General features: G+C 42.6%; 2 protein-coding genes across 4 annotated transcripts; one reads left to right on the top strand and one right to left on the bottom strand.

Annotated features, from left to right (window-relative positions):
• Positions 1-3394: 3394 nt before the first annotated feature.
• CDON (cell adhesion associated, oncogene regulated) lies at positions 3395-104051 on the top strand. Of its 3 annotated transcripts, none has more exons than XM_042958609.1 (20): positions 3396-3603; positions 38617-38744; positions 41152-41424; positions 42656-42802; positions 43655-43798; positions 44750-45037; positions 46358-46627; positions 52282-52632; positions 57771-58060; positions 59628-59802; positions 61987-62115; positions 66147-66350; positions 67908-68089; positions 68762-68867; positions 73293-73415; positions 77927-78148; positions 80613-80893; positions 83832-83911; positions 99964-100238; positions 102010-104051. In XM_042958609.1, the coding sequence occupies exons 2-20, from the start codon at positions 38666-38668 to the stop codon at positions 102171-102173; spliced, it is 3783 nt and encodes a 1260-aa protein (XP_042814543.1). In that variant the 5' UTR covers positions 3396-3603; positions 38617-38665; the 3' UTR covers positions 102174-104051. The 3 variants fall into 3 exon arrangements, with proteins under 3 accessions (XP_042814545.1, XP_042814543.1, XP_042814544.1); XM_042958610.1 differs by lacking the exon at positions 3396-3603 and adding an exon at positions 6885-6961; XM_042958611.1 differs by lacking the exon at positions 99964-100238 and having other exon boundaries at positions 3395-3603.
• A 2790-nt stretch (positions 104052-106841) lies between these two features.
• VSIG10L2 (V-set and immunoglobulin domain containing 10 like 2) lies at positions 106842-116566 on the bottom strand. Its single transcript, XM_042959522.1, has 12 exons — positions 116452-116566; positions 114424-114774; positions 113877-114152; positions 112876-113151; positions 112042-112290; positions 111089-111349; positions 109418-109708; positions 108458-108754; positions 107681-107803; positions 107361-107385; positions 107176-107228; positions 106842-107030 (listed from the first exon to the last, which is right to left on the bottom strand). The coding sequence occupies exons 1-12, from the start codon at positions 116531-116533 to the stop codon at positions 106933-106935; spliced, it is 2382 nt and encodes a 793-aa protein (XP_042815456.1). The 5' UTR covers positions 116534-116566; the 3' UTR covers positions 106842-106932.
• Between the last annotated feature and the right edge of the window lie 5330 nt (positions 116567-121896).

The following is a 121896-nucleotide window of genomic DNA, read 5'->3' as shown; positions in this document are numbered from 1 at the left end:
GGAAGCCTTTCTTGACAAGCCACCTTCCCCTTCCCCCAAACTCCAGGCACTGTTAGCACCACTGCCCTGTGCTTCCACAGTTCCTTGTTCATTATACTGAAGACATGTCCGTGTACTTACCCATTTATGCACCTGGATCACAATTAGATTGTGAGCTCTTTGAGGACTATGTCATAATTCTCCATGTACCTCTTTGCCTAGCAGCAGCATAGAGTAGGTGCTTACTAAGTATTTTTTTTTTTATTTTTTCTTTTTCTTTCCTTCTTTCTTTCTTTCTTTTTTTTTTTATTTGAGAGAGAGAGAGAGAGACAGAGAGTGTGGGAGAGGGGCAGAGGGAGAGATAGGAGAAATCTTTAGCCCGATGTAGGGCTCCATCCCTTGATCAGATCATGACTTGAAATGAAATCAAGAGTCAGATGCTCTGGGTGCTTGGGTGGCTCAGCTGGTTACACGTGTGGTTCAAGTGTGGGTTAGAGCCCAGCATCAGGCTCCGCCTGACACTCAGAGCCTGCTTGGGATTCTCTCTCCCCCCCTCCTCTGCCCCTCCCCCACTCTCTCTGTCCCTCCCCCTTGCTCTGTCTCACAATAAATAAATAAATAAAATGTTTAAAAAAAGAGTTGGATGGTCAACCGACTGAGCTACGCTGGTGCCCCTTGATTTGTTTTGTTTTGTTTTTAGTATTTTTAAGTTTTTTAAAAATTTATTTTGAGTGAGAGAGAGAGAGAGAGAGACTGAGAGTGGGAGACAGGGAATCCTCAGCAGGCTCTGAACTGTCAGTGCAGAGCCCAACCCAGGGCTCATACCCATGAGCTGCAAGATCATGACTTGAGCCCAAGCTGGACGCTTAACTGACTGAGCCACCCAGGTGCCCCTGGTTTTTTGGTTTTTTTGTTTTTGTTTTTTTTTTTAGCATTTTTAAAGCAAATGCTGAACAAATAAATGATTCATTGGTGAAATCCTTTTTTCATTTCTCATTCTTTCTTTCTTTCTTTCTTTTTTTTTTTTTTTTTTTTGAGAAAGAGAGAGAGAGAGAGAGAGAGAGAGAGAGAGAGAGAGAGAGAATCCCAAGCAGGGTCCATGGTCAGTACAGAGCTGACATGGGGGTCAATCCCATGACCCCGGGATCATAATCTGAGTTGAAATCAAGAGTTGGAAGGTCAACCAACTGAGCCATCCAGATGCCCCTATGAAATACTATTTTATATCTGAAATGATTTCTCCACTTTACGAACAAGGCAGAAAAAGTAATCATTATCAATAAACATCATCATGATTATTTCTCAGCCTGATTATGAGGAATAATAGGTACAGTGATATTCAAATGGCACTGTGAGATTGGGGGTTCCCAGAGTCATATGGGCTCCAAGAGAGGAACCTGTAAGTGTCTCTAGTATAACTGCAGTTATACAGTTATACTATATACTGTAGTGTAGTATGTAGTGTAGTATGTAGTAGTATGTAGTACTATAGTATGTAGTGTAGTATATATAGTATACAGTTATACTATATACTGTATGGCTATATATATACTGTATATACTATATACTGTATGGGGGATGGCTACGATTCTTAACGAGTGTCACAAGAAATCTGCAAGACTTCCATTCTATTCAGACAGAACTCTCTCAGTGTTTATAAGATTTATATGCTGAATGAAAAATCATTTACTATACCTTAAGTTAATAACATACCGATTTGTGACTTGAAGTAAAACATGGGACAATGGAACACAAACTAGAGTCACAGCTTCTTTTTTGCCTCCTATCCTGACTTTCATAGGATCGAATGCTTTCACAAAGATCTTGGACATAGCAAAAGCAGAAAGTTAAACTGTTTGAACCCTACCACTTTCAAAGCATTTCTTTGTGAAATTCAAGTAAGAAGGTAAGGGAGACTGGCATATTTCTCCTGAAATTCACTATTGAATGTTGTGTGTGTGTGTGTGTGTGTGTGTGTGTGTGTGTTCAGAGATTTTGTTTTATTTATTTATTTTTATGTTTATTTTTGAGAGAGAGCATGAGTGACAGAGTGTGAGTAGGGGAGGGGCAGAGAGAGGAGACACAGAATCAAAAGCAGGCTCCAGGCTCTGGGCTGTCAGCACAGAGCCAGGCGCAGGGCTTGAACCCATTAACCGCCATCATGACATCCTGACCTGAGCCAAAGCTGGACGCTTGACAGACTGAGCCACCTAGGCACCCCTAAAGATTTTAAGTAATCTCTACACCCACGCAACATGCGCTCAAACCCACAACCTGGAGATCAAGAGACTCACTCTACCAACTGAGCCAGCCAGTCATCCCAGTACTGAATGTTTTTGAACTTTCACTAGACTCCTTTGTAGTTAAACTATTAACAAGTAATGACAGTGGTTAAAAAAAAAAAAAAAAAAAGAACTGCTAGTAATAGAAGTCACAGCTCTCAAATGCCCAGTGAATGTCAGGTGCTTTTCACCAAGTATCATACTTAGGCTTCACAACAACCTTTAAATAGAATTTATTTTCCCCTTTTTCATGTTTAACAACTTAAGTTCAGTGAGATCAAATAACTCGAGGCAGGTCCAAAGGACGCGGTGGGAAGACTCTGGGACCAAAGACCAGGATAGTTTCACCAGGTGACACTGAGCCTCTCCTAGTCTCTTGAGTTTTGCTACCTGCTTGCGTGTATATGAATGCACGGCGGGATGCAGCTGCTTAAGAAAGGACGCACAGAAAGTGCTGAAAAGGCTCAGGAGCCTTAAGCGGCGGGAAGCTGGAATCCGAAGGCAGAGCCCAGGTAGGAGCCAAAAGAAGGGTAGGACTCACTGCCTCCACACACAACTTAGGTAAAGGAGCGAGGGGCGGGACCTGGGCGGGCAAACAGGGGAGCGTGGAGACCATTTGTGGACGGGCCAGAAATGCCGCCTCTCCCGGGGAAGCAAGGTGAGGGGAATGTGAGTGCAGGCATCTTGGAGTCTCCGTGAGTTGCTGAGGCCGCTCAGCCTCACTGTCCTAAACCAAAGCAGAGACCGTACTCAACTTTCCTGGGGACGCTTTCCCGTAGAGCAAGCAGGAAGGGGACGAGGAGAAGCTCCTGGACGGAGCGCCCCCCCCCCTCACCGCAGATTGGTACGGCCCATCCCCCCGCCGCTGATCTGGCAGGCTGCGCGCGCACCCTCCGGCAGGGCGCGGGCCGGCGGGGCGCTGCGGCCTCTGCGGCCCGGTTCCCTCCTCCCGCTCCTCGCGTGCTGCTCGCTGGCCCCGAGCCCGCCGGTTACGCGCCCGCGCGCCTGAGCGGAGAGGAGCGCGGCCGCGGGGACGCGCCCCGGTGGCTCCGCCCCTCCCCAGCTCCCCTCCCCTGAGTCCCGGGTGCCCGGCTCGCGCGGCTCGGTGCGAGGAGAGCGGGGACCCCGCGCTAGCCAGCCAGCCCGCCCGCCCCTGCGTCCCCGCCCCGGCGTGCGAGGCGCCGCGCCCTCCTGCTGCCCTGCTCTGTGCATGGAGGGGCCCGTTCGGATCGCAGCCGCCGCCGCCGTAGCCGCCGCCAGCGCGCGGGGGATGACCTGGGGGCGGTTTTCGGAGCCGGCTGCCGCGCAGGAGGTCCGGGGACTGAGTCTGCCCCGCTGAGAGGTGCGGGGGTGGGCCCGCCGCAGGATCGGAGGGAGGGGTGGTCCGGGGACCCCGGGCTTGGGGGCCACGCGGCTTGGGAGCGGGAGGTCCGCGGGAGGGCAGGTCGGTGAGCCCCGCAAGGCGTGGGGATCCCGGACTGCGTGCGGGTTCTGGGGAGGGCAGCTGACGGATGCCCACCGGGGAGCTGCGACGTTCCGCGTCCTCGGGGACGCTGAGCCACCTCGTGGGAGGAGGCGGGGTGAGGTGTCAGTAGCACGATTAAATCTCTTTGACAATGATCCGCTGGGGCAGGTGAGCTCCAGCGTAGCCGGGAGTCAGGGGCGCCAGCACGTTTTCCCAAGGGAGCGGAGCGGGGTCCCTCGCCTCTCTCAACCTCCATCCCGCAGAGCCCCCGCGAGAGACAGTGATTTATGTGTAGGGAGAAGCAAGAGAAATTTCCTGCACAATGTATCTTTCTCTTGCCTTCCCAGGCTCAGTGACTTCCCAGCCCCAGGGAGTGTATTTTTCCTTCTTCTCTGTAAAGCTTTCTGTGGATTGCATTATCATTTGCTAAATACATTACAGCTCGCTATTTATCTCGGTCTGCAGCTTCCAGACCTTTGTTGCTTTCTCTCCACATCTAGGGATTTCAGTAATAAATCACTGAGGGGGATAGATAGACTCCCTTGCCCTTGCCTTCATTGTTCTCCCTAACCCCACCAAATCAGGTGGAAGGCTCTCCAAAAGGAGTTCTTCTCCAGAATGCCTGCCTTTCCTGGTGAGGACTACAGAGGGTGGCAGGTGCCTTAAGGGCCGGCTGCTTTCCACTTTAGATCTAGAATTTAGAGAACATCAGAACAGAAAGTCAGCCTCTGTGTCCTAAATCAAACACCTTGAGAAACAGAAAGTTGAACTAAAAGCTAACATGAGATTATTCTCAGGCCAGTGGCCAGCAAAAATGAAAGAGGCCAATTCTGTTTCCATGCCTCACTGGTACCATTGCCCTCAGACTCCCAGCTAACACCTGGTGTCCCTAAAGGGCAGTGTCACAGAGGGACAAGGTGGGAGGGGACCTGGGAAATAAATGGGTTTTTTCTCAGTGTAATTCTAAGCATTTTATTACATTTTACAGCTCATTTTTTGAAAAGGAGTCTATTTTAGCTGAAAATGGGAGGGGGAATGTAGTTCAACTTTTTAGGACAAGATGAAAGAAAAAAAATTCTGGAAATTTTAAATTAGTGCTTAACTAGAAAGCATTCTTAGGAACCCAGAGAGGCACCAAATACTGTAGTTTCTGTTATACACATGTTGAAATAAACTGCCTCATACTTTAAGTTATATGAGAAGGATGGAGAAAACCTGTTTCATTTTGTAAAGACGTGCCCTGGGTGTGTGCTTGGCAGTGGGTAGAGCAGAAACATTTATATTTCTATAAAAAACACACAAGTGTATATTGTTTAACTTTCATGCAAAAACTCGGATATAGTATTTGGAAATCTGTCTTTGTTTGAATAGTTTAGTCAACCAGGAAAATCAGTTACTAGAAGTGCTGTGCTATTGTTTGTGTAGTAACTCACTTGGGATGCTTTGATTGATTGCTATGGTTCTCATCAACCTCCTCTTCTGTGGAAAGTACTTAAACAGCTCTGACTCTCAAGCCGGGAAGTACAAAGAACCCTTAGGACTTGGAACATACTGATCTAGCTTGTGTAGGTTGGCTTCTAAAATCAGTCTTATCCTTTGCCTTCTTTGCAAGTAAGGAATTAAGTTCACTTCAAGATAGGATTCCCCCGCCCCCTGTCAGCAAGGTATATATCGATGGAGGCTTTGTGTGGAAACTTTTGTCATAGGGCTTTGCTCTAAAGCGGTCAGGTAAAATTTGTTGACCAGGTCTTCTGCTTTTCTCTTTTCCGCTTTGCCCTTATGCTCTCATAACTTTCTAGACGATTTCATTTATGGGTTTGTCAAAATATAAGTTGAAGTAAAAGTTTTCTTCTCTAGGAAGGTTTCTTTTGCAAAAACTTAGACTAAAAACTGGTGATTGTGTCCAAGTGTATCCTGGGAAAATGATTTCAGGAATTAAACATTATCTTAGGGAAATTAGACTGGGATAGGAACTTAAAAATAACTAATTGAAAAATTGGTTGTTTATAACATGTAATTACATTAGCTATGGCCTTGTAATTAGCATTTGTACTTTGCAGAAGGAAAAATAAGACAACACATCACAAGAGCAGAGGAGTTGTCTCCAAGGTAGTCTTTCTTTAAGATATATGGTCTTACTACTTAATAGGAACTAATTAGATTAGAAAGAGAATTTGGAGTCTGGTTGCTAAATAGATTGCTTTGAAGGACTTGATTTTATGGTGATTTTCAGTTAGTGCTTTTTTTTTTTCCCAAGAAGTTTTGTTAATTGGATTAGATAATGTTTTATTGTTTTTATTCAGGATTTTATATTGTATGTAAATATCCTATTTATTTATAAACATTTCACTTATACATTTTTGTCGTGTATATGGTATTAATTCACTTTTAAGAGGCTGACAAGGAGGGCTTTGATTCTTCTCAATTAAACTTCAAAGATGGTATATGGAATATACTTAATGTCACTTTAAAAATATTGGATTACAATTAAGTGAAAAACTGGTTTGTTGGTTTTTTTTTTTTAATCCTTCAAGTTTTCCGTCATTGTTTGTGCTCTTTCCCCCATTGTCAGGCTTAAAACATACAGTATCATTGTCATCTGTCCCCTGAATAATGGTCCTGAGGTGATATTATTAATGTGGCTTTTTAAAATCAAACTAATTATACTTGCCTAAAAGAGCCACATGTGTGTGATTCTAGCTGCCTGGTGCCTTTTGAGAGCCCTGGAGACAAGCTAGTGAATAGAGCTGAAAATTCATTCTGTATTTGATTAAATGGAACAGACTCGCTGCTCCTTACCCCAGCAGGGGCTATGAGATCTCTTGATCCCCGAAGCGGCTCCAAGACCCTGGGAATAACATTAGCGAGCACCTGAGGAATTTCTGCCCTGCAGTGCCTTTTGTGTGTGTGTGTGTGTGTGTGTGTGTGTGTGTGTGTGTGTGTGTGTGTAGAGGGATTGGAGCTGAGTGGTGATGGGGCGGTGGAAGGAGGGGGTGGAGAGAGGCTACATTAGAAGACTCCATATGTTAGCAGATCTAAAATCAAGGCATGACTTAACAGCTTATCTTATAAGAGAAAACAGCCCAACCCGAAGGCAGATTGCTAGTCAGGACTCTCTTACGAGCAGGACTGTGGTGATGTGTTTTTAGCACTGAACTGAACGCCACTGTTAAGTACAAAAAGTCACTTCTCTGCTCTCCCTCTGAAGCACAAGCGTCTACACGTTGAAGACTTGGTAAGTTTTCTCTGAATGATCTTTTGATAAATATATAAAATTGTGTTACAGTTTGGTCTTGCTGGTAAGGGCTGATGTATTGTTCTAATAACTTTTTAAACTGAGGGCAAAATCAGACTTTTATGTGAAGCACATTGCTTTGCAGAGATGAAATGCTTGTTTGAATAGGCATATTTCACTTTTCTCTTTTGTTTTTATACGATTTCATTGCATTCTTGTTACATTATTGAAGGATTTAAATTCGTTTAGGGTATATGTCTCTTTCCTGGTGTCTTATTGAGAGGTCTGGTCTTTAGTATTTTTTAAGGCATTGCTTTGCAGACTTTGCTTGCAGCCACAAGTAAATGAAAATATATCTACCAAAAACATTCTATAAAGTCTTTGGAGCAAAATTTTTGAGAAACATGAGTGTGTCCTCCTCCCCAGCCACCCGCCCCCGCAGCTGCCCCAAATAATTTTTGGATACAAACATTTTTCAGGATATTTGCCCAGTTTGTTTCTTGTGTACTTTTCCAGGAAGGGCAGTTCTGAATCTTGGATAGTATCATTAATCAATTTCCATATTCCAAGAAGAGTTAAAAATGAATTTGAATTCTGGTGCTAGTTTTCCACTGATGCAGAACTCAGTAGTGTATTTGCTGGGCAATTTGATATATTTTGTTCCTGATTATAATCCTGTTGTGTGTCACAGTTCTCTCCATCCTATTACCATGTAGTCCTCTCCCAAATTCTCACAATACTGAGTGTTGGGAAAATAAAGAAGCCTTTTAGAGACTGTGTTTAATTTTTTCTCACCTTAATCCTAGCACGACCAAATTGAAAGGACCCTTGCATGCATTGGGGTCGACACTGCAAGTTAGCATTGTGCCAGTCTTGGTTCACAGGTTTTTAGTGGCTTTTGCTGTGTGATATATTTTGATGGCCAGAGATCATAAAAAACTACCCCTAAAGCACATTTTGTTCTGCCGAATATTGGTTGGAATGTGAATCGGGACTTCAGTTCTTGAGAGCCAGAATGATGTGCCTTTCAATCATAGGATTAAGGGACAGTGAAGTTCCTTGTATCTTACGTCAGAGGGTAAAGAAATATACAGGTTATATGACTGAGCGTAGAAATATTCTGCTTACCGTTTTGTTGCTTGGAACTGTGTGGTTGACTTTATTTTTATATTACCCTACTACAAACAGCCTTCAAAAGTTGATCTACAAAGCTTGCTTTTCAGCTACCTATTCTTGTTAGATACTCGCTCACCTTTTTTTATTTGGGGAAGTGAGCTTGACCGAAGTCTTGGTTTCCTCATCTGTAAAATGGGGATAACAATAGTATCTCTTACCACGGTTGTGGGGATTACATGGGATAATGAAAGTAAATCACTTGGAATATGCTAAAACTGTAACACGTGAGTGTTAGCTCCTATTACTTTTACTTAACTCCTTCTGTACATATTACTCTGATCCAGAGTTGGTTTAAGGACTAACATAGTAAGGAATTCTCAGAAGTTAGTAATCGTATGGGTACATGCAAGAGCTATAGATGTAATGTGCTCTTAATTTTGCAGTTGAACTGAAAGGTGCTTGGAAACAATGTTGCATTTTTCCTAGTTGATTGTGTAATATAAAAATGTACATGAGCGTGCAGTTAATGTACACTAAGTGCACAGCTGGATGAAGTTTTACATATGCACATATGGGTGGCAACTATTACCCAGATCAAGATCTAGAATATTTCTTTCACCTCGAAGTTCTCCTGGTGCCCCTTCCCAGACAACCCTGCCACCCCCATCAGGCAGCCACTGTTGCGCCTCATCTGACCATAGATTAGTTTTGCCTGTTCTCCAGCTATACTCGTAAAAGTGGATTCCTATGGCATGTACTCTTTTGTATGTGGTTTCTTGCACTGCTCATAAGGTCTGTGAGATTCATCCATGTTATTGTGTATGGTAGTAATTTGTGCTTTTTAAATTGTGACTTAAAGTTTTTGTGTGTTTTGAAATTGGTAGTAGTTCATTTTATCGGCACATTGGATATGTGGTCACTGGGAAAAAAGAAAAGGACACCACTTCTCACATTATTTGAAAATCGGATCCTAGTGGCTAGCTTGAAAATTTACCATGACCTTATTTTTGTACATAAATAATAAAATGGGGTTGAATAGTTGCTCTCAGTCATAATTACATAAACCAAACCTGTTGTTAACTGTCCTTCTGTGTGTGTGTGTGTGTGTTTAGAAGGGAAGGAAGAGTGCCCCAAAACAGAGAAGAAGGATCATCTAAGGTAGCTTATATCTTTTCGTGCTTAGGATTTAATGCCATAATCAATACTTAGACACGTACAGAAGAGAGCACCAGCTAGCACTAGCATGAGAGTCTTAGAAGAAAACAAAATAACGTAATATTCTTTTGAAAACAAAAATACACCAAAAATGGAAGAAAGTGGAGTAGGATGTGATGCTACAGAAAAATTTTGAAGAACAGGGCTGCTTGCTTCAAGAAGAAGACTTTTGGCTACTAACCTGATGTGCTAAATAAAATTTATTTCAACAAACAGTGAAACAAGAATGCAAGATGATGTTGATGAATTAGAAGGTTCTTTGTTTGTTTGTTTGTTCCTTTTGAGGGGGTTGTGGTTGAGGTAAATGGTTTATTATATTTCTGTCCTTGGAAATGTTGATGAAGGGTTTTCTGGGTGTCCTGCTGGAACACAAGCCACTTTTCTCCTTAGGAGACATTGTATTCTTCAGCTTTTGTAATTTCATTAAGTCTTATTGCTTCATAGTCCTTGACGCAAGGTCGTTCTTGGCATACAGCCACGTGCACGGATGGCTTCCCCCGCATCCCAGAGGGGCAAGCTGACCCCCTTTCCTTCTTAAATCAGACCCCGGGTGGCCCAGATTTCGAGGGGATGGGGGTTGAAATAGTGATAAATGATTCATCTTCTGCCCTGTATGGGGTACTCAAAAGATGCAGATTTTGTTTCAAAAGAAGGGAGAACTGTCTGTCAAATAGAGCTGCCTCATGATAGAGAATGCTCTTTTGAGGGGACACGAGACCCTGATGACTGGACATTTGCTAAAGACACTGGGGAAGGGATCTCTTCCTTGGGTGAGAGATTGACCTACACGACCTCTGAGAGCCTTGCAGTAGTGAGACTCCATGAAATGGGCTTTTACTACGTAGTGATTCTACATAACCAATACATGCATGATTTTGGAGGGAGAAAAATGTGTCAAAAATGTCCAAACAGCCGCTGAGTCCATACATTTTCTCAAACCAACACGAGTTTAAAGTTGAGGACTGCCTCAGCTTGCTGGCTTTGTTCACTTTAAATGTAATTCTTCGTTTATATCACTAACAACTAAATGTCAGCTACTCTTTTCTGTCTTTCTTACATAAAGAGAAAATAGAAACTTCCCAGTATTCTATGTGGCCAGCATCAGCAGTGATAATACTTTCCAAGTATAGTATTTGCTCCCTCTTGATGTAGGTACACATCTGAGAAGTTTCTTGAGGCCATCTGCTGGCCCAGGTGTATTTCTTCACTCTTACAACAGGTGTACTGTAAAAATGAATAAATATACATCTTCTCTCTCTGCCTTCTCTCCTCCACCCTACTTTTCTGTACTTGAATTTCGAGGGAGAGAAATCACTCATCCTGGGGGGAGAAAGTGACTTACCCAAGTGAAAAAACTATATCTGGGATATTTTCTGAGGCCCATAGTTACTTAATCTAACCATGTACATATCTTGTATCTGTAAATATATGTTAACTCGTGTTAATAATTGATACTTAACAATGGCTGAAGGTAATGTAGAATCCTGAATCACTGAAATAATCTTTATTTTGTAAGCAGAAAAGTATAGTATACTGAGTTTACTGAGCTTTTACTATTTTGTGTTCATGCACATATATAAATAAACCCTCCGTTGCCTCCCTGTAACCTATAAGCAGGTCTGCTCTGTTACCATTACCTTTTACCCCTCCAGCCGCCTTTCCAAAATGGGAGAGGGGTGAGAGGAGATTTCGAATGTGTGACCAAAAAACCCAACTTTTGGTCTTCTGCTGAAACTGCTTCTGGGTCGCCTCCCTATCTCCAGTGGGGGTTTTGCCCCCACTCCAAATCATCCATTTTTCTCCGTGTTACCAGAGTAGCAATCTTGCTAAAACATAAAGCCGATCATGTGACTGCTCTCCTTAAAATCGATTTCTCCGGAGACCCTGAATCGCTCACTTCTTAAGGCCCAGGTCTTCAGTGGGGTGTACAGGTGCTCTACCTACTGGATGCTGCTGTCGTCTGTAGCTACTTTGAATCACTTGAATGTCCCTTGCTTTCTGTCTTGCAGGCTGGGAACTCTGTCTCTCCTTTGCCTGATACTGTATCATCATTGTTTACATGTCTGCTCATCCTCGTCTTTCTCCTTAAGGACAGATGATGTGCTGTCCCCTCTATGTGTGATCATCCCTCTCACCCCCTTACTCGCACTATGCCTAACGAGTACTATATACCCAAATGGCTGAATGTATCCGAGTGTTAACCACAATGCTTCTGAAGTGTCACTGTGCTTTTGGATTTCTTGGGGGCTGTTTTTTTTTTCTTTTAATTTTTTTTAAATGCTTATTTATTATTTTTGAGGGAGAGATAGAGTATGAATTGGGGAGGGGCAGAGAGCGAGGGAGACGCAGAATCTGAAGCAGGCTCCAGGCTCTGAGCTGTCAGCACAGAGCCCAACTTGGGGCTTGAACTCACGGACCCCGAGATGATGACCTGAGCCAAACTCAGTTGCTTAACTGACAGCCACCCAGGTGGCCCTCTTGGGGGCTGTTTAAAATGATTTAATGAGTCCGGGGTGAATCCCAAGATTCTCCCTTTGTAGCGAGTTTCCAAATGGTGTTGATGATGTTGCCTGGACCCTACTGAGTAGCAAGATGCTAAACTGTCCTCTCTAGACCCATGTGTGATTTCAACATACAGTCTGCTTTTAAAAATCCAGTGAAAGTGGTGCCTGGGCGGCTCAGGCGGTTCAGCTCAGGTCACGATCTCACGGTTCATGGGTTCGAGCCCCGCGTCGAACTCTGTGCTGCCAGCTCAGAGCCTGGAGCCTGCTTCGGGTTAGTGTCTCCCTCTCTCTCTGGCCCTCTCCCCCACTTGCACTCTGTCTCTCTGCCTCTCTCTCTCTCTTTCTCAAGAATAAATAAACATTAAAAAAGTTAAAAAAAAATCCCGTTAAAGTCTGATTCTTCATGTCAAATTCAGGTAGACCACAGCTTCAAATAATGAAGATTAAAGAACGCTTTAGACAAAGAAAAAAAAAAGTTAAATGTCTCATTATTGGAATGTTTGCATGATCTTTTAACAGTTTTTTTTTTCAATTTTTGAATTTTTTAGTGTTAAAAAATTTAAATGGATGAATTTTTAAAACAATTATATATATTTAAAATGTGTATTTTTCTTCTGTGCAACATTTGGCGTCTGGAGAGGTGATACCAAGTTTTGTCTGGTTTTAAAATACTCACTATCGCAGGTGTTCTCTCGGATATATAGGTACTAAAAAGTGCAATTCTGGCTTCTGTCTCTTGCCAGGGAAATGCCTGGCAGTTATTGGCTTAATGAGTAATTGTACACACAGCCTGCTTGGAGGTAAATTTGGCAAGGGGGACAGATGTTTAATGGATAAAATACTACTTTATCAGGCCATGAAATTACTGTAGTGACATCAGAACTTGGCAGCCTCTTTTATTCCAATAAAAACAAAAATAGCATCGTAAGCTAGGGAGAAGACATTTTTCTTGTCCATTTATTTTGGCTTATTTTCATGGTTTTGGCCTCAGGGTGTGTGTATAGCAAAATAACAACACAGTGAGTAACAGGCAAGAAGAATTAGGGAGTGAACATAGTTTCAGTTGAAACGGCCATGCTGTTTATCATTCACCTCTGTTTCAATAATTTAAACTGTTCCTCTCAGTTTGGTGACTAGGAGAGTAGGAGGGGTGGGTATGAGGAACCCTCATCCATAAAGTGGAGTTAAACTTCATTATTTGGCTTGATATTATATAGCTCACGATGTCTTGACAAAACCTGACAATTGGCTTATGAAAATAGTCACGTGAGGGTAAATGTCTGGGTGTGATTACAAATGCGACAGTACAGTTTTGTAGAAAAGGTGCCATTTAATTCTTTTTATAAACACTGGTAAAATAACATCGTGTTGCCAGTCAATTCAATTTGATTGAGTATAGTGTTTCCTCCCGCCCGTTTTCCCCTGTTCACTCTCGTTGTGAAATTAGATTTTTGGATTGTTACCATGACCTAGCGACCCCTCATATACCAGGATTTCAGTTTTGTGTCCAGGCATCTGAATAGCAGGTCAGTAGATCCTGGAACCACTCAATACTGAGAAGATACTTTTATTGTTCTTGATAGATTGTTAAACTCCTGAACAGAACCATACTAAAGTCTAACTATTCCTTTCTGTCCATAATTTACTTTGTGGGTTCGTCTTACTGTGATCACCTTTTTAAACAAGCTCATTTTATTTCTTTCATCAAATCTTGGATGTTCATCCAAAGTGGAATTACAAGTTTAGTTTTATAGTAAGGACTCTATAGTTCTGATGGGGTAAAGTATATTTCAAACTGTATTCTAAATAGATATTTCTGCTTAAGATGTATTTCCAAGTCCTATTATAATCTGATTAGGATGGTTCTGATCTCTTTATCCGTTTGTTTGATTTCTATTTATTGATGATTAGGCATATTTTCTTTATTTATGGTCAAATCCATTTTGAGATTAAAACACATCAGAACTCTACCTTGAATTTCTAATTTCAATCTCTACTGATCATGTTTTAGATTATTTTGTGTTTGAGTTGGGCTTTGACTGTAGACCTATATAGGTCTTTCACATAATTTTCTTCTTACACTTCTTACATTTTGGAGCTAAGGTTTTTAAATCCCGTGGCTAACAAAAACCAATTTGAGTCATTATAAGATGGGTTGTTAACTGTGGTCTCCTATTAGGCTAGCAAACACAGTTGTCGTTATTTGTTATTTCTCTTTTGTGTTTGAGGATGCATTTTAAAAGAGCTATTGTCGTAGTGGTTAGGTCTTAAAGTAATTTCACATTTGTTACTATGACAGCAGCCACAGTGGGGTTTTTAATCATACAATGCAGCTCGTGCAGAGATTGATATCAGCATTTTGTGGCATCAAATAAATTTTAGCCCAGGGATTTGACTACATACATCTTACTGTTGTCAGTAGGGGTCTTGTAGCCAGCTCCCAAAGTGGGTTTCTAAATGTGAACCTTCCAAGCCCTGGCTGTATCCCATTCCGCGGGAAAATAACAAATCGTTTTAAAGAGAAATTGTCAGTGTTTTACTTATTTTGGGATTTCTCTTTGAGATAGGAGATTATCAGGGAAAAAAGATGAGGAAATGATTAACCCTGCAGGACAAAGATCAGATTCAGTGTTTTCTTAGCTGGCTGCGCATACATACAGAATACTTAATTAGTTGTGGTCACAGATGTCAGCTGGTCGTGGAATCAAATCAGCAGGCACCCCCTATCGAACTCCCATGGCCCTTCAACAACCAAGAAAGAGAAACTGAGTTTTCGGTTTTATCTTTCTGCAATGCAGGCTTCCTACCACCCCCGCCTCCCGCCCCCTTCATGTGAAATGCGAGTTTTCTGGATAAAAAAAAAATCCTTTCGCTTGATATTTGGTACACAAAGGAAGTCCCCGTTTGCTTTGTGGAAGTTCTTTCTAATTCACTGAGAAATGCTAACCTCTTCTGTATCTGATTTACCTGGAGCAGATGTAAACTCTGGCAGTTTAACAACAGGTGACGAAGGAGTGACTGTATTGCTTTTGCAGACCAGGACTCTTGTCTATCTGGTGTGCTGCAGCCTGGGAAAGGGAAGTGCTGTCCTGTGTGGGGTTGCAGTGGAGAACCACATCACCCGCCTTGCTCACTTAGCGCCTTGTGAAGTGTTCCAGCGATGACGACTCCTGCCTTGCGGTTCTTTTTATTCCAGACGCAGAATGATCTCCTCTTTCTGATGGCGGTGTGTGTTTGTTTTTCTGCTTAAATGTACGAAACAGTAAAATTGTCATGAGAGTGGAAACCATGAGGACAATACGTGATTGAGCATTAGGATCGTGTTTATGAGAGTTTTCATGTAGTTGAAAGTTAGATCTTTAACATCTCTCTAATGCTGGGAAAGGAGGTTCTTTGAAACTGTAGTCATTCTTCTAAAGCTTAAATTAGATTATAATTGCACATTTGTCTGTGCTTAGGAAGAGAATAAAATACTTCTACGTTTTGTTTTGTTTTGTTTTCTCTTTGACATTTCTTTGACATTTCTAAACCACAGACTCTGCATTCTGGATTCTGTTGACCTCACGGAAGATATGGAAGTGAATTTTGCCTAAGATAAAATTGATTCCCTGGTGTCTTGTAGTTTTGAACTCTTTCCTCTACAGAGGTTACTTTATTTTTATTTCTAGCCACAGGGATCCTTGCTTTCTAGCACATTTCTTTAAAGCAGGCACTTGGAAATTTCTCTAACAGAATGTCCCAGCTGAAATGAAGTTTGGAAGCCCTTTCCAATTCTATGTAAAATCAGGAAAATAGCAAAGGAGCTTTTTTTTTTTTTTAATTTTTTTTAACGTTTTATTTATTTTTGAGACAGGGAGAGACAGAGCATGAACGGGGGAGGGTCAGAGAGAGGGAGACACAGAATCCGAAACAGGCTCCAGGCTCCGAGCTGTCAGCACAGAGCCCGACGTGGGGCTCGAACTCACGGACCGCGAGATCATGACCTGAGCCGAAGTCGGCCGCTTAACCCACTGAGCCACCCAGGCGCCCCGCAAAGGAGCTTTTTAGAAGTAAATCTCATTTTACATTTGTGTCTTTGTGGAATGAACATCAAATCTACATTGAGATTTTCTTTTCTCTTAATGGTTGTTCCATGATACCCCTGTATCCAAAACATGACGGATGATTATCAAGACATAATTTGGTTTTTCATTTCTTAGATTTGTTAGAAAATGAATTCAGGCTTTGCAGTTTTTTTAAATTTTATTTTTTTAATTTTATTTTTAACGTTTATTTATTATTGAGAGACCGAGCATGAGCAGGGGAAGGGCAGACACAGAATCGGAAGCAGGCTCTGAGCTGTCAGCACAGAGCCTGACGTGGGCTCGAACTCACAAACTTCAAGATCATGACCTGAGCTGAAGCCGGGACACTCAACCAACTGAACCACCGAGGCACCCCTCAAACTTTGCAGTTTTACATGATCCTTTTAATGTTGCTTTGACCAGTTGTTAACTTCTCTTTTGTTTTGTGTCGCTGTATAAGGTTGGCTAAAACAAATGCTAACGCTAAAGCATTTAATGACAGCTAATTTGTATTATTTTGGTGAAAATCAAGCCAGTCGTTAACTGTTTAATGAAATAGTTTAAAAATGGTTTTGATGACAAGATCGAGAAGAAAGAAAAATAGACATTCTTAAAGGCAAATTTTGCTCCTCCTTCATTGGAGTGAAGAGTGAGTTGTGATAGCAACAGAGACCAGCTTCCAGTAAGAGGTGTGAGGCTGTTTATTTTCACTCTGGAGATGTATATACTACAGAAGGAAAACTCTGGCCTTGCTTAACCTAAGCAAGTCATTACTTATCTACGATCTGGCAAGCAATTTGATTAAAGTTGACAGAGCTCATATAATACCAGAACCAGGCCCTCTTAATGATTGATGAGGCTTGTCTGTAAGTCTTTTTTTTTTTTTTTTGAAAGAAGAAAAACTGAACAAGAATGAATACTTGTTCAGATCTCTAATTGCCCAGTATAAGCCAAGCCTATAATGTTGTTTTGTGTACAGTGATTAATATGTATTAATTTGTATGTTGTTTTAGGTAATGGTTAAATGGCTTTAAAATAATACTTTTATGTCAGCAGGTTAATTTGGCTTTTACATGATTAAATTCTTAAAATATTAGGGTTCCTGCCTGATATTTTTAACATCTTTTAAATAATGGTTTTCTTTGATGTTTCTTTGATATTCTTTAGTATAGTGGAAGTTTTAACCTATAATTTTCTTCTTTGTTCTCTTGTGAAATTGAATTATTTGGAAAGTCTTCAGCTTTAATTTTAATTTTTCAACCCCTTGCTCTCTAAGGGTATGAAAATGATTTGGACAATTGTTAGAGCATATTTGGGCTGTGGGGTGTTGTGACTCATTTCTTTGCTGCATTATTTGTTTCTTTCCCAACAGACTGATACTAGGTGTGACTGGAATGTGCTGAATGTTCTTGCCACGCTTTACATCATTATTCTATGTAGGGTGCTTAGCTCAACTAATGAAGAGAATTGGTTTTTTTTATCATTCATATGCTGCTTAGTAGATGGTGGGCTACTAAGGACTGGCGGACAGCTCCCCCAACCCCACAACTTGTTTTAGGTAAACTTAGCATGTGGAATTTCCATTAATGGAACAGTTGAATTGAGAATGAATTAGTTTTCTGTAAAATTCTGGGAATTTTTAGGCATCGTATCATAGGGGTTTGGATGAGGGTAAGCTCTAGAGAGTGAGTACCTGGGGTCAAAGCCAGCTTGCACTACAGTCTAGTGACATGACCTCCCTGTGCTTTGGTTTCTTCACCTGTATAATGGGAATGAATGATAGCTCATCAGGCTCTTGGCCATCTCATTTTAGTGTTCATGTGATCAGATAGATGGTTCTCGAGGGCGAGTGTTGCTGCTCTGATTGTTATGATTGATATCGGTGAGATGGGCTCATATCCACAAAAGGGGGTATTATGGTGACACAGTGAATTAGAAACTGTGGAATCAGAATCAAATGAGTGGGGATTAAACTCTGGGGAGCCACAAATGGGGGAATAAGCTGGAATTGATTATATGTTTTTGGACTGGTTAGAACCCAGTGCATAGCAAAGAGCGCAGTTGGGTGAGTATTGAGCTAATACTCAATTAGCTCAATTAGTAAGAGCTAATGGGGAACTTTTGGGAACATTCCTTTGACTTTCCAAACAAGTGAACACCATTTGACTCTCTTGTTCCACATGTTCAATTTTGTAACTTTGTGATCTCCCCTTCTCCCTTCTTATCTCCCCAAACTCAGTGTAAACATACTTCAGTTTAATACCAGGAAAATAAAATTTATTTTGTGAGAGATGTACTTCATACCTACCTTCACTGACATGTTCTTAGAAGCAAGGACTATTGTTGGTACCCTTTGCTAATTTTTTGTTGATAATTTCCCCAACAAGTGTTTTTTCTTTTTTAATTTTTTTAATGTTTATTTATTTTTGAAGGGGAGAGAGACAGAGCGTGAGCAGGGGAGGGGCAGAGAGAGAGGGAGACACAGAATCCGAAGCAGGCTCCAGGCTCTGAGCTGTCAGCACAGATCCCAATGTGGGGCTCAAACTCACAAGCTGTGAGATCATGACCTGAGCTGAAGTTGGACGCTTAACCGACTGAGCCACCCAGGTGCCCCATCCCCAGCAAATCTTATTATCTATGGGAAATCCCGGTGTTTTCTGGAATTCTTATATGTATACTTAAATAATGAGCTTGACTCTTACGTCCTTTTAAATTTGTTACTTTTCTTTTGGACTTACATATGGTCAGAACAGATGAACACTTAACTGGGATTGGTAGCATTAAAGACCACCAATAAAGTGCCATCCCCAAGTTGTTTCCAAGAGAGAAATAGAATAGATGTGGAATCATCAGATGCAAATATTTGACATGGAGATAGGCCAGTTATGCACACTGTCAGTCCCACCCCAGCCACTCCCCTATTTTGTTTCTAGCTGGCCGGCTTAAGTATGTTGCCCTCAAGTGACTGTTGAAGATCGAAATTTAGTGGTGGAGGTGCATCCAAAAAATTGAAGAGGGGATTGTGGAACCAGAACATGACAGGTGGTGGGCAGTCTTCCCTTTTTGGCTGGCCATTCCCTCTTTATCCGTAGGGTTTTGTTTTTGGTTGTTGTCCACAGTGACAGTAATAATGCTTCAGGAAGGAGGCACTTATGCATTTTGTTGTTGTTGTTGTATTCTTTGAGTTAAGCGCTGAAAACTCCATCTGTTTTCTTCTAGTCCGCTGGTTGGCCTCATTATTGTATTTCTATCACTGGAATCAGGGTTTTCAGGGAAACACGGTAATTTTTGTAGTGATACTGAATGCGTTTGCAGGAGAAAACATTGTGCCACAACTCTGCAAATGCACAGACTTTAAGGTATTCCCAGGGGTGCCTGGGTGGCTCAGTCAGTTAAGCATCCGACTTTGGCTCAGGTCATGATCTCATGGTTCGTGGGTTCGAGCCCTGTGTCAGACTCTGTGTTGACAGCTCAGAGCCTGGAGCCTGCTTCAGATTCTTTGTCTCCCTCTCTCTCTGCCCCTCTCCCGCTCATGCTCTGTCTTTCAAAAATAAATAAACGTTAAAAAAAGATATTCCTTCTGGGTCCTATAACATAGAGGATAAAGCTTGGTTGTATTGCATTTATAGAGTTTTCTTAGGGTGGTGGTCTTGGTGGCTTTGGAGGTAGGTGGCATTTATAGGATTCTTTTAACTGTTTTGATTTGGGGGACTGTGAATCTTGTGTTTGAAACTGTAATTCTTGTTCTATCCCCCAACCCCACTCTCAACTCAGATTTGCAGGGATGTGTGTGATCAAGGAAATAGCTGTGTGTTTGATTAGTGAACATAGTGTCTTAACTGAGATGATAATGTATTTTGCTAAAAAGGGGTCAGCGCTCAAACTTTGTCAAAGGGCAAAATTCTTATAAACTATTACTGATTAAATGATTTTTATTACGAATCTCTTAATTATATACAAAAGAAACTAGATGCAAACTTCTTGTAAAACTAAAATTTACAAAATAAATACATTACCACAAAACCAATATAATTCAAAAATATAAAATCTTTAAAACATTTTTTAGATTGTCAGTATTGTAGAAAGAAACTTTTGCTTGTTTTATATTTCACTTGCTTATTTCATATGATGTAAAATTTTAAGCGTGATTAGTACGGTTTTTCTTTTTTTAATAATGACCTTATTTTTAACTACTGGTCCAATATTTTGTGGGCAATCACTTTAAAAGTGCACTGCTATATATATAGTACTGAGCAATTAACCCATTCAATGAAGTGTTTGTATGTATTAATATTTGCTTATTGCCGATGAGCCAGAGTGATAGGGGATCTTTGTAATTTGTGTGTTCATGATGTCGTATAAGGCTGTGTGCCATGACACATGCTTTTCGAGTTTGTCACACTTATGCCGCCATGAGATGGAAGATAATTCACATCTGCTTTTCCTCTTACCTGTTTCAGAACTTCCTTTGTACTCTGTATTCTGTAACTTCATGTGACTTTCACATGTCACAGACATGACCCAAAAACACGAATGCAAATTAGGCCCTGAAATCTTGTGTCCTGCCTTCATTGTCTGGCTAATGATTCACAGTAAGTTTACAGTAATTGAGTTCCAGAAGCGCAGAAACACAGTGAAATTTATAAAAAATAATTTTCGTCCCTCCGACAATCATTTCGCAGATTAAAATCGAGAAAGAGAGAATAAAAGTTGCTGGAGCTTGAAAAAATTAAAAAAAAAAAAGAGAAAGAAAACCAAAACCTGATAGTTTTGAGAATCCCTCCAGAATGGGAAGTGACCGTGGATTCTCACAGACATCAATGGACATAAAACCAGATTTCTACTCAAGGCCTTTCTTTTAATTAGGAAGCTGTAGGTAGAAAGGGGTAAGAGGTAAGCGTAGACCTGGGATTGCCCTGGGTTCAGATGTTAACCCCTGCCCTTTACAAGCTCTAGAATCTTGGGGAGGTTACTAGAGTTTTCTTCTTTACTGTTACCTCACTTGTAAAATGGAAACAATACCCATCTTTAGGAACGTTGTGGGGATCAACAGTAATGCATGTAAAATCTTTCACCAATAAACTTAATAATTGGTAGTTGTTATCCTTTAGAATAATTAATTTCATAAGACAGCTGTTTGGTAAGATGTACAAGTAGATTTACTTTCACACACAGTAAAGCCAGTTAACTCCCTGCCTAGTGGAAGCAAGAGGCAAGGGTGGGGTAGAGTATCAGAATTATTTGGCAAGGTTTTTCATGCTGCACATAGAGCCCCGCCTCCTTAAATCATTTCCAAGTGACCTACCATCACCACTGGGACTGGATCATCGCTCTTTGGTGCTGGGGCAGAAAGATGACAGATCTACTGACTGAAGCATTTGAGTCTTTCTCCAGTAACTCGGACCTAGTAAGTGCTTGTACAACCTTTTAAAATCTTAATTTTATAAATACGTATAAAGACAAACATTTGTTTATGCAGATAAATCAGCGAGTTGATTTTGTCCGGTATCGACAGGGAGTGACTAATCCACCTCATGTGTGTGTATAAATTAGCATTGTGGCATTTTGCTTAAAAAATGTGCTTGTTTTCCTTAGGTATTTTTTTTGCCAAATTCAGTACTTTAAAAAGTGTTGGCAAGAGGTGGGACAGATTGACTCGATAGTTTTAAGGGAGTTTATATTACTCTCTGTGGTTTCACCCAATGAATTTGGCCAGTACTGTCTAAGTATGTTTGAAACACCTCCTTGAGAGTTATCTTCCTAAATTTAATAACAACTTTATGTGGCAGGATTTTATTTACATGGTTTTGACCTTACAGAAATTCATGCCACATTGCAGGAAACATGAATATGTACAGTAAGAAGCCCTGATGTTTTCGTCTATAATGCCAATCTCTGTCATAAGTATATGAAGTCTTTTGTTTTAACTACAAACCCTTCCTAACTGTAGTAAAAGCAGAGAATTGCATTTACCTATTGTTGGCCCTATGCCTGTATGACTTTCAAGTTCATAGTGAATGTTTCTGCGGACTCTACTGGGTTATTTCTGTGGGTGAGCAAAGTGATAATAGTGCTTCTGATATTGTCGATAGTATCCTTTTCTCTTCAGGTTGAAAAGAACTTTTGATAACATCTTTTATTTACTGTCTTCTCCCTTTTGCCCGTGGCTTTTCTGTAATGCTGCATCCTGCACTGTGTTAGTCATTTGGCTTAAGTACCTATCACATTATACAGCACATAACTATTAGCTATTGATTTAAAAAAAATTGACATAATAAAAAATAGGAAAATATGGGTGTTCACTTCCATCAAAGACCAAATAAACTCAGTGAACAGGTCATAAAGCATTAGTGTTGATTGTCTTAAACTGCTATTTAGGAGTAGGACACTATTCTTATATCTTCTCTTTTGGCTTACTAGAATGTTTTTAAGCATATTAAATTAGTAGTCTGTGAAATAACTTCATAATTCACAGGAAACATTGCTGGGTTTCTCTCAATGTACATTCATTCATTCATCAACATTTGTTAAGCACTCATTTTGTGCAAGAAACTTTCCAGGTATGGTATATAGTGGTGAGCAAAATAGACCTGGCTCCTTCCCCTCATGGAACTGAGAAACTAGTGGTTAATCCAGGTCGGGTAGGAATTTTTCACATTTATGTGACCTGTAAGTATCTAGCCTAGTTCTTTTTTTTCAGAGTATAAAGAGTCAGATGAAGTCAAATTGTGCACGTTCTCTTCAAGGAATCCTCCTTGGCCATAATTTTGACCCGGAGGAAATCAGGTTAAAATGAAAATCAAAGCCATTACTGAAGAAGGAAAGAAGTTTTAAAGCATGAAGTTTTAGAGCGGTGTGTGGAGAGAGAGTAATGGATTTTTTTTTTAGTTGAATGTAGGGATGTATACATGTAAATTTCCTGCATCTGAAACACCGTTTTCCTAGCAGGGTCTAAAAGTTTGACCTGTTTTGGAGGGGAATGTTACTAATGAAGAGAAGGGATGACACTCTGGTACCAGAGGGGTATCTTTGAGTGGTAGAAACCTGTCAATACCAAGAAGATTAAAAATGCTGTTTTAGGGACATTTGTTGGTTGAGATTCAGGATGAAAAGCTATGGGGATGTCTGTGTTCAATGCTCCATTAGGGGGCGCGTGATTTAGCCTATATTGTAACCAAAGGTTGGTATTGACTATTATACTATATGTATATTATAATATACTATGTAACAATTGTGTATACTATGCTTGTAATACATGACATATGATAATATATATAATAATATTAAATATACTGAGTTAAGACAATGAAAACTTAGGTCTATTGATTAGTTGTTTCTCAACATCAGTCTTCAAAGCAGCATAGTTTATAATGAAGATTTTATATTTGGAGTAAAATGAGGAGCAGTGGACCAAAAGACATGTAGTGATTGCTTTCTACAGCTAAATTTATTCTGAAACTATGTTTTGCCTGCCTTTTTGTTCTGTTCCACTGAGATGATAGTGGATGGCAGTTTTTAATTTGTCTAAGAAAGTATTCTTGGCGAATGGTTGGCAGGCTTGCATGGGATCATCCAGGTGTATTGCCTTAGTTTTCAGTATCACTGGTTATTGAAATCCGAATTTCTGGGAACCAGTGCTGTAGATTAAACCTAGTAAGTTGTCAGTATGCAGTCGTCTGTCCTGGGATGTGGCTTCTTTGCCATTTCTCGTGCCAGATGTTTGTCTGTCTGTGAGATACATGTGCCCAAGGGTTGACGATGCATCAGCATCGAGGAGGGTTCCCTTCTTGCCACAACCTTAAGTTGGCTTTTTATCTTTCTCTAAAAGAAATAGAAATGCCTCACTTGGTTTTCAGTGCACCTTCATTGTTCCCTGTACTGAGGTCAGGAGGCAAGCACCTAAAAGTCTCTCTATATAGAGGCTGCTTTTTAGATGTTTTATTGGTACTGCTGTTGGTTATTTTAATTAGTAGTATGTTTTATGTGCGCCCCGAGGCTGTTCAAGCAAAGAATGTAATTCAAATAAACAAAATAATATCTGATGTTTTGGAACACCCACACCTGCCATCTGGGCCTTTCCTCTTAAGATAGACTTACTTAGGTTGGCAGGGAAGCTAGGAAGAGAAAAAGGAGATGATTATGTGGAGTTATGAAATGTTTTAAATGTAAATTCTTGGAAAGCTTGATAACCCAAGTGTTAAAATTGGGAAGGCCATTTTCTTTATAAGCAGTGGTTGAAGATAAATACTGAGTGTTCACAAGAAGACCGATCTTTTCCATTGTTTTACATGTTCCCCACAACTTTTACATGTCTAACAGTGTTTCCAGAGTTCCACAAGTACCTTAGAGATAATTTGACTGTAAAACGGTGAAGGACACTTTCACAATGCAAGAGCATTTGCCAGGGAAATTTCTCCAGTTTTTTTAGTTGGATATGAAATAAAGGGGCTACCTCTATAGGTTTTTACAATGAAATCGTAAAATAGTCTCCGACTAAAGTAACGTGTAAAAAAATTTTCTTTTCAACTTAGCTTTTTTTTTTTTGAGTTAACACAAATACTCTTTTTCTGTTTGCAAACTGAAGTGAGCTATATATGCTTTTGACTTAATTTTTTAGAGCTGAAAATGTGTTGATTTTGGATACCTTGGCTGGATTCCCCCCCACCCCCACCCCTTTCCCTCTTTCATTAAGTGCAGTCTTTTTTGGAGTTTGCCAGAGATGAGGCAAAACTTGTATAAGAGTTGCACCTGAGCTTTTAAGTGTTTTTTTTTTCCCCCTCACTTAAACACAGCACTTGTAAAAGGTTTGTCATAGAATCCTAAAGCTGGAAAAACTTACGCGGTTCTTTTCCCCTTTACAGACAGAACCTAAGCCACACTAAATTAGCAAATGTTCTACCTGGCTGACATTCTCTAGGAAAAAGAAATATATCCATTTAGAGCACTAACTTAATTTTTAAAAAATATATTTAAAATATATTTATTAAAATATATTTAAATGCCTTACAGTAGTTTTTAAACATAATATTTTAAAAATGAGGGCTCCTGTCACTTCTTGAAACTTTTTTATACCTCAAAAACAGTTTTAAATGCTATTGTTTATATGTAATCCAAGAGTTAAAGATGTCAGAAACTTAGGAAATGAGATCATGGTAGTCCCTATTGTCTTACTCTACTTTTTGCCCCCCGCCCATCTTTTTTTCCCCAGCTACCTTGAATATAAGCATGCAGTACATTTTTGTTGTGTAAATGAATGGGAAACTACTTTTTTTGTGTTTTTAGGCTGCAGATTCCAACTGTACTCACAGTCTGGCTTAGAAAATGGGTCAAGTGAAGAGATTTTAGACTATTAAACCAAGGATCCAACCCACAACACTCTTATAATTCCAAGACCCACATTAATCATGTCATTGTATAAACAGTGAAGCTGTAACTCTCCTGTAAATCTCACCAAAACAAAACAAAACAAAATGAGACAAAACCCCCCTCATGTTGTTCATAGAAGCCAATGATGACAAGTCCTTAAAAGTATAGGGTCTACAGATGTATCAACATATAAATTGTATTCTACACATGTAAGGTGTTGCTATGTTGTGTATATAGGAAACGTTGAATACAGTGTAATATAAAAAATTTTAAGAAATAATACCAGAACTTGTATGTCTAAGTCAGAATCTGTAAGCTGTGTGTTCAGTCTCACATTGTTGTTATGCCACGAAATTTGGAGTTCCTTTGGAATTATCTTTACTGGTTATAGCACTGTAAAAAAAAAATTTGGAGTTCTTGATTTATTGGGAAATAGCCACTAATGAATAAATTTGTCGATAATGTTGGAGTTAGGACACTATAGTGTTAAACATCAGATGTTATCATAACAATGAGAATGGTTTTTACACCTGGTTTACACATTGTCACTGAAAATATTTAACAAAGGATTTTCAGAACAGTTTTACACAGAGGAGTGTCACTGGAATAAGTTGATGTGTATTAGGTCACATGTGACCCAATAAGTTGGGTCAGTCTGCTACTATGGTTTTCCCAGTATTTTATTGTGTGTGTGTGTTTGTGTGTGTTTGTGTGTGTGTGTGTGTGTGTGTGTGAGAGAGAGAGAGAGAGAGAGAGAGAGAGAGATTTCTGTTTCAGTGTGTCATTGGATCATTTCTTTTGACCATCCTATTTACTGTTGCTTAACTTCATGTCGAAATGTAGCCACTGTTATTTTCTACATAACGCTGGTGGCCAGCTTTGCTTCATTTCTGGTAGACAGGCTGGGCCTAAGGCTACATACAGCTACTTCTTTGGCTGCTTCTTTGGACTAAAAGGACATGCCATACTGTGCTGTGTTTACAAAGATACCATGATGTTAATTGATTTTTCTATTTTCTAGTTCATCGGGGCATTGTATCTTGAGCATTTCTTCGACTTTAACTGCCTATCAAAGTTTTCTGGAGCTGCAAGTTTTCTTCATACAGGCCAACGCGTATTTTCACATTTCTATAGACTTAACAATCCACTTGAGGTAATTAGGTACTGACTGCATAGTAATCTATGATTGGCTTGTATGTCCATTTATGAATGTGCTTGAAGAGTCCTATTATCAATGCACGGCCAGTCTTCCATGGTACTATGACAGCTTTGATGAAGCTGTGTCTGGTCTAATTCCTGTCACTAGTTGAACAAAGCAGGGGCGCCTAAGAAATCCAAACTCCTTCGGTTGTTTTATGCAGCCATGGTTAAAGATGGAATGAAGTCCTTGGAAACCAGTGTCACTATGTTCCAGGTCGCTAGGAAGCTTCCAGCTCAGCAGGTAACATAATATAAAAGTCATTGTGATGGAGATCCCGTGCCCAGCCAGCGTTGATTCAAGTTTATTTACAGCACAGATATTTGTCTTAGATTTCTAATTTTTTCCTTATTTTGCTTTGTCCTAAAGGTTTAATTGTATACAGTAGAATATATTTCATGGAAATGAATTTCTCCTTGAGGTTTTTATTTCCTTGTTATTAAAATGAAATCTAAACCAAACCCCTGAGGGCGAGTCTTTTGTAACAGCCAGGGAAAAATTTGTTTCATTTGGTAAGCTCTGAGCAATGCCCTGGACATAATAACAACTATATTAAATTTATTACCCAACACTCCTCTAAAGCCCCCTTTCAAATGCATTCATATTCCTCCTCCTCATCCTTCATCAAAACAAGTTAGCCGAATGTCTGTCTGGACCTTTGTAAGATCAGTCTGTTCAAGTTTAACTAGTTCTTCGCAAACTTAAACATTTTTGCTCTTAGCTAGCTTTTGTTTTGTGGTTACCATAACCCTATTATTTTTTTCCCCGGTGAAGCCAATGCCAGTGACAAGCTTGAAAATCTACTGATTTGTGGCAAGTGTTGACTCTTTGGTGCCTGCAAAGCAATCCTTTTGAAACTTGCTGTATTTTGTCTTTTTAATAATCTCTCCCAAGTCTCCTTGGAGAATTTCGCTGTTTGCAGCTGTGTTTTAGAATATTCATAATGCTCCTGTCCAGTTCACGGTGGGTGTCAGAATTAGCCTGTTTCCGTGATTTTTGGTTTCCTGTGTTCTAGAAGCAGGAAGAAATAGGCTCTTTGAGAGACAGTGGAACAGGAACACTTGACTTTTTTAAACACACAAATACTGTGAAGAGACCTGAAATCCACACTCAGACCCCTTCTCTTTTGGAGCGTAATTAGGACCACGCTGACTCCCATTGCCGGCAGCTGCTCACTGTTGCCTTTTTCTGCTGGTGACCTTTGATCTCCGTGACCTTTCCTGGGGTTAGTCCTAGGCCCTTTTCATTGTGTTGGAGCTGAAGTGGCTCATGTGGAGTTGATTATTTCTTTGCTCATTTGGCCTTTTTGGTGCCATAACTCCAAGTCACTTCCATTTTATCCCTCTACTCTTGATGGTCCACAGTGAAAGGAAATGCATTTGCAGACAGCAGGATCAGTTTGTACGCTTGGCTGACTCGATGGAGGCCCCGGGGACGTGGGGGGAAGGGTTGTGAAGCCTGTAGGTGTCAACAGTTTTCGAGAAGTTTGATCTGAATGATGGTGCGATCATCACCGTGCGCGTAAAATGGGCACTGTGAAGAGCTGCGTTTCGTACGGAGGGGTCTGAGTTCTGGTAAGAAGAGATGGCCGCAAGTTACTGATGTGGACCTGGGTGTTTGATGTCCTGCAGCTCTATGTTTGTAAGATTTATATGTTCTTCCTACTGCCTCCGAGCTACTTGGCAGGTCAGAGCATGCATCATCGTCAATTGCACATGACTGCTCTAAGGGATGCTTTCATTTCTAAGAGAAGGAGAGTAACCCCCATAGATTAACATGCTATTAGATGGCGTATTTGCTGCAGCTGGACTGAGGAGAGCACTTTGCTGCTTTTCCTCACCTTCCTCCTGCCCCTACCGGCTCCTCCAGTGAAATCACTGAAAGATGGGTGACAGCTGTTACTCTCATTTTTTGAGGCCCCGTGTGTACAGCGTGAGGACTGTCGCAGATCAAAGGCTGGAGCGATCATGAAGGAGTCAGCAGTTGAGGAATGTGTCTGATCACCCTAAACCGTAGTACCTTTGAAGGGTATATGTGTGTGAAATTCGGTGACATTTTGAAACTCATTTTTAAGAAACTCGAGTGTCCATCCCTATTTCATCCCCATTTTCTTTTTCGTTTTAAAAGTTTGTATTCATGGTATTGATAAGGTGGATTATTTTGAATGAGGAATTGCTACTCCTTCCAATGTAGTGGATTTTTTTTTAATAAGGATTAAAAGGGAGCACCTCCTCAAAAGGGAGCACAATCTCGTCTCTCTGTTATTGTCCCCCTCCAATCTCTGAAGCACTTCAGGCTTCTTTCTGTGCCTACTTGGTCTCTTTCTTAGAGTTCCACTTATGCCCAACCCAGCTCATTTTCTCTACGCCTTACGGGATGCACTCTGCATTCACGCTGCCATCAAAACAGCGACAACAAGCCGTGGAAAACCCTGCTGCTTCTCGTGTATTTCCTGTGCTTAAGTGAACACATGTCAAGCACTCACTCACTTGTCCAAGTAGAAATCTGGACAGCAGCCTTGTTCTTTTACTTAAGGTCAAAGCACTGGGGAGGGGAAACAGATGAGTGGATGGTAGTGAATTTCAAAGATGTCTAAGAGACCGGTTCTTTCCCAGTCCAAATCATTCACTATTAAGTTCTATCAATGCCACCTCTTAATAACATCTGGTAAATATGTCCATGTTGAAAAAATTTTTTAAAATCTTTTAAATCTATCCCCTGGTATTTCTCTAGTACACATCTCCACCCTCATTCGCCAGGGCCTTCTAACTTCTCTTCCGTCCCTCGGCCATGCTCCACATTGCAGTGTAAATGATTTTTCAAAGGCACAAGTCAGATCTTGTCCCTTGCCTGCTTAGGAGCCATTAGTACTCCCCTCTCATGATAAAAGCTGATACCTTGACCTGATTTCTTTTCTTCTGTATGCTGCAGCTTCTGCTTAACTATGCCACCTTACCTGGTACCCCATATTTTCTCCTCTTATCTGCAGCCATACTTCCTTACTCTTTTTTTATTATTATTTATTTTTGAGAGAGAAAGAGACAGAGCGTGAGCGGGGGAGGGGCAGAGAGAGCGGGAGACACAGAATCCAAAGCAGACTCCAGGCTCTGAGCGGTCAGCACAGAGCCCTATGTGGGGCTCAAACTCACAAGCTGTGAGATCATGACCTGAGCCGAAGTCCAACGCCCAACCGATTGAGCCACCCAGGTGCCCCTCCTTACTCTTTTGTTAATGTTTATTAATTTATTTTGAGAGAGAGGGAGAGAGAGCGTGAGAACGGGGGAGTGACAGAGAGAGAGAGAGAGAGAGAGAATCCCAAGCAGGCTCCACACTGTGAGTGCAGAGCCCGACACCGGGCTCTATCTCATGAACCGCAAGATCATGACCTGAGCTGAAGAAGAGTTGGATGCTTAACCGATGGAGCCACCCAGGCGCCCCACCTCCTTGCTCTTTCTAATTCTGCACACACATCGCTCTTCATGTTTCAGAGTACCACCTCCCCTTGCTTTTCCTCTCTCCCGCCCCCCAGAGCCCTCTATCAATTCTCCTGATCATTGTTCTGAGGTGTCTTCTTAAACCTTCTCTAAGTCCAGGTGAAGTGACCCTTCTGTGTTTCCTGCAGTATCTCTGCTTTAGTCTGTGGCTCAGCCACCTCCCCCCCTCACTTAACTACTTTAATTCTTGAAAACCTCTATTCCCTAAAAGCTTTACCTCTTAGCAAAAACCATTTCTTTGATTTTGATGGGAAAAAAATAATCATGACGTGTTCCATCCCAATCCAAGATAGCCACGGTTTTCATGGGTGGAAAAAAAAAGTCAACTGAGCGATAAAAACAAATTTGTTTAAAAAAAAATTGTACAGGCGATAAACAGTATTTTGAAAGTAAGTAAGTACAGGATGTTCTTAAATACAGTGCAGTGAGTTTACTGTGCTCAACCAAGGAAGAGAAGACTTGAGGCTGGTGGCTGGAGGAGGAGGACCATGAGGAAGTCCTCCTCTCGAGACAGCGGAGAGACAGGAAGTTGACTTTCAGACAATGAGTCTTTTTAAGGCTCACAGTGGTCTTCACTTACATTGCACTTAAAAGCTTACGGTACAGAAAAACACTTCATGGCAAAATAAAGGCTAAACATGGGAGTGCTCCCCAACTCTCAGAAATGGTGCTCACAGCACAGATAGATTAGCAGAAAATGCTCACTGATCTCCCACTCACATGGCATCTGTACACAGAGCACAGTGTTTTGGGTTCATCCAAACACGGCGGGCCATTCCAATTCTGTACGATACTTTCCGACTAAACGCTGTGGGGTCACGTAAACTGGTGGGTGTGTCTTTGCCCGAAGCTGTAATATCGAAGTACTCCTTTTTTGCTTCTAATTGAAAAAGTTCTGACGCTGAATAAAAAGCCATCCAAAAAGTGAAATAACCACAGGAGCCCTTGTGGCAAAACTGTTAGTTCTGTTAGGTGAGTCTGTGTTTGGGTGGCTTCTTAGTTGTCCCTTCCCCCACGCGACCATGAACCTCAAGGAGACAGACGTCCTATCTGTCTGTGGCTGAGTTCCCAGCACAGCCTGATGTAATATTTGTTGAATAAAAGATGGGTTCCTCTGCTTTGAACTCTGAATATATTTCACACGCTCATTGCACTTAATGATACTTTGTTCCAAAGCCAATTATGATTGTGCCCTCTTTTCTCAATTAGGCTGCAGAATCCTTTAGTTCAGGAATGATGCCTGATGCCTGCCTCATCTTCCTTATCTTTGTACCCCTTGTAGGTTCTTGCCCAAAGTAGATTCCCTATGTATGAAATTCTTTGATTGGATGAATGTCTCGTAGAAAAGGTAGGGTTCTTTGAGAAGTCTGTGTAGAAAATGGTATTAGCTGCTTAGGTAAATTATTCAAATATTCAGAATGAGGAAAACTTTTATGGGAGATTTACAATTTGATGTGATTAAGGTCAGGGTAGCTCAGTGGGCTGGGAAAAAGAAGAAGTGTATGTTTGACTTCCGTAATTGAAATTGTGCTGAATTAATCTTGATTAGTATTCAAAAATTTTTCGGTAAACCTGTTTTTTCTTTTGCTTAGTTACTGCAGAAGATCCACTTTTTAAAATCAACAGTTGAGAAATAGCATGTTATGGAAGAGATTATTTGCAAATAAAGACCAATCTTTTATTTTTCAAGAAGGAAATTGTTTTTAAAAAAGGAAACCAACTTAAAGACTTTTCTGTTTTGAAAACCTATCCGGGTCCCAAGTGGAGGTTTTGTTCACAGATTAATCGCAGTTATTCCCTGAACCTGAAAGAGAACTATAAGAAAATTTGATATAGGACTCTGGGGAGGGGGATGATTCAGGGAGACAGCTTTGATCATCCTTAGGAAAGCAAAGGCATTGCTTCAAAAACAAAAGAATCAAATCGAGAAATTCAGGAAAGACTTTTCCCAAAGGATTATTCTGGCAGCATGTTGAAAAGAGGTTATAAAAGCATTAAGTTCACAACCTGAACAATAAGTTAAGTAAATGTTAGGGAAGTATTTCCTTTCTTATTCTAAGACCAGGCATACCTTTAGCTTGCTTTTGCCAACAGAAATGCTGGTAATCCTGGGCCTGGCCTAAAAGTAGTTTGCTATACAAGACAGATTGCCTTCTGTGTAGATGTGAAGGAGAGGCTTAAAGAAAGCTTTATAAGTTAGGAGATACCAGTCATTCTTTGGGAACATCAAGCTAAGACTCCAGGAACAGCACTCATCCCATGCAAAAGTGGAGGGTCCTCCAACGATTTTTATAGCATGAACGAAAGGGTTGTCCCGATTTGTAGGTTTAATGGTGGCACTCCGCCTAGCTGTTCTTTTTTTTTTTTTTTTTTTGTAGCTTATAGTCTTTTCCTTGGAGAGATTGTCCTACCAGGTGCTTTCTTGGGAGGATCTTCTCAGACACTTAATCAGCCACTCAGAACTGCTGTGAAAATAATAGAATTACGTTGGCCGTAACTGAAGTTATGATCAGGGTAGAAGAACTTCCTCATGGTCATGTTAATTTCTTCTGGGACCAGTGAGTTGGATAAGTCTCAAGAGTTCAGATTTTCACATGGGAATTGATCATGTCTTTGTTAAAGCCCTATAGTAAGGCAAGAACAAATCCAGTTTAAAATCCAGTGCCTTGGGGCACCTGGGTGCCTCAAGTGTTTTGAGCATCTGATCTGGGCTCAGCTCATGATCCCAGGATCGTGGGATTGAGCCCTGTGTTGGGCTCGGTGCTTAGCATGGATCTTGCTTGGGATTCTCTGTCTCTCTCCCCTTCTGTCCCTTTTCCCTGCTTGCATTCTGTCTCTCTCCCTCTCTCTTAAAAAAAAAATCCAATGCCTTGAATTATTTTACTGCCTCTAGTAGTTTAGGGACGTAGAGGTGTTTAAATGCTTTTTGGACAAGAAAAGCAGTAGGGAAGGGAGAACAAAGCTTTGAAATGAATGGTAATTTACTATTTTTAATGCCAGCAAATATTGCCAAAAAACGTCTGTCAGCAGTTTTCACACACAAATTTATTTTTAGAGAAATGCATGTTACAAATTAAAATCACCCAGTATAACAACAGTGACCCGTATCCTATTTTACAATAAATTTTGGGTAAAAAGCAGAGATTTTTGTGTCCGTGGTGTTTTTTGTAATTAAAGTTCAGAGATTAACAAGGTTGATGAATGTGGCCTGCAGCATCCATTCCTTTTATTTTATTTTTTTGTAGTTTTATGTATATTTTGAATATTATTTTTAAAAGTCTCTCATAAGATTAGGCAGTAAATGTTGCTCTATGCCTTCACAGATATTTTAATGAATTGCTCAAATTCATATGTTACATCCAAGCTTTGTTCACCGCAGAGTAGGGATGTAAACCATACTCTGGTGACTGGGAGTCTACCCCCCTACTGTGTTGATGGTGCTTACTGGGGGATAGAGTTATGCATTATTGCCATTTTGGGGGAAAACTACTTGCCAGTATATAAGTTAGGAGTATTAAAAATGTTTATACTCCTTGACTCAGTAATTCCACTTTAAAAAATCTATCCTAAGGACATAAATAGAAGAGTGATTAATGATTTACGGACAAAGATTCATGACAGCATTATCTGTAATAGCAAGGAAATACACATGTGTACGCACACATATCAAAAATGTACCTGGGGTACCTGGGTGGCTCAGTCGGTTAAGCATCTGACTTCGGCTCAGGTCATGATCTTACATGGGTTCGAGCCTGGCGCTGGGCTCTGTGCTGACAGCTCGGAGCCTGGAGCCTGCTTTGGATTCTGTGTCTCCCTCTCTCTCTGCCTCTCCCCTACTCATGCTCTGTCTCTCTCAAAAATAAACAAACATTAAAAAAAAAATAAATAAAAAGTAGAAAATGTACCTAATTATCCAGAAGAGAGTGACTAAAGTATGTCTATTCAATAAAGTTATCAATCACTATTATAAATTGTGTTTATGAATTATTTAATAAGTAAAAATGATCATTAGATAAAAAATGGATAAAGCAGGTTTAAAACTGTATTGCACACATGTTATGACTACAATTATGTACATAAACACATATACGAAAAGGATTAGAAGGAAATGCATCAAAATATTGATGTGTTATCTTAAGGTGGTAGAATTGTGTTGACTTGTTTTGGTTCATCATTTATGCATTTCCCAGATTTTCTGTTATGAATGTGTAGGGTTTTTTGGGTTTTTTTGTTTTTTGTTTTGGTCAATGAGCTTTCTGTTAACAATTTCCCACTTTGTGAAAGTAACATATTCAATGGAGAATATGTGAAGAAAACTTGAATATTTTGTTTAAAAATACCGTCTGGCATTATGTTAACCACATTGGGTACTTTAAAAAATTTTTAAATGAGAAAAACACTGAAGCTGAAAACATGACAGTATGATTTAAATCAGAATTCTGTTTTTAATTTTTTTAAGATTTATTTATTTATTTATTTATTTATTATTTAGAGAGCATGAGCGGGGGAAGGGCAGAGAGAGTCGGAGAGAGAGAATCCCAAGTAGGCTCTGTGCTGTCATCACAGAACCTGACATGGAGCTCAAACTCATGAACCTTGAGATCATGACCTGAGCTGAAACCAAGAGTTGGACGCTTAACCGACTGAGCCATCCAGGCGCCCCTGTTTTTAATGTTTGCATGAGAATATTTGAATGTTATACATGCTAGAACAAGAGGTCAGACAGCCTTTGGCAAGTGATATGGCAAAAATGATGTGTGGAGGACTGGGCTGTTGTGATCCTACCATGGACCTTTTCTCTGTTGCCCACTGTTTCCAGATCAGAAGAGAGGGTAAGAGGAGGATAGGATAAGTATTTCTGTGCAGAGGAAATTAAAGCTGTTGTCTCTTGCCCAGGTAAATTTCTGTAGGTAGGAAAAGTGACATATGTGTTAAAGGCCATAGTTGTTTTCCAGTACCTTCTTAGTTCAAAAACTAGAAGACCAATATTAAACGTTTTCTTTTTTTTTAAACAAAGATAGAACTTTTGAAAGTGACATAGCATTGAGCAGTTTTCCAGTAGTGCTAATGGATAGATTCTGTTTTATACATCATGTCACTCTCTTTGTGGGTGAGATTGGACCTACATTACTCTTGGTGGCTGTTAAATGTAATTTTAAGGTACCTGACTCCTATAGCAATGGAATCCAGGTCCGGGTCCTCATTACCATGGTTCTCTAACAGATGGAGCAAGCTTTCTCCTTGGATAAATGTAAACCAAGTCAACAAATATTTACGTTATGGTCCTAAGTTCTTTCCAACCTCCAAAGTCAACTGGCAGCATGTTGCGAGTAACCTAATAGAAAGATAGAATTGAAAAAGGATGGTCCTGTGGGATAACTATTTAGGTAGTAATGAACTGTGAAGATTTAAAGGACAGCTGTAAAATAACTCAGCAGATCGTGTGCTAGGGTTAAAGTTGACTCTGGAATTTGTTTCACCGCTTTTTAATAAATAAATAGTTGAGGAAAGATTTGGCAAAAGGAAGAACACCCCTCCTTGTCCTCATTCTTTCAGGACAGCGTCTCCTGTTAACAAGTTGTTTGAATGTTTACTTTGCCTTGACTGCTCACCAGTGGTGTGTCAGTCCTTGCCCTTGAACCAAGTGAGAATTCAAATAAACCGAAAAAAGCTTTCACACAGCTGGCCCCTTCCGCCAATGAGTGGTACCAAAATATCCTCTCCCACTTTTAAAAGAGGTCAGCAAGAAAAAACGTAGAAGGCAATCCATGAACTGATAGTCTGTGATGTAGATACACTTAAGTTTGCAACCTGTAGTTTTGGGATTGCATGCCATAGAGAAGTGAGCAGATCCCGGGAGACATTATTTGATTTCTTTTTTATTTTTTTTAATTTTCAATTTTTTGTGACACTTTGATTTGTTTAAAGTCATACTCAAGGTGCCTTTGTATTTCTACCCAGTGTTACCAATGGTTAGAATTAACCTTTGCAGGAGTGAATATGCACATAAAATTCACAGTTCTAAAATGTCATTACTGTAGCTCTTTGGCTACATTGTTGTGTTCCATAGTCACAGAAGCTGTGTCCAACCCTGGCCAAGTAGGAATGTCTGGGAGAATTTGCAGACAGAGTAACTACTCTTTGGATCCCTCATCTAACAAAGTGCCTGGCCTATCTATAGTAGACACTTTATTTTTGATTTAAGAAATCATATATATGCGTGAATAAATAAAGGAAAAAATATAGCTAGAATATGCGGAATTCACATGACATGAAAGTTCTCACTAAATACTCTTTAAGGTATTTCTGGGAATTGCATTATATTAAGGTATTACTTACATTAAAAAAAAATGTTCTGTGCCTATTTTCTGCTAGGTTTTAGAATTTACAGAGTTAAATGTGAGGCCATTCTTGCCTTCAAGGATGACAAAGTTATGTAACCAGATAAATTATAGAACACAATGATGAGTGGGATGATAGACATATGTCCAAGGTGTAGAGGCAGCACGGAGGAGGGAGAATGGATCATATCTGGAGGATGGCATAGACATTGTTAATTTTAGTAATTTTATCGTGTTTGTTGTCCATCATTCCCACTAGAAGATAAGGTGTACATTCTTGTCTGTGTTACTTGTTCCTACTCATGTATTTTTACATTGTTCTCTCTCTAGCTTCTAGAATACTTCCTGGCATGTAATTAATAAGCATTCCTTAAGTATTTGTTGCACAGATGAATGATTTTTGATAGATATCGCTAAATTCCCTCCAGAAAGAATTTACTGATTATATTTCCACCAACAATGCATGGTAGTGATTTTTACCCACATCCTTGCCTGTGCTGTTTTGTTTTTGTTTTTTATTTTTTTTTTAGCTTTACCTAAATATGCTATACTGTCTTTGTGTTACAAAAACACAAAACCAAACCTTCCCTTGACTGTCATGTGTCTACAGCAATTCTCCTTATTTTTCTGCTGCCCGGTTTTTTTTTTTTTTTTTTTTTTTTGGTATGTATGTATGTATGTTAAAAGAGAGAGTGCATGCATGCATGAGCAGGGAAGGGGCAGAGAGGGAGAGAGAGAGAATCCCAAGCAGGCTCTGCACTGTCAGCACAGAGCCCGACACTTGGGGCTCAATCTCATGAACTGTGAGATCATGACCTGAGTGGAAATCAAGTCAGATGTTTAACTAACTGAGCCACCCAGCACCCCTCTGCTGGCCTTGTATAGCAAGGTCCTTGAAGGAGTTGTCTGTGCTTTTTTCGTTTCCTCCCTTCCCGTTCTGTTCTGAACCCACCATCAGATGTTAGTCTCCCCACCATTGAAACCACTCTTGTCTGTATCACCTGTGCCCCAACGTGTCTTCAAGATGGTGTCTCACTTTTCAGCAGTGTTTGCAACATGCCCTTCTTCTAGAAATATTTTCCATTTTTCTCCATGGACACAACATTCTCCTGGATTTCTTCCTATTTCATTGGCTGTTAGTCTCCCTTGCTGCTTCCTTGTCTGTTTGGTTTCTAAAGGTTGAAGTATTCCAAGGCTTCTGCCTGGGCTCTCCTCTCCTCTGTCATACTTTCCTTAGAGCTCATCTAGCACTAAGGCTCTAATAGTTCTGGCATCTGTATTTCCAGCTCTGACTTCTCTACACAGCTCCAGACTCCTGTCTGCGACTGTGAACTTGACAGTAGTACTTGGATGCCTCATGGATATCTCAGACTTACCTTCCCAAAACGGAACGGCTGACTAACCTCCTCTTCAGTCTGTCTCCCCCTTTCCTGCCTTCCCCTCTTCAGTAAACAGAACTGTTACTGATTCTGTTACACGAAATAGTAAGTTAGCCTTGACACATCTTTTGATCATACTCTATATCCAGATCTTCAGCAAATTCTGTTGGTTTTACCTTTAGAATATATTCTGAATCTCGTTACTCTTCACCACCTCCACAGTTGACTCACTGGTCTGCCCCACCGTGTGCTCACCTCCCTCCTGAGTGATTACATTACCTCCTACTTGGTTTCCCTCTTCCCTTCCTGGCTTAGTCCCATCTAGTCTCACCACAGTGGTCTTTGGATGATCTGCAGACATGCCAAGCTTGATCCCCACACAAGTCTGCCCTTAAATCTGTTTGAACAATCCATGAGTCTGAGTCCCCCATCTGAAAAAAAGGGAAGAAACCCAGTAGCTATCTCCTGGGGTTGTTGTCTGAAGATTTCATTAGTATACACAAAACATTGAAATGCTGTCTGGCACATACTCAGCACCATGTAAACGTTTGCTGTTATTTTGTTATTACTGTGTCTATTTTAGGACTGTCAAGGGGGTGGTGGGGCATTTTGGTGGTGTTGGGTTTTCGATCCTTGTGAAATGTGCAAACAAATGCACTAAAGGCAGTTGAACATGTTCATTTGAGATGATTGATTCTGTACAATAAGAGGCATCCTAGTACCTTGGAAGGATGAGCAGAGCTTCCAAGTTTATTTAGTGTCTGGAGATTGGTTTGTGAATCGGGGAGATACGGACCATTAAGTGCCTTGTATTTGCCGCACTCTATACAGAGCTTTCAAAATCGACGGCAGCCATCATGCTCACAACCCTGACTACTCAGATACAAGATTTCAGCTGTTTTGGGGTGTTTAGATGATCTTTTCTTTCTCTCTTTCTTCTTCTTCTTCTTCTTTTTTTTTTTCCTGGATGTCTTTTAGTGAGCCAAAGCCTGGAAGTCTGTCCTACCTGCTTCTGTAATCTGGCGCTATGCATCCAGATCCTCGGCCCTTACAGACACTGCTGTATGTTGTTACTCTTGCGATTCTGTGTCCTTCCGTGAATTCAGGTAAGAGCTGAAGAATGGTTGTGTTTTTGTTTTTTTTCAGGTTTTAAATTTTAATCCCAGTATAGTTACCATGCAGTGTTCTATTAGTTTTCAGAATATAATATAGCGATTCAGCAGTTCTCTATATGGCTCAATGCTTGTCATCAGTCCCCAGGAATGGTCATGTCTTTTTGTTGTGGTTGTTGTTGTTTAAGTTTTTACTTAATTTATTTTGAGAGGGACAGAGAGAGAACGAACAAGTGGGGAAAGGGCAGAGAGGAGAGACAGAGCCCCAATCAGGCTTCATGTTGTCAGTGTGGGGCCTGAACTCACTGCACTGCAAAATCATGCCCCGAGCTGAGATCAAGAGTCGGACACCCAGGGTGCCTGGGTGGCTCAGTCAGTTGAACGTCCGACTTTGGCTCAGGTCACGATCTCACAGTCCGTGAGTTCGAGCCCCGCATCGGGCTCTGTGCTGACAGCTCAGAGCCTAAAGCCTGCTTTGGATTCTGTGTCTCCCTCTCTCTCTGCCCCTTCCCTGCTTGCGCTCTGTGTCTGTCTCTCCCCAAAATAAATAAACAGTAAAAAAAAAAAAGTCAGACATCCAACAGACTGAGCCACCCAGGCACCCCAAGAATGGTCATGTCTTAACTGAAGCTTTTCCTCATCTTAATCCTAATCCTATACAAAACAGACTTCAGCTTCAAATCTTTGCTGATAATAATGATTTCCAAAGACGTTTCTAAGATTTGTTTGACCCCGCCAAATTACTTAAAAACTGATTAATTCAGCAATTTAAGGATCTCTTAGTAGTGCTTCTGGGCACTGGCAGGCCTTCCCATCATTGTCCTTATAAATTCATTCCTCTTGTTGCCTTAAAAACAAATTTTGTCCTAGCCTGCTCTTTTCCGTAAGAGGATATGTTACAAATATCTGATTTTGGAGATTATAACAGGAATAAAATGCTGACTACATACGACCGAAGAAATTTTAGAATCAGCACATATCAGTGCTTGTCTTGGAGCAAGAGAACTTGGTTCAAATCCCAGATCTGCCACTTTCTCGCCTGAGCTTGTCTGAGATTCTCTCTGCTTCTGGGTCACTGAAAAGCTTAAAAGTGTTTAGTGTTAAATGTGTTTATAAGCCCAAGCCCACATGCATCTCTAGTAATTTTAGGTCTGTGGAGAGATTTCTTTGTAAGTATATAGAAATGCGAGTGATGTTTATTCATTAAGTAATATTTGTTGTCTCTGTTAAGAATATTTTATAACTATATTGGATTTGTAAGCAAAAATCTTGGCTCGCTGGTTTTATTTCTGTTTTTGTTTTGCTAAACAGCCACCTCAGATTTAGTCAAGAGAGGCACTTCCCTTAATCTTCATATCTAATTAAATATCCTGCGAAAGTAGAGTCAGGAATTTATTGGTCTTTTTTTTTTTTTTTTTTTGGAAGTACTTTATTCCCCCAGATTAACAGTATTCTTGTCCCCCCCACTCTTTTGGGGGGTGGAGGGGGATTTGTTTTGTATGTTAGTGTAAGAATTCACCCTCTCCCCCAAGTTGCTGAGGAAAAGGTCTAACAAATGAAACTATTCTAAACACCAAATAAAAGTATTAAGATCGATGCTCCAAAAAAGGGTAGACTGTATTTCAGCCTGGCTTCCTAATGTTCTGCTTCTGCTTTCCTAGAAGTTGAATGTTATTTTCTATTAAAGTTGAATGTTATTTTCTATTTTCTATTCTTTCTTTCTAGGAAAGAAGACCGTAGCCACTATTTATACAATAATTTACTCTTTAAAATCAAGTGCTTAGTAATGTAGGAGAGAATTCTTTTTACTTTGCAAGTTATCTTCAGTTTTTCATATATATTTTTTTAAATTATTTTTGAGAGAGAGAGAGAGAGTGTGAGCAGGGGAGGGGCAGAGAAAGAGGGAGACACAGAATCCGAAGCGGGCTCCAGGCTCTGAGCTATTGGCACAGAGCCCGATGCGGGGCTTGAACTCGTGAACCGCGAGATCATGACCTGAGCCAGAGTTGGACACTTAACTGACTGAGCCGCTCAGGAGCCCCTCAGATTCTTGACTTCCATTTCTCAGAAGCTACTTCATACACAGAGCAGTTTGCTTTTTCTCACTTAAAGAATTGGTATTTTGTCGGATTTACACCATAAGGTTTTTCATCTATTCTACCCTGGTCCTTAAGTCCTAGCTTCACGCGTTGCCCTTTTTTACTTCCAAAAATAGTCATATCAGAATGTTCCTAGAACTTGTACAAGCATTAAGAACTGTAACACGTATGGATAAAATACGGAATTGCCTCTGGTTCCATAGATTCAGATGAAATGCATTCAATGTACTCTTCTCTCTCCCCTTACCTCCTTTCTCTCCTGTTCTCCCCACCTCTTTGCACGTGGGAACGTTTCCTGGTAGACTTGGCACCATCTTTTATTTCTGAGCCACTGTCCGCTGTCCAGAGACTTGGTGGACCCGTAGTACTCCATTGTTCTGCTAAGCCTGTGACCGCTCATATCTCATGGTTGCATAATGGAAAAAGACTGGATAGAAACATGGAACAGATTAAGATGCAACAGGGGACTTTGACTATTCTGTCCCTTAATCCCTCCCTTTCGGGTTCCTACCAGTGCGTTGCCAACAATAGCATCGGAGCAATTGTGAGCGGCCCTGCAACAGTATCTACTGCTGGTGAGTTTAATTTTATCCCTCAGATTTATGCTTTTTCCTAGAAACTAGAATGCTGGTACTTGCATGTGTGAATAGAGGGAAGAGCGTGGGCTTTGGAGTAAACACATAGCGTCCTCATCTCAGCCTTGACTCTCACTGTTGAGCTGGGGGAAATGCACTTGAACCTCCGTGAGCTTGGCCTCCTGTCTTCCCGTGTAACAGGGGCATGGAAGTAACTCTTACATGGTTAGGAGAGTTTTCTAATGCAAATTCTGAATTTCTTTGCGAATATTTAGAGGTCCTTTAATAGCAGCAGCAACAAAAAAGCTGTTGTCAACTTTGACACTCAGTTGTTTCATGCAGTCCCGTATCTCGCTCACATCTAATTGTTTTATTTGTCTTGATCACTGAGTGATTTTAGTTTATTTAATTGAAACCAGGCTAAAGAAGGAGGAATGAAATCACTGACTGTAGAGAAAGGAATGTCGGGTATTGAACTTATGGAAAATCTGGAACGTGGTGGTTTTCTTAGTAGGTTTGAGCCATCTGCCTTTCAAATGGTGATGGCTTCCAGTAATGGAAGATGTCTTTGTCGGGGCACCCCTATTTACAGAAGAAATCTGGATCCCTCAGGAGTAGTGAGTTTGTCGTAACTGAGAAGAGTAAATGTTTTCGTAGAGCTTTGACCCATGGACAGCTCCAGGACTCACACGGGAAGGCTGAACTCCTAGTGGCAGGCGGCTGGATGCTTTCAGCACTGCAGATCATAAAGAACCCTTCCACGCAGGCTCCATCTGTAGCGAACTCTTAGTAGTGAGAGGAATTGGGTTTGTTCCTGAAAGCCATTTTATTGCAGTGTGAGTAGCGACAAACAGCATAAAGATGCGTAGGGAAAGTGGGTGTTCATGAGGGACTGGATTGGAAAAGGATGTCTCTTGACAGAATGGGAATGACTATGCTTTATGGTTCTCATCCATGTTTTAAGGGCCGCTTGCTTGTTTGTCTTGTAGTCTCCTGGAAGCGTTGGCTTCTGGAAAAGGGTGCCGTGACTTAGCTCTAGGCCTCAACCGGGCATCTCTACTCCAGCCCCTTCCTGAGATAAAAAAATCACGCTCCTCTGTGAACTGGGGTTAGCTGCCGCAAACGGCCGCGTTGCAAGATGTGGCTTCTAGTTTTTAAACTTCCTTGGGGAGCGTTCACATTTGCATTGATTAATCAATTAATTTTCTACTTATTTACTTATGTATTTTAGTTCTTGGTGATTTTGGTTCACCAACAAAGCAGGTTATTACAGCGGAAGAAAAGAGTACCGGTTTCATTGGCTGCAAAGTACCAGATAGTAACCCCAAGGCTGAGGTGCGCTATAAAATCCGGGGAAAGTGGCTGAAACATTCCACAGGTGAGACCTTCAGCAAAAAGCCAGTGGTACCCACAGAACAAATGTCATGAAGCAACTTGCTGTTGAACTCCGTGTCCTAAGGACTGTGGCTACAAAAATGCATAAGCTATATTGCCTCTACTCTCAGAAGTCGGAAGAAGACCGGCATGAGTGGTTACACTGTAGAAATGATTACAATCCCAGATTCCCTCCATTCATTCAGGGTTCCACTCGGATATTTCTTCCTCTGAGAAGACCTCCCTCATCATGGCTCTATGTAAAATACCATGCCATGCCCCATTGCTCTGTGTCCCCTTTACTTAGCTGCTTTTTAAAGTTTCCACAGCATTGTAATAGACAGATTTCTGGTTGTTTGTCTGTTATTTATCCCTTTCTTTGCGGCCCCCATTTCCTGCACTGGAATGTTGGCTGCATGAGTGCAGGGCTTGCAGTCTGCTTTCTTTATTGTATCACTTGTGCCTGGATCAATACAGGCACCCAGTGTGTGTTTGCTGAGAAAAAAATGAACGGGTAGACATGAGTGGACACTGGCGGATCAGTGAGTGCTGTCCGGAGAGGTTTGCTCAAGGTGGGGGCTGTGGGCATTGTATCTCTTTCTACATATGCTTGTGCTTTCAGTGGGCTCAACAAATGGTCTGAGGTCAGATGTTTCTGATGGGTTCGATTTTGTTACTCTAGAACTATTGACTCTCCCCCCACCCCCCCGCCTTGACTTCCCCTTTCTTTCACTTAATAAATTTTCTCTGATTGTTGCTGCTGTTCTGATGTCTAAATTGAAAGGACGACTGCTAGCCTTTGTTTTCATTGGGGTCTTTCATATAGAGGCCTAACTGCATTCCCTTCTTTCCTCAGAGAAGTACTTAATCCTTCCATCAGGGAATCTTCAGATTCTGAATGTATCTTCAGAGGACAAGGGATCATATAAGTGTGCAGCTTTTAATCCTGTCACTCATGAATTAAAAGTTGAACCCATTGGCCGAAAGCTTCTTGTCAGTCGTAAGTATTTGGGAGAATAACGGTAACCAGAAGGATTCCTCAGGAGAAGCTTCCTCAGAAGCATTCTTTAGAAAGCACTGGAAAATCAGAGTGAATTTTTCTTGCAGATCCTATTTGCTTATCATAAGAAAGTCTTATAAAAAATTAAATACACGAATGCATTATAGTATAGTACTGTACATGTGTTTAAAAGATAATGAATTTTTAATTCATTGATTAATTTTTAAAAATATTTATGTATTTATTTATTTTGAGAGAGAGGGAGAGAGTGTGACCAGGGGAGAGTCGTGGGGCAGGGGGCAGAGGATCCAAAGTGAGCTCTGTGCTAATAGCAGAGAGCCCAATGTGGGGCTTGAACTCATGAACCGTGAGATCATGACCTGAGCCAAAGTTGGATGCTGAACCGACTGAGCCACCCATGCGCCTCCCCGGCCCCCGCCCCCTCCCCCCCCCCGCCCCGATAATGAATTTTTAGAAGAGAATTTTGGTCAGGATGACAGAGTGGAAACCAGACGGAGAACTTGACCCTTTGCTCAAATAAAAAGAAATAGTAGAGACAATATAACTTTATAACAGTGGTAATCAAATTGGTGGCTAACTGAATTATGAAAAATTAATAGCTGTTCTCTTTCAGCTGACAGTAGTCATAGCTGATTTTGAGATTACGGTAGCCGAACTCAGCTAGAACCAGTGGTCAAAGCACAACGAAGTGGTGGTTTCTGGATTGGTCAAAAATTCTGCATATCTAAACTGCTAATGCAGAGATAGCCCTAAGGGGCCACAAAGTGTTTTCATCTTAATTCTCCACTAAAAATGTATTAAGCTACCATGTAGGACCTTGTGGCATAAAGAAGAATAAATGGGGAGATGAGAAAGCTTGCAGATTTGGTAAGGAACAGATTGGAAGTGGATGTTTAATAATGACATTTTTTGGTTCCCTTCTTTTTCCAGGCCCTTCTTCCGACGATTTTCACATTCTTCACCCCACCTTTTCACAGGCACTAGCTGTGCTTTCTCATAGCCCCGTCACCCTGGAGTGTGTGGTGAGTGGGGTCCCAGTTTCTCAAGTGCACTGGCTGAAGGACGGTCAGGACGCTGTGCCGGGAAGCAACTGGCGAAGGTTGCATTCCCATCTTGCCACAGACAGCATTGACCCGGTGGACTCTGGAAACTATTCTTGTATAGTGGGAAACAAGTCTGGAGACGTAAAACATGTGACTTACGTGGTTAATGTGCTTGGTAAGACGTTACTTCTTAAATTGCTTTTCGGGTCAGGCTATTTTTCTGGTCTAACTGATGTTTGAATGGAAGATCTATTTGGGAACTATAAATGACACGTAAATAACGTCTTCACGTATGATGTCACAAGAAGCTTCGTTTTTTTGTTTTTTTTTTAAAGGACTGCTGATTTCAGCAGTATTTCTTGGTGGCACAGAACATTTCACTTGGGATGTTTATGGGAACCTCCCCCTCAACCTGGTTATGCAACGCAAAGCTTGTTCTTCCTTCCTAATGATGTGGAAGATTCTAGGCTGTGTCAGTGTGTTGGACCTAGTAGGAGTACCTAACAGTACTGACTAGAAAAGGTCACCTCAAAAAGAAATCTATTTCATTTTATTTTCCCTTAAGGAATGCTTTCACTGTATTATCTGCATTATTTCCACCCACATTGCTGTGTATATACTCTTTATCTCAAAGCTTTTCCTTCCTTTTTTTTCCAGTTCCCTGTCTCACTGTCATGTCTAGCACCAGAAAATGTTTTCCTTTATCAAAACAGATTTTCATGAAAGCCAGAAAAAAATAGGTTGTAAGTGGTTTCATAGTAAATATAGTTGCTGTAAACCTTCTGCATGTGTTTATTTGCAACATAGGTAACCCTGGAATTAAGTAAGTGTATGGCAAATGAGATTTAAAGTGCCGTGATAATCAGGTCTAAGTTAATATGCATAATCATGTAATTTGGGCATATGTTACCAATGTTGCTAAATGATTTACTTGGTCTAGGAAAAAGTGGCTTGATGGATAGTAAAGGAAGTTTCCTGCCCAGTATAACATCTAGCCTAACGGCAGAATTGACCATAAAAAGAATTTAACCTGTGAATAAACATTCTTCTTTTGACTCTTGTTTAGTGTGAAATCATGGGAAACTACTTATTTCAAACAAATCACCTGAAACAAATGCTCAGGGAAGCCCAAGATGTATGTGTGTGTGTGTGTGTGTGTGTGTGTGTGTGTGTGTGAGAGAGAGAGAGAGAGAGAGAGAGAGAGAGAGAGAGAAACAGACAGAGAGAGAGAGAGAGAGAGAGAGAGAGAGAAGTGGGTGGGAAGATCTAGAAAAAGAGACTATGAAATATTAGTAACATATGGTTTATTTGATTAGAAGGAAGTTCAAATACATTTCTAATTTTGTCTTGATGACCATAGCAGGTAGGAGAATGTGAGTAAACAATGCAATTTGATTTCAACTAGTTATTGGTAGAGAGATTTTATGTGTCTTGTGTGATAATTTAAAAAGTACCTCTTAAGGGCTAGAGTTTAATTTATATGTTTTATTTTTAGAAAATGCTTCAATTTCTAAAGGACTACAGGATCAGACAGTCTCTCTGGGTGCCACAGTACAATTTACTTGTGAGATTCATGGGAACCCAACTCCAAACCGTACCTGGTTTCATAACGCACAACCTGTTCATCCTTCCCCACGACATCTAACTGTAGGAAACAGACTGAAAATCAGTGGTGTTACCATGGAAGATTCTGGGCTGTATCAGTGTGTAGCAGATAATGGGATTGGATTCATACAGTCTACTGGGAGACTTGAAATTGAAAAAGGTAGGCTTTTGGGTCCAGAAATCATAGGAAGTTTTACTTTACAGATAGGCTTTTGTTTTGGTTAAAAATTAAATCATTTTCACTAGAGAACATAATTCCATTACCATAAAGGAACTATGCCTATTTTCCATGTTCCTTTCTAGTTGCAGATGGGCATTTCCATGAAGAGGCAATATTATTTGATTAACTTCATTAAAAAAATTTTTTTTTAATTATTTTTTTCAAAAGATACTATAGTTTATTTTTTTTATTTTTTTAAATTTTTTTAACGTTTATTTATTTTTGAGACCGAGAGAGACAGAGCATGAACAGGGGAGGGGCAGAGAGAGAAGAAGACACAATCTGAAACGGGCTCCAGGCTCTGAGCGGTCAGCACAGAGCCCGACGCGGGGCTCGAACTCACGGACTGCGAGATCATGACCTGGGCCAAAGTCGGACGCTCAATCGACTGAGCCACCCAGGCGCCCCAAAAGATACTATAGTTTAAAAGGCATATGGTAAAAGTCTCTCATTTCTATTCCCTGGCCAGCCATATTGCCTTTAGAACTAACCAGTTTTATCAGTGTCTTTAATGTCCTTGTGTGTATATATACAATCACACACAATGTGTCTGTGTGCACTGAATAACATCTTTTTCCCCCCCGTAAATGGAGGTAGTAGTCCTCAGAGTTTTTTATTTACCATATCTTTGATATTTTCCCAGATGGTTCATTAAACAGTGTTTTCATTCTTTTTCAAATGACTGCTTATTAAGGAGTTCTATAATGAATGTCCCTCTGCATAGATTATTTTGCACAGGTGTAAATATCTATAGAATAGATTTCTGGAAATGAATTTGCTGAATGAAAGCATCTTTGTTTGGTAATTTTGGTAGATATCACGGAGTTGCTCTGCAAAATTGTTACTGGTTTTTATTCTTACTGACCAGCAATGTGTATCTGCCTGTCTCCTCATATCCTCACCAGGGCAAGGTGTTAAATCTTTGCCCATCTGATAGTTTAAAAAAAAAAAAAACCTTTTGGTCTGTATTTATATTACTATGAGTGAAGTTGGGCTTCCTATCATATGTTTATGAGTCATTTGAATTTGTTTTCCTATGTACTGACTGTTCATTGTCTTTTGTCCATTTTAAAAATTAGATTGTTGGTCATTTTTCTTGTGGATTGGTAGGAATTCTATATTAGGGATATTAATCTTTTGCCTATGAGTTATAAATATTTCAAGTGTCAAAGAATCAGTGTGATACAGACCAATTCTCTGACCTTGGTGCAATTATTTTAGAAGTTAATAGTAAAAGTCATTTTTAACTGGCATATATTTGGAAATGTAAAATTATGCTTCTCAGTAACAGAGAAAAAACTGCAGTGCAATGTGAAAATGCCACAGATTGAATTGTGTGGGATGTAGTAAAAATGGAATTTACATGGGAATGTATAGCCTTAAATGCTTATAAAAGAAAACTAGTAAGACTGAAAATAAGGAAGCAGAGGAAAAGAGATACTAAAGGGCAGAAATCAATTGAATAGAAAATGAAGATAAAATGGAGAGGATCAGTAAAGAAAAAAGTTGGTTCTTTGCAAATCTAATAAAATGGACCTACCTTTGTTGCAAAATACAAATAAACAGTTTTAGGAATAAAAAGTACAAGTCTTGTAGAGATTAAAAATAATAAATAAAGGTAAAGATAAAATAAAAGATAAAGATATATTGTGATAAACTTTATGTCACCAGTTTACAATGTTCTAGGAAATAGACAGATTCTTAGGAAAAATACGACTTAGTAAGGATGACTTAAAAGAAATTAAAAAGCCTATGTAGTCCTGTACTCATGAAGGAAACTGATTAGGGGTTTAAAATCTTCCCACAGAGAAAACACCAGGCCATATAGGTTTTATGGAGAGGTTTACGAAACTTACAAGTAACAGACCATTCCAAATATTACACAAACTCTTCCAGAGAAAAGTAAAAACTGGGAACTCTCCAGTCCTTATGATTTTGATTCTAAAATCACAAAGGAATGGCATAAGAAAGGAAAACCAAAGGCCAATCTCATTTGTGAACATAGATACAAAAATCTTATGAAAATATTAGCAAGCCATCAATATTTAAAAAAGGAAATACATCTTAACTAAGGAGTCAGCCCAGGAATCAGTCAGAAAATTTAAAGTGTCATTCATCTGGATTGAATAGAGGTAGGAAAACATTTGACACAATTCAATATCCATGTTAGACACACTTAGAAAAATAGAAATAAAAGGAAATTTTCTTAATCTGATAAAGAGTATTTAACAAAAATTTACAAGAAACATCACTTTTATGGTGAAATGTTGGAAGCATTCTCTTTAAAATCTCTTTTATTGGGGCACCTGGGTGGCTCAGTTGGTTAAGTGTCCAACTTTGGCTCAGGTCATGATCTCACCATTCATCAATTCAGGCCCCACCTCAGGCTCTGTGCTGACAGCTTAGAGCCTGGAGTCTGCTTTGGATTCTGTGTCACCCTCTGTCTCTGCCCCTTCCTGCTCACACTCTGTCTCTCTCTCTCAAGAATAAATAAACAGTAAAAAAATAAATAAATAAAATCTTTTATTTGCCATCATACTGGAGACTCTGATCAGCACAGAATGACACAAAATATGTAAATAAAATAAAATATATAAGGATAGGAAAGAAAAAAATCAAACCCATAACTGCCATGATTGCCAATACAGAGAATTCTCAATTTGCTGGCAAATTATTAGAAATAATAAAGGCACTTAGCAAGGTATCTGGACGAAGACCAATAAAGAAGAATCGGTGTCTTTCTATATACCAGTGCATTAGTCACGCTTCTCCAGAGAAACAAACCCAGTAGGATATATAAGATATAAATAAGAGGTGGTTTATAATAGGAATTGGCTCACATGATTATGGGGGTTGAGAAGTCCCATAGTCTATCCTCTATACACTGGAAAAGGAGGAAAGCCAATAGTGTAATTCATTTGTGGGGTGGTGGAGAGCCTGTTGGTTTAAGTCTTGACCAAAGTCCAAAAGCTGGAGAACCAGAAGCGCTGATGTCCAGTGTTCGAGGGCAGGAGAAGGTGGATCAGCTTAAGCAGAGAGAAGGAATTCACCTTTACTCTGCATTTTTGCTCTACAGCATGCTCAGCAGATTGGATGTTGCTCACCCGCGTTGGGCAGTGCCATCTGCTATACTCTGTTCACCAATTCAAATGCTAATCTCTTCTGGAAGCACTCTCGCAGACCCACCCAGTTATGTGGACATCCCTTCGTCCAATCAAGTTGATACATAAAATTAACCACTATAGCCAACAACAGGCAGAAAATATAATTTAAAAGTCACCTTTTAATATTAGCAACATTTAAAAAGACCAAGGTATCCTAGAAAGATATACCAGTTGGTACATACCGAAATTCAGTATTACACAGTTGTCAGGTCTTTCCAGAAACTTCCTGTAACTTCATGCAATTCCAATTAAAATCTTATTTGGATATTTTGAGGACATTGACAAACTGATTCTGGGATTTATATGCATGACCAAAGGCCCAAGAATAGTTAAGGCATGCTGAAAGAAGAAGAAAAACACAGGGACTTATTTTTACAGGTATTAGAACATATATAAAAATCTGTGGTAACTAAGATATATTGTATTGGTGCAGGAACAGATAGGCTATTGAAACAAGACAAAGACCCACCAAGAAGACATTTGCACCTAAGGATTTGACTTAGGTGGCATTGCAGATTACCAAGAGGAGGACATCCATTTCAAGTGTGGATGTGGGATAATTGCTCATCAAAATGGAGAAAAAGAAATGAAATCTCTAACTCGTAATGTGTATAAAGACAAATTACCAGTGGATTAAAGACCTATCTGTGCAAGGCAAGATGGCAGAGTTTTTGAAGAAAATGCAGGAGACATCTATCTGATTGGATATAACTTAACATTTTAGGCTAATTTTTTTTAAAAGATTGATATGACTACATTGAAATTAGAACATCCTTATTAATAAAGAATACCATTAAAAATGAAAAGAAAAGGGGCGCCTGGGTGGCTCGGTCGGTTAAGCGCCTGACTTCGGCTCAGGTCATGATCTCGTGGTCCGTGAGTTCGAGCCCCATGTCGGGCTCTGTGCTGACTGCTCAGAGCCTGGAGCCTGTTTCAGATTCTGTGTCTCCCTCTCTCTCTGCCCCTCCCCTGTTCATGCTCTGTCTCTCTCTGTCTCAAAAATAAATAAACGTTAAAAAAAAATTTAAAAAAAAAAAATGAAAAGAAAAGCAGGGGCCCCTGGGTGGCTCAGTTGGTTAAGCGTCCGACTTAAGCTCAGGTCATGATCTCGCGGTCCGTGAGCTCGAGGCCCGCGTCGGGCCCTGTGTTGACAGTTCAGAGCCTGGAGCCTGCTTCTGATTCTGTGTCTCCCACTCTTTCTGCCCCTCCCCCACTCATGCTCTGTCTCTCTCTCAAAAATGAATAATGTTAAAAATTTTTTTTTAAAAAAGCAATAAACTGTGAGAAGATATTAGCAGCATATATAACGAATAACGGAACACTAGCTGGAATATACAAAGAACTCTGAAACCATTACAAAAAAGATAAATGACCCAACAGAAAAATGGACAAAAAGCATTTCAAAGAGGAGGAAAAATACCAGTGACACATAAACACGTGAAAAGATGTTCAAACTCATTAGTACTCAGGAGAGTGCAGTTTATGACCAGTGAGACAGCATCTTACACTTTCTAGATTGGCAGAGATTCGGGAATCTAACCATACCGAGTGTTGGTTTTGTCAAAGGTAGGAAGTAGGGCTGGAGAAAGAGAAGGATGCACTGGAGAAAATTCCATTTGTAATCGATATTCCATAGTAGGCACACTTAAAAATGGCTCCAGAGAATACCTGGGACCAAAAGGAAAGAGAGTTAGTTTAGAGACAAAAAATGTTGTTTGTGTAACATGATAAGAAATACACTCGTCGACTTTCACTCAGAACAGATTTCTCTCCCAGGCTTTTTGTAATCAGAGGTTCCCCCTGGAATGAACTATTTTTGTGAAGGAATATTATTTTGTTTTATGCTCCTTGACACCTTTTTCATGGCTTCACCTGTTTTATACTTAACAGCAGTCAAATGAGTATAGGAAACCCTTTTTTTCCCCTAAAGGACAGGAAGTCTGTGTAGGAAATGTCCAGGAGCCCACAATTAAGAATTCTACTTTTTAGGGACAGTTTTACGTGGTGAAAGTTGAGAAGAGAATTAACAAGGAGGGGGTTATCTTTGTTTTAGTTATTACTGTCATATATCCCTGTTTGCCCATGTCTTTGCAAACACTTGTTTCAGTGAATGAATGTGTTCTCCATACTGTTCTGCATGTAAAACATTGTTTAGGGGATGGTAACCAGATTTATTGTGGTGATCATTTGCCAGTGTGTATCCATATGTTAAATCATGATGTTGTGCACCTGAAACTAATGTTGTATGTCGATTATACTTCAATTAAAAAAAACACTGTTAAGAAATACATGTACGAAAGATGCTTTTAAGGCTGTTACTTGGGCACGACATGGATAACATTTATGCAAGAAGATGAATTTATTTTGCATTGTAGGTACTATAATCTTAATTATGTGTGTGTATTTGTGTGTGAATTACTGTTTTAATAGGCAGTGGACTCAAGCCAGTTATAATTACAGCACCAGCAAGTACAAAGGTGGTAGATGGAGACTTTATTACTCTGTCCTGCAATGCCACTGGCGTGCCAGTCCCAGTCATGCGTTGGTATGACAGGCACGGGTTGATAACCAGCCATCCGTCTCAAGTGCTCAGATCAAAATCCCGGAAATCACACTTACGACCTGGGGGCTATGACCTAGAGCCTGTCTACTTCATCATGTCCCGAGCTGGCTCAAGCTCTCTGTATATTCAGGCTATCACTCAGGAGCATGCTGGGAAATACATCTGCGAAGCCGCAAATGAACATGGTGCCACACAGTCGGAGGCAGTCCTCACAGTTGGTGAGTTGCCATTAGTACTTTTTCTCGGGTGATTAGCTTCCTCTGATTGTAGGGGATAAAGTGCTTTGAAGTATGTTTTTTTCATGAGTCCAGCAATCTCTGAATATATATATATATATTTTCCCCGGCAATAGTGAAACACAGAACTGTGGTTTTGGGTATTTGGCCTTACCATGAACCGGATGAACCTTGGTTTCCATTTCGGATGTTTTGGTTAAGGTTGTAGTTGTCCTATAGAAAGCTCTCATATGGGACCAAGCCCGAGTTGTGACCTGTTTTCATGATTAATGCTTTTGGTTGTCTAAGCTACTGAAAGTGATCATTGCTGACATTTTTTAAGTGAGCCTTTGATAAGTACAGTATCCAGAGTCTAAAGGGTTGGCTTTCTTTCTTTTTTTTTTTTTAACTTTTATTTATTTTTGAGACAGAGGGAGACAGAGCATGAACGGGGGAGGGGCAGAGAGAGAGGGAAACACAGAATCGGAAGCAGGCTCCAGCCTCTGAGCCATCAGCCCAGAGCCAGATGCGGGGCTCGAACTCACGGACCGTGAGATCATGACCTGAGCCGAAGTCGGACGCTTAACCGACTGAGCCACCCAGGCGCCCCTGAAGGGTTGGCTTTCATTGAGAAAGTAGAATCATGGTACTACCAAACAGTACCTCCTATTCAAAGTTATTTTTCTAATGGGATGTATAACATTAATTCTTGATATTTTATTGATTTTTGGTGAGGATGACTTAAAAGCTTTATACAGTTTTTGAAGTACTTAGTGTATAGAATATCGATATTGTTAAAATTAATTCAAATTTGACTTAATTCAAATTCAAGCCTTACATCGGTATTTAGAGCAGCAATGCGCCAGCAGGTAGTCAGTTGAGTGGAGACTGTCACCTTATTTGTCATGCAAGAAGCAGAGTGTCAAAAACAGTACTGCCCTTAGTCTTGGCAACTGAGTTCCCTGCCTTGGGCCAGTGCGTTAGAGGGCTCCTTGCAGCTTTCTTCTGCCTGGGTCCTCAGCTCCCACTGGTCACATAGTCCATGTGGTTAAGGGGTTAAGTTATAGTCCCTGGAGCCTGGAGCCCGTGTTCCTCCTTGTGTATAGCAGGTCTGGGGCTCTGGAAGTCCTTGCTTTAATTAGTTCACAGTCTGGTTCCACACAGGTCCCGTTTCCTGACCCATCCTCCAGAGTGTAGACCACACCACCAGTGTGCAGGCACCCTTAAGCCAGAGGAGCGGCCAAGGGGTGGTCTTTTGCAGAGGAAGGAACGTAAAGTAGACAGAAATTGGGTGTGCACACAGGTATTTCCAACACAGGCACACAAGGCCCCTGGAGCTCCAGAGGAAGCTGGAGGTAGAAAGAGAAGTGGGGAAGGCCAAGGACATCCATTTGTATTAGATTATAATTATTACTGTCTGATTATTGGTAAATTAGGATTATTCCCTGTAGCAGTTAGGGAAGGAAGAAATAGCTACTCACTTCAGACATGTTAAGAATCCTCCAATGAAGAGGGTAGTTGGGTGTTGTATAAATTTATACACATGTAAATATGAATATGTATACGTGTGTGTGTTTATATATCTGCTCTGCCAAGAGAAAATCAGAGTGGCTCTGCTCAAATTGTTAGCTGTAGGACAGGTGTAACACAGGTGATGCTTGGTTAGCTTTTGGCTAAAGTGATTGTTTTATATAAATATAGGATAGCAAGAGGCATAGATGTGATAGTCACAGTTGATGGAACTGGATCTTTTGTCTCACTGCCTCACTTTAAATATCAAAGATCTGAAGCCTTTAGAAAATACATAGGCTAACTTGTTTAGGTTAGAATTTTTTAGGTCTTTAAGGTCTTCCCCACCCCTTCCAGGATTTTATGTCTTGATAAATACCATTTTCATGTATAGTAACCCCATCACCGACCTCCTTCCGAAATGTTCTTATATTTTCTCTTTTGCACGCCCTATAATTATTAAGATCCAGCCAGGTTTACTAAAGCTCACAATACATAACAACCCACCTCTTTCTACAGGAATCTGAGCCTTATTAAATTCTAGCATACTGAGAGCCATTTACTTGTTTTTTGGGGGGTAAGCAAGGGCAAAGAGAGAGATGACTGCCCCCTCCTCCTTTTTCTTTCCAGAGACCTTGGGTTTTGAGGTCTTAGATGTACAAATATTTGTAGAGTGGGTTGTAACTCTTCAAAACTATAATGGGAGTTGGTTTGGGATAGTCAGGGTAGGGGATGCTGGTGTGAGTGGTCACAGTGGGAACGGCTTTGACAAGTTTGGTTATATTCCTTGTTTAGTTTCAGCTCTGAGTCATTAAATTCACTGCCATAGTTACAGTACTTAGAAAAGCAGAATTTTATCAGCCTCTTCTAATTCAAAAAGCATTCTACATTTAAAAATACTTGGTCTATTTTTTTTCTTTTTTTTTTTTTTTAATTTTTATTTATTTTTTTGAGACAGAGAGAGACAGAGCATGAACAGGGGAGGGTCAGAGAGAGAGGGAGACACAGAATCCGAAACAGGCTCCGGGCTCTGAGCTGTCGTCACAGAGCCCTACGCGGGGCTCAAACTCACAGACTGTGGGATCATGACCTGAGCCGAAGTCGGACGCTCAACCGACTGAGCCACCCAGGCGCCCCAATACTTGATGTCTAAACTGATCATTTCACACTTGATCTTAGCCAAAAGGCCAAGAAGTGATCTCATCTGACCATTTCACAGAGTTGTTTTGAAGACAAGTTGAGATAATGTATGTGAAAAAACTTTTGAAAGTGGTGTTCAGGCCTTATAAATTATATCGTGTGAGTACTCAAATTATATTACTGGAAATAGCAGAGAGAAAAGAATTGAATCTTCCTCCTCCTCCCCTCTTCTCGAATCCCCTTTTTAATAAACATGGCAGAACAGTCTCATCGCATCCAGAATAGCAGGAGCAGAATTGTGACACTGATACCGTTAGACACAGGCTGCGGCATAAGTTTGTCTCCTGCTTCTGCATAAATTGAGGCCTGTGGTCTTTAAACTCTTGTACGGCCAGATACCACTTCCCAGTGGTAAGCAGCCCAAAGGCTCCGTGAAACTCCTAATGATGAAAAGGTCATTCTCCGCTACCCTAAGCCACAGCTAATTACCTCCACTTGCTAGAGCCCATCTCTCGCCCCAGTGGGCACCAGCCGCACACCCTTACCAGCCAGCCCACGTCCTGACTCACTAGATAAACACGGCTGCTCCAGAAGCAATATTGTGAAGTTGTCTCAGTGAACTTAATTAGTTTTCTCCTGGATTATTTTCTCACTAGCTTCTTTAATGGAGGACGCGTCGGAGACACCTTTTCTCCTCTAAACAGAAAACCGACCTTACGCCGTTAGCCGTGGTTTGTGTCGGTTCCCTCCTGAACTGCAGGGCTTCTCAAAACACACCCACCTTTTACCAGGAATCCGACTTCACTGTGCAAAAGAAACTCTTTCACATCGTTTCCTCTGCTCCCTTCCTCCACAAAAGTGGTCAAAAAGAGGAGACCTTTTTGTTGCCAGCCTGAATAGCACTCGAGAGAAACCAAGCTGTCAGCACTTGGGTTTCATGGTGCTCGGAGTGTATTTGTTTTCATCAACTGCTTTCTCTGGAGCAGGATCACCAGAGTTCTGCTGGCTGTTGTCACTTAATCTCCCAGAACCCTAATTTCCTCAGCTGTGAAGTAGGAATATTACTGTCCACCTAAGAATGTTGTTTTGAGAGCTTGAGGAGATTATATTTATTAAATGTCTAACACAATGCGTGGCCCATAATACGTGCTCAGTAAATTTGGGGGATGGGATGTGCAACCTATTTCTTTTTTCAGCGCAAATATTTTTCCCTTCTCTTGTGTTCTGTATGCTTTTAGTAGCATTAAGACTATTTGCTTGTTTCATTTTTCTTTAGATTGGCAATTTTTTTTGACGTTTCTTTATTTTTGAGAAAGCGTGAGCAAGGGAGGGGCACAGAGAGGGGGACAAAGGATCCAAAGCGGGCTCTGCATTGAGAGCAGCAGGCCCGATGTGGGGCTTGAACTCATGAACTGTGGGATCATGACCTGAGGCGAAGTCGGGCGCTCAACCGGCTGAGACACCCAGGTGCCCCTAGATTGGCGATTTCTTAAGCCAGTCTTCAGTTCTATCCAGAAAGAGGGCTTGCTTGGAAATAGGTAAACCCTTCTTTTACCTTGTTTCCTCTTGTCGAATGTAAATTGTTCTGCTTGTGTAGGGTATTTTCATTATCTGTTGCTGCATAACTACCCCCAAAGATTACTGAAACAGTAGCCCCTTTATGATCTCTTACAGTTCCTAGGGTTAACTGGACGCAGCTGGGCAATTCTGCCGGCCTTGCTTGGGGTCTCTTACGCCATTGCAGTCAGATGTACCTGGGGCTGGAACAGCCAAAGTGGCTTTACCCACACGTGTGACACTTTTGTGAAGGCTGGAATAACCGGCCACCTCCCCTTCCTTCCCTTTCTCTCCCCCTCTCCCCCCGCCACTCCACACGGCTAGCTTGGATGTCTGTATGGGGCGACACAGAAGTAGAAGTGCCAGGCCTTGTGAAGACTCAAGCCTGGAAGAGCACGGTCTCACTTTGGTTGAAGCCAGTCATAGGGCCAGCCTGATTCAGCAGGGAGGGGACCGTCCAAGGGTGTGGATGCTGAGGGGTGTCATTGGAGACTGGCTCCCCAGCAGGTAACAGCCTAGCTCTTGGTTGTTTCCTTACTATTGAGTTCACCTTGCCGCTAAGGGAATGCATCGCTTCGTGCGTTTCACTTACCAACTGGAATTACCACTCGGTGTTCTCCAGCTTAAAATCTTTCAAGGTTAAACTAGCAAACTGTTGTTGTAAAAGAGGGAATACTAGCGTAGAGCAAGGAAAAATAACATCCTCAAAATCACTTCACTACCGCAGCTTTTTCAATAAGAGATTACTGTTGGAGGTTGGAGGTTTCCATGAATTGCAAACTGAGCTGTTAACCTGCTTTCACTTCTGGGGCTCAGATTGTCTGTATCCTTGTGGGCAGTTGGATCACTGTGAAGAAGGCACTGAAATAATGAATTTCCTCAAGCTGTCTCTTCTCTCTCTCTCTCTCTCTCTCTCTTTCTTCCATTCCCTGCAGTTCCTTTTGAAACAAATACAAAAGCAGAAACAGTTACACCTTCCAATCCCACTCAGAATGATAAAAGAGATGGTTCAGAAGCTGGATTATTGAGCTCATTTCCAGGGAAGAGACACTCCAGCGCAGTGGAATCATCGCCAGAGAAAAACACTAGTGGTGCCTCTGTCCCTGATGCCCCCATCATTCTGAGCCCTCCGCAGACCTACACATCTGATACGTACAACCTGGTCTGGAGGGCGGGGAAGGATGGCGGGCTGCCCATCAATGCCTATTTTGTGAAGTATCGAAAGGTAATGTCTTCTCATTTATCAGCTTTCTCTTCTCTCACCTTAACGTTGTGTGTATATAACACATGCTTATTATCTTCGACATTTATAGAGCAGCAGGAAACAGGAGTGTTCTAGGATTATGAGTTTGGGAGAGCTATCCCAACAGCCATGCTGGTTTTACCAGTAAGCAGTAAGAATGAAAGATACACAGTATCCCCCAAAATAGGAATTCCAAGAACCCAGTGACTTCTTGACATTTTTTTGGACATTTTTTTATCAAACACTTTAACCCCTTGAGTGTAAACCTCTAGAAACCACTTTTTAAAAAGTCACCCCTTCCCTTTGTGAGATAGTAAAACACAGTTTATTTAACAAATAAAGCAGTTTCTTATTAGAAACATCAAAGTCCTCTGGTATAATCTCTGACAATTATTTTTATTTCAAGTTGTCTTCTTAATTGTATCGGAATCTTATGTTGTTTGGTGACTTATTTGAGTGAACCTTGATCCTCTCAGTTGATTTTCCAATGTTTCTTCCAGAGGCTTGTATTAAAGCAAAATGAAAAAAAGTGTTTCTTTGTTTATGAGACTAATAAATGAACAAAAGACACCCTCATATTTAAAATACCTTTCTTTGTCCAAGACATTTTGGTGCCCATCGTTTAATAGTATATATTTTTAATATCTGGAACAGTTAACATGGTGATATTTGAAAGTTTATTCACTGTTTCTAACCTGATGATTCAAGATGTAGAAACTTTGAATGATTCAAGATGAAGAAACTTTCACTGGGATTCTTAGCCACACAAAAACTTCTGTGTGATGTCGTTTCCTAGTTCTATTAACTAAGACACAACGGATTGGATCTTTTTTTTTCTTTTTTTTTTTTAGTTTGTTTATTTTTGAGAGAGCAAGAGAGAATACGCACAAGTAGGGGAGGGGCAGAGAGAGAGGGAGAGAGAATCCCAAACACACTCTGAGCTGAGTATGAAGCCTGACACGGGACTCCAACCCACAAACCGTGAGATCATGACCTGAGCTGAAATCAAGAGTTGGACGCTTAACTGACTGAGCCACCCAGGCGCCCCAGATCTTTTTAACATTTATTTCCTCCAGTACATGTGGAAGTGGTGAGACATGAAGAATGCTGGAAATATAAAATGCATAATTATGTAACTCATATATGCATATGTATTCTAACTTAACATATATTTATTATGTATATTATATATTATCATTAGTCCAGATTATTACGTACTTATTTTATGCTCCCATTAGCCAAGTAAGAAGAGTATTGTTTCCTTTACAAGTAAAGGAAGCAAACTCTGGGAGATAAGTAACTTGCTTGAGGCCACAAATGAGCGGTAAGTAGGAGAGCCAGGAAGGAGTCTTTTTATTCCTGAGAATTCCTAAGTTCATGTTACGGGTCTCCTTATATTTCTTAATGTGAAGAAATATCGTGTCTCTTTCTTCCAACAGTATATTCCTTACCAACATTCATCTGGAATGGAAGATTTTCTCAAATTGGAATGGAAGGTTTTTCTGCCCCTTATCTCCTTTTCTTTAATGACTTACTTTCTCTTGAGCAGCTAGATGACGGCGTTGGCCTGGTGGGAAGCTGGCACACAGTTCGAGTCCCGGGAAGTGAGAATGAGCTCCGTCTGACAGAACTGGAGCCATCTAGTCTCTATGAAGTTTTGATGGTGGCAAGAAACGCAGCAGGTGAAGGGCAGCCCGCCATGCTTACCTTCCGAACCAGCAAAGGTGAGTATAATCTTCCTCAGGAGGAGCGAGCTGGCCGTGTGGATGTCTCTTTATTACTGAGTGTCCTTTGGGGTCATAGAGATTCTTTGTTATTTTTTTTTTTATTTTTGAGAGAGAGAGAGAGAGAGAGAGAGAAAGAGCAAGCAAATCCAAAGCAGGCTCCAGGCTCCAGGCTCTGAGCTGTCAGTAACAGTGCTTGACAAGGGGCTTGAACCCACAAACCATGAGATCATGACCTGAGCCAAAGTTGGACGCTTAACCGACTCTAGGTGCCCCTAGAGATTCTTATATATAAATCCATTAAATAATTTTAGTATAGTACCTTTGTTGGCCATGCTTGGATGGTTGTATTATTCCATCCCATCCAATGTTCTATGAGTATTTCTGAGAGTTTATGATATGTAAGGCGTTGGGGTAGGTGATACAGGGAAAACAAAGATGATCAAGATAAGATTCATCCTAATGGTACCTCTACTTTGCTAAGTAGGCTAAGACACATAAATACCAACTGCAAGGCAGGATTTCAGTTCAGTTAATATTTACTGAATGCCTTCTGTGTGTCAGGCAATAAACAAAAGGGACAAACTCCTTGCCCTCATGGAGCTTACAGTCTAGTTGGGAGATGTTTCCACCTGAGTTATAAGTACATTAGAAAGTGGTGAATGCTAATAAGAGAACTAAATTAGGGGGTGGCTATAGGAAGTGCGTGGGGTAGCACTTGTCACAATGTAAGCAGGTGGCCAGAGAAGTCCTCAGTGAGCAGTCGACAGCAGAGCAGAACGTCGAGGTTTAAAGTGGAAAGCCACGTGGATGTCTGGGAAAAGAACACCCCGGCTGAGAGGATAGCAAGTGCAGAGACTCTGGGGTGGGGTGTGCCGGGTGTACCCCAGGAACACTGAGGGCACCACTGTGACGGTAGCCAAGGGACTGTGACCGTGGGGGAGGGCGCTCAGGAAGATGACAGAGCGGCCACCCCACACAGTGCCTTGTCCATCCTGCAAGGACATTGACTGACTCCGAGAAAGTGGAAACGTTGGAGGGTTTGAGCTGAGTTGTGCGACATAATCTGTTGTGTGTTTCAACGGGGGTAGGGTAAGGATAGACCGCAGAAGGGCGAGGGTGTGAGCGAAGTACGACAAGTACTGGGAAGGACTGAGAGAGTACAAAGAAAGGATGTTCTTTCAAGTGGGGTAGCTCGTTGAGGGTAGGCTTGATTGAAAAGATGCCATTATAGCTTGGCCATCAATGAACAAAAAGATTTCAGTGAGGAGAGAGGGGAACTGGGTAGCAGAGTATTTTAGTACATTACAAAAATAAAAAGGAGGTATGATTGAGAAGAAATTATTTATTGGCTCTTGGAAAAGACCCTTTCATACTAATTACTGAGTGTAGCTAGAAAAATGAGTATTTCTTGTTTGAACTGCACTTTGAGTTAATGTTCATCATCAGTCCACAGCTGTTTATAGAATCTGACCTATAAATACTGAATAAGAAGAACATTTCAGTTTTAAGATAATCACCCATTTGCACTTTTTGCCTCTTGGAATTTTTAAGCTTAACATGATAATTTTCTCACGAAGAAACAGAAGCTCTTTAAGAATGAGTTTTATGTTTTAGAATGAAGAAATAGGTACAGTAAGAAGCAAAAGGGATGAATAGTTTGAAAGCTTTTCGGCATTTGGCTTTTTTACTTGTGGTGTTTATTCTGTGTGTAAATTTAAATTAGCCTGATGAAGAAAGACACATTTTAGTTTTCCCTTAAAGCTACTAGAAAAAGACAAAGTAATTTTTAAAAACAATATTTATTTATTTTGATAGAGAAAGAGAGAGAGAGAAGTGGAGGGAGGGGCAGAGAGGGAAAGGGAGGAAGAATCCCAAGCAGGCTCCACGCCTGACGCAGGGCTCGATCTCACAAATTGAGATCATGACCTGAGCCAAAATCAGGAGTCCGCTGCTTAACTGACTGAGCCACCCAGGTCCCCTGACAAAGTAATTTGTTTTTTTAAGTCAATTCCTCAGATTAGCTGACTATTGACAATGTAGGTCTTAAACTCAGACCCCGTAACAGACAAGTTCATGTATTTATAGTGATACACCAGTTGAGTTTAGTATCTTTCCTTAACTCTACATCTACACAGAAGCTTATGTTACAGTATGTGATTATGTGTTTTCTAACTTTTCTAGAGAAAACAACCTCATCAAAAAACACCCAGGCGTCCTCTCCACCCATGGGCATCCCTAGGCGTCCTGTTGTTTCGGAGGCTGCGGACAACTTTGGGGTGGTACTTACAGATTCCTCTAGGCATAGTGGAGGTAAAGTAGAAACCTTCATTTTTATTGATTTTCTTGTTTGCACATGTAACTGGCATGTTTCAAATTATTTAAGGGGTGGAGTGGGAGAGAGTGTTTGTTTATTGTTCAGATTATAGCCTACCATAAAGCTCTTTCAGGTCCTATTTCAACCATGTTTTAAAAAAAAAAATTTTTTTTTTAATGTTTATTTTTGAGAGAGAGAGAGCACGAGTGGGGGAGGGTCAGAGAGAGAGAGGGAGACACAGAATCTGAAGAGGCTCCAGGCTCCGAGCTGTCAGCACAGAGCCCGATGCGGGGCTCGAACCCACGAACCATGAGATCACGACCTGAGCCGAAGTCAGATGCTTAAACCGACTGAGCCACCCAGCCACCCCCATTACCATTTTTTTAATGCCCTGTGCTCCGATCTTGGTAACTCAGTGTCATGATTGCTTTTTGAGGTAATAAACTCAGACCCAAAACGTTCTGGTACTAAGATTTTATAGCTCATAAAAAGGATTTTTCTCTCTCCTCTCTGGCAAAGAAACTAAATTTATGTTTTGAACTCTGAAAGTCTGACTTTTTTTTTTTTTTTTTCGGTGATTTATCAAAACGTGTGGTGGTGCCTACGGTATGGTTTAGTGTTTTGAATGATTACATGCCATATTCCATTTTATTGCTATATCTTGCCACTTGTATGGTTTTTAGATGTCATAGCCATACAGTTTTCAAAAGATTCTTTTTAGTATTTAAATTTCACACGTACTAATTCTACAATTACAACATAACGTGCTCTTTGTGGCTGTGTTAATATGTGTTAGCAGGATGTCTAGGGAGGGCTTAAAATTTCATTGCTGAGCTCTAACAGTGTTCAAGCCTCTCTTCCCTATTTGTATAGTCTTTCACAAATTGGCCTCAGACAAAAGCAGGTCATAACATTTGAACACCCTTCTGGAACCCCTCTGCTTCTTCAATGTCATGAGCCTCTTCTGCTTGAGTACTTTAGCCTCTGAGGAGCAGTTCAGCTCCCTTAATAGAGTACTTACACGAGTATCAACTTTATATAATTTTTTTAATGTTTATTTATATTTGAGAGAGAGACAGATAGAGCATGAGTGGGGGAGGGGAAGAGAGAGAGGGAGACACAGAATCCGAAGCAGGCTCCAGGCTCTGAGCTATCAGCACAGAGCCCAACGGGGGGCTTGAATTCACAAACCGTGAGATCATGATCTGAGCTGAAGTCAGCCGCTCGGATGACTGAGCCCCCCAGGCGCCCCGAGTATCAACTATATATGAATAAAGTTGACATCTGAAAAACAAAAATCTTATGACTTATTTAACATCCTGTGGTAGATACTGGACCAAATGCTGTTGCAGCAGAGGCAAAATAAATCTTGCCTTCAAGGAGTTTACGGCATCGTGAATGATCTAGACAATAAGTCCGCAACAATATAGTGGGTAATATATACACATTAACCCATAACAATGATTTGGATTCATTGTGCTGAGAGTCTGCCCTTGGCGTTCTGGGATCGCGAGAGAAATATGCAGAGGAGGCGGGTGGTGGTAAGAGAGGCTCCCTCTGCTGAGCTTCAAAGGCAAGAATGCTATAAAGACAAGAATGGAGGAAGGAACAAGAAATGCAAGACAGCTCCTGTGCAAAGAGATGCAAAATTGACATGTTGGATTTCGTGTCGAGGTTTAGAGGTTAGGGTTTTAATTTGGTGTGATTGGTTACTGTTGGGAGTGACACCAGAGTAGGGGGGGAGGCAGGTGGGCACCTTGTATGATGTACTTAAAATCATAATCTTTCCTAAAAAAAAATAATAATAATTTTTCCTGGAAAGCTGTGAAGAACCATAGAAGACTTTAAAGAGGGGGAAAGGAGAAATGGCCAAAGATGAGGCTAGAGAAATAACGAAAATAGTGAGTGTGGATGGAGAGGGACACAGCTGTCAGACAAAGGAGATTGAGTCCACGTTGAAGGAGAGGCAAAAGTGTGGGGCCTCGGGCTTGGGCAACCAGGGCCCATTTACCGAGATAGGTAATAAGGATAGTTAGGTGTAGCTTAAGGGTTCAGTTCTGGAAGTCATGAGTTTGGAATCACCCAGGCAGAGATAGCCATAGGAAGGGATCTCTTGAATCTTCGCAATAACCCTGGGGGAAGGATTAGCATATTTTACAAATCAGTTAACTGAGACTCAAGAAGGCCATGCAGCTTTGCCTGAGCTCTCCAGAACTGCTATTCAAAATTCAGATTTTTGAACTCCCAACTACAGTCTTTCTTTTATCCCATAACTGCTACATGCTCTCTCTTTTACATATTGAAGATTCTTTTCTGTAACGATTCTTTTCCCTAATAACCTTCTCTTTCTGTTTGATCTTTGGTGTTCTTTGATGAGTTTTAACCTCCTATGCATCAATATAAGGAAGTGGTTGGTTATCTAGGACCAAAAGAGAGATTCACTAACAGTACTGTTCATTCTGTTTCCATTGCTTTCTAACTTGAAAGGAATACAGTAAGTATCACTCAAAAGTTGCCTGCTTTGAGTATTTTCCTCTTTTTAATCCATCAAGCGCTTTGTTTTTAAAATGCCACCATTTTCTCCATACAAGTACCATCTGCAACATTATTATGTTCTTTCTTATGTGTTTGTTCGGGCTAAAGGGGTGTCGAGTTGAGACAGAGTGGTGTTGCTTAAGGAATGTGGCACGGGCCAGACAGACAGGGTTTGCTTAGTGACTTCACCCAGGTAACATCACCATGGCCCGGAGCTGGACCTCCTCCTTCAGCTCTGGACACCTGATTGTTAGCATGCCAAACGACAGTCAGTCTCTTGAGACCCAGCTCGCCTTTGCAGAATTCATAGGTGATCAGCGTAAACCAGAATGGCGACTTACTAATTTGCACTGAAACCGTCCCACAGACCAGATTGTCTCTGTCGGCATTCTTCCCTGGTAGGAACCAAGTGGGAAGACAGTTACAACCACAAGCGTGTGGTCTTCTTGGTCAGCAAGAAGAGTTAGGTACGTGGTTTAAATGGCTGGTGGACTTAATCCTGATGTTTCTACCTGCCACGGGAATCTAGACTGTCCAGGTTGTGGGCCAGGACCTCCCCTCCCCTTGGCCGTGTCACCTGTAACTGCTAGACATTCGTTCTCTGACTCCTTTTTCTAAAGTTTGTGTGGATGACTAGGTGGCTCATCTCGTTACTGAGAGCCGTTTTCTTGATTTTTTTTTTAAATTTTTTTAATGTTTATTCGTTTTTGAGAGAGAGAGCAGAGACAGAGCATGAGTGGCGGAGGGGCAGAGAGCAAGGGACACACAGAAAGTGAAGCCAGCTCCAGGCTCTGAGCTGTCAGCACAGAGCCCGACGCGGGGCTGGAACTCACGGACCACGAGATCATGACCTGAGCCGAAGTCGGATGCTCAACCGACTGAGCCACCCAGCCGCCCCACCCCCTTTTCTTTATTTAACTACATATCCTGTCTTCCTGCTTCCATCCCACGTAGCATTCTCTTTGCCCATTAATATCACTGTTGATTTATTAATCAAATTTTATCTCTTTACTGCCTGCAGTCTGTGTTTTTGGAGTAGCGTTCCTATAGCCTTGAGGTGTGTTAAGATAGGATATGATAGTAATCGCTAATAATCTGTATGTGTGTTATGTAGCTTGGATGGGTAAAGAAAAACATTTAAATAACACCTAATTTTGAAAACTTACTATAAATTATAAGCACCAGGTAATAATTACTTATACACTATTTAGCCATGAATCTAAAGTAGCATGGTCACTGTTATCATGCCCATTAACTTTCCATTTTCTAGAGCTAATTATCAAGTTTATAGATGACTTTGTTTTTCCTTTATTTCCTGTATCTGGTCATTTCATTGCCCCTTAGCTTTTAAAAGATAACAGGAAGATAGTCTTAATATTATTAACTCTGGCAGTTAGTTTGGTGACAAATCTTTAATAAAATGACCCTTTTAGTTTGAGTTATTCTTGTCTCTGACACCAGGGGTTATTGGAATAAATGTTTCCGTGTTTAGTTCCAGAGGCACCTGATCGGCCTACCATCTCTACGGCATCAGAGACGTCCGTCTATGTCACTTGGATTCCTCGGGCCAATGGGGGTTCTCCAATCACTGCCTTCAAGGTCGAGTACAAACGGATGAGGACTAGTGATTGGCTGGTGGCAGCTGAAGATATCCCTCCTTCCAAACTTTCTGTGGAAGTTCGTAGCTTAGAGCCAGGTAGTAATTCAAGCATTTCCTTTTTTGCCATCCACTGCTGACTTGAGATGCATATTTATAGTGGTCTCGTACTCTTCTGATTGTTAAAGTAATACGAGCTTGTTGTGCGAAAACGGAAGAGAAACTATGAAGAAAAGAATAAGTCACCTGAAACCCATCCAGCCAGAGATAAGCATTGTTTAGAGTTTGGTGTGTTTTTGTAGCCTTTTTTTTTTTTTAATACAAACCAGGATCGTGCCATAAATACTGTTTTGTGATCCCATTTTCCCTCTATCACATGCCTTTTCCAATATCATTAGAAATTCTTCAAAAACTCAAGTTTTTAAGAACTGTATATCTGCTGTATAAGTGTAGTGTGATTTACTTAACACATTCTTTTCTTCTGGGTCTTGGATTCTTTCTAACTGCTAATCAGTAGAAACAGTGCTGTGTGACATCTTTGTGTGTGTGTGTGTAAGGTGTTTTGCTATAATTACATATTTTAAAAGGAAAATTGCTGGTTGTTTGACAAAAATTGTTGGCTCTAATGATGAATCTCTCAACGGAAATGGGAGAACACTCATGCTTTGCTCAGCAGAACACCCGACTTCCCTGCTGCCACCCCAGCATCTTGAAGGCTGTGTGTGAGACGTTAAACCACACAAGGAAAAAGCAGTAATCACAAATCCACTTTGGTTGCTTTTATTTATGTTCCATGACCATTTTTGTTTATGGCCTTTTTAAATGTACTTTAGTGACAGATGTCGGTGTTTGTCTAGACAGGTAACATGAGCCTCAGAACCTGCAGGTAGAGTTGGGAGAAGGTGACAGTTTTAAATGTGGGCGAAGCTGGGTAGCATTTTACAGACAGAAAACACCGTCTTCAGAAGCCCCGTGGTTATTTATGAGCCATCAGGAAACGTGCTGGGGGAGTCTAATTTATTCTTTAGATCTAGATCATCAGAAACTCACAATCCTTAGAGGTTTTTGTGTTGTTTTTTTTTTTAAGTTCTTAATATGTAATACAAATAAATACCTTCTGTTGTGGCTTAAATCTGTCCGCTCTTATCCCATTATTGGTGAAATCAAGTGACATCTGCTGTCACCCACACAGCGCCCCTTCCTAAGTGTATTCACTGTGTTAAACTTCGCTTCAGTTGTTTCTTTCAAAGGGGAAAGAACCTCATTTTGAACACAGATACTTCAACCAATACTGCATTTGATGGTTATGATTTTAGAACGTGATGGTAAAAAAAAGTAAATGCGCTCTTTCCTGTTCTCTACCTGCCCCTACCATGACACACATCATTAATCTTTCATGGCCTTGTCTCCCAGTGGCTCCTAATAAGCTCTTGGACCCGGGAACACAACATCTTGAACATCCGCTGCCAGTTGACAGAAGCTGGCAAGTGGATTGAAATCTGTTTACCGTGGAGACTTCAGAGTGTGTTTTCGTGACTGTAGATAGATACTTAGGCACAGTTGTCATATCTTGTATAATGATATGACCTTCGGTTGTTTGCAGATTTTTAAAAACTCTGTTTTTTCCTTTTTTTTTTTTTTTCCCTCCCTCAAAAGGTTCAACATACAAATTTAGGGTTATTGCCATCAACCATTATGGTGAGAGTTTTCGGAGTTCGGCATCTCGTCCTTATCAGGTGGCTGGGTTCCCCAATCGTTTCTCTAACCGTCCAATAACTGGACCCCACATTGCATACACTGAAGCTGTCAGTGATACGCAGATCATGCTGAAGTGGACGGTAAGTGGGACAGCTTTTCTAATGAGACGGTTGTCTAGTTTGGCCATGGTAATGATTGATTTGATATCCTCATGACACGATATTACGAATAGCAAATGTTTTTAACTTCTAAGTGAGGGAAAGTTGAAGGGCATAGAATATTTATCTAAAAGCACCTGTGATGAGTGGGACAGTCTTCTCAGCTCTCAGAAAAGTGTTAACTTAATTGCCATTTCAAGATTGAGTGATAGATTTTTTATCATGTTTATTTATTTATTTTGAGGGGGAGGGAGGGTGAGAGGGAGAGGGAGGGAGAATCCGAAGCAGGCTCCATGCTGTCAGTGCAGATTCCGGCATAGGGCTTGATCTCACAAACCACGAGATCATGACCTGAGCCGAAATCAAGAGTTGGACGTTCGACCAACTGAGCCACCCAGGCACCCCCAAGATTTATTTATTTTGAACCAAACGTACTTTTATGCCTTAGAACCTGGTGAAATATATTACATTATTTTTGCCCAGCCCTCCAGTAAATTAAATGCTCGCAATACCTTTGAATTAAATTTAAAATGGCCATCAAGGATGTTTACAAAATGAAGCTGGAAAAGTATTGCCACGCAGATATTTCACATCATGGATGTTGAAAGTTACACTCATTTTTGTCTTTGACAAGTGTTTGCTTCTATTTTTTAGTACATTCCATCAAGTAACAATAATACTCCCATTCAAGGATTTTATATCTACTACCGGCCAACAGATAGTGACAATGACAGTGATTACAAGAGGGATGTTGTAGAAGGTAAGTCCCACCGGCAAGCTGGCGTAAAGAGCTTTGGGTGGAGAAAGTTTATAAATATTATGAAAAACATCATCCCAGGTTGAGATAGGTAAAATATGAAATGTCATAGACACTATTACTTTGATTTTTTTTCCCCAAAGAGAGACCCGTCTTTCCAAGGTAATATATATAGTATCTTCCATTTTGGTTATAGAAACAGTTAAAAAACCCTGGGGGAGATCTGACTTGTCAGTAGTTCATCTGAAAAAAATTCTTGTTTTCTGTTTTATTTAAGTGAATAGTAACGTGAGTATAAAAATCACTTGCGGCTTCTAGCTGTATGTAAAACAATGTCTCCGTCTCAGTTCCATTAACGTCTCTACTGGAATGATTGCATCTTAAGCATGTTCTCCGCTTCGAGAGATGCTGAGGAATTGGAATATATAGAGACAAAAAACCAGCCAAGATAGGGAAGGGTGTTGAAACTACCTTTCCCTTGCAGTTAAAATACAATCTAGAACTTCGCATGTGGTCTGAAGGCCCCACATGACCTGGCTGGCCCCTGCCTGCACCTTCCTCCAGTCTGACACACGTCTCCCCTCTCACTGTGTCTTCCGTGACACGCCGGCCCCCTTTGAGTTTCCTTGTGTGCACCAGGATCTCTCTGGCCTCAGTACTATGACACGTGGCAGTTCCTACTCCCTACTGTCTTCCTCTTCTGGTGTTTTATTTAGTTTTTCCTCTTGTGGGTCGAAATGTTACTTCCTCAGGTAACCTCTGCCGGTTCATGTGAGTTACCCTTGGTGTAATTTCTAACTGTGCCCTTTGTGGTTATGCCCTAGAATTCACCACAGTTGGTGTGTAAGGAGTATGTGTGCATGTGTGCGTGTGTGTATGAAATTATTTACTTCGTTCGTCCCCACCGCTAAACGTTAGCCTCTTTGTAGGCAAGGAGTCTTTTCTCTAGTGTCGTATCCCCAGCCCCTCCAGTGGTGAGGTGTTCAGTATTTAATGAATGAATGGAGTCGAAAAGAACAGTGGAATATCTGAGGATGATCAGGCTGGAAAAAGGACGACTAACAAGCAATGTGACAGCTGCCTTCAAATACTGAAAGACTGTTATGTAGAGGAAGAACTCAGCCAGTGGGGAGGGGCAGCTAAAAGGAAGTAGCATAAAGAAGAAACCTCCAACACGGCTTTTTTAACAAACTCAGAAACTCCTTAATTTTGGAGGTGTTCAGTAGAAGCTGGATGCTTCTTTCTCAGTGATCTCTTAGAAGGGATTCTTGCTTTGGGAGGAAGCCTTCCTCCAAGGGCTATTTTCCCCTCCCAAGATTCTGATCCTTTGAACTATTAACATCACGATGGATCATGTCAAAAAATGGCGCTGGGCCAAGGTTGTTTTCATACGACTTCTTGATGTCAAACGCTGCATATAAATTTTGTTGTAAGTAGTCTTATAATAAATTCATTTAAATACGCTAAATTAAGTTTCTTTAAATAGTGTAATTTAAATAATGTTTTTCCAGCAGATTACTTTTGTAATATAGTAAAACATTATCATCTGAGTTTTAATACCTGGTGCGTAGCAGGTGCTCAGTAAAATATTTTTTGAATGAAAGAGTGATTATTTCTCTTAATGTGGAAAAGTAGGAAACAAATTAGTTTCTAAATCCACTTTAAACATGAAGCACTGGGGGAATGAGGTAAGATACTTGTTAGTGGCCAGACTATTCTGTGAAGTTAAGACGGTAGCTGTCTTGAGGGAGATATGACCGGAAGAAGCATGGGGGCTACTTTTGGGGTGCCGGTAATATTTTCTTTCTTGACCTAGGTATTGGTACCATGGGTATGTTCAATTCATGAACATTCGGCGAGCTGTTCCGTTATGGGGACTTTTCCCTGTGCACATTTCACTTTCGGAAAAAGCTATGCAAAAAGAAGAAATGATAAGAGTTATTAGTAACTGTTCTATATTTGAGTTCTAGCTAGGTCGTCATTTTAGTTTAGGTGGGTTAGGAGAGTGACGCTGTCACTTTTATTTCTAAAATCTTTTGACAGAGATTAACATTTGCTATGAAATAGTTCTAAACAAGGTAAATGTAAACAAAGTGAACACCTCTCTTTGTCTCGCTCTGTGTCATTCTTTTCCCGACCTCCCCTGGTTCTCTACTCTCTAGAAATATCCACCGGTGAACAGTTTTTAAAATATATTCCCTAGTTCAATCTTTGAAATTTTTGCAAGCTTTTGTGATGTGAATATGGTGTGTGGAACTGGGAAATTAACTTTTGTATCCAGTAGTCGTGTCTGCAGATGTGAGTTTTGCCTTACGGTTCACAGAGAACTTGTTTATAAACTTCGTAGACGGAGCAGTTAGATGTTTAAGTGGGCTTCACTGTGCTGTGTAATTTGCTTATTCCTTATTTTCAAGTTTATGCATTTGAAATTCTTTTTGTGGCAGTTGGAAACTATTGGCCTGTTCTCCCAAACCAAGGAACAAAAGTATTTACCCTTTGCCCATGAAGTTTTCTTTAAGGCAAAGTTTTAGATTACTTATGTATATTGACTCAGAATTGTTTAAGCTTTTGGAAAAAATCTGAAACTCAATTACAGTGTTAAAGAATACACCAAGAGCAATTACATCAAGTTATCCTATCTTCTGAATTAAGTTCCACATTGGAGTAAACCGTAAATGTTTCCAGCATACCAGTGCTTTTGTGGTGAATATTTTTGTCTTATAAAGTTGAGTTTCCAAAAAATTAAAGTATCAGGCATCCTAATCATTAAGCCTGCGCTTTGGCTTTTCATCTTTTCTAAAATATTCTTTGAGAAAAAAAGAAAAAAAAAATGACCCGTTTAAGAAAAGGGTATGCTGGTTGGTTGACTTTCAACCTAATAATGTACTTTGTTGTCTTACTCATCAGTGATCAGGAAAACTCTCTCTGCTAGTGCTTCCTGTCATTTTAGCCATTTGAATAATTACCGTAACAGTGGAGTATTATTCTAACAAGGTATGTGTTCTTTTACCTGTTTTTCTCTTATTAGTTAACATATTGGAAGCGCAGTTTAATTACGTTTTGACTAGGACTCTGAAAGGAAAACTTCCAATCTAGTGTGGTCATTATTCAGGAGAATATAGTTTATAGTTAGGTGAGTGTAGGGCTGAGCTAGGAAAGACCCAAGGACAGAGAAAAAATAGAAGTCTTTGAGAAAGTGTTTGGAACTTAGAAATAGATCTATTCCAGTCTTTGAATCAAGATTGTGAGTCAAGTTTATTTTAGGGTCCTCTTTACACTTACAAAGGGGGCATAGAATTCCTTACTTCTTGAGCCTTTCAGAGTCCCTTGATCCTAAAACAAGCAGATTCTCTTCTGGGTAAACTATGAGTCTTTATGAATGAGGGGTTTTGTAGTGGTGACCTGGAAAAGGGGCTGTGTTTCCGGTCTGAAATATTTTTGTCTGTGTTGAATTAGAAAGGAACCCAGTGCTGTTGGACCTGTCAGCCGAGTAGATTTGACTTGCTTGTGTGGTTTGGTTTTGTTTTTCCTCCCCCTTCAATTAATTCTTAAATCAGTAGGTGGTATAGTTGAGCTTCTAAGGAACTGTGGAAACAGTTTGAAGAGGTATGTTCTAAGAGGGATTAAAGGTGCAGGAAGAGTTCATTAAATCTGCCAGAAGTGTCCCTGTTTATTAAAGTTCATCACATGTCTGTGGAAGTAAAAATGGAGAGTGGTTCGCATGCGAGTTGGTTCAGTTTGGGGAGTGTTTCTAAATGAAACGTTGGCTGGGTGCCATGGATAACAGAAATCATTCTATTAGAGATACTTGTGTGGTTTGGAGACCCTGACTCAAAAGAAAAGAAATCGTGGAGCAGGAACCAAGAGTTTCCGCTAGTAGATTTTGCTTTTTGATTATTCTCAACCATTTGTTCAGACATTCACTTAGACGTCTGTTCACGTCACATCCAGTCCAGCAGAACTGAGAGTTTCTCTGAGGCCTGTCTTGTAAATAAATGGTCTCTTATTCTGGGTCGGGCGCCATTTGCTGATCTCATTTATAGTACTGCTTTCTGGAGGGTGGACCGACTGGATTGACTTGCTAGGTTAAAATAGACCATCAGAGGACTTGAGGGGTTTTTCTCCCTTAACTTATGCATAAAATTAACATGGATTTTACGAAAGGCCTACTACTAATTCTTGGTAACGAAACAAAATATTACTGCCAGTGCACGGGTATAGCTTTAATTCCATGTACCTCTTGTCATTTGTTTCATGGCATGTCACAGAAATGCTGTTTATCTTGCCGCATTACTGAAGTGCTTCGCTGAAGGACATTTTCATCACGCAAACAGACGCTATGGCGATAGGAGGCTGTTCCAACCGCGTTTCGAAATTACCTTTGGGTCGTGCGATACGTAAAGCTTGTCTTTTCCTTCTCCTTTCTAGGTTCAAAGCAGTGGCACATGATTGGCCATCTGCAGCCAGAAACCTCCTACGATATTAAAATGCAGTGCTTCAACGAAGGGGGAGAAAGCGAGTTTAGTAACGTGATGATCTGTGAAACTAAAGGTAAGAGAGGAATGAGAACTCATGCTTTTTTTTCCTGGCGTGAAGACTGTCCCAACGGAAAACATAATACGTTGACTAGAGCACTTGTCTAAAACCTAGTTTACGGAAACATTGATCATATTCATTAATTTCTGTGTGGCTCCAAGCAACTCACTCCTCTTCTTTTTTTCTTTTTCTCCACAAAGAGATCAGAAATCTTTGCTGAGTAATTGCTGAGATGGCTGTGAAAATTAGAATACTTTTTTTAAAAAAGCATAATTTTAGGGAAAAGTGCTTTATACCCTTCAAGTGGTTTCTTGAATGACAGTTATGTGTAACTCTATCTACTTAAGTGTGGTGGTTAAATTCAGAATTAGCAGTGCGCTCTGCTAAATTGAAATTCCCAACTCTGCCTCCATATGTAGATTGACTATAAAATATCTTCTAGTTGTTTTGTTTAATGTTTATTTATTTATTTTGAGAGAGAGAGAGACAGAGACAGAGAGAGAGCTGGAGAGGGGCAGAGGGAGGGAGAGAGAGAATCCCACACAGGCACCTCACTGTCAGTGCAGAGCCTGATGCAGGGCTCGAACTCAGGAACTGTGAGATCATGACCTGAGCCAAAACCAAGAGTTGAACGCTTAACCCACTGAGCCACCCAGGTACTCCTATTATCTGTTTTTAAAGGTGATAATACTACACGTAATAGAAACAGCTAATGTGGCTATTTACAAACTCCTGTCCAGTCTCAGTTAATCTAATAGAAAAAGAGACTGTTTTTAACTTGTGTCTGTTTTTAAGAACAAGAGAAAATTTCCCATATTCCTCCCCCGTCCCCCACCCCCGCTGGTCTCAGTGATCAGGACTCAGTCACATACTCCCCAAACCATTCCCGGGAGGGAAATGATTGATCAGGACCTACTTTAGTTGTTTGGGTTTGAGTGGACAGCTCAACAAAATTGGGGCTTTGCAAGTATGGGAGGAAAAGGCTGCTGACTGGGCTGGGCAGCCTTCAGTGTGTCTGCTAGGGTGATTTTATGATACCAATTCAAAAATGAAACTGGGGTGCCTGGGTGGCTCAGTCAGTTGAGCATCCAACTCTTGATTTCAGCTCAGGTCATGATCCCAGGGTCTTGGGATTGAACCCATGTTGGGGTCCACGCTGAGTGTGGAGCCTGCTTAAGATTGTCTCTCTCTCCCCCTGTCCCTCTCCCCTGCTTGCTGTCTCAAATAAAATTAAAAAAAAAAATTTTTTTTTAATGAAGAAACTGAGGCTCAGATAAATTGAATTATAAATTTTTTTTAATGTTTTATTTATTTTTGAGACAGAGAGAGACAGAGTGTGAGCAGGGGAAGGGCAGAGAGAGAGGGAGACACAGAATCCAAAGCAGGCTCCAGGCTCTGAGCTGTCAGCACAGAGCCCGACACGGGGCTCGAACTCATAAACCGTGAGATCATGACCTGAGCCAAAGTCGGACGCTTGACTGACTGAGCCACCCACATAAACTGAATTATAAAGACAAGACATTGTTCCATCTTTTAATGCTAAGTTAGTCATATGACTTTCTGCTGCAAAACCCACATATTAAATCCACATTAAACATGTGTATATAAATATACAGACATTTAAATTTACCTTGGATTTAATTTGGGTAGTATATATTTGAGGGGCTTTTTGTATTAGTCACTATGATACGTTAACGGACATTTGTTACTTGCCTCTAGAGTGTTGTAATATGTAGGGCAAAATTAAATAAGAATGGAATTTATCATCTCTGTCCCCAAGACATTTAAGAATCTAGCCAGGCAAAACATAAAAGATAGACAACAGTGTAATAACTGTATTATTTAAGCATAGATGTGTCTATAATAGTATATGCCTCATTAATTGACTTTGCTGGGGAATAAAAGGTTCTACCTGCAGACTTCCAGGTCACTAAAAAATGAAAAAAGCTCTTTAAAACATTAACTGTTCATATTGAATAACTTTCTGAAATGTATTACACAATTCCCAGCCTGTTTAAATAGAATGTATAATACACAATCTCAGTTTTTAAAGAAATGACTCAAGGGGTGCCTGGATGGCTCAGTCAGTTAAACGTCCAACTTTGGCTCAGGTCATGATCTCAGGATTTGTGAGTCCAAGCCCCACACTGGGCTCTCTGCTGTCGGCACAGAGCCTGCTTTGGTGGATCCTTCTACAGATCCTCTGTCCCACCTCCCACCCCTCCCCCACTCGTACTCCTCTCTCTTGTCAAAAATTATAAAAACATTAAAATAAAAAAAAATAAATGACTCAAGGTTCTTGTTTTTTTTTTTTTTAATTTTTTAAAAAAAAATCTTTATTGATTTTGAGAGAGAGACAGAGTGTGAGCAGGGGAAGAGCTGAGGAGAGGGAGACACAGAATCGGAAGCAGGCTCCAGGCCCTGAGCTGTCGGCACAGAGCCCGACGCGGGGCTTGAACTCACAAACTATGAGATCATGATCTGAGCCGAAGTCGGATGCTTAACCAGGCTCCCCTCAGGGTTCTTGTTAATGGTGATTGTCTTATCTTTAGTGATTTAGTAAGGTTTTTCAGGAATGGTGTTGAAGCCAGCCCATTTCCCCCTACTCTTAAATATCAGAGACTATCATAATTTTTCTTAGTTCTTTGTTTTCTCTTTATGTTTTCCATCTCACTTTTCTTGTTCCATGCTCTTAGCCTCTTCTTCTTCCTCATCCTCATTCTCCTTCTTCCTCTTCTTTTTTTTTTTGTTTTAAAGTTTATTTGTTTATTTTGGGGGGGAGGAGCCAGCAGAGAGAAAGAGAAAGAGAAAGAGAAAGAGAAAGAGAAAGAGAAAGAGAAAGAGAAAGAGAAAGAGAAAGAGAATCCCAGGCAGGCTCCACACTGCCAGCACAGAGCCTGATGCAGAGCTGGAACCCATGAACAATGAGATAATGACCTGAGCCAAAATCAAGAGCCAGAGCCGAGGCTTAACCAATTGAGCCACCCAGGCACTCCTCTTTTTTTCTTTTTCTGCTTCCCCCTTCCTCCTCCCCCTCCTCCTCCTCCCCCCTTCCTCCTCTTCCTCCCCCTTCCTCTTCCTCATCCCTTCTTTTTCTTCCTTCCTTCTTCTCTTCCCTTCCTTCTTCTCCTCCCTTCCTCCTCCCTTCCTCCTCCCCGTCCTCCTATTTCTTCTTACTGATGTTGATGAGTCTGTGTCACCTCCACCACAGAATTTATTAACTTTAGCAGCAGTTGGCAAAATCATCAAGCTTGGTAGAATTGTGAATAAATAAAAACTAAAGGAAGAGTAGATAAATCTGACGGACTTCCCCATGGGTAATCATGATCTTTAATGTATGATCTGTAATGTCTATTTTGCCTCAGAAACTCATTTGTTTCCTTTAGAGTTGGCAGGGACCTTCAAATTGTCTAAGCCAACATACTACCTAAAGTAGGAGTTTCTTTTAGAGTCTCTGCCGAGTATTCATCTAGTTTTCACTGTTGGAGACCTCTTTCCTTTGGAAGGTGGCCTCTTTTTTATGGATTCCCAGCTCTGTGCTGTGTAAAGTTGCTAGAAAGTTGAACCCCACTGTACTACTTATTGACTCAGATTGTTTTTAAAGACCACTCTGCCCCAGTACAAGCCGTAACAGGAAGTATAATAACTAATAATAACAAAAGTGATCGAACACTGCTATGTGCCAGTCTCTGTTCTAAGTGCTTTACATGATTAACTCATTTACCCTTCATTACAACCTTCTGATAGAGCAGTTGTTATCTCCAGTTTCCACCTACAGACCCTGGTCCGTGGACATTAAAGTCCTACAGCTAAGGATAAATGGTAGAACTGAGAATATAAAGCTGGGCCGTGTGGTTCCAGAGGCCGGGCTGTCAGCCACTATGCTCTGTTGCTACTCTATGACATTTAAAACATTAAGAACATGTTTTCTGAGGACAGAGAAAATGGGATTTGAGTCCACCTGTTACTAGCTTCTGTTGTCACTCTTACTCAGAATATCAATGCATTAGGTAAAAAGACTGCATGTACGTGGACTCCAAAGGGTATTGGTTTTGAAATGCTTGTCTTCGGAATTGCAGATGATTGTTCGAATAGTCCGAAGCCGTATCTTGTAATAGTAATCACATGAAAGAGACATAAAATATGTACTTTTGAGTCTTCTTCAGCTCAGAGTATATCACAGAGAAATATTTGTTCCATCCGTAAGTTGGAATATTTGTATTTCAACTCTTTGATAGTCTTCTACAAGGATGATTGGGCAGATAATCGTATAGGAGCTTGGGTTCAAGTAGGTACATTTGTTTCCCTGATTTTATGATTTCTCTAGAATTTGTGGACTAAGACTTTGGCACATCCGATTTTTCAACTTTTGAGCCCTCTTTGTGACTCATTGGTGGTCACATCATCTCAGTAACAAGTGTAAACACATTGGTTTGCATTCCTAACCAGACCTCCTTCAGAGAGTAAACCATTTCATGGAGTCTGTGTTCGCTCTGACATCATGTTTTCCTTTATATTTCAACTAGTGAAACGTGTTCCTGGAGCTTCTGAGTATCCTGTCAAAGACTTGAGTACCCCTCCAAATTCCCCAGGAGGTGGACGAAACGTTGGGCCTGCAACCAGCCCCACCAGAAGCAGCGATATGTTGTATCTGATAGTTGGCTGCGTGCTGGGTGTCATGGTCCTCATTCTCATGGCTTTCATCGCAATGTGCCTGTGGAAGAACCGCCAGCAAAGCACCATACAGAGTAAGCCATTCAGAAATATTTCCTTGTCCTTTTATAAAGATGGGTGGGAAAATATTGTCAGAATGCATGTTGATCCCTAATACTTTTGTGCATGAGTGTCATGGCATAAAACATGTTAGATACTCTTTATTCAGGGAGGGGACTTTAAAACTGTTCTAGCTGTCAGCCAGAATAAGTGGAGCATCACATTAAATTGCCCAGTAGAAATAAACAGCAAAGCCAAAACCAGGCAGGTCTCTAAGTAAATAGCTGACTTAGTGCTGGGAAACCCTGGCTTTGTCGGACCACCAAAGAGCAAAGAGTTTTTGAAGCGTGAGCTCTGGGATTGCTGCAGGAATGCCTTCTTACTGGTACAAGACCTGTCAGCAGGAATAGAAGAGGCTGGAAAGTCTGGAAAAGAATACTTTTCTAAGTTGCTTTTACTGAATGACACAAATTAAGGTAACATGGTCCTGTTTCAGTACCTGGTGTACCCAAACAGCTCGAGACTGGTATCTCTTCCCCCTAAGTGTATCTTGTAATGAGAGTGTTTACACGGTCAGTGATGATGCTATATGAAAACAGCTAGCCCAGAACCCTTCTTCCTTCCTCTTTCCCGACCTCTCTCCCTTCCCCTCTCCTTTGCCCCTTTCTTGTTCTCCCAACCGTTATAATCAGGGGAATCAAATCCAGCAGAGACTTTAGTCTTTGGTGGGAGGAGGTTTTTTGGTTTTCTCACTGGCCCCAGAATAAGAGAATTAAAGCTAATAGCTCAGGGGGAGAAAAGATGATTTGTTTTTATCGAATTGGTGCCCTCCAGGAGACAGTAGGGAGAGAATTGGTAGTGGTGGTGGTACCAGGCTGAAAGGGTTGGAGATCATTTGATTGGCTCTTTTTCTAAATGGTTTCAGTATCATCGACTTTAGTTGTGTGAGCTGAATCATTAAAGGAAAAGTACTGCTTTGGTTGTCTGGGCGAGATTAATCTGGTTAAGGTCATTTCCCTTTCTGACTTGGTAATATGTTCAAAGAGAGAAGCTTATGATAGTGATGTTCATTCAGTCATTTATTCAGAAGATACTCATTAACTATCTTTGAGGCGCCTGGCACTGTTTTAAGCAATGAACGCTGGTAAAAAAGTAAACATGGCCCCTGCCCTGTCAACTTACAGTTGTAGTGGAAAAGATAATCAGATATACTGATAATAACTCACCTGTGCAAAAAGTTCAGTAATAGGAAGAACACCTAATCCAATCTTGGCATGTTCTAATACCTTCAAAGAATTTATCCGAACTCTGCCAATAAGTACTGTAGAGTTTAGGTACCATATTCTCTAAGGACTGTTTCACGTTTTCTAGATATGTCTAGTAAGTGTACCCCTGGAAATCAGAATTGAGGCAACTATTTAATGCTTTTAGTATAAGGAAATGGAATAATTAGCCTTTAGTAAACCACAACTTCCACATGGACTGTATTAACCAAGGAACTGTATGGATAGTCAGTGAATGTATACATAACTCCATCCTTTCATTTAAAAGTGTTATTACTATTTAAAATATCCTACCTAGGGGCGCCTGGGTGGCTCAGTTCGTTGGGCATCCAACTTCAGCTCAGGTCATGATCTCGTGGTTTGTGAGTTCGAGTCCCGCGTCGGGCTCTGTGCTAACAGCTCAGAGCCTGGAGCCTGCTTCAGATTCTGTGTCTCCCTCTCTCTGTGTCCCTCCCCCATTCATGCTCTTTCTTTCTCTCTCTCTCTCTCAAAAATAAACATTTAACAAATTCAAAACAATAATAAAATATCCTACCTAAAGGTTGCCTTTTGTTGTTTAAAAAAAACCTTTTTTTAGTGTTTTATTTATTCTTGAGAGAGAGAGAGAGAGAGAGAGAGAGAGAGAATAAACAGGGGAGGGGCAGAGAGAGGGGGGGACACAGAATCCAAAGCAGGCTCTAGGCTCTCAGCACAGAGCCCAACGTGGGGCTCGAACTCACGAACCGTGAGATCATGACCTGAGCCGAAGTTGGACGCTTAACCGACTGAGCCACCCAGGCGCCCTGTCTTTTGTTGTTTTTTTATACGGTTTCTCTCGGCACTTTGAAGCGTGCGGGAGTTTAAACACTTTTTCTTAGTGTTGCCAGGACTTTGATAGTTTCAACTTACATAATTTATTAATTCTTTTGAGTAATTTCTCTCTGGTTAATTTCTTTTCCCATTAACAGAGTCTTAATTAACTCAAAGTTCCTAGCTATCTCCTTACAAGGAAATAGCAATAACTTTCTCAAAGCATATCTCATAATTAGGCGTTAAGTGAACACAGTGAACATATTTAGGGCATTTTATTTTCTTGTATTTATAGTTTCTTAGGGGTTTGTTTCATTAATCAAACTGCCTACCCAAGAAGATTGTCTTTTTTAGTGTCTTACTGTTGTGTGTTTTTGGTTTTTTTGTTTGTTTCATTTGTTTTGTTTTGCTTCTTCTCTTTTAACAGAATATGACCCTCCAGGATATCTCTACCAAGGGTCAGATATTAATGGACAGATGGTGGAATACACTACTCTGCCTGGCACAAATCGGATAAATGGGAATGTTCATGGAAGCTTCCTAAGTAATGGAGGTCTCAGCAATGGCTGCTCCCATGTTCACCATAAGATCTCTAATGGAGTCAATGGAGTCATGAATGGGAACTTGAATGGAGGGCTTTACGCGGGACACACAAGCTCACTAACCAGGACGCATGTGGATTTTGAACATCCTCGTCACCTAGTAAATGTAAGAGACCTAATTATAAATAAAGCCTCCCTGGGCATCTGGATGGCTCAGTCGGTTAAGCATCTGAGTTTGGCTCAGGTCATGATCTCGCAGTTCGTGTTTCGAGCCCCACGTCAGACTCTGTGCTGACAGCTCAGAGCCTAGAGCCTGCTTCAGATTCTGTTTCTCCCTTTCTCTCTCTGCCCCTCCCCTGCTCGCTCAGTCTCTCTCTCTCTCTCTCTCAAAAATAAACATTTAAAATTTTTTAAATAAATAAACAAACAAACAGACAAATAAATAAATCCACCCTGGGCCCCACGGTACCAGGGTGCAATAACATGGTTGGCCTACTTGGCCTTTGTGACCATAGAAACCTTACAGGCTCACTGGACTGGAAATAGTATGTATCAGTGGCAACCCCTTAATCCAGAGTAATCTGTGTAAACTTTCTGTTGTCAGGTGATAGTTATGTTCATCAGTTTGGTTTATATTTTAAAATTCTTTCGTGGTGAAAGTGGAATACCAGTAACGAACTTGCCGGAAGTTTTTCTTGAGAGCTGGAAATACCACAGGGCGTAGATTGGACCTGAGACTTTAAATTTGCTTCATTTAGAGCAAAATCTGAAAACTCGCAGGCCCAGGGGAGTCAGGCAGATCGTGAAACTGCGTGAAGCAAGCTGGGAAAGAGAGCAGTTGGAGGCGGGAGCAATCTGGAGAACACCAGCTGCAGTTCACTCCTGGTGTTGGCACGGACAGAGGGCCTGGGGTTACCAGTTTTCTGATTTTTCCAAAACATCTTGTAAATCCAGGTGAAATGGCGAGAGTTTTTACACGTTGGCAACTAATTCCAATTTTTGAAAGCAGTGCATAGGCCACGTGGAACATGTCTGCAGGCCACCAGATTGTGACTTCTGGCCTATAATGAGTTTCTTTTGTCTCTTGTGCCTGATGTGCGGTAGGGCTGTTACCTGTAAGATTTTTGCCTTTTATAATATTACCATCCTTTAGCCACAAGGAGTGATGGACCTTTAAAAATACTTTATTTCAGGGATAACTTAGTGATCTAGTTTAATTTTTTGAAACGGGACTAGAGTAACTAGCTTATTTTGCATTTATGCTGGTTAAAGAGGTTCTCTGCATTAGGAAGTTTGATTTATGATGTCGTTAGGATGTATGTGCATCCACATTATTTTTCAAATAGATAATGTGTTTAGTTGATCAAATTAAGCACTCACTGACATTTTTGTCATTGTTCTGATTACAGATAAACTTGCCATAACCCACAATGTGCTAAAATTTGAAGGGAGTTCAGAGGTATTTTTTCACCCTCAACTCAACAAAGACTTATTAAAATATTACATTTGGAGAATAAAACTGTAATATATATTCGTATCTTAAAGCTGGACATCTGCTGGGTTTTCATGTGATCTAGTTTTAATGTGTTGTAGAAAAATACCTCGTTTGTCTGAGTGCATCTCATTATCAAAAGAGAATAATGATTTCATTATTTTGTGGGGAAAGACATGGCTTATATTCAGACTTTCTAAACTTTTTTTGGTCTCCACACCTAGTCCAAGCTAGTAACATTGTCCAGGAAACTAAAGGAGAGAGCATTAAAGTTTGAATAGCGTATGCTGTTTCCATAAGCAGAAAAGAATAAGTCTGATGTTTGGTTTAGGATTCGGACGCAGGAGTTTGGGTTTTTCTGAACGGCGAAATTCTGTTTAAATAATAGTTGCTCCTTTAGGTGTACAGTTTTAGAGGCTGACATCTGTGGTTTTCACGTATTAGTTTTCTTACACCTCTTTTCTGGGTGGGAGGAAATAGGGAAATTTTTTAAAATGCTGGTGATCATAAAAATCATTGAATTAACTTTGATGTGTTTAGTGACTCAAATAAGCACATTACCCCGTAGGTGAACTTGATCTTGTGAAGCTTTGGAGCTTATGCTCATGATCTGAATGTGGCAGAGGATATTCTTTCTCTCAATGTTTTCCCAAAAATTCCTGTTGCTAGTTGGATCAGGAATGTGGAGAGACATTTTCAGTACTTTTGGTTTGCTTAGATTCTGGCCGTTGTTAGGAGATGAATGGAAATGGAAAGTATTCTGGGAAAAACAATGGCCTGAACTTTCCTTAACCTTGCAGAACTGCCCTGGGTTTGGGTGCAGTGTGACAGCCTCTCCCACCCTTATCAAATTCGGTTCTGCTGTTTTTCGTCTGAAAGCAGAATTTTTACTCTGACCGTAAGCCTGCTTCAGTTCCCAACACCCAGTTTGGAAGAACTCTTGCCATTGTATATGTCAAGCTAGTGTTTTACAATGAGGTATGTGTTAATCTGGGCATTTTTCTTAATTGCCAGGCAGTTTCCGCCAAAAGCAACATCAAAATATTAATCCTCCCCTCCAAGTCATTGCTGGCTGAGAATCTACTCCATCTGGAAAAATATAACATGTTTGAAAACTTAGTGTAGTCAAGTGAACAGACCTAATCGAAATAATTACAGGAAAATGAAGATGGGTTTATCTTGTGACATCATTCAAACAGATTTCCACCCTGTTTCTCCAACTGGCATCACGTAAAATTCTTCCATGACTGCTAGAAAAGTAAAAATGAATAGGAGGTTGTAATGTACAGTGTATTTTGGGCCCAGTAGATTTGAAACCCTGAAGGGGAAGTGACTAAATGTCTCCATTTCTTTGGCTCCTTCCAGTACAGAAAGACTTGGGAAAAACATGGCGATTAGCTTGTAGGGTATAGTCTTAATATTGTACAGAATTCATTGGTGAATATTGGTAACTAACGATCAGCATTACATTTTGCTCAGAGGTTGGTTAAAATATAGTGTATAACTGTTTCTTATTGGGCCGGCTTTTACATTTAAGGCTGTTTGATTATTGGTCTGTGACACCTTCACGCTTTTCTCTTTTTCTTTTTCCCTGCACTTCCTTCCTGACCAGGGTGGTGGGAGGTACACAGCAGTACCTCAGACGGACCCGCTGGAGCGCGTTAGCTGTCGAAATTGTCGGAACAACAATAGGTAAGTGGCTCTGTATTTGCACAGGTTGTTGTGACTATGGTATAGGAAGGACTCTTCTTTTTCTCCCCTTTGGCAAAGGAAGTTCTTGAAATTTTATGTAAGATATAAATCTCAGAATATGGAGACTTAAGTTTAAGGCCATTACTAATTTTTTGGCCCTGCTTTACAGTTTTTACTTTTCTGGGCTTTGGTTATTTAGCTATATGGACAATATTCAAGACGTTATTTCTCACTGAGATGTTATTAAAAGGTTTGATGTTTTTGAAATCTTTAAAGTAGAGGCATTCTCTGCATATAGACTTTGTCTTTTCTCATCTGTTTTTTTCTGTCTGTGTCATGAATGAGAGCATGTTTGAATGTTAAATGAAAAACCCTGTGTATATAGTAATGTGTTTTCATAGTAATTTTACTGAAATTTTCTTACCAGATTATTCAGCGCTTCTTAAAATTATTATTCTTAAAACCTCAAGATAATTAAGTAGCAAAATCTCACTTTCTTTTAATTTTCTGAGTTTCAAAAACCTCTTAAGAGGTATATACACTCAGTATTTCAAACAAGATAGAAATATGTAGGGTAACATGTTCATTTAAATTTTGACAAGATTCAGGAAGCTTTCGGGCTACCTCTGTATATAGTAACTCCAAAGGATTGTCAGACTTTTCGTTGTGTTAAAGTTCTGTCTGGCAAAAACCTTAGTTCTTTTTTTTTTTTCCGTAACGATGGTATTGGATTACGTGGTCTCAGAAGCCCATCCCAGGTCTAAAATTCTGCAGTGTGAAAGTTGTGTTATAGTTACTACATAAGATAACTGGAGTATGGACTGGATTTTGGATATTTCATTATTGAAATGGGATGGGACCTATATTTTTCAAATCAACGACAAGGTTAAGAGTTGTGTCTGGGAGTTACCAAAACCAGAGCTTGGAAGGAAACGGTCAGCTATAGAACTAACAGTCCATTTCTCAGCATGTGTTTTGAGTTGCAGAGCAAAAGCAACGAAAACTTCCTCGAGATTTTTCTTTATCTTTTACTTAACCCATCTTAGGGTGTGTATGTGAGCAAGAGTCAGCTGCCTATTTTGTGTACGAAGATTTCTTGTTACATTTTTTTCATGTTTATTTTTGAGAGAGAGGGAGAGAGAGTGTAAGTAAGCACACGTGTGTGCTCACACAGCGCATGTGCAAGTGGGGGAGGGGCAGAGAGAGAGAGGGAGAAAGAGAATCCCTAGACAGTGCAGAGCCCAGCAGAGGGCTCAAACTCACGAACTGTGAGATCATGACCTGAGCCGAAATCCAGAGTCAGACACGTAATCGACTGAGCCACCCAGGAGCCCCTGCTTGTTACATTTTTAAATAAAATCTATATGACCCAGCTAAATTTTAAGATGTTTTATAACACTGAAGCCTTATTTTTTGTCCTGAACTGGCTGTAGGCTTTATCACAATTTGTTAGGAACATGCTAAAGATGCTTCATACACCTGGTAAGTAATCTAATAGATTTAATGAAAACGAATGGTATTGCCTGAAAATGTAATGTATTGTCCTTTGTGTTTCTCTTCAGCAGGTCTCAGTTCAACTGTAGGCATCAGAGTAATGTTGTAAGAGAACCTCTGGTCTAAGAATAAGTAGACAGAGGCTTTCCCACTGCCCAAATCTATGATCTTGGGAAAGTTATATAATCTCTCTATAGCTATGTCCTTGGCTGAAAAATGAAAAATTGTCCTAGGAAATGTAAAATCAGCCCAGCGTACTCTGATTATAGATTTTGGTAATTTGCTGCTAATCATGTCTTTATGGTGATGTTATCATCCTGGTACCAACATGCATCCCATTTATATGAATATGACCAGTATCTACTGTCTTGCACTCACTCATAGCCATTTTTATGTGTGTGTGAGTGAGTGTATGTGTATAGTACTGGGGGTTTTGTTATACATGTTTGGTTTTTTTTTTTCCCTTTAAGACAGTGGACAGTTAATAGTTCTATTAACTTTTCAAGTTGATAACTTCTTGAATTTCATGTTTGGGGGTTTGCCTTTTACCTGGGAATATGGATACATTCTTTTTAGCCTGAGAAAACCAGCTTCTGTTTCACCCCAGCTTAAATTTACTTCTTCCTACATAAGAGTCTACCTGTTCTGGGGCGCCTGGGTGGCTCAGTCGGTTAAGCGTCCGACTTCGGCTCAGGTCACGATCTCGCGGTCCGGGAGTTCGAGCCCCGCGTCGGGCTCTGTGCCGACGGCTCAGAGCCTGGAGCCTGCTTCTGATTCTGTGTCTCCCTCTCTCTCTGACCCTCCCCTGTTCATGCTCTGTCTCTCTCTGTCTCAAAAATAAATAAACATTAAAAAAATAAATAAAATAAAATAAAAAAAGAGTCTACCTGTTCAGGGCAAATCTTGGCTTGTCTGCATTGCCTTCAAGGTTAGCCAAATGTCTCACCTGGCTCCCAGGAGCCATTATGTGATTTTGATACTTAATGATTGGCCAGATAAGTATCAGTAAGTACCTACCTTCAACTCTGGAAAATTGGAATCATTAAATGTAAAGCTTCTCTTTTCACTTTGAAACTGAAAAGAGACATCTTTTCTCAAGATCCCCCAAGATGGCAAAGTTTGTAATACGCTTCTGATGCTGAGACGTAGATGATATATGATTTACTCCCCCAAATATGCACAATTTTAGTTAATTTACACCTTTAGGATATTGACATTACTAAGAATACATTTGCATTTCCTAACACCAGTTGAACTAGTGTGTATGCAAAACGAGGCAAAATTTCAGTTCAGTTATATGAACATTTATCTGAGGGTGGATACAGGCATACCTCATTTTGTTGTGCTTTATTTCATTGCACTCTTCAGATACTGTGTTTTGTCCAAGTTAAAGGTTTGTGGTAACCCTACATCAGGCATGTCCCTCAGTGCCCATTTTCCAACGGCATTTGCTTACTTCGCGACTCTGTCACATTTTGGTAATTCTCACAATATTTCACGCTTTTTCATTATTATAATTCTTATAGTATTATAAGTCTTATAATATCATATCATAGTTCTCTTTCATTATTATAGTTTCATTGTTATAGTGATCTGATCAGTGATTATGACTCACTGAAAGCTCAGATGATGGTTAAAGTTTTTAGCAATAAAGTATTTTTTTAATTAAGCTGTGCATATGTTTCTGTAGGCATAATGCTATTGCACACTTTATAGTATAGTGTTAACAGAACTTTTTTATATGCACTGGGAAACCAACAGATTCATTTGACTTGCTCCATTGTGACATTTGCTTTATTGCCGTTGTCTGGAACCAAACCTCATTATCGCAAAGGTATGCCAATAGTGCAGTTCAGTGATTATCACACTTTAGCATACGTTAGAATCACTTGGAGCACTGTGAAAACACAAATGAGGAGGCTCTACCCTTAGAGTTGGTGATTCAGTAGCTATAGAGTGGGGCCTGAGAATTTGCATTCCTCATGAATCCCTACTGGGACAGATGCTACTGGTCCTGGGACCATGCTTTAAGCACCACTGGAGAATCTGGCTGGTGAAGTCCAAGTAGAGGGTAGCAGGATATAAAATGGAAAAGTGGATTGAATTTATATCTTGAATGACCCTGAATGTCACGGTGTAGGAGTTTACTTAAGAAACATTTATTGAGTGCCTACCATGTACTGGGTACTGGCCCGCATCCTACCTCTGGAGAGCCCACGGTCTGATCATAGTGATTTACAACAGAGCTCGAAATATAGTGAGCAGGGTTTGAAGAAGCATGTTGAATCTCGTAGTTCTACATTTAAGGAATGGAAAAAGTCCCTGTTGTTTCAGTAATAACAGTGCAGGAGGGATAGGAGATTTTTATGTTAATCAGAAGTGGGGGACATTGGCCGCCTGGGTGGCTCAGTCAGTTAAGCATCCGACTTTGGCTGAAGTCATGATCTCATGGTTTGTGAGTTCAAGCCCCACAGCAGGTAAGCTCGGGCCCCACTTCGGGCTCCACACTTTCTCCCTCTCTCTCTCTCTGCCTTTCATGGGATTCTCTCTCTCTCTCTCTTTCTCTCTGCCCCTCGCTCACTTGAGCGCTCTCTCTCTCTCTCTCAAAAAGAAATAAGTTAATTAATTAAGACACACACAGAGAAGTGGGGGATATTGGTTAAATGTTGAAAATCAATGGGCTAGTCGCATCATAATTCTCTGAAAGGTTATTGAGAAGGGGAGCAGTGTATTCAAGAGATGTGTTTAGGCTATGATTAGTGGTTGCAGTACACAGGTGGGATTGCAGGGAGGAGACCAGTTTGTTTCCATAACGAAGACTTGGCTTTCATGTAAGGAGTGAATGTAGAAAGGAAGAGATGAGGAAGGTTCTAGAGTGGGAATCTTTAGGACTTGGCCACTGACTGATACGGATCTAGAAAAAAAGGAAGATGCATAATGAAGAGAAAGTTTCCAGCGTGGATGGCATGGTAATTGCCACAGTAATAGTCATAGAAATAAGGAACTTAAATAAAGTGACATTGAGAAAAGGTGATGGATTTGGTTTTGGGCATTTAGAGTTCCAAGTTCCAGCTGGATATCTAAGCCAAGATGACAAATGAAAATGTTGACGTTGGGTTCAGGGGGTAGATCAGGGCTGTGCTACAAATCTAAGAGTCATTTGCATCAAAGTGATAGAACTTAGGGCGCCTGGAAGGCTCGGTTAAGCTTCCAACTTTGCCTCAGGTCATGATCTCATGGTTCGTGAGTTTGAGCCCTGCATTGGGTTCTGTGCTGACAGCTCAGAGCCTGGAGCCTGCTTCGGATTCTGTGTCTCCCTCTCTCTCTGCCCCTCCCCTGCTTGTGCTTGCTCGCTCTCTCTCTCTCTCTCTCTCAAAAATAAACATTAAAAAAAATTTTTTTAAGACACCAGTGATCAGTTGAGGGAAGAGGCAGGCAGGGGGGTATCTAGGTAAGTGGTGCAACCTACTAAGTAGGAATCACTGCAGGAGATGAGGAGAAACGGTTTACCCCTTAGCACACCCTTGGGAGTCATCCTTTTAGACTCCTTTTCAAACTCTCCTTTACCCAGGGTGGCTCTCATATCCCACAGATGCCTAATGGATGAAGTCTTGTGTGGGACCTGTCCCCGGTGGAATCTTACCTGTGTGGTGTCCTGCCGTGCTTTCTTGGGTTTAAACTTAAACACATTTTGTAGAGTGGGCACTTAAGAAACAAATCAGTGCCAGCCTTAGACCCCTTTTACCATCCGTCTGTTTTGGTCATAACTATCTGGAGAGAAAACGTTGCCTTTATTGTCTAAATTGGAGTACTGATGTGAAAATTGGAGAACAGGTAAGAGGGGAATGTGCACTCCAGCAGTCTGTAGAGTTTTATTTGATGTGCTAGTGCTTTTGTGGCATGTTGTAAATGACTGCCTGCTTCATCATGTTCAGCTAATTTGAACCCTTTTCGGGTTTTAAGAGTGATATGTAATAGCTCACGATGGACAGCTAGAAAGAAGCGTATTTAATGCACCTTTGTGGGGAGCCAATCCCCTGCACTGAAGACTTAATTGAGAAATCCTTGTGCATTTCAAGAATGTAACAGATTTTAGTCAAATAAATCAAAAGCTTTCTATCTTTCCCCTTCTCTTCTCAATTTAAAAGGCAGTGGAGCAGTTCTGGATATGTAATCAAATGGGCTTTGTCAGTTGCTTGGCTAGTTTAATGGGAAAGGATTGAGGTTAAATCCTGCCTGTTTATCATCAGTCTTGATAATGTGTAGAAAAAGAGTAGAGAGGACACTGATGGAATTCACAGATGAATGAATTGAGAGGTCCCATCAGGAAAAAACAAGAAATTAAGGGTCCTAGAGAGATTAGAAGTGGGCAGGAAGTAGCCAAGTAAAAACCAGCTTGGAGAAATGTATATAATCCACCTGGGAAGAAAAAGTGCAAGCTATACGTGGCTGATGGTCAAAGGAGAAATAACTTGACTGGGACTGGTGCCTTAGGAAGCACAGATCGTATGAATGATCTCCAAGCTCTTGCATGAGGACAACCTTGAAAGTCTGTGTGTTGTTGGGGCGCCTGGGTGGCTCAGTCGGTCAAGCGTCTGACTTCAGCTCAGGTCACGATCTCGCGGTCCGTGAGTTCGAGCCCCGCGTCGGGCTCTGGGCTGATGGCTCAGAGCCTGGAGCCTGCTTCGGATTCTGTGTCTCCCTCTCTCTCTGCCCCTCCCCCGTTCATGCTCTGTCTCTCTCTGTCTCAAAAATAAATTTAAAAAACATTAAAAAAAATTTAAAAAAGAAAGTCTGTGTGTTGCTGAGCTTGGGGACACTTTTTAACCAGTTTGGAACCTTTCACTGATAATCAGATAGACGCAGATAAAAATAATGTGTCAAGATGAGTATGCAAACATTGCATTATAGCACTAGCTCTTTCTGGCCTGCGATTAGAGCTACCCAGCTGGTTTGTGAAGTATGAAAGTGACTGCTTGTTGAGTACGTCTAAATTCTTTGCTCCAGCAAGTGAATTTGTTATGACTCCATCTATCTATTGCTGATCATGTAGCTACTTCAGAACTAGCCATAAAAACCAAAGGCAGCAAACACATAAAACCTAAGGTTTGGTTTCTCTTCCAGCTGTGGTAATCTGCCCAATTCCCTAAGAAAAAAAAATTCAAAACATTGTGTCTAGTTTTTTTTTTGTTGTTATTTAAAATTTTTTATTATTGAAGTATAGTTGACATACAATGTTACATTAGTTTTACATGTACAAGATAGTGATTCAATAATTAATACATTATGTAATGCTCACAACAGTGTCACCATCTGTCACTGGATGTTATTATATTATTATTATTATATTATTATTGACTATCACTGGCTGTTATTATATATTATGTTAATATATTATTATTGGCTGTACTTTTCATCCGCTTGACCTATTTTATTTATTTATTTATTTATTTAAATTTTATTTTTTAAAATTTACATCCAAAGTAGTAGTTAGCATATAGTGCAATAATGATTTCAGGAGTAGATTCCTTAGTGCCCCTTATCCATTTAGCCCATCCCCCCTCCCACAACCCCTCCAGCAACCCTCTGTTTGTTCTCCATATTTATGAGTCTCTTCTGTTTTGTCCCCCTCCCTGTTTTTTTATATTATTTTTGTTTCCCTTCCCTTATGAGTCTCATCTGTTTTGTCTCTTAAAGTCCTCATATGAGAGAAGTCATATGATTTTTGTCTTTCTCTGACTGACTCATTTCACTTAGCACCATACCCTCCAGTTCCATCCACATAGTTGCAAATGGCAAGATTTCATTCTTTCTGATTCCCGAGTAATACTCCATTGCATATATATTCCACATCTTCTTTATCCATCCGTCCATCGATGGACATTTGGGCTCTTTCCATCCTTTGGCTATTGTTGATAGTGCTGCTATAAACATGGGGGTGCATATGTCCCTTCAAACCAGCACACCTGTATCCCGTGGATAAATGCCTAGTAGTGCAATTGCTGGGTCGTAGGGTAGTTCTATGTTTAGTTTTTTGAGGAACCTCTATACTGTTTTCCAGAGTGGCTGCACCAGCTTGCATTCCCACATTGTGTCCAGTTTTTAAAATTGATCAGTACCATCCTTCTGAGGAAGTTCTATATTTCCTACTTATAATATGGAGAACAGTGGCCTGTCTTCCGGGAGTCAGGTGGTTAGGATAGTGTTTTTGGTCTTTTATTTGTAAGACAATGTGTGTGTGAGCTTGCCATGTTCAGTAATTTACTCAATCGTTTATTGTCATCTATTTTGTGACAGTCACAGTAAAGTAATTCCCAAAGGGCAACTCCCACTCTGACACTGGGGTCGTTGCATCCAACAAAGAATGTACAATGAGAGTGGAGGACAGCCGTGGCCCTGGAGGAATGTCGTCAGGCTTCTGTTGCATAGTAACTGATGAGCCTCCAAAAATAAGGGCTGGGTCAGCAATGTGACAGAGACACTGAGGCAAGAGGAAACAGAAGTAAGCTGAGTATTTACTTTAAGTTTATTTATTTATTTTGAGAGGGAGAGAGCCTGTGTGCAGGGGAGGGGCAGACGGAGGGGGAAAGCGAGAATCCCAAGCGGCCTGTGTGTTTTTACCATGGAGTCTGACTCAAGGTGCAGACTCATGAACTGGAGATCATGACCTAAAGCCGGAGTCAAGAGTCAGATGCTTAACGGACGGAGCCACCCAGGCACCCAGTAAGCTGAGTATTAACACAAACCACCACCAAGATGTGAGTGTTTCAGAAGTTTCAAGAACATACTCACGAAAATGAGTATCACACATCCAAGAGATCCATGGATAGTCAGTCTTTGCCCTTCAGGGATCATCAAAAGAGGAAACTTAAGGGGCGCCTGGGTGGCTCAGTCGGTTGGGTGGCTGACTGCGGCTCAGGTCATGATCTCGCAGTCTGTGGGTTCGAGCCCCGCGTCGGGCTCTGTGCTAACAGCTCGGAGCCTGGAGCCTGCTTCCAATTCTGTGCCTGCCTCTCTCTCTGCCCCTTCCCTGCTTGGTCTCTGTCTCTGTCTCTGTCTCTCTCAAAAAAAAAAATAAACATTAAAAAAAAAATTTAGAAAAAAAAAGAGGAAACTTAATGCAAAATTTATACAATTACCTGATCAGAGCCATTCTGTACATAATCAGTCACACTTAACAAATATTTAACTGTGTAAACAGAAATGGGCCACTTCTCTAGAAAATATTTCAGAGGTCCCATATAGTTTTTTGGAATGTCCAAAATATATTTAGTCAAATACTAAACAACATACTCGTCGAAGCACAGTCCTGTGCCACTGTTCCAATCTTCTATTTCCTAGTGTGTGCTATCCAGATTGTTGGTTAAAGACTATTTCATTACTTTTATGACACCGTAACTGTCCTTTTTCTATCTTACCGATTTGCCAGGTCTTTCCTGTTAACCAAAAGAGATCTTAGTAAACTAACAGGCCCCAGACCACCTGAATTAATTTTAGCACACATTTTTGTACGTGGCAAGATGCCCAGGGCTCTATTTACCCAGTGTTTTTACATTGAAAATTAAGCAAAGTAGTTTCGTTGAGTCAGAGACAGCTCAGTGAAAACTTTCACTCTACCTTAAGCCAATAATAACTGCAATTGAAGGATTATTTGAGAAGCCTAAGGTAGTGAAATTACAAACTCTTTGTGCCTGTATAAACTGTAAAATGTGCATTGTAAGAGCAGCTTGATAAATGTCCTATATTTGTAGACATACTCATTTGACATGTTCTCTCATTCACTGCCTATAGATTTGGGTCTTTGAAGTTTACATGTATATACATAACTATTTTTGTGATTACCCGATTGCTTTAGCGATTTTAATTCAAGTGTTAATCAGCAAAAGTGTTTCCACATGTTATCTTCTTAATTCTATTCAGAACAGGTATTATAGTCCTTTTTCATTTATTCATTTATTTTTTATTTATTTAATTTATTTTTATTTTCTGAGAGAGAGAGAGGGTGCAGGTAAGCGAGGAGCAGAGAGGGAATCCCAGGAGGGACAGAGGGAAAAAGGGAGAAAGAGAGGAAGGCATAGAATGAGAGAAGCGGGGTTCACCTGAAGTGGGGCTGGTGCTCACCTGACGTGGGACTTGAACTCACAAACCATGAGATGATGACCTGAGCCAAAGTTAGAGGGATTAATGACTGAGCCACCCATTTGCCCCTATGATATTCTTTTTTCATATACTTTGTCATCTATGCTTGTGTCTTAGCACATAACCCCCAAGTTAAAGCCATTTTTATGTTGATACATGTAGATACCTGGAACAGAAAAATGATTTCCATGTAGTTATCCAAATGATAAATTCCTGGGGTGCTTGGGTGGCTCGGTCGGTTAAGCGTCCGACTTAGGCTCGGGTCATGATCTCATGGTTTGTGAGTTCGAGCCCGGCATCAGGCTCTCCTCTGTCAGCACGGAGCCTGGAGCCTGCTTTAGATCTTCTGTCCCCTTCTCTCTCTGCCCCTCCCACACTCACGCTCTGTCAAAAATAAACATTGAAAAAAAAAAAAGGTTAATTCCTGATGATTAGGGGTTAGGATTTGGTGTACTAGAAAATTTTATCAGTGTGGTTTAGCATGTTGAAAAGTGGGTAATCTAACGCAATATGATCAACGTCAACACTGTTCTGTTGAGAGTCACAATTCAGAACAAAGTAAACTGCTGTCCTCTTCTGTTTCACTTATTTGAAAAATAGATACCAAAGAATAGGGAACGGTTAAATTGTACTTCTTTTTTTTCTTGCTAAATATACGTCACTTCTTGTAAAACAGCTGCATATTTCATCTATGTGTTTTCTCCGGCACAGAAAAGCAGGTTATCATCCGTCACAGTTGGCCATGGCCCCTCTGTCTTGGCCATCCCCTTAGTCCTGCCCCACCCATGTAGTTCACCTCCACTGCCTCCCAGCAAATCGCCCTTGCACTTCATCAAAAAAGCTCATCCTTTGGGGCACCTGGGTCACTCAGTCGGTTGAGCAGCTGACTCTTGATCTCAGCTCAGGTCTTGATCTCAGGGTCATGAGATCAAGCCTCGTGTGGGGGTCCTCGCTGGGCATGGAGCCAAACAAACAAACAAACAAACATGTCATCCTTTGCTTTAAATTGAAGAAGTGAGCAGAAAAAAAGAAACTAAAAGGAAAGCAACAGAAGAATTTAAGGCCTCTGACTATCTGGTGAGTCTTCATTATTTTGTGTTAACATTATTTTACGTTAACATTAATTCCTCTTAGAGCTACCGCAACAAATTATTAATTTATACTATTTTGTTTTTAGGGAGGTGCCCTGGTTTTTCTAATTCTGGCAAGTATTTTTTTTTTTTTTTAACTACAGTTTAACTTTGCTTTTTTTAAGTGAAAACTTCTTTCTGCCCTGATGATACTTTGTGGTCTTTTAGGTTTCTAGGACCTCTGTGTTACTTCCAGATTCTTGCAGACACATGGGGCCTCAAGCCAGAAGCTTATTAGTTAGTTTGTTTTACAACATCACCATAGGGGGTTGTTTTTAAGGGTCTGCCTATGCTGTGTGTCTCACTGTTTTAAGAGGTTACTCTAACACTGAGACAGTTATCTCCTGTCCTCAAGGAGATTGAAGTTTAAGTCAGATATCTTTGGAACCAGCAGATGAGAGAAAACCCAGACAACAGAGCCAGTATGGAACAAGGACAGACGTAACTACTATTGTCCTACAAAAAATCCTAAGGTGTAAGTATATCCATTCATTCTCGCTAAAGTGGACATGTCTTATCTTAGTGCTGAGCATGGTCTGTTAAAAGATGTTTTCCAGTTAGTTTAATCGTTGCCCGCCCCCTCTGATGATGAATTTACTTACTTGAGAAAAAGGATATAAAAAATGGCTGATGTTTTAATGTTTATTATTTATTAGTTCAACATTTTTGAGGTCCTACTAATGTGCCACAAACTATGTGCTTGGTGCTAGACATTATGACTTTAATCGGAGTCCCGTATACATCAGTACTTTGACCACTTCTTAGGCAATAAAACACTTTAGACCATTTTCACTCATTTCCTTCTTCAGGGTTTTGTGTTATTTTTGTCACGTTTTCATTCTACAGATACATAAAATTCTCTAAGACATTACAGCTACTGTTTTTTGAAGTCAGTATTTATTCAGAATTCCTGACACTACATTTTTTTGTTACTGTTCGTTCTTTTCAGTATTTCCTTTCTTCTCTGTGCTGGTAGTCATTTCCTTCAACTTGGAAAAACTCCCTTTGGGATTTCTTATAATACAGGTCTGAGGGTGACAGATTGTCCCAGCGTTTTGGTCTGAAAATGTCTTCAGTTCATCTTCCTTTCTGACGGATCCTTTCTACTGTTTATTGAACTCTAAGCTGGCAGTTACTTTCTTTTTGTACTTGCACGATGTTGCATTATGGCTTCTGTCGTTTCCGGTGAAGAATCATCTGTGCAACTGTCATTGTTCCCTTCCAAAGTAATAATGTCTGTTTCTTTTGACCGCTTTTATGATTTGCAAATTGTATTTTGCCTTCGGCAGTTTAATTATTCGCATTAAACTCTGTGGTTAATTATTCACATTCGAAAGTGTGAATATGTATTCTGCTTGGGGTTCATAGGACTTCTTGAATCTGCGGCTTGGGCTTTCGTCAGTTTTAGCAAATTCTTAGCCCTCTGTCTCCAGATATGGCTCTGTCTTGTTCTCTTTTCACGATGCTTCATATGTCTTTAAAACTTCTCTCTATATTTCCCATCCTTTTGTCTCTGCCCTTCAGTCTGAATAGTATGCAGTGCCTGCTTCTAATTATTACTAGACTCTAAGTGTCTATTAAAACTCTTCATCTTGTCATCTTTTTTCTTAAATATATGCATCCAAGTCTTTTAAAGTCTTTGTCTCCTAATTCAGTATCTGCATCACTTATTTTTCTCTCGTTCTTTTCTCTTGATATGCCTGATAATTTTTAATTGAATTCTGGGCACTGCGTATGAAAACTCACAGAGGCTCTGGAAGAAGTTTTCTTCTTCCAGACGGGACTGCTTTTGGCAGGCAGTTTGGCAAGGGGCAGATCGCTTTAACCCGATCAGGGACTGAGCTGATTATTTACTGCTGAGTTTCAACGTGTGTAAAAGTGTTGTCTGTTTCTGCTTCACCGTTATTTTTACAGCATAAGCCTTCAAGGGTCCTAATTAAAAAGTCTTTTCTCTTTGGGAGGCTCTGAACTCCAATTTCTGTTTTCTCAGCCCCATGAAAGTGCCAGGAGTCCTGCTTAGCTTCTTAGCTTTGTAGCCAGCACTTTCTGCTTCATGCCTCAGCCTTTTCTTTTTGCACTGAATTGGGGAAATGCCTCAAGAGGAAAAGGGGATGCTGAAACTCGGGTTCACATTTACCTTCTCTCTGAAATCTCAGCCGCTCAGGTGCTTGCTTGGGTAGTAGCCCTCTGATGACTTCAACAGATTTAAAATAAAAATTTCTTGGGGCGCCTGGGTGGCTCAGTCAGTTAAGCATCCGACTGCCACTCAGGTCATGATCTCGCCGTCCATGAGTTTGAGCCCCACATTGGGCTCTGTGCTGACAGCTCAGAGCCTGGAGCCTGCTTCAGATTCAGATCTACCTTATTTATTTCTCCCTCTCTCTCTGCCCCTTTCGCATGTGCATGCATGCACGCTCTCTCTCTCTCTTTCTCTCAAAAATAAATAAACATTAAAAAAGTTTTAAAATAAAAATTTCTCCATCCTTTGTAGTTGTCCTTGGCAGGAGGATTGTTCTGATACAAACTAATCAGTCATAGCCAGAAACCAGCAGTTTAATTTTTTAAAAGTTATTTCCAACAAATCGTGGAAACCATGTAGATTCCCCCAACTAGAGATATTTCCAATTTAGGGAAACCAGAATCCTTCTTACTCTCTAATTCTGTAATTGTGACCTAATGTAATTTCTTCGATTATAAAACAATTGGGTCTGAACTAGTAGGAAAGAATAGACACTAGTCTCTGGCTGGGCACATGGGACGTGCCCTGTTCTCATCAAGCACACATCTATTACCGTCTCACAGACAGTGTCTTTTACATCCTCTTGTGTAACTTACTGCATCACGCTGGAACCATTTGTTTGCTTGTCCATCTCTGCTTGACTGGAAGCTGGAAATCTGCCTTATTTACCTTTATATTTTCAGTCTCTTACCACAGTGTCTGACATTTAGAAGGTGTTCAGCAAATGCTTTTAGAATAAAGGGTTCTTCTAGGTAAGGTTATTTATATAAATGGAGAATACCCGTTAAATTTTCATTAGTAGTATTTGAATTCAGAAAGGCTATTTTTGTCTGTGTTTTGGTTTTGCCTCTGACCATGCCCCACATTTTGGGTGAATACCCTACTTAACAGTCTGTATTCGATTTGACGAATTGAATATGTTCAGAGGGATTCTCAGGTTCCCTGGGTATTGGGACAGAGGAAGAGACCTGACAAAATCCAAGAAGGAAAGAGGGCGATGACATGGACATTATTAAATGGCTGTCAGGAGATTAGTGCTCACTTTTGCCAGCATCCCAGAAAAGTTTTTAAAATTCAGAGTTGAATAAAATGTAGAACGGGACAAATAAGGAATGCCATACTCTCCTGGAGTCATGATCTGTCTAGTCCAGTGCTCTGATTCTGCCTCCAGCAAACTTTCTTCTTATTAGTGCTTCCTTCATTTTTTATTGGCTTAAGACATGCATGGGAACACTTAGGTTTTATTTGAATCAGGTATGTATTTCTTGCTATATATTATTAAAACTTAAAATAGAGTCCTATTAGATAATCCTGTACTCAAACTGTTCTGTACAAATGAATACCTCACATACTTGGCTTTCCATTCCAGGTGACTAGTATCCAGATTCCACTAAATTTATAGTAAGTATACTTCTCTATTTGAAATTAATGTTGGACTTATTTAAATGAAGGATCTGGTTAACTGACAGATATCTTCCTGTCTTGCAGGTTCAGATCTTTCTTCCTGCTTAGCAGTTAGTATTTCCAATAACCTGAACCAACAGAGATGCTCGTAACAGTTGCATGGACTTCTTTTACTCATTTGCATATGCCCCAGAAATGTACCATCCCATGGTAAAAAAGTGGAAATCCAAAAGATTCTTATTTTTATTCCCCAACATCGCCTAGCTCCATCACACTGCTGGTCAGTTCTGTGTGTTTCCTACCTAACATGCCCAAATCAAAGCCAAATGAAATGTCTTCCTAAGACTTGCTTACAATTATTGAAATAAAAAATATATTTCTGTTATTCCAGTTTCTGTTTATGATGGAATAGCTTGATCATCTATAGGTAATAATAGTGATGAAATCTGGACAGTTTGAAATTATTGGAGAATAGCCTGAAGCAGGCAGGAACTGAATAAATCTAAACTTGAAAGACAATGGCTGACATTTATTTGTGAATTTTTGCTGGAGGGCATTCTCCCGTCTTGGGTCAGGGACCCAAACAGAGGTGTCAGAGGATAGAGTTCAAGACCAATAGAAAACCAGCAAAAATAAAAAAAAATAAAAAAAATAAAGGAAAATGTGATACTTAAAGGAAAAAAGACAACAGAAACAGACCTTGAGGTGACACAGATGTCACAATGAGCAGACAGTGACTTTTGAGGCAGCTGTTATAAATAGGTTCAAGCACCTAAAGGAGGATAAAAACATTGAATTCACACTTGAGGAATTGCAGCAGAGAAATAGAAACTATAGAAAAGACCACAAGGAAATTCCAAAGCTGAAAAGTACAATTAACAGGAATGGAAAATTTACTGAATGGCGTTAACAGCAGACTGGAAATGACAGAAGACAGAATCCGTGAACTAGAAGATCAATAGAAATGATCTAATCTGAAGAACCGAAAGAAAAAAAGAAAACGCGTATCTTAGGTGAGGGCAGGAATAAAAGTAAGTCAGGATTGAAGTGAATGCTCCTTGTTAATAAATTCTAGCAATCAGTTCTTCAAAGAAAAAAATTTAAAAATATACAAAACCTGGATTTCGAACATCTGATCCTTGTAGTGTCCCCCGCCCTGCAAGGGGGAAGAGGGAACATATTACCTGACTTCAAAGCCGTGTGTTTTTGTTGGCTTTCATAAGATTCATCCTCTCACGTGGCCATAGGTTTCTTAGCTTTCTGTTCTCTTCTTCCTCTCTGTTCTCTTCCATTCCTTCCAGTGGCTAATGGCCTTTTTCTTCTGTGTGCTGTATTCAGGAACCAGTTAATTATGAAATGGAAGACAACTTCTGACAGAGGACCAAGGCAAAGGAAGCCTGTGAGATTGGTCATCCTATATGGCTTTATTCTTAAGTGGTGCAGTCTCCTGCTGTATTCCACTTTAACTGCAATTTCTGAGTTCTTGATCTTGCAAATCAGCGTGAATCATTGCATTATTTGTAAGCACTGATCTTTCTTAATGAAAGTCTGTGATTACAAAACACCAAATGGTATTTCAGAGTAAGTGTATTTTAACGATTGATCCCTGAAGGCACAATTCTGTTTCTTTTGGTTGTATTTTGTAGGTGTTTCACCAAAACCAGCAGCACTTTCAGCAGCAGCCCCCTTCCTGTGGTCCCAGTGGTAGCACCTTATCCTCACGATGGCTTGGAAATGAAGCCCCTCAGTCACATGAAGGTGCCCGTATGTCTGGCTTCCACAGCCCCCGACTGTAGCCAGTCACCTGAGGAGAGCTTCAAAGATGACACGGCACCAAGACCTGCTCAGCATACTTGCTGTCAGGACGATAGAAATGACATCGACATTGAGTGCACAGAAGATACAGCAGAGTTCAGCAGAGGTACCGGGAGCCATTAGCAATCTCAAGTTTCATGTGCAAATACTCTTCACGTAATCTAAAACAATTTTCCCCTCATATGGTTGTTTTTAGAATGCACAGAATAAGCTGTTCCCAGATCTGTCTTCTATAGTTTACAAAAATACAAGAGTTCACATAAGTCATTTGCAAGAAGAATGGAAATGGGGGGAAAGGGATCGTTTCTGCGTCTTTCCATTTTTGTGAAAATTGGAGTGCTCTATCCCACTGATGTGTGTTGGGGGGAAAATCCCATCATAATTTCAGAGTACATAACGGGCTCACTCCTTTTCTCACACGTGTAAAATATAGTTACAGCAATTTCTCTGTCTAGTTAGACAACATATTATCTGGTAGCAGAATTGTGTATGTTAATTTAATGCATTTCCCCATACATTTCCCAGGGTATAGTCAGAAACCATTCTATCCCTACTAGAAAAATAAAAGGTTCTTAGTAATGCCATTGATCCAGTCATATTTGATAGCTTAGGGACAGAATCACTGTGTGTGAAGATGCTTTTAATAATTCCAAACCATCTGTGATACAAACATAAAAATGATAAACATGTGAAAAATGTTTCCCAAGTTCCATTGAACTATGTGCTTTAAAAAAAAAAGAAAGAAAAAAGAAATCTTAAGTTTCAAGCTAGTCTTCAGTTACTTAAGACCTATATGAAGGAAGTTGCTTTTTTCTGTGATCAACTCACATATTTCTTAAATAGTAGGTGGGGTTAGTGGGTACTTCAAAAAAGTTGACGATACAGGGAATTCTGTGAAATTCTGTTATCCACATCCTTCAGCTCAGGCTGTTAATCCCATTACATTTTGGAGAATAAATCCAAATAGGCTTTGATTCAGTTTGTACCTGAACAGTAGACTTGTGGGCCAATGCATTTTGTGATCATGGGCCTCTTTTACATTTGCATTAATTCTGGAGTTGTAGCCTTTCTTTTCTTTCTTTCTTCCTTTCTTTCTTCCTTCCTTTCTTTCTTTCTTTCTTCCTTTCTTTCTTTCTTTCTTTCTTTTTAAATGTTTATATATTTTATTTATTTAGTTTTGAGGTAGAGGGGATTGAGAGAGAGAGAGAGAGAGAGAGAGAGAGAGAGAGAGAGAAAATATCTCAAAAAGGCTCCACGCTATCAGTGTGGGGCTCAAACCCACAAACTGTAGATCGTGATCTGAGCTGAAATCAAGAGTCAGACGCTTAACTGATGGAGCCACCAGGCACCCCTGTAGCCTTTCTTTATTATTTTTTTTTTGTAGCCTTCCTTTAAAAAGAATTTTTTTTTTTGAATGTTTATTTTTGAGAGAGACCCCATGCAAGCAGGGGAGGGGCAGAGAGAGAGGGAGACACAGAATCTGAAGCAGGCTCCAGGCTCTGAGCTGTCAGCACAGAGCCCAACGTGGGGCTCGAACTCAGGAACCATGAGATCTCAGGTCACACCTGAGCCGAAGTCGGATGCTTAACCTACTGAGTCACCCAGGCGCCCCTGTAGCCTTTCTTTAAAGTGGTTATTTGCAGGGTTTTAAGGGGTTTTTGCTTTTAGCCCTCAGATGAATTGTACAACTGTCCATGAGAGCTCAGCTTTATTTTAGATCTTTGAAACCTACTTCCTCTCTCAAAGTCGAACTCAACACAACTGGCTCTACCCTTGCTCATGATTCTTTCTTTATTGATCAAAGTAATATTTTTAGACTGTTTTGTGAAAATCAGCTTTATGATTTCCTAATGCTCCCAAACCTTTGTGTTTTTCAGGAGACAGCTGTGTCCATTCAGAAACAGAGAACAAAATTTTAAGTTGGAATCCTCTTATTTTGCCACATGGGTCAAAGGACTGTACTGAAAAGACAGCGTGGTTTCCTCCCGGCATTCCTCTAGACAGCCCTTCAGGGGTCCTTCAGCAACCCCAAGAAACCTGAGGATGTGCATACGACTGGTCATGCTCCCACTTCAAGCCAGCACCTGCACAAAACAGGCCTGGGGATGGACTGCGTGAAGGACATTCATTCAAATCAGAGAAAATCGTTATTTATTTTTTGTAGTAGTAAGGTCATATGAATGTATCTTAAATTGTGTGTGCCCTTTTTTATTATTTATGCCTTAACAATTCCTATTCCTCCCTCCCCCTCAGTAGGAAACCTAGTTTTGCGTAGTTTTCAATCATCTGAGAGCAGTGGTATCATTCCATGTTTCCGAGAACCTCAGTGACCAGAAGAGCTTCTCCTGCAAGGATCCAGCCTCTTGGCCGATACGGCTCGAGAGGGAACTGATCTGGCTGTTCGAAGTTTTCAGATGGAAAGCTGGCTTTTGATACTATGTTTATTATTATTGAGAACATTTGGAATCACCCTCAGCTGTCACCTAGTGTTTATAATAGCAGGTCTCTTTTGAATTTTAGGAGTGCCTTCCACAGAAGTGATAGGGGACCTGTTGACTGTCTGCACATGGGCACAAGTTATGTTCCGTTTTCTAGACACTAGTCACAAAGTGTCATGAACATGGTTTGAGGTTAAGGTCTGTGGGGTTATTGCATTTTGCAGAGAGGGAACCAGGGCCAGAGAGAAGAATGAATGTCCTCAGGTCCCACTACCCTAAAATTGGATTGGTTTATAAAATCATCACTGTGGGGCTCTTTTTGACTGTTCTGAGAGTAGGAACAACATAAGTTTAAAGTGGCGACTTGAAAAGAAAGACCCACATTGTGCTCCCGATGTCATGCCACCCGAAAATTATTATTTTCCAGCTTCCAACATGGGCAATGCTTGGAAGACGTGAATGTCAGAAAAGATTTAATTTGGAGGGAAAGGGGTATGGTCTGAAATTTCCTGACTTTTTTCAGAATGTCGTCATTGTAAACAGGCACCTGAAGCTTCGGTTAGCAGAGCTCATAAATCACAGTTACTGCTCCCTCTGAGTGACGAGGACATTTGCAGCTGCCTTTGGAAGGCTTTTCTTCTCCACATCTAAAAAAAAGAAACAAAAGCTCACAAAAAAACACTACTACTATTTAATAGCTATTTTAATAGCTTTTGAGTCAAGCTTTAATGGATCACTGCTTATTTTTGGATTGTGCATCCCTTGGGGGGAAAAAAAAATGATTCTCTTTATGTAGAGTCAAACAGTTTCAGCATAAATGAAAAAAACTTCTTTCCCAAAAATTGCAGTGAAATAGACTAGAATACTATGTTAATCAACTGTTTATGTAAATGCATCAATATTCCCTTACATATGTCTATATATTTTATAAATAGAGCTGTTAGCGAAATACGTTGTTTGAGCTGGGTCACTATGCGAGAATGTCTTCGAGTGGAATGTAGTGAATATAAGTTCAGGGTCCGGTATTAGGGGTGCTGTAGAATCAAATTCTGCATTCCAGATGTCCATACCTATAGTATGCTGGATTTATGATTCATGTGGTGTAGATACACTTGGCTTTGGAGGGGGATATCTGCATCCCTTCTGTGATTAGCAAAGGACGGAGTCCTAGTGCACAGAATATGAAAACATGCCCTGTGTTTTTTGCCAACCAACTCACAGCCATGCGGTCACAAAGGGAGTTTGAGAAAACTGGGAGTAAATGTTCGTAGGCAGTCATTTTGATTCAGGAAACAGAGGTATATTAGCATGAGCCTTAGGTCATAAACTGCTTTTAAAGATTGAGTTTGAATATGGGATTTGTCCACCCGGTAGAGGAGACAACTTTTACCTTTAGGGCAAACTCATTGTGGACTGCTTTATTTATATTATTAGTAACGCTGTTTTAAGTGTTATCCCTTTTATTGTATTTTATTTATAAAAAAAATGCCTTTATATATTGAGACATAAATATAAATATAAATATATAAATATATATATATATATATATATATATACACAGTTGCCTTACTGTTCAGGAGTTCTGCATTCTCCCTGACCTTGAGTTATTCTGAACTTGTATGACCTGCACAGTCAACCAGCAACCGTCCTGCCTGCTGTCGCTTCCCCGGAAAGTCCGAGGACATAGCACAGGGTGGGAGATGGCCCTAGCATTTGTGGAGTAGCTGCGGTGGACCAGGCACCGTGCTCAATGCTGGCCTCTGCTATCTCGGTAACCCTCACAGCAAATCTGCAACATAGCCAGTCACCCACCACAGAGCCTGAACTTTAGCCCAGTTTATCTGGAGCCGTAATCTGGGCTCCTTCCATTTTTTTCCATACTGCTTTCCAAAAGCATGTGGTTCCCTCTTTCAATGGAACCGGTCCAGTTCTGTATGCTCTCCTCCCCTGCCGCATGGTGCCTCCGATGCCCTGACCCCACAGCCAGAGAAGCTGTGCTCGGTCCTGCAGGGGCAGAGCTGTGTGCTCTGGGTCTTTCCAGAGTCCCCGTTTCTCCCCAGGACACCCCTCACCTCTTCCTACCCCCCCCCTCCCCGCCCCGCCAGGGAATGTGATCTTCCCTCGGCTTAGTGAACATGTCACTGGTCAGGCCTCTTCATGTGCCTTCTCCTCTTAGAATTCTCTGTGGTTCTTTGTTTTAGCATAAAACATCCCCGCTCCTGTCGTATCGATTCATTATCTCCTTTTTTTCCATCACGTACCAATAGTCTGGTGATGGGTGCCGTACAGGATGTAAGCGAAATTGCAATGTTTTCAGCCTTTTGAAGTGGTCTTTTAGGAAAGCATTTCTGGGTTGTGTTTATGTTGAGTGAGTCTGTGAACACCGATACGTCTGTATCAGGCCGACTGTGTCGCAACGATCATTCCAGATACAGTACTGCAAAGAGCTTAATTTCAGAATTGAATTCCACCTGTGTTGCCCTTTTACAGCAATGACTTTGAGATGCATGTCTTTGTATCATATTGAAAAGTGTGTTTTTATTTTCCTTCAGGTTGTAATATTCTGTTTGGAACTGTACATATTTTAAGTGATGTAGCTTTGACAGGTTTTATCTGGTTGATACGACTTTATATTAAAAGGGAATGCTGCTTTCCTGTAGAGTAGCACGTGAAAATGGGGATCCTGAGATACTCCCTGTTTGTATAAAGCTGCTTATAGCTTGTGATGGGGGTGGGTGGGTGTATGTCTTACTCTGAAATTCTTTGGAACCTCCATCCCTGTCCTCCCCTGAAAATCCCTGTGCGCACCCCAGAGCCAAGCGAGTTAATCCCTCCTGTTCTGACCGAAGAGATACAGGCCCTGAAGGAACAGGATCTAGGACAACAAGAGTTTTATGGGGAGGCTGGGAAAATGCCTGAGCCAAAGAGCTGTGTGGAAGGAGGCAGACCGCCTGCGGGGGTTGGGGGGGAACTCAGTATCTCTTTGGAAGGAAGACAGGAGGGAGGGAGAGGAACGCGGGGAGGAGAGTGGTCTGTGTTTACCATTAACTTGGAGCTACATCGGTGTGAACTCCTGGGTAGACAGCTCGCCTCCTCAAGGCGCAGCCCTAACAAGTCAAAGTGTCTGGGCTGTGGTGACCAGAGAGCCAGCAGGGTCTTTGGCATGGGGTGGGGCCTTGTTCTAGTTTATTCCCCATGTTGAAATAAGCCTTCTTTAAACCTTAGCTCCAGTCCTGAGAGCCTTGAGAGAACTTGAAATCCCATTTCTAATAAAGTCTAAGTCTGTGAGAACCTGAGAAGCAACTTAAGTTTCTGTCCGTCTCCTGTCTCCTTCCAGGCGCCACTTTCCTTATTCCTGGCAAGATCATCCCTTGGCTCTCTTGCTGTTTCTTCTCATCCGAGTCCCCTGCGGAGGCAGCTCTGACTCCTGACTCTTGTAGCCCAGTTGAACAAGCATTCGTTTGTGTTTCCCCCAGATTTCAGACACATGCACACGCACGCTGGAGCCAGTGAGTCATGCTGGCAGCTGACAGGGTACGACTCTGGAAGGTCCCCTGTCAGCCAGCATCCCCCGGGGCCTGGTGGCAAGAAGCCGCATCTGGAATACCTCTGCTCTGTCGTGTCGGCACAGACTCCCGGAGTCTAGCGACTGTGTGTCCCTGTGACCACTGCAGACTCTGCGACACTCCTGCACCAAAGGTCGGAGATGGACAAAGACCCTGGCATTGGCACGTGGCTCCACTACCCCTCTGATTAATCTGGTCCCATAACCGAAGTTTGCGTTCCTGGGGGAGGAATTCGAGATCTGGAAAGTAAGGAACTCCCAGAAGGGCACCTTCCTTGCTACAGTTGAATGAAGGCAGCACACGCCTGCCTACAGGTCTTGCTTCCCATCTCCTAGCTTCCCGCCAGTAGGAGAACCCGGCTGAAGCTGGGGCCGGCCTCTCCCTGTGGGAGTTGCAACTGAAACAAGCCTCCACCGGTGAGAGCATCACGTACGATTTATTTAGCAGTTTCTCGGTTCACAGGCTTCGTGCGCCAGCAGCTGGCTTGCTCGGCAGAGCGCCAGGCACCGTCCCCAGAACCATCCTTCTCCCCGGCCCTCGGACACCCGCCTGGTCTCTTCTCCAGTTGTGGGTCTTCCTCATCCTTCCACCTCCGGGTTCCACAAGCTGGGCCAGGACTCCTCTTGGAAGCAAGTCCTCCAGAGGCACGGCAGCCTTGTCCTGGTTGTGAAGGCTGGGTGTTGAAGGGGGTGGGGCAGCTGGGGTCTTCGCTTTCTTGGCTCTAGGGCCGACTACACGGAGGGATCTTTCCACTCCCACCTGTCCCCGTGCGTATTTGCACCTAACCCTTGGGGCCTCATGGGGTTGCGGTCACAGTGATGGTGACGTTAACTGGAGCATCCGTGGCTTCTTGCACAGGCTCCACACCTGGGGTGGCGGGTGGGGGTTCAATGCCTACCAAGGACAGACACAAGCAGAGGAGACCGATGCCTCGGGGGCATCCCCGCCTGTTCGCAGGACAAGAGACTGAGCCTCATGCATGAAACTCAGGACTGCTGTCCTTACACATGAGTGGTCCTTGGGACGGAAGCATGCTTACCTGCCTGTTCCTCAAGGCCTTCCCTCGACTCCCTATATTGATGATTTTGCTCCCTGAGGGTGAAGTGCGAGAGTGAAGTCAGTGACAGCCTCGGTTCCCCAGCCTTCCTTTCCAGTTAGAGGAAAATCCCAACACACAACCGCCCTTCCCCGCCCCGCCCAGAAGGACGAGGGTTCTACACTCACATGGGAACAAGCAACCGACCAAGGCCTGTAGGAAGAAAAGAAGGGGTGTTAACTTGAGCAATCCACCACAGGTCCCTGGAGAGTAGCCCTCCCTTCCTTCGTAGGCCCTGTATTAGAGACTGGGGAACATAGATGGGGATGGCCTCAGATGGCTGGGGTTGGGGGTTGGAGCCCGGATGAACCGCTAGCATTGAGGAGAAGTTACAGTTAAGGAAGAGCCTAGACTCTTTGCCCAGGGGAAGTCTGCGTCTCTCCTTGGATAGGTCTAGACCTGGCCACCTGTGGACTCAAGCAACCCCGCCCTTCAGCTTTCCACTCACAGGGGACGGTCCCCGGGTGCCGGGCAGCATACTGGAACACCAGTAGAGAGGCCACCGTTGCCACCACCACTCCTGTGCCCGCTGCACCCAGCACTGCTGGATAGGCGCTGAAGGGTGGATCCGCTGGGAGGGGAGAGCGCTGGTTACATGGCTTTGGTGCCACTACTGAAACGTGACAATGGCTTAGGGGGCGGCATGCAGGCAATGCCCTGCGGTGAGCAATCAAGAGCAAGACTTGACCCAGAGAATCTGTAAGTCAGGCCTTTCCCAAGGAAAGAGGTGCTCTGCGTGCTTTCGAGTCCCCAGCCAAGTCCCCCATTTGTGGCACTGAAGGCCACAGGCCAGTTATCTTGGAGCTTGGGGCCAAAGGGAAGGACACCAGGAAATAAGGGAGTTCCCGGGACGGAGACAGAGCAGCAGGAAGCTGAGAGCCCACCTGTGCCCCGGGAGGTGAGACTGAGGCACAGAGTTGGGCCCCTACCCTTCTCAAATCACCGGCATCCTGTGTCTCCCCCTTGCCTATTTCCCCGGATTCAAGCAGAACTGTGGCTCCTACCCCTAGGCCCGGGGCCTCCGGAGCCTCCCAGGGAGGGATGGGAAAGACAGCCGTGACTACCGCAGGGGAGGGTGGAGAAGAGGAAAAAGACCAGGAGAGAGGACTTCAAGTGGGGGGGAGGCGGAGGAAAGGAGCAGGGGAGGCCCCGTGAGGAGGAAAATGAAGCGGGGCTCGGTTTGGTGGAGAAAAGGTGAGTCCCTCCATGGCCCTAGCCCCGGCACCTGGTATCTTCACCTCAGAGGGATGTCCAGCCGTGTGGTGATTCAGGGCCAGGACGCGGAAGGCGTAACGGACACCTGGGTCCAGGCCCCCCAGCCTCCGGCCCCTGCTCTCTGGCTCAATGTCACTGGCTGCTGTCTCCCAAGCCCCAGCTCCTGGGCTCGGGACACTGGCCCTCCGCTGCACCAGGAAGCCCGTCAGGTTCCCAGGGCCTCGGACGGCCCACTGCAGCTGCACCTCCCTCCGGTGTCTCCCGTACGTCAGGCGGCTGATGGTGACGTTGGGAGGAGCTGGGTATCCTGGGGGTGAGGGCAGGGACACATACGGCACCTGCACACCTATAGCCACATATGTCGGTGTGCTTGCGCCCCCAAATTGATTCCAATGTTGTTGAGAGAGAGCCAGGAGTGCGGCACCACACTGAGGTCTGTAGACCTGATCGGTCCTGTGTAGTTTCAGTCTATGGTGCCCTAGTGTCGTCACCTACAAACTGAGGACGTTATTCTGACAGCATGGAGTGCTGCTGGCCTTTATTCAAGAGCGCATCAGGTTCATCAGGTTCACGTTCACATAAGCCCATCTGGGTTTGCGCTTTTGAGGGCCTGTCTGTGCCTGAGGAGTTAACGGGTCTAAATTTTGGAGCCGAGGGGGCCCCTGGGTGGCTCAGTCGGTTGGGCGTCCGACGTCGGCTCAGGTCAGGATCTCGCGATTCGTGAGTTCAAGCCCCACGTCAGGCTCTGTGCTGACAGCTCAGAGCCTAGAGCCTCCTTCAGATTCTGTCTCCCTCTCTCTCTGCCCCTCCCCCGCTCACACTCTCTCTTTCTCTCTAAAATGAACATTAATTTTTTTTTTTTTTTTTTAATTTTGGAGCAGAGGATTCCTGCGTCTTTCCACCTGCAGGGTTACGGCTGGAGGTTTCCCCGTGCCCCTTGCCACGCAAACACCCACTACCCCTCACTCACTCAGGACCTCCAACAGGACGCTCCGACTGCTGTTCCCTAAGGCGTTGCGAGCCACGCACTGGTAGGCGCCCCTGTGGCGTGCTGGGTCAGCGTCCCGGATGCTAAGGTGGAGCTGGGCCCCCTCAGGGTGCAGCATGAATCCAGAAGGGCCAGCTTCCACTTGCTGTCGCCGGGGTCCCAGCCAGAGGAGCTGGACAGGTGGCGTGCCCCCCAGGAGGGCACACCCCAGCCGGGCCTCTCCCCCTTCCAGCACGGACACCTGGGGCTTAGCCACTGCCACCTGTGGGGCTTCTGCAGGGACAGAGAGGGTAAGGCTGGATGGAAGGTGTCCCCCGCGCCTGGGCTAGTGGGAAGGCTTGGGGGTAAGGTGCTGGCCAGCAGTGGAGGGGATAGGGAGGGGAAACAGAGGAGAGATGGGGCCAGTGGAGTTGGCAGTGAAGCTTGTCTTGGGCCAGTCTGCTGCCTCTTCCAGGATCCCGTTCTATGCCAGAGTCCTACCACAATCTGCTTCCAGATTTCTTGATAATAGCAGTGTGCCTTCAGGCCCCAACTCTAGTCTCAGCTCCTATAGGTGGGGCCCCTGCCTTATTCACCCCTGTGTTAACCAGCTCCCTCCTAGTACCTGGCATGGGGCCTCCTAATACCTCCCTAATAGCCCACCAGCTCCCACCCCCAGGGCATTGGGCTGGGCCCAGAGCAGATGCTTTTTATGGACTGAGTCCTAAAGACCCAGAGTTTCAGGTGTCAGTGAATCTCCTAGGATAGAATTTCCAACCCCAAGACTGAATAATAAGGGAGGGAAATATTCCCAGATGAGGGCCTTCTGAGAGCCCAGGGAGGCTGTCACCAAGCCCCCGGAGACCAAGATGTAAATCATTTTGTGCGAACTGCTATATGTGACTGTGTGTTTTCTCACATTTTTCACTTCAGTATTTAACTCTTTTTCGCGGAGTTGGCAATAAAAAGGACTGGCAGGGCCAGATGAGGACAGAGAAGGAAACCAGACCGAAACAAATAGAAGCAGTGAGAGAGGAAGAGAGAGACCTCTGACACCTGAAACACTAATGCAAGGCAGGAATATAATCAGGCACCTCTCATGCAAATTGATGCAAATGAGGGAGGCAGAATCCCTCAGGCAAATGAAGGAGACAGACTCCCTCATGCAAATTGATGCAAATGAGGGAGACAGAATTCCCTCACCGGCTAGACAGGGTGCTGCCCAATAGCGGTAGCCCCTGGTCACATGGGACTGTTGCACACTTGAAAGGTGGCCAGACCACACTGAGATGGGTTGTAAGTAAATACACTGGATTTTGAGGACAGTAGAATAAGATACCTCATTCATAATTGTTTATTATTAAACATCGAAGTAATAATATGTCGGATATATTGAGTTCCATAAAATGTTTCTCTTATTTCTTTGTACTTTTTTTAAATGTAAAATTTTAAATTATATGTACGGCTCACCTATTTTTATTGGGCAACACAGACCCAGACCAAACCCCCTGACTTTATGGATCGAAACAACTTGAGTTCTGGGCGGTGAGGTGACTCAGTCTCCTGACTCACTTTGCATTCCAGCGCAGACACCCCCCCAGAGGCTCTCATCACGATTCCAAAGGGCTGCTCTCCCACCTCAGCCCCAGAACCAAGCCACCAGCCCCTACTCACCCAGCAGGAGCCGGCAGTGGGGGTCAGGGACCCTGAGTGGGTGACTGCCCCTGCAGGTGAACTCTCGGCCAGCCAGATCGTCCTGGGTATGCAGGAGGTGGATGGCCAGTGAGGGGCTAGTGGTGCCCAGGGGTTGCTGCTGTCCATCCAGCCAGCTCAGCATGGCACGGGGCTCGCCTCCAGGCCACTCACAGCTCAGCATGATGAACTGGTCTCCAACTGTGGCTGTGGTCCAGCAGGTGGGGCTCCGGAGGGGTTCCCCTGGATAGGGAATAATGGCTCAGCCTGGCTCTACAGGAGGAAGAAGGGCTTGGTAGGCCTACTCCACCCCACCCCTCCTTCCTTCATTTATTGCTCACTCACTCATTCCTCCATTGACTCAGTAACTCGTTCATTCATTCATCATTATTGAGAGCTGGCTGTGTACCAGAGAAATAGTGAGAACAGACACCAAGCAAACAATGACAATATAATTTGATGAATGCTAGAGTACAGGTAGGAAGACAAACTTTGTGGGGCTATAGGGAGAAGCACTTTGAAGATAGGATGGCATCTGAACTTGGTCTTGGGGGGTGGGTAAAAATCTCCAAAGCGGGGAGAAAGCTAAAGGCACATTTCAAGGCCAACATGCAATAGGGCAGTAGAAGCATGGTGTAAGGTCAATGACAGCCTGCTGACCCTGGAGGCTGGGAGACAGGAAGGCATCACAGGGCTCCAAGCCCAAACTGCGGAGGACAGGGCAGTGTGGCTGGACGGCCGGCTGGAGTGGAGAGGAGGTTGGAAGGAAGAGTCAGAGCTGAGTGCTGCCCACCTCCTTGCTACATGGCAAGTCTTGGAGTTTGCGATCTGGAGCCGCATCCCAGGTCCCAGGGCTCCTCTAAGGCTCTCCCCTGGCTCCCACCCATGCCCCTGCCTGGAACATCCGAGGCCTGCTGTGTCCTATGTCCACTCACACAGCGTGATCCTGCAGAGGGCAGGCAGCGCCAGGGCTGGGTGCTCGCCGGCACAGGTGAAAACGCCGCCGTTAGGGAGCTGGGTGGTGCCACGACTCCAGGTGACATTGCTGAGAGCAGCAGGGCCAGTTCCCCGGGGCCCTTCCCACCGCAGCCGGGCAGCTGGAAGCCCCCCCGGCCAGGCGCAGACCAAGGTCACGGCCCCAAGGGTGGGGAGCACAGAACAGGAGGGCTGCCCCTCAGGGGGATCTGGGCGGAGAAGTGGGCGAGGATGGGGCTGGACAGACCCCGCTGCCAGGGCACCGTGGCCCCCGGGCCCAGTTTAGAGGCCCGGAGGCCACAGGGTCAAGGGTAGGAGAAGGAGCGAGAAGTGGGTGGGAGGGAAACGACTCGATTTCTCTGAGGGGCTGGAGAGCAAAGAGCTGCGCTCTCAGGTCAGGGGCAGGAGCTGACGGGGTGAGCGGGAGTTCAGAGCCCCTGAGGAATCCCAGAGGCCCGTGGAAGCCCCCAGAGGGGAAGTTTCCCCATTGCCTCTTCTTTGCCACTGGGTGCTTTGCCTCACGGTCATTTCTCTACCCTTCTCTGTGCCTCAGTTCAGTCTCCAAGGCCGTGGGAAGAATCACTTGGGGATGAGGTCGACATAGGGTCAGGGGCTTCCTCTCTCCCTGTCCCTTCCCACAGCTTTCTCAGCCTGTCCCCCTGCTCTCCACCTCCTGACTCCCACACCTCCCTCCCCTACAACGTCTACACCGCTTTCCACAGGGCGCCTGGAGTCTGCCAGAACACAGGGCTGTGGTGGTCCTGGCTTTGAGCGGCCCCTTCCCCCACACTCACAGTAGATGGTGAGCCTGACGGTGGTCTGGCTGTGGGTGTCCAGGCGGCTGTTGTGGGCCAGGCAGGTGTACAGGCCTGTGTGGGCGCGGCTGGCGCTGGCGATGGTGTAGGCGGGCCCCACTTGGACCTGAGTGTGGTCGCGGAGCCACACGTAGTGACAAGGGGGGTTGGATGCAGCCCGGCAGCTCAGGGTCACCTCTTCCCCCTCGCCGGCCCAGAAACCCTCCTCGGTCAAGCCCAGTGGCTCCACCGTGATCACAGGATTGTCTGGACCATCTGGGGGGCAAGGAAGACTCGTCACATCTCTCCAGTCTTCATTCCCTGACTCACTCGTGTAATCGTCACTGACTCACCATCCAACAAGCTCGTGCTATGGACCTACTATGTCAACCACTGGGCTAGGCCCCCGAGGAGCTCAGAGTCTGCGGGCCATAGGCACCGTCCAGTGTAGGTGTTCAGGGTCCGTGGAGGCAATCACCTTAGGCTGTGGGAGGCTTCCCTGAGGGACCGAGTTTGGGGTACGACAAGAGTTGGCTAGGCAGGAGGGGGGTGCCAACCTTCCCAGTTTGCCCAGGATGGAGGAGCTTCTTGGGACTGGGACCGTTGGCCTTTGACGTGGTCCAACTTGGACCAACTTGGACCAACTTGCTGCCCTCTCTCCCTATTGTGTCCCTCCTCCCTGTTTCCTCAGGGTTCAGTTGGTCCCGAGAGACCTTCAGGTTCAGCCCAAAGGCAGGCTCTGTGGGCCATCCCCTTTACCGTAAATATGCATAAAATTGTGACTCTGAACGTATGCCCATTTTCCTGGGAAGAGGGGCCCACGAGCTTGAAAAGGTTAAAACCCCTGTCCTAGACCTGTATTTTGTACCAGCGGGCCCAGTGCCCTGATGTTCTTGCCTTCTGGAGCCTCTCAGAGGGCCGTGGCCCTCCTGGTGGCCCTGAGGTGTGGCAGGAGGCAGAGTGCAGACCACGTGCCCCCCACACCCACCGATCTGACTCACAGACGACATCAAGGAAGTTTCCATCACTGCTCAGCCGGTTGACGGCGTTGTGGGCACTGCACGCGTACCAGCCCAGGTGCGTCCTGTTGACTGGGTCCAGCTGAAGCAGTTGCCCTGTGACCTCCACCAGGTCCTCCTCAGGGCCTCGAGGTGCCTGATGTCTCCAGGCAAAAGTCACAGGCTCTGTGCCCTCCCGTAACGCACATGTGGCCACCACGGAGGTCCCCTCCACTGGGGATGGGTCACTCAGTCTCACCTGAGGCTTTGATACGGGCACTGGCCAGGGGAAGGAGAGGCCTTGTGTTTGTTATCACAGACCCAGGCCATGCCCGGCTGTGTCTCACGGCTCAGCCCTTGCTGGCTGGGGGTTGGCCTGCCCATGGGGCCCTGACCATCCCTTTCCTAGGACCCCAGGTTTTCTCGCCCCCCCCGGAGGCAAGGACCGGTGGAACCTAGGCCCGGCCCAATGCAATGAGAAGCACATGCAAATAGAGGCTAAACAGCATGCAGAGCAACCCAGGTCACCCGTCCCAGCTAGGCTCCTCACCCAGCACGGCCAGAGTGTGGTAGGAGTAGGTGGTGTGGAGCTGGCCACCGGCCGCGTGCAGGGCCTGGCACAGGAAGTGGCCACGGGCGCCCTCCCGCAGCTCCTGAAGCACCAGGCTGCTGTTCCAAAGACTCACGGCCCCCAGCGTGGAGGCCCCGGCCTCTACCTTGGACTCTGCTCCATTGGTGACAGCCACAGGTCGGGGAATCAGCGAGCCCAGGGGAGTGAAGCTCCAGAAGACCACCAGGGGGGCGGGCCCAGAGCCACAGGCCAGCTCCACAGAGCCGCCCCGCACTCCTTGAATGGCTGCGGCCTCCTCGTCAGGGGCTCTGCGTGTCAAGTGGGGCTGCCCTATGGACAGAGTGGCAATTCAGGACATCTGGGCTGTGCTGGGCTCTCCTCCCTCCCCTCCTCGGGCCCTTCCTTCTTCTCCTCCTTGGAGTTAGTGGGGAAGCGACAGCGTCTGAGGGAGCTTTGGAGTTTCCTGTCTGGCCGTGCCAGAGCAGGCAGCCTGGGGGAGTCCTCGCCTGAGATCAGGGAACAGACTGGAGCTGAGGTTCCCATCCCCGGGTGCCGGCAGACCACTGTGGAAGACTGATAAAAATACATATTCCTAGGCCTCATCTCAGACCACCGACTCAGAATCCCCAGGCATCAGGGCCCAGGAATCTGTATTTTTAACAAGCATCTAGAAGTCAGTCTGATGATCAGCCCGAGATGGGAGATCTACACGGCCACTGTTTAATCGAGGCTGTGGGGGTCTCTGTGTAAAGATTCCAGGGGGATTCCAGACCCACTACGGCAAAGGGAAGATGACCCCAGCCTGCCATCAGCCCATCTAGCACACATGCATCAACTGCTAATTACAGAGTACCTGCTCTGTACCAGGCACCAGGGTTACAAGGACAGATGAGCCGCCCCAACCCGGTTCTCGTGGATCTTTCAGTCTATCAGGGAGTTGACATTAAACAGCCATCACAGAGTAAGGCTGTCAACGGGTGTTTTTTTCTGCTCAGGACCTAGTATGGAACCCCAGCATCTGCCTGAGGCCCATGTTCTCCTGTCTCCTGTGGCCAAATAATGATACTGTGCTGGGCTTTGGCACGTGTGGATGATGATAGTACCTCAGAAGACAAGCAAGGCACAGAATATCTGCTGACCTTGCCTGTAACGATAATAGCATCCCCTGAGACTCTGAAGCACGAAATCACGGTCTAAAACCACATGGCAGGTGGTAGAGCTAGGATTGGAGCCTGGCTCCCAATCTCAGACTCTTTCCACAGCTGTCAACTTCTCCAGCCAGAAGAGAAGACAGGCACGGAGCTGGAGAGAAGGGATCAAGGGCCAAATTCTGCTCTTCACTTGAGCGAGAAGCAAAACAACCCAGAAACTGGTTCTTTCCAACCCTGTGGACACTGCTGTGGCCCCAGCTACCAGCATCTCTCACTTAGCCTATCTCCAGATGCTCTCAGCTCCCAGGAAACCATCTGTCTTGAAGGGAATGTTGGGGGGGGGCGCCTGGGTGGCTCAGTTAGTTAAGCATCTGACTGGCTCAGGTCACGGTCTCGTGGTCTGTGAGTCCGAGACTCGCATCCGGCTCTCTGCTGACAGCTCAGAGCCTGGAGCCTGCTTTGGATCCTGTGACTCCCCCTCTCTCTGCCCCTCCCAGCTCATGATCTGTCTCTCTCAAAAATAAATAAACATTAAAAAAATTAAAAAATAGAGCGGGGGGCGGGGGGAACGTTTGGAAGCCCAGATCTGACCATGTCACTCCATGCTTACAACCTGACAGTGGCCCTCAGGATAACCCCAGGCTTCTGAAGGTGTTCCGGCCCTGCCTCCCCCACTCCTGGCACATAGCGGTCGCTCAGGGAGAGCTGGTTAAGGCCTAGCAGATGAACAAAGTGGATGGACTTGGCAGAATGGCCACAAAAGTGCAAAAGGGGGATCCCAAAGAAGAAAAGGAAGAAGTAATAGGATGTGAGGGGGGAATGGGCCCCCGTGAGGGGTGGTCTGAGTATCACTCACCCGAAGCCCTTCGATGCAGAAGGCAGAGGGGTGTCAGCAGCAGGAGACTGAGCGGTTTGTGCAGAGCCCTCTGACGCACCATGGTCTCACCTCCCTGGGTGGCTGTCCATGTGGGGCTCCTGCCTGACTCTCGGGAGCTCCCTCTCCAGAGCAAAGCCCAGCCCTGGAAGGATTGGGGGTCTGGCTCGGGTGGCCAACCTCAGCCTTCCGACACCACCATCCCGCTCTCCTGTTACCCTCACTGTCCCAATGACAAGTGAATTATTTACCAGATGATTCACTCCATCCATAATGCAGAGATGGGAGGGCGAGACCTAGCTGGGGCACACACCTCGGGGACAGCCCCGAGCTCCCCTGGCATTTCCATTTCAGTGAGAGCATAACGTTAGAGAGTCGCTGAGCATAAAGTTGAAAACAGCCCAACCACATCAAGTGCAAGCACCTGCCCAACACAAACCCCGTATGCAGCCCTCCGGACCTCAGGGACAAGGACATCAAAACACGTCATTGAATGCCTTTCGTCCCCCCTTGTGTTTTCCTCCTGTTTTGTTGGGAGAAGCTGGTAGAGGGCTGGAAGGAGCTCAGGAGTCCAACACAACGCCAGAGTTAGGGTTTGACTGTCGAGCTATGACACTTCTGGAAATTTCTGAACCTCTCTGAGCTTCAGTTTCTTCGCAGATAAAGTGGGATAATAACACCTTTTTTCTAAGGCTATTGTGAATATCAGATAAAAACCTTATATTCGCATACAGGGGGGGCTTCTCGGGTGCTAGTGAAGTCCTGTTTCTTGACTTGGGTGGGGGTTACAGTTCACCAAACTATCCACGTACACAGGCACGCAAATACTTGGGTCAGGCGCCCAGCGCGTAGTTGGTGCTGTCCTTCACACTCCCGGCTGGATCTGATCTATGAAGCACGGACCAGCTTTCCTGTTGCATAGCTGTCTCTGCTAGACAGCCTGACATGAGGTCCGTTTTCGGTCTTCTGGTGCAGGGTGAGGGATAGGGTGAGATTCCCGCACCCCAGTGGGATGGGGTATCTGGTGTCAGGTTCATCAGGGCTCGGCTGGGACAGAAGCCGTCAGAGCTGAGTGCCTCACAGGCTCCTCCTGGGCTCAGAGGTGCTCACCGGGGCACTCTCGGCTTCTCACTTGCCCCAGGCTAGTGGACAGACCCCTGTCCCACTTTCATTCAGTCATGGCCAAGGTCCTTCCACGCCCTCCTTTGGGTCATGAGCCTCTATTCCCTCCTAACTGGGCTTTGAACAGAATGACGGAGGGTCCCTGGGAGTCGGGCTCCCACAAAGCGGGGACGGCATGTTTTCCTGACACTACTGACCAGTCCGTATGGCTCACTCCTCTTGACCACCCCCCACCCCAAACTGGGAATATCTTAATGTTCCTTTGGGAGCAAAAGAAATTCTTTGGGATCTGGCATTGCTGTCTGCCTCAAGATGGCCACAGGCCCTGTCTTTAGAGAAAACATGAGCATCCAGACAGAGTGAATCAGGAAACCTTAAAGGATATTTGATCTTGCAGCAAGAATTTGTGCTGGCCTTGAAGTTAGCCAGAAGTTCCTCTTCTGCGTGTGGAATTGACCCCTGCAGCCAGCCTTTTCTCACCCAGAGCCATCAAGGTCACAGAAGATGTTGGGAATGCAAGCTGGTGCAGCCACTCTGGAAAACAGTATGGAGGTTCCACAAAAAACTAAAAACAGAATTACCCTACGACCCAGCAATTGCACTACTAGGCATTTATCCACGGGATACAGGTGTGCTGTTTCAAAGGGACACATGCACCCCCGTGTTTATAGCAGCACTATCAACAATAGCCAAAGTATGGAAAGAGCCCAAATGTCCATCGATGGATGAATGGATAAAGAAGATGTGGTTTATATATACAATGGAGTATTACTCGGCAATCAAAAAGAATGAAATCTTGCCATTTGCAACTATGTGGATAGAACTGGATGGAACTGGTATTATGCTAAGTGAAATTAGTCAGAGAAAGACAAAAATCATATGACTTCACTCATATGAGGACTTTAAGAGACAAAACAGATGAACGTAAGGGAAGGGAAACAAAAATAATATAAAAGCAGTGAGGGGGACAGAACAGAAGAGACTCATAAATATGGAGAACAAACTGAGGGCTACGGGAGGGGTTGTGGGGGGGGGGATGGGCTAAATGGGTAAGGGGCACTAAGAAACCTACTCCTGAAATCATTGTTGCACTATATACTAATTTGGATATAAATTTTAAAAAATAAAAAATAAAATTAAAAAAAAAAAAAGATCACAGAAGATGTGGGCAGTGCTCCCCAACCCACTCTGCCTCCTTAGTAAGGGAGATTCTGGAAGGGAGAGTCAGGGAAGAAGGTGTATTAGGATTCTCCAGAGAAACAGAACCAATAGGATGTGTGTGTCTACAGAGAAAGAGATTCCTTTTTTTTTTTTTAATTTTTTTTAATGTTTATTTTTGAGAGAGAAACAGAGTGCAAGTAGGGGAGAGGGGCAGAGAGAGAGGGAGACACAGAATCCGAAGCAGGCTCCAGGCTCTGAGCTGTCAGCATAGAGCCCAATGTGGGGCTCGAACCCACAAACCATGAGATCATGACTGAGCTGAAGTCCGGTGCTTAACCCACCCAGATGCCCCGAGAAAGAGATTTCTTTTAAGAAGTTAGCTCACATGATTACGGGGGTAGACAACTCCCCAGATCTGTAGTCAGCAAGCTGGAGGCCCAGGAGAGCCTATGGTGTGAGTTCCAGTTTGAAGACTGGAAAGCTCGAGACCCAAGAAAGGCTGGTGCTTCAGTCCAAGTCCAAGGGCAGAAGAAGATTGATGTCCCACTTCAAAGCAGTCAGACAGGAAGAATTCTCTCTTATTTGGGGGGAAGGTCCACCTGTGTGTTCCACCCAGGCTTTCAACTGATTGGATGAGGCCCACCCACATGGTGGGGTTGGGGGTCAATCTGCTTGACTCAGTCCACTCATTCAAATGTGAATCGCATCCAGAAAACACCCTCACAGACACACACAGAATAATGTTTGATCAAATATCTGTCACACCGTGGCTCTGTGAAGTTGACACCTAAAATTGACCGCCCCCAGCCCCCACCCACCCACCCAGGGCAGAGCTGCAGTCCTGTCTGGAAGGGAAGAGGAGGCATGACCAGAATGGGCGAGCAGGTCTAGGGCTCCTGTCTCGGATGCTATGGGAGCACAGGGGCCAGGAGAGGCTTTTGAGAGACAACAAAGTGCAGTGGTCAGAATACAGCTTTTCCTCTTCATTATCGTGTGATCTTGGCATGTAACTAACCCCTCTGAGCCTCAGTCTCATTTATATAATTGTTTCCTTGAGAAAAAGAAATGGTCTTATGCATATATAGCGCCTGTCTATTAAAATTATTTATGCCCCTTGAACTGAAGAAAGTCAACAATTAATTCAACAAACATTTCTTGAACATCCACTAAGTGCTAGGCATCGTGCTACCGATGGCACGGCACCTTCCTGTCTCTTTTCCCCTCTTTCCCAAAGAGCATCAGCCAAGCCAGGGTAACCTGGTACTGTGCTTTGCTCTGGGCATGCTCAGTACCCAGGCTCTGGGGCAGGTGAGGCTGTAGGCTCCCCGTGTTTCAGTGCCTGCTTCGCATCCTCCCCTCCTGCCTAGGTCCTTTGCAGGGCCCCTCACTGTGGGGCTTCCATCGGCAACCTTCCTGGGTCCCAAGGGCTCACATCAGCACCTGCGTCATTGCTTTGGGAGATCCTGGAGGGAGGAGGAGGGGGTGGTCTAGAGACAGGAGCGATGAGGGGCCAACTCGGGAGTGTTCTCTTGGCTCAACTCAGAAGGTAACAAGGATGGACTTGGGGATCCAGACTCTTGAATTTTGAGCTGAAATTTTGGAGAACCAGGGCTGAGGGCTCTGAATGGGTCAGTGAGACCCACCTTATGGCAGAGGAGGCCTCCAGTAGCCTTCTGGAGAGATGGCCCTTCAGCCCCTTCTATTGGCCAACTTTGGGTGGGCATTGCAGTAGCTATATGACCCCGGGCAAGCAACATACCCTGAACTTCCTTGTCCTCATCTTTAAAATGAGCATGATAATGACTACTTTCTCAAGTTATTGGACAGATAAGACGCGACCACACACACCAAGCACCTTGTAAGCCCTAGCACATAGCATACACTCAATAAACGTTCATTCTTGCCCTCTTTCTGTTTCGGGTGAACTAGAATCTGCCTTCCTGACGCTGCTATTGTCAGGGTTGAGCTCTTCCCCCGAAACTTCACAAAATTACTCCTATCCCTCTTCCAAATGAAAGTCATTCAGAATTTGAAAACAGCATGTCCAGTCCTTGTATTCTCTACCTAAATAATAATACCATTTATTGCCAGGAATGTGCTGCATGGGCTGGGTGTTTTCAACACTCCATGAGATAGTACTGCTATCCACATTTTACCAATGGGCTCAGATTCCCTCTACTTTTTCCCCCGATGAATCGATCCCCCATTCTCCTTGTAGCTCCATGACCTTTGAGCACTTTCCAGTTTGTCCCCACCTGAGACGGTCCCCTCAGGGCTGGCCAGAAGCCCGTGGAACTGCTGGGTTCCTTTTCTCTCTGACAAGAAGACTCAAAATCCCTCTCGGTTACAAACTGTGTTACAGTTTTGCTGATCCATCCAGCTAACATTTATTTCTGTGTTCTTGGGTCCTCACCTAGGCCCGGGAGGAAGCCTGGACAGAACTCAGTATTCTGAGAGGAAATGGTGGCTCCATGGGGCTCCCCGGGGTCTTTGGCCAAAGTAGTGGTCCGGCTACAACGAGCGCTCGCGGTTCCTGGCCGCTGCCTCACTTTCTGGGAAACTTCTGCCTCACTGTGGGCAGCGGCACATCAGACTTCTCCAGGCTGTTGCGACCATTTTGAACCCTCATTCTGAAACCTGAACAGAATGTGGAAGGATGGGGACAGCTGGACTGGAGCAGAGGAAGCAGATGCTCCTGGAAAAAAAAAAATGGCTTTTCCACATGTGTCCATGTGTGCCTTGTCAGAGGCCAGCCATAGGCCCTCGGGGACCCCAGCAGGAGATGAGCTGAGGGCTGGAGAGGAAATGGGCCAGAGACTCCGCAGTGGTGGTGGCTCCCGCTGTGTTCCTGGCTGAGAGGAGGAGGGGGAGGGCAAGAGGGACAGAGGGCCCTGCAGGGGTCACCGCTTAGTCACTTTGTTAATTGCCCTTTGGAGACCGGAGAGGAAATGAACGAGGCCCTAGATGGAGGGGTGAGGAAAGGGAGACCAACGGATCAGGAGAGGAAGGCAGGGGAGGACTAAGCTGAGGTGTGACTATGGTGGCTAGTGGCCCCTTTGGGGGACGGGAGGCAGGCCTGTTCCCCGTGCCAGCTCTGCCTGGTAGCCAGCCCTCCTTCCATCGGCTGTACCGTTCCCGGAGACT

This window comes from Panthera tigris, chromosome D1 (assembly GCF_018350195.1).
Source record: "Panthera tigris isolate Pti1 chromosome D1, P.tigris_Pti1_mat1.1, whole genome shotgun sequence".
Classification (NCBI taxonomy): Eukaryota; Metazoa; Chordata; class Mammalia; order Carnivora; family Felidae; genus Panthera; species Panthera tigris.
Note: the sequence above shows the minus strand (reverse complement) of the source record. Positions and strands in the feature narration are given on the sequence as shown.

Bases quoted from the DNA above. Each gene is read 5' to 3' on its own strand.
- CDON (XM_042958609.1), top strand. From the start codon at position 38,666: ATGCATCCAGATCCTCGGCCCTTACAGACACTGCTGTATGTTGTTACT. The intron at 38,745-41,151 runs GTAAGAGCTGAA...GTTTCCTGGTAG, and splicing joins GTGTCCTTCCGTGAATTCAG to ACTTGGCACCATCTTTTATT. The intron at 83,912-99,963 runs GTAAGTGGCTCT...TGTATTTTGTAG, and splicing joins AATTGTCGGAACAACAATAG to GTGTTTCACCAAAACCAGCA.
- VSIG10L2 (XM_042959522.1), bottom strand. From the start codon at position 116,533: ATGGTGCGTCAGAGGGCTCTGCACAAACCGCTCAGTCTCCTGCTGCTG. The intron at 112,291-112,875 runs GTGAGTGTGGGG...TTCTCCGCCCAG, and splicing joins CGTCAGGCTCACCATCTACT to ATCCCCCTGAGGGGCAGCCC. The intron at 107,804-108,457 runs GTGCCGGGGCTA...CTCCCCTCCCAG, and splicing joins CTCTGAGGTGAAGATACCAG to CGGATCCACCCTTCAGCGCC.